The sequence below is a fragment of the Pseudorca crassidens genome, chromosome X (assembly GCF_039906515.1).
Source record: "Pseudorca crassidens isolate mPseCra1 chromosome X, mPseCra1.hap1, whole genome shotgun sequence".
Lineage (NCBI taxonomy): Eukaryota > Metazoa > Chordata > Mammalia > Artiodactyla > Delphinidae > Pseudorca > Pseudorca crassidens.
In genome coordinates this window covers 44917388-45061223 of record NC_090317.1, presented here as the reverse complement: position 1 = coordinate 45061223, position 143836 = coordinate 44917388, and the positions used below count along the sequence as shown (strand labels likewise).

The 143836-nt window shown below is 40.3% G+C and overlaps 6 protein-coding genes, 1 long non-coding RNA gene, 1 other non-coding gene and 1 pseudogene across 13 annotated transcripts in view; 6 read left to right on the top strand and 3 right to left on the bottom strand.

Annotated features, from left to right (window-relative positions):
- Positions 1-29248: 29248 nt before the first annotated feature.
- TIMM8A (translocase of inner mitochondrial membrane 8A) lies at positions 29249-38401 on the bottom strand. The gene is made up of 3 exons (XM_067723265.1): positions 38163-38401; positions 36522-36712; positions 29249-31972 (listed from the first exon to the last, which is right to left on the bottom strand). The coding sequence occupies exons 1-2, from the start codon at positions 38292-38294 to the stop codon at positions 36551-36553; spliced, it is 294 nt and encodes a 97-aa protein (XP_067579366.1). The 5' UTR covers positions 38295-38401; the 3' UTR covers positions 29249-31972; positions 36522-36550.
- Positions 38402-39080: 679 nt separating this feature from the next.
- BTK (Bruton tyrosine kinase) lies at positions 39081-67424 on the bottom strand. The gene is made up of 19 exons (XM_067723260.1): positions 67301-67424; positions 58719-58888; positions 58073-58171; positions 56099-56167; positions 54531-54612; positions 49354-49482; positions 48972-49039; positions 47938-48125; positions 47457-47519; positions 46829-46883; positions 46459-46538; positions 46152-46279; positions 45261-45335; positions 44592-44763; positions 43872-44088; positions 42754-42818; positions 42025-42143; positions 41361-41518; positions 39081-39573 (listed from the first exon to the last, which is right to left on the bottom strand). The coding sequence occupies exons 2-19, from the start codon at positions 58857-58859 to the stop codon at positions 39502-39504; spliced, it is 1980 nt and encodes a 659-aa protein (XP_067579361.1). The 5' UTR covers positions 58860-58888; positions 67301-67424; the 3' UTR covers positions 39081-39501.
- Positions 64206-69483, top strand: LOC137217044 (uncharacterized). The gene is made up of 3 exons (XR_010939992.1): positions 64206-64325; positions 67079-67256; positions 69372-69483. It is a non-coding gene; the product is annotated as an uncharacterized lncRNA (long non-coding RNA).
- A 1109-nt stretch (positions 69484-70592) lies between these two features.
- RPL36A (ribosomal protein L36a) lies at positions 70593-73331 on the top strand. The gene is made up of 5 exons (XM_067723264.1): positions 70593-70727; positions 71143-71248; positions 71449-71516; positions 72827-72949; positions 73257-73331. Exons 1-5 carry the CDS (start codon positions 70617-70619, stop codon positions 73275-73277), a joined length of 429 nt encoding a protein of 142 aa, XP_067579365.1. The 5' UTR covers positions 70593-70616; the 3' UTR covers positions 73278-73331.
- A 1738-nt stretch (positions 73332-75069) lies between these two features.
- Positions 75070-84304, bottom strand: GLA (galactosidase alpha). The gene is made up of 7 exons (XM_067723263.1): positions 83827-84304; positions 80909-81083; positions 79566-79743; positions 78897-78988; positions 77309-77470; positions 76670-76867; positions 75070-75950 (listed from the first exon to the last, which is right to left on the bottom strand). Exons 1-7 carry the CDS (start codon positions 84033-84035, stop codon positions 75684-75686), a joined length of 1281 nt encoding a protein of 426 aa, XP_067579364.1. The 5' UTR covers positions 84036-84304; the 3' UTR covers positions 75070-75683.
- On the top strand, positions 82072-82144 carry TRNAE-UUC (transfer RNA glutamic acid (anticodon UUC)). The gene has a single exon. It is a non-coding gene; the product is annotated as a tRNA-Glu (tRNA).
- A 16-nt stretch (positions 84305-84320) lies between the features above and the next one.
- On the top strand, positions 84321-90186 carry HNRNPH2 (heterogeneous nuclear ribonucleoprotein H2). Of its 2 annotated transcripts, none has more exons than XM_067723261.1 (2): positions 84321-84478; positions 87897-90186. In XM_067723261.1, the coding sequence occupies exon 2, from the start codon at positions 87950-87952 to the stop codon at positions 89297-89299; it is 1350 nt and encodes a 449-aa protein (XP_067579362.1). In that variant the 5' UTR covers positions 84321-84478; positions 87897-87949; the 3' UTR covers positions 89300-90186. The 2 variants fall into 2 exon arrangements, with proteins under 2 accessions (XP_067579362.1, XP_067579363.1); XM_067723262.1 differs by having other exon boundaries at positions 84330-84466.
- Positions 90187-112638: 22452 nt separating this feature from the next.
- Positions 112639-121086, top strand: LOC137216621 (sodium/potassium-transporting ATPase subunit beta-3 pseudogene; annotated as a pseudogene).
- Positions 121087-137239: 16153 nt separating this feature from the next.
- ARMCX4 (armadillo repeat containing X-linked 4) overlaps positions 137240-143836 on the top strand; it is a 16470-nt gene continuing 9873 nt past the window's right edge. The window contains exons 1-6 of one of the 5 annotated variants that reach the window (XM_067724098.1): positions 137240-137407; positions 138192-138268; positions 139012-139089; positions 139437-139517; positions 139790-139880; positions 140229-143836. The exon at positions 140229-143836 is cut by the window's right edge and continues 3720 nt beyond it. In XM_067724098.1, coding sequence (XP_067580199.1) covers positions 140374-143836 — 3463 coding nt within the window. In that variant the 5' untranslated portion in view covers positions 137240-137407; positions 138192-138268; positions 139012-139089; ... (1 more) ...; positions 139790-139880; positions 140229-140373. Of the gene's footprint in view, positions 137408-137529; positions 137716-138191; positions 138269-139011; positions 139090-139436; positions 139518-139789; positions 139881-140228 lie in introns of those variants that run through there. The other 4 variants (XM_067724097.1, XR_010940081.1, XM_067724096.1 and 1 more) reach the window with 4 other exon arrangements.

Genomic DNA, 143836 nt, shown 5'->3' with positions numbered 1-143836 from the left:
TTGTAGTTTTGATTTGCATTTCTCTAATGATTAATGATGTTGAGCATTCTTTCATGTGTTTGTTGGCAGTCTGTATGTCTTCTTTGGAGAAATGTCTATTTAGATCTTCTGCCCATTTTTGGATTGGGTTGTTTGTTCTTTTGTTATTGAGCTGCATAAGCTGCTTGTAAATTTTGGAGATTAATCCTCTGTCAGTTGCTTCATTTGCAAATATTTTCTCCCATTCTGAGGGTTGTCTTTTGGTCTTGTTTATGGTTTCCTTTGCTGTGCAAAAGCTTTTAAGTTTCATTAGGTCTCATTTGTTTATTTTTGTTCTTATTTCCATTTCTCTAGGAGGTGGGTCAAAAAGGATCTTGCTGTGATTTATGTCATAGAGTGTTCTGCCTATGTTTTCCTCTAAGAGTTTGATAGTTTCTGGCCTTACATTTAGGTCTTTAATCCATTTTGAGCTTATTTTTGTGTATGGTGTTAGGGAGTGATCTAATCTCCTACTTTTACATGTACTTGATTAACTATTTCCTTTCCCATATTAGGGAAGTTTTCAACTATAATCTCTTCAAATGTTTTCTCAGTCCCTTTGTTTTTCTCTTCGTCTTTTGGGACCCCTATAATTTGAATGTTGCTGCTTTTAAAGTTGTCCCAGAGGTCTCGGAGACTGTCCTCAGTTCTTTTCATTCTTTTTTTGTTTATTCTGCTCTGCAGTAGTTATTTCCACTATTTTATCTTCCAGGTCACTTAGCCGTTCTTCTGCCTCAGTTATTCTGCTATTGATCCCTTCTAGAGTATTTTTAATTTCATTTATTGTGTTGTTAATCGTTGTTTGTTTCCTCTTTAGTTCTTCTAGATCCTTGTTAAATGTATTTTGCATTTTCTCTATTCTATTTCCAAGATTTTGTATCATCTTTGCTATCATTATTCTGAATTCTTTTTCAGGTAGACTGCCTATTTCCTCTTCATTTGTTAGGTCTGGTGGGTTTTTATCTTGCTTCTTCATCTGCTGTGTGTTTTTCTGTCTTCTCATTTTGCTTTTCTTACTGTGTTTGGGGTTTCCTTTTTGCAGCTGCAGGTTCGTAGTTCCCGTTGTTTTTGGTGTCTGTCCCCAGTGGCTGAAGTTGGTTCAGTGTGTTGTGTAGGCTTCCTGGTGGAGGGGACTAGTGCCTGTGTCTGGTGGATAAGGCTGGATCTTGTCTTTCTGGTGGGCAGGCCCACGTCTGTTGGTGTGTTTTGGGATGTCTGTGGACTTATTATGATTTTAGGCAGCCTCTCTGATAATGGGTGGGGTTGTGTTCCTGTCTTGCTAGTTGTTTGGCATAGGGTGTCCAGCACTGTAGCCTGCTGGTCGTTGAGTGAAGCTGGGTGTTGGTGTTGAGATGGAGATCTCTGGGAGACTTTTGCTGTTTGATATTACATGGAGCTGGAAGGTCTCTTGTGGACCAGTGTCCTGAAGTTGGCTCTCCCACCTCAGAGGGACAGCAGTGACTCCTGGCTGCAGCACCAAGAGCCTTTCATTCACACGGCTCAGAATAAAAGGGATTTAATCCGCTGCTCATGAGGCTGCTGGGAAAATTTTCCCTTTCTCTTCTTTGTTCGCACAGCTCCTCGGGTTTAGCTTTGGATTTGGCCCCGCCTCTGTGTGTACGTCACCGGAGGGCGTCTATTCTTCGCTCAGACAGGACAGGGTTAAAGGAGCCGCTGATTCAGGGGCTCTGGCTCACTCAGGCCAGGGGAAGGGAGGGGTACGGAGTGCGGGGCGAGCCTGCGGCGGCAGAGGCCAGCGTGACGTTGCACTAGCCTGAGGCACGCCATGCGTTCTCCCAGGGAAGTTGTCCCTGGATCCCCGGACCCTGGCAGTGGCGGGCTGCACAGGCTCCCCGGAAGGAAGGTGTGGATAATGACCTGTGCTCGCACACAGGCTTCTTGGTGGTGGCAGCAGTGGCCTTAGCATCTCATACCCATCTCTGGGGTCCACTCTGATAGCCGCGGCTCGCGCCCGTCTCTGGAGCTCCTTTAAGCAGCGCTCTTAATTCCCTCCCCTCGCGCACCAGGAAACAAAGAGGGAAGAAAAAGTCTCTTGCCTCTTCGGCAGGTCCAGACATTTTCCCAGACTCCCTCCCGGCTAGCCGTGGTGCACTAACCCCTTCAGGCTGTGTTCACACCGCCAGTCCTCTCCCTGCGCTCCGACCGAAGCCCGAGCCTCAGCTCCCAGCCCCCACCCGCCCCGGCAGGGGAGCAGACAAGCTTCTCGGGCTGGTGAGTGCCGGTCGGCACCGATTCTCTGTGCGGGAATCTCTCCGCTTTGCCCTCCGCATCCCTGTTGCTGCGCTCTCCTCCACGGCTCCGAAGCTTTCCCACTCCACCACCCGCAGTCTCCTCCCATGAAGGGGCTTCCTAGTGTGTGGAAACCTTTCCTCCTTCACAGCTCCCTCCCACTGGTGCAGGTCCCGTCCGTATTCTTTGGTCTCTGTTTTTCCTTTCTTCTTCCCACCCAGGTACGTGGGGAGCTTCTTGCCTTTTGGGAGGTCTGAGGTCTTCTGCCAGCGTTCAGTGGGTGTTCTGTAGGAGTTGTTCCACGTGTAGATGTATTTCTGATGTATCTGTGGGGAGGAAGGTGGTCTCTGCGTCTTACTCTTCCGCCATCTTCCCCTTCTCCCCTAAGCTCTTTACTAAGTGTTTTTCATGCATTATCTCATTTAATGCTCACAACTGCTTTGTGAGTTTGATGTGACTATGATCCTGTTCTTGTTTTTGTTTTTGCTTTTTTCAGATGAGTAAACTGAGATTTTAAAAAGTTATCTTGACTCATGTCACACATCTAGTAAATGGCAGAGCCAATATTGAATTTAAGTTCAGTTCCATTTGACTCTGTGTCTATGTCTACATATTCGGACTTCCCCTAAACAATTAGTTGTACAGTTATTCACCATTCCCCCTCTTCCCCCAGCTCCTGGTAACTTCTACTTTCTGTCTCTATGAATTTGCCTATTCCAGGTACCTCATATAAATGAAATTGTGCAACATTTGTCTTTCTGTATCGGGCTTCTTTCACTTAGCATAATATTCTCAAGGTACATCCCTGTTGTAGCATGTATCAGAGTTCATTCCTTTTAAAGGCTGAATAATATTTCATTGTACGGATATACCACATTTTCTTTATCCATTTATCTGCCCATGGACATTTGGGATGTTACTACCTTTGGCTACTGTGAATAATTCTGCTATGAACAGTGGTGTACAAGTATCTGAGCCCCTGCTTGCAATTGTTCAGATTATATACGTAGAAGTTGAATTGCTGGATCATATGGTAAATCTATGTTTTAAATTTTGAGGAACCACCAAGCTGTTTTCCATAGTGACTGCACCATTTCACAACCCACTAACAATGCACAGGGTTCCAATTTCTCCACATCCTCACCTACTCACCAACACTTATTATTTTCCATTTTTAAAAAACAACAGCTATCTTAATGGGTATGTAATGGTATCTCACGGTGGGCTTTTTTTTTAGCACTCGTATTCATCTTTATTAGATGTATTGTTGAACAAATCCCTAGAACGTTAAAAAAGAGCAATCACATCCATTCCCAGAAGCAACACTCTTGTCAAACTAGCTTGCACAGAACATATATAGCCATCATTTTTATTGTGGTGTTTTTTTTAATTTTTGAATTTTATTTTATTTATTTTTTTATACAGCAGTTTCTTATTGGTTGTCAATTTTATACACATCAGTGTATACATGTCAATCCAAATCGCCCAATTCATCACACGACACCCCCACCCCCCCACGTCTTTCCCCCCTTGGTGTCCATACGTTTGTTCTCTACATCTGTGTCTCAATTTCTGCCCTGCAAACCAGTTCATCTGTACCATTTTTCTAGGTTCCACATATATGCGTTAATATACGATATTTGTTTTTCTCTTTCTGACTTACTTCACTCTGTATGACAGTCTCTAGATCCATCCACGTCTCAACAAATGACCCAATTTCGTTCCTTTTTATGGCTGAGTAATATTCCATTGTATATATGTACCATTTCTTCTTTATCCATCTGTCTGTCGATGGGATTTAGGTTGCTTCCATGACCTGGCTATTCTAAACAGTGCTGCAATGAACATTGGTGTGCATGTATCTTTTTTAATTATGGTTTTCTCTGAGTATATGCCCAGTAGCGAGATTGCTGGATCATATGGTAATTCTATTTTTTGTTTTTTAAGAAACCTCCATACTGTTCTCCATAGTGGCTGTATCAATTTACATTCCCACCAACAGTGCAAGAGGGTTCCGTTTTCTCCACACCCTCTCCAGCATTTGTTCTTTGTAGATTTTCTAATGATGCCCATTTTAACTGGTGTGAGGTGATACCTCATGGTAGTTTTGATTTACATTTCTATAATAATTAGTGATGTTGAGCAGCGTTTCATGTGCTTCTTGGCCATCTGTATGTCTTCTTTGGAGAAATGTCTATTTAGGTCTTCTGCCCATTTTTGGATTGGGTTGTTTTTTTTTTATATTGAGCTACATGAGCTGTTTATATATTTTGGAGATTAATCCTTTGTCCGTTGATTCGTTTGCAAATATTTTCTCCTATTCTGAGGGTTGTCTTTTTGTCTTGTTTATGGTTTCCTTTGTTGTGCAAAAGCTTTTAACTTTCATTAGGTCCCATTTCTTTATTTTTGTTTTTATTTCCATTATACTAGGAGGTGGATCAAAAAAGATCTTGCTGTGATTTATGTCAAAGAGTGTTCTTCCTATGTTTTCATCTAAGAGTTTTATAGTGCCTGGTCTTACATTTAGTTCTCTAATCCATTTTGTGTTTATTTTTGTGTATGGTGTTAGGGAGTGTTCTAATTTCATTCTTTTACATGTAGCTGTCCAGTTTTCCCAGTACCACTTACTGAAGGGACTGCCTTTTCTCCATTGTATACCCTTGCCTCCTTTGTCATAGATTAGTTGACCATAGGTGCGTGGGTTTAACTCTGGAATTTCTATCTTGTTCCATTGATCTGTGTTTCTGTTTCTGTGCCAGTACCATATTGTCTTGATTACTGGAGCTTTGTAGTATAGTCTGAAGTCAGGGAGTCTGATTCCTCCAGCTCCGTTTTTTCGCTAAAGACTGCTTTGGCTATTCGGGGTCTTTTTTGTCTCCATACAAATTTTAAGACTTTTTGTTCTAGTTCCATAAAAAGTGCCATTGGTAATTTGATAGGGATTGCATTGAATCTGTAAATTACTTTGGGTAGTATAGTCATTTTCACAATATTGATTCTTCCAGTCCAAGAACATGGTATATCTCTCCATCTGTTGGTATCATCTTTAATTTCCTTCATCAGTGTCTTATAGTATTCTGCATACAGGTCTTCTGTTTCCCTAGGTAGGTTTATTCTTAGGTATTTTATTCTTTTTGTTGCAGTGGTAAATGGGAGTGTTTCCTTAATTTCTCTTTCAGATTTTTCATCATTAGTGTATAGGAATGCAAGAGATTTCTGTGCATTAATTTTGTATCTTGCAATTTTACCAATTCATTGATTAGCTCTAGTAGTTTTCTGGTGGCATCTTTAGGATTCTCTATGTAGAGTATCATGTCATCTGCAAACTGTGACAGCTTTACTTCTTCTTTTCCAATTTGGATTCCTTTTATTTCTTTCTCTTCTCTGATTGCTGTGGCTAAAACTTCCAAAACTATGTTGAATAATAGTGGTGAGAGTGGGCAACCTTGTCTTGTTCCTGATCTTAGAGGAAATGCTTTCAGTGTTTCACCATTGAGAATGATGTTTGCTTTGGGTTTTTCGTATATGGCCTTTATTATGTTGAGGTAGTTTCCCTCTATGCCCACTTTCTGGAGAATTTTTATCATAAATGGGTGTTGAATTTTGTCAAAAGCTTTTTCTGCATCTATTGAGATGATCATATGGTTTTTCTCCTTCAATTTGTTAATATGGTATATCACATTGATTGATTTTCATATATTGAAGAATCCTTGCATCCCTGGAATAATCCCACTTGATCGTGGCGTATGATCCTTTTAATGTGTTGTTGGATTCTGTTTGCTAGTACTTTGTTGAGGATTTTTGCATCTATATTCATCAGTGATATTGGTCTGTAATTTTCTTCTTTTATGGTATCTTTGTTGGGTTTTGGTATCAGGGTGATGGTGGCCTCATAGAATGAGATTGGCAGTGTTCCTTCCTCTGCAATTTTTTGGAAGAGTTTGAGAAGGATGGGTGTTAGCTCTTCTCTAAATGTTTGATAGAATTCACCTGTGAAACCATCTGGTCCTGGACTTTTGTTTGTTGGAAGATTTTTAATCACAGTTTCAATTTCATTACTTGTGATTGGTCTGTTCATATTTTCTGTTTCTTCCTGGTTCAGTCTTGGAAGGTTATACCTTTCTAAGGATTTGTCCATTTCTTCCAGGTTTTCCATTTTATTGGTATAGAGTTGCTTGTATTAGTCTCTTAGGATGCTTTGTATTTTTGCAGTGTCTGTTGTAACTTCTTTTTCATTTCTAATTTTATTGATTTGAGCCCTCTCCCTGTTTTCCTTGATGAGTCTGGCTAATGGTTTATCAATTTTGTTTATCTTCTCAAAGAACCAGCTTTTAGTTTTACTGATCTTTGCTATTGTTTTCTTTGTTTCTATTTCATTTATTTCTGCTCTGATCTTTATGATTTCTTTCTTTCTGCTAACTTTGAGTTTTGTTTGTTCTTCTTTCTCTAGTTCCTTTAGGTGCGAGGTTAGATTGTTTATTTGAGATTTTTCTTGTTTCTTGAGGTAGGCTTGTATAGCTATAAATTTCCTTCTTAGAACTGCTTTTGCTGCATCCCATAGGTTTTGGATAGTCGTGTTTTCATTGTCCTTTGTCTCTAGGTATTTTTTGAGTTCCTCTTTGATTTCTTCAATGATCTCTTGGTTATTTAGTAACGTATTGTTTAGCCTCCATGTGTTTGTGTTTTTTACATTTTTTTCCCTGTAATTCATTTCTAGTCTCATAGCATTGTGGTCAGAAAAGATGCTTGATATGATTTCAATTTTCTTAAATTTACTGAGGCTTGATTAGTGACCCAAGATGTGATCTATCCTGGAGAACGTTCTGTGCGCACTTGAGAGGAAAGTGTATTCTGCTGGTTTTGGATGGAATGTCCTATAAATATCAATTAAATCTCTCTGGTCTATTGTGTCATTTAAATCTTCTGTTTCCTTATTTATTTTCATTTTGGTTGATCTGTCCATTGGTGTAAGTGAGGTGTTAAAGTCCCCCACTATTATTGTGTTACTGTCGATTTCCTCTTTTATAGCTCTTAGCAGTTGCCTTATGTATTGAGGTGCTCCTATGTTGGGTGCATATATATTTATAATTGTTATATCTTCTTCTTGGATTGATCCCTTGATCATTATGTAGTGTCCTTCCTTGTCTCTTGTAACATTCTTTATTTTAAAGCCTATTTTATCTGATATGAGAATTGCTACTCCAGCTTTCTTTTGATTTCCATTTGCATGGAATATCTTTTTCCATCCGCTCACTTTCAGTCTGTATGTGTCCCTAGGTCTGAAGTGGGTCTCTTGTAGACAGCATATATATGGGTCTTGTTTTTGTATCCATTCAGTGAGCCTGTGTCTTTTGGCTGGAGCATTTAATCCATTCACGTTTAAGGTAATTATCGATATGTATGTTCCTTTGACCATTTTCTTAATTGTTTTGGGTTTGTTTTTGTAGGTCACTTTCTTCTCTTGTGTTTCCCACTTAGAGAAGTTCCTTTAGCATTTGTTGTACATCTGGTTTCGTGGTGCTGAATTCCCTTAGCTTTTGCTTGTCTGTAAAGCTTTTGATTTCTCCATCGAATCTGAATGAGATCCTTGCCATGTAGAGTAATCTTGGTTGTAGTTTCTTTCCTTTCATCACTTTAAGTATATCATGCCACTCCCTTCTGGCTTGTAGAGTTTCTGCTGAGAAATCAGCTCTTAACCTTATTGGAGTTCCCTTGTATGTTTTTTGTCATTTTTCCCTTGCTGCTTTCAGTAATTTTTCTTTGTCTTAATTTTTGTCAATTTGATTACTATGTGTTTCGGCATGTTTCTCCTTGCGTTTATCCTGTATGGGACTTGCTGCGCTTCCTGGACTGAGTGGCTATTTCCTTTCCATGTTAGGGAAGTTTTTGACTATAATCTCTTCAAATATTTTCTTGGATCCTTTCTCTCTCTCTTCTCCTTCTGGGACCCATATAATGCGAATGTTCTTGCATTTAATGTTGTCCCAGAGGTCTCTTAGGCAGTCTTCATTTCTTTCCATTCTTTTTTCTTTATTCTGTTCCGCAGCATTGAATTCCACCATTCTGTCTTCCAGGTCACTTATCCATTCTTCTGTCTCAGTTATTCTGCTATTGATTCCTTCTAGTGTATTTTTCATTTCAGTTATTGTATTGTTCATCTGTTTTTTTGTTCTTTAATTCTTCTAGGTCTTTGTTAAACATTTCTTGCATCTTCTCGATCTTTGCTTCCATTCTTTTTCTGAGGTCCTGGATCATCCTCACTATCATTATTCTGAATTCTCTTTCTGGAAGGTTACCTATCTCCACTTCATTTAGTTGTTTTTCTGGGGTTTTATCTTGTTCCTTCATCTGGTACATAGCTCTCTGCCTTTTCATATTGTCTGTCTTTCTGTGAATGTGGATTTTGTTCCACAGGCTGCAGGATTGTATTTCTTGCTTCTGTTGTCTGCCCTCTGGTGGATGAGGCTATCTAATAGGCTTGTGCAAGTTTCCTGATCGGAGGGACTGGCAGTGGTTAGAGCTGACTGTTGCTCTTCTGGGCAGAGCTCAGTAGAACTTTAATCCCCTTGACTGCTGATGGGTGGGGCTGGGTTCCCTGCCTCTTGGTTTTTTGGCCTGAGGCAACCCAACACTGGAGCCTACCTGGGCTCTTTGGTGGGGCTAGTGGCAGACTCTGGGAGGGCTCACGACAAGGAGTACTTCCCAGAACTTCTGCTGCCAGTGTCCTTGTCCCCGCCATGAGCCACAGCCACCCCCTGCCTCTGTGGGACACCCTCCAACACTAGCTGGTAGGTCTGGTTCAGTTTCCCCTGGGGTCACTGCTCCTTCCCCTGGGTCGTGATTCACACATTACTTTGTGTGTGCCCTCCAAGAGTGGAGTCTCTGTTTCCCCATGTCCTGTCAAAGTCCTGCAATCAAATTCCACTAGGCTTCAAAGTCTGATTCTCTAGGAATTCCTCCTCTTGTTGCCGGACCCCCGGACCCCAGGTTGGGAAACCTGATGTGAGGCTCAGAACCTTCACTCCAGTGGGTGGACTTCTGTGGTATAAGTGTTCTCCAGTCTGTGAGTCACCCACCCAGCAGTTATGGGATTTGATTTTACTGTGATTGTGCCCCTCCTACTGTCTCATTGTAGCTTCTTTGTCTTTGGATGTGGGTATCTTTTTTGGTGAGTTCCAGTGTCTTCCTGTCGATGATTGTCCAGCAGCTAGTTATGATTCTGGTGTTCTCACAAGAGGGAGTGAGAGCACGTCCTTCTACTCTGCCATCTTGGTTCAGGGCTGATATCACCTTCATTGTGGTTTTGATTTGCACTTCGCTAGTGATGTTTGATTTCCCTAGTAATATTGAGCATCTTTGCATGTGATAATTGGTCATTTGTATATCTTCTTTGGAGAAATGTCCATTCAAGTCCTTTGCCCATTTTTAAAATTGAGTTGGTTGGTTTTTATCTTTTACTGTTGTTTAGTTGTAGGCATTCTTTATATATTCTAGAAACTAACAACTTATCAGATATATGCTTTGAAAATATTTTCTCCTATTCTGTGGATTACTAATTCATAATCACGATAGTATACTTTGATGCACAAAATTTTTGATTGTTATGGCATCTAATGCATTTTTCCTTTTGTTCCCTGTACCTTTGGTGTTATATCCAAGAAACTGTTGCCAAAACCGCTATCATGAAGATTTCCCCTATGTTTTTTTCTAAGAGTTATATAGTTTGGGGTCTTATATTTAGGTCTTTGATCCATTTTGAGCTAATTTTTGTATATGGTGTAAAGTAAGGGTCCTACTTTATTCTTTTGTATGTGGACGTCTTATCCAGTTTTCCCAAAACCATTTGTTGAAAAGATTATCCTTTCCCCTATTGAATGGTCTTGGCACCCATGTGGAAAATCAACTGACCATATCAATTAATCTATGACAAAGGAGGCAAGAAAATACAGTGGAGAAAAGATAGTCTTTTCAATAAGTGGTGCTGGGAAAACTGGACAGCTGCATGTAAAAAAATGAAATTAGAACATTCTCTAACACCATATACAAAAATAAACTCAAAATGGATTAAAACTGGGGCTTCCCTGGTGGCGCAGTGGTTGAGAGTCCGCCTGCTGGTGCAGGGGACACGGGTTCATGCCCCGGTCCGGAAAGATCCCACATGCCGCAGAGCGGCTGGGCCTGTGAGCCATGGCTGCTGAGCCTGCGCGTCTGGAGCCTGTGCTCCGCAACGGGAGAGGCCACAACAGTGAGAGGCCCGCGTACTGCAAAAAAAAAAAAAAAGGATTAAAACTTAAATGTAACACTGGATACTATAAAACTCCTAGAGGAAATCATAGAACACCCTTTGACATAAATCATAGCAATATTTTTTTGGATCGTTTCCTAAAGTAATGGAAGCAAAACCAAAAATAAACAAATGGGACCTAATTTAAACTTATAAGCTTTTGCACAGCAAAGGAAATCATAAACAAAATGAAAAGGCAACCTATGGAATGGAGAAAATATTCGCAAATGATGCGACTAACAAGGGATTAATTTCCAAAATATACAAGTAGCTTATACAGCTCAATATCAAAAAAACAAACAACCCAATCAAAAAATGAGCAGAATACCTAAATAGACATTTCTCCAAAGAAGACATCCAGATGTCCAAGAAGCAGATGAATAGATGCTCAACATCGCTAATTATTAGGGAAATACAAATCAAAACTACGATGAGGTACTACCTCATGCTGGCCAGAATGGCCATCAAAAAGTACAAATAGTAAATGCTGAAGAGGGTGTGGAGAAATGGGAACCCTCTTGTACTGTTGGTGGGAATGTAAGTTGGTGCAGTCACTATGGAGAACAGTATGGAGGTTCCTTTAAAAACTAAAAGTAGAGTTACCATATGATCCAGCAATCCCATTCCTGGATTTATATCTGGAAAAGACAAAAACTCTAATTTGAAAAGATACATGCACCCCTATGTTCATAGCAGCACTATTATAATAGCCAAGACATGGAAGCAACCTAAATGTCCACTGACTGATGAATAGATAAAGAAGATGTGAGAATATATATATATATATGTATAAAATGGAATATTATATATATAATGGAATGTTACTCAGCCATAAAAAAGAATGAAATAGTGCCATTTGCAGCAACATGGATGGACCTAGAGATTATCATACTAAGTGAAGTCAGAGAAAGATAAATATCTTGATATCACTTATATATGGACTCTAAAAAAAATACAAAGGAATGTATTTACAAAACAGAAATAGACTGACACACATAGAAAGCAAATTTATAGTTACCAAAGGGCAAAGGGAGGGGGACTGATAAATTAGGAATCTGGGATTAACAGATACACCCTACTGTATGGAAAATAAATAAACAACAAGAAGCTACTGTATAACACAGGGAACTATATTCAATATCTTGTAATAACCTATAATGGAAAAGAATCTGAAAAAGAATATATATATATAGCATAATACCCTCAAGGTCCATCCATGTTGTCACAAATGGCAGGATTTCAATTTTTTTATGAATGAATAGTATTCCATTGTACATATATATAACATCTTCCTTATCCACTCATACATTGGTGGACACTTAAGTTGTTTCCATATCTTGGATACTGTAAATAATGCTACAATGAACATGGGGGTGCATATATCTTTTTGAATTCGTGTTTTTGTCCTATTTAGAAAATACCCAGAAGTGGAATAGCTGGGTCATATGGTAGTTGTGTTGGTATTTTCTTATATTTTCTATTTCTTTGTTGAGGGTCTTACTGTGTTTCTCCATTCTTTTCCCGAATTTGGTGAGCATCTTTATGTCCATTACTTTGAACTCTTTATCAGGTATATTGTTTATCTCCATTTTGTTTAGTGCTTTTTCTGAGGTTTTGTCATGTTCTTTTGATTGGAACAATCTGTTTCCTCTTTTGCTTAACTCTCTGCATTTGTTTCTATGTATTAGGTAAATCAGTTACCTCTCCCAGTCTTGAAGGAATGGCCTTATGTAGGAGATGTCTGTGGGGTTTGGAAGTGCAATCCCACCTAGCCACCAGAGCCAGGCACTCAAGGAATGTCCCCTGTGTGGGTTGCTTGCACCCTCCTGTTGTGCCAGGGCTATGGCTGCACATGACCCCTTCAAGAGTGGGTTTTTCTGTTCCCTGTAGTTCTACAGTTTTCCTGGACTATTACTCATTGGTTTTCAAAGCCAGGTGTTTGAGGGTCTTTTATTTTCTGTGAAGGATCTAAGAATTGGGTGCCTGATGTGGAGCTTAAATCCCTTACTCCTCAGGAAAAATAAAGTGTTTCTGCCATTTTGCTATTTGTTTTCTATGTGTCTTATAGTGTTTTCGTCCCTCATTTCCCTTTGTGTTTAGTTGATTTTATGTAGTGACACATTTAGGTTCCCTTCTCATTTCCTTTTGTGTACATTCTATAGATATTTTCTTAGTGGTTACCATGGGGAAGACATTTAATATCCTATAGTTATAACAGTCTATTGGGTTGGCCAAAAAGTGCCTTCAGTTTTTAAGTAAAACTAAAAGACACATTTTTCATTTTCGCCAAGAACTTTATTGAACAATGTATTCACCCTTTTGTTCCACTACATTCTGCCATTTTTCAGGCAACTTCATAATTCCATCTTCCCAAAACTTTTAATTTTTTTTTAGCAAAGAACTCTTCCGGGTGCCTTTTACAGTCTTCCAAGGAATTGAAATCTTTTCCATTAAGAGAGTTTTGTAAAGACTTAAACAAATGGAAATCTGAAGGTGCAATGTCTGGTGAATACGGCAGATGAATCAGAACTTCCCAGCCAGGCTGTAACAGTTTTTTCCTGGTCATCAAAGAAACAAGCGGTCTTGCATTATCCTGATGGACAATTATGCGTTTTCTGTTGACTAATTCTGGACGCTTTTTGTCGAGTGCTGCTTTCAGTTGGTCTAATTGGGAGCTGTACTTGTTGGAATTAATTGTTTGTTTGGTTTTCTGGAAGGAGCTCATAATAGAGGACTCCCTTCCAATCTGCCATATACACAACATCACCTTCTTTGGATGAAGACTGGCCTTTGGGGTGGTTGGTGGTGGTTCATTTCACTTGCCCCACGATTTCTTCCATTTCACATTATTGTACAGTATCCACTTTTCATTGCCCATCACAATTTGTTTTAAAAACGGAACTTTTCAGTAAAAAAAGAACTTTTCAGTAAAAAAAGTAAAACGGAACTTATGTTTCAGTAGAGAATCGCATGTGGAAATATAGTCAAGATTCTTTTCACTTAACTTATGTGGAACCCAAACATCAAAGCTATTGACAAAACCAAGCTGGTGCAAATGATTTTCAGTGCTTGATTTGGATATTTTGAGTATGTTGGCTATCTCCCACGTGGTATAACATTGATTATTCTCAATTAATGTCTTGATTTGATCTCTATCAACTTCAACTGGTCTACCCGACCATGGAGCATCATCCAGCAAGAAATCTCCAGCACAAAACTTCACAAACCACTTTTGACACGTTTAATCAGTTACGGCACCTTCTCCATATACTGCACAAATCGTTTTTTGAGTTTCAATTGCATTTTTACCTTTCTTGAAATAATAAAGCATAACATGCTGAGAATGTTGCTTTTTTCCTTCCATCTTCAATATTAAAATGGCTACACAAAAATTCACCAATTTTGATAAGTCTTTTTTCAAATGCATGCTGATATGACAGCTGTCACATACAATCTAGCAAAATTGTTTCTAACGAAGTTAAGGACAACTAAGTGCCACTAGAGCCATCTAACAGAATAAAACCAAATGAAAACTTTGGCCAACCCAATAATTTGAATTGATATCAATAATTTAAATGGCATACAATAACCCTATGCCTGTGTAGCCCTTTCCCCCACTCTTTATGTTATTAATGTCACAAATTACACCTTTATATATTGTGTGTCCAATAACATAGATTTATAATTATTTTTAGGTATTTGTCTTTTAAATACTGTAGGAAAAGAAAAGAGGAGTTACAAACAAAAAATGCAGTAATACTGGCCTATACATTTACCTATGTAGCTATCTTTGTGTTGTTCATTATTTCTTCATACGGCTTTGAGTTATTGTCTAGTGTCCTTTCATTTCAGCCTGAAGGACCTCCTTTAACATTTCTTGCAGGGCAGGTCTACTAGTAACAAACTCCCTCAGTTTTTGTTTATCTGGGAATATCTTAATTTCTACTTTGTTTTTGAAGCATAGTTTTGCCACATATAGGATTCTTGCTTGACAGTTTTTTTCTTTCAGCACTTTGAATATGTGACCCCATTGTCTTCTGGCCTCCATGGCTTCTGAAGAGAAATAGGCTGTTAATCTTATTGAGGCTCTCGTGTACATGATGAGTCACTTCTTCATTATTTCAAAATTCTCTCTTTGGCTTTGTATTTTGACCATTTGACTATAATGTGTCTCAGTGTGGATCTCTTGAATTTACACTGCTTGGAGGTTGTTAGCTTCTTCGTGTATACATAGGTTCATGTCTTTCATCAAATTTGGGAAGTTATCAGTTATTATTTCTTTAAATATTTTTTATTCCCTTTTCTCTCTCTTCCATCCCTCCAGGAATCCCATTTGCATATGTTAGTATGATTGATAGTGTCTTATCAGTCTCTTAGGCTCTATTAATTTTTCTTTATTCCTTTTTCTTCCTGCTCCTCAGACCAGATAATATGGATTAATCTATCTTCAAGTTCATTGATTCTTTCTTCTCCTTGCTCAAACCTTGCTCAAAACTCTCTCCTCTAGTGAATTTTTTATTTCAGTTATTATACTTTTCAACCCCAGAATTTCTTTTTCATTCCTTTTTATAATTTATATCTCTTTATTGATATTCTCTGCTTGGTGTGATATTGTTCTACTCTCCTTTAGTTCTTTGTTCTTGGTTTCCTTTAGCTCTTTGGGCATATTTAAGACAGTTGATTTAAACTCTTTGTCTAGTAAAAACAATGTCTCAGCTTCTTTAGGGACAGTTTCTATTAATTTCTTTTTTTCCTGTGAATGTGCCATTCTTACTCCTTTCTTTGGCTTCCTTTAATTTTTGTTGAAAACTGGATATTTTGAATGTTATAATATGGCAACTTTTGAAATACGATTGTTCCTCTTCCTCAGGGTGTGTTTTGCTTCCTATTGTGGACTGTATTTGTTTAATAACTTTTCTAAACTATTTTTATAAAATCTCTACAGTAGTTCCCCCTTATTCTCAGTTTCACTTTCCATGGTTTCAGTTACCCACAGTCAACCATGGTCTGAAAATATTAAATGGAAAATTCCAGAAATAAATAATTCGTAGGTTTTAAATTGTGTACTGTTCTGAGTAGCATGATGAAATCTCATTGTTCCACTCTGTCCCACTTGAGACATGAATCATCCCTTTGTCCAGCATATCCTGCCTGTTAGTCACTTAGTGGCCATCTTGGTTATTAGATCAACTGTCACAGTATTGCAGTGCTTGTGTTCAAATAACCCTTATTTTACTTAATAATGGCCCCAAAGCATAAGAGTAGTGATGCTAGCAATTCACATATGCCAAAGAGAAGCTTTAAAGTGCTTCCTTTAAATGAAAAGGTGAAAGTTCTTGACTTAATAAGGGAAGAAAAAAATTGTTTGCTGAGGTTGCTAAGATCTACAGTAAGAAAGAATCTTCTATCTGTGAAATCAGGAAGAAGGAAAAAGAAATTCATGATAGTTTTCCTGTTGCACCTCAAACTACAAGAGTTATGGCCACAGTGCATGATAAGTGTTTGGTTAGGATGGAAAAGGCATTAAGTTTGTACAATATGATATTTTGAGAGGGAGAGTGAAAGAGAGAGACCACATTCACATTACTTTTATTACAGTATACTGTTATAATTGTTCAGTGTTATTGTTATTACTATTGTTAGTCTCTCACTGTGCCTAATTTATAAATTAAACTTTATCATAAGTATGTATGTATAGGAAAAAACACAGTATTCATATATATAGAATTTGGTACTATCTTCAGTTTCAGGTATCCACTGGAGGTCTTGGAACGTATCCCTCATAGATAAGGGGAGACTACTGTATTGTGTAATGTGGCCAGTTAGGTTTGTATTCCATTAGATTAGTGGTCAACTAGTATTTTGATGGAATTTTCTTAAATGCTTAGAGCCAAGAAAAGAAATACAGAAAGGAAAAAAGAGAAAGAGAAAAGTACTCTCCCAATGTTTGTAGATTGCCTCTGCGTTGGGGGACTCTGTAAACGCTTAGCCAGTTCCTTTACAACTCTGCCTTAACCTTCAGTTCCTGCTTGGACAAATCCTGAAGATCAGGCAGAGGTGAAAGCTTAAATCTTCTCAGGCCTTTTCTGAACATGTGTCTAGCTCTTGGCATGCATGTAGCTTTCTCAATTCCCTGGTATACATGAGAGCTGTTGGAAGGCTTCCTTTCCCAACTCCCTTTTTCCAGGGCTTTTCAGGCTGTCTATTTCTTGTCTCTACTGTTATCCCTTCCCCCAGGCTGCTCCAGACAATACTTTTGCTTTTAAATGCTTTTGGCAAAAGCCACTGAGGAAGCCCTGAGATTGCTCTAATTCAGATGAAATAAAGGCAGGCCCTTATACCAGTCCTTGAGGGAGCCACTAGTCAGTTTGAAAGAAACAATCACAATCCTTGGGAACAAGGTCTGTATTGCTCACTCTGGCAATATCAACCTGTGCCAGGAGTGCAGGATGTCATCTTCATGGCTGCCACTGACCTGGGGAGTGAGGAGTTGGTAGGTAGGTGATTAAAAACACCACAGCACTCTTTTACTGCAGTGTAGCCAATTTTTTCCTCATTAAACTTTCCACTGCTTGTATTTTTTAAATTAGATTCCAGAATTCTGAAAAACTTGACAGTTTTTGACCACTTATTAGTTGTTTTCATGGAGATGGAACCCTGGAGTTCCCTACTCTGCCATTTTTGGTGATGTCACTCAACAAGTATAGTTGCTATAAACTTTTGATTTGTTTCCAGAGTTCTTATAAAGTTGATTTTGACAGTGTTTTCTTCATGGATCACAGCCAGGTTTAGAATAAGCCAACAAGCATTCAGGGTTTCTCTTTTTCCCAGATATTTTCAGTAAAACCTCATTTCCGCCCATAATTACATGCACACTCACATACACAGTTACATAAGCATAGATACATATTTACTTACTTTTATATAATAAAAAATTATCTCAAGAGTATATTTCTGTCTCTGCCCTACATTCACATCCATTTCTGTGTGGCTAAGCAAAAGCAAATTTAACTTCAGCTCCTGTTGCCTTGGCCTAGAGTTACAGTTGAGTCTCACTTCTCAAGGCCTGCACTATAAGGAAGCAACTTCTTTTAAGGAAGGGAGGGAGGAAGTAAAAGAGAGATCTGTCCCAGTCTTTGCAGATGGGCTCTATGTTGGGGATGAAGCAACTTCGCTAGGAAAATTATCCAAATGATGGTGGCATCCTGGGAACAAATAACGTAAGGAGATGAGGATAAAGTTGATGTCAGATTCCAGAAATTGAGGCTGTCTGTGAGCTTTTCAATAAAATCCTGCCTTTTCGGTCTTCTGTTCTGGCAGAAGCACAGTTTTCTTAATCACAGTAAAATATAAATCAAATGCTTATCTGCTGCTCATTTCTCTGGAAACATGATGCATTTGCTCCTTATTTACCAGTCATTTGTGCACATTTACTGATACTTTAGTGGGTCATAACGTATTAGAAACTATCAACTTAAAAAAAAAAACTATCAGGGGCTTCCCTGGTGGCGCAGTGGTTGAGAGTCCGCCTGCCGATGCAGGGGACACGGATTCGTGCCCTGGTCTGGGAGGATCCCACATGCCGCAGAGCGGCTGGGCCCGTGAGCCATGGCCGCTGAGCCTGCGCGTCCGGACCCTGTGCTCCACAACGGGAGAGGCCACAACAGTGAGCGGCCCGCGTATCGCAACAAAAAACAAAAAACTATCAAACTTGGCTCACTGGAATAATGATAAAAATTACTAGGGCATCAGTAAGAACTGTCTTGTTTTATAGCTGCTGTGGGATTTATTTAGTCATGAGAAAAGGTAGTGCTGAACTGGAATTTGGTAGAAGTTCAGAGTTTATACAGCACAGTGGATGTATAAGAGCGTTTGATTCTTTATGTGGGCTGGACTTAACTTTAAGAAGTGTAGTATATGTAAAAATTAGTACAGATATGCCAAGTTTGGTTTATACATACTCATGTTCCCTCATGTAACCATGAACTTTGTGTCTCCTTTGAAGTGGGAGTCAGAGAAGCTGCCAATTCTGTAGCCTGTGTCTTTGCCCTAGCAACCCTTGGGTGCATTGAAGGTATTAGGTAGGCAGAATGAAGGTGCTTTATCTGGGATGTCCATTAGTATCATCCTAATTTTTACTCTATCTTTCTCATTTTTAATTGTTATACTCCCCAATTAGTTCTGATAGTATTTTACTTCTGCCAAAGATGGTCTTTTATTTCACTTGTCTCTTTATTTGGTAGAAGTTTTAATTTTTAGAGTATTTAGAAGATACTATATATTTCAGTGAATATTTGCCTGTATATAAAGCACACCAACTGTAACTTTGCTTAAATTGTTACTTCTGCAATCATTTTCTTTAGTTTAATTTATCTGTCTTACATGCCCCTTGCTGCCTCTTTACTTTGTTCCTGGGAACTGCCCACTAGATTTAAATTAATCAGCCAGTTTTTATTCCTGTTGATACACTAGAAAAAAATCTATGTGGTAAAAGGAATAGTAATCAACTTGGTCATTTTTACCATTTTTCCAAGAACTGCCTAGTCTAAGTCTAGAGAAGGAATTTTAGGTTTATTTACCTTTTATCTGTTTTCCCCTAGTCCAATTCTATCTTCTTACCTTTTGAATAGGTAATTGAATATGCATGTGAAGATGGGCTGCATCCTAGGTGATCTGAGCTCTACAGAAATGGTGATCTATGCCCAACAGGGCGAGCATAGTTCTACCTTGTCACGGCAGAGAAACAGAAAGATCTAGGTACTCTTGAAGAAAATAGAGCTACTGTAGAGCACAGGGAACTCTGCTCAATATTCTGTAATAACCTAAATGGGAAAACAATCTGAAAAAGAATGGATATATGTACATGTATAACTGAATCACTTTTCTGTACACCTGAAACTAACACAACATTGTTAATCAACTATACTCCAATATAAAATAAAAATTTTAAAAAGAAATAACATAATTTCTAGTTAAAATCACATTAAATTTTTATTTTAAAATCATTTAATAACAAATTAGACTATGACTAAATATGGGTTATTCCAGGAATGAGAGTGGTTAGACATAAGAAAATCTATCATCATAATCCATTATACCACTAAGTTAAAGGAAAAAGCCCTATGATCACATAAATAAATAGTAAAAGTAATTTGACAAAATTCAGCAGGAATTCCTAATAAAAACTCTAAGTAAAATAAGAATAGAAAAAAGCCCTAAATATAACAGCCTGTTTACCAAAAACCAAGACAAAGAGTATCCTAAGTAGCTAAAGTTAAAACCATTTTGATTAAAAGCAGGGACTATAAAGACATACCTACTATTGTTATTATTTAACATTATTTTAGATAATATAGACCTGTGCTGTTTGATATGGTAGCTACTAGTCACGTGTAGTTATTTACATTTAAGTTAATTAAGATTAAATAAAAACTTAAATGTAGTTAATCTTAAGTGTTCTCACACACACACAAAAATAATAACTATGTGAAGTGAGGGATATGTTAATTAGTTTAATTGTGGTAATAATTTAACAATATATAGGTATATCAAAACATCACGTTGTACACCTTAAATATATACAATTTTTATTTGTCAAGTATATATACCTCAATAAAGCTGGAAAAAAACTTTTCAAGAACCTATAAAATACTTTGGAATATATTTAGCCAGAAAGTCACAGGAGCTATATGAAGAAACCTATAAAATTTCATTATAAATATTTTATAAATATAAGACAATCTCGTGAGCTAATGAAAAGGCACATGCAGTGTTCTTGAATGGGGAGACCTAATGGGAAAATGTCAGTTATCCCAGAATTAATATATAAATGTAAAGCAATTCCAAATAGAATCCCAACAAGATTTTTTAGGGAGAATTGGATAAAATGAGTCGTCAAGAAAAGTCTGAAAAATAAGAACACTGAAGGAGGATTTGTCTTGCTAGGTATTAGGAAATGCTATTAAGCCATTGTGATCAAATCAACATAATATTAATATAAGATTAGACAAAAAGATCAGTGTAACAGAAAAGTAAATCCAAAATGAGACACCAGGATATGTGAAAAGTTAATGTATGACCAAGACAATAGTTCAGTTCAGTGGGAAAAGTATAGATTATTTGATAATTGATACTGGCACAATTGGCTATCCATTTGGAAGAAAATAAAAATGTATTCTTATCTTATACATTTTTGAAAAATAAATTCCAGATAGTTTAATACTTAATATAAAAGTAAAATGGTAAACATGGAAAGTCTGGTAGACTGTGAGTACAGTGCAGGGGCAGAAGAAATCTTTCTAATAAAGGCTATATATCTGGAAGTTATATAAAAGAAGAGATAGATGTATTCAACTATAAAAACATTAAAAGTATATTTTTAGAAAGAGAAAAATAAATCAGTTCATCCTGATATTTTCAGCTCAAAATTGAAATTATAGAATTTGTTCTCAACTACTTTGATTTTATATTTGTGTCCCTTTTCTCATGCTGAAATCTCAGTTGCTAATGACATTAACATAATTATTTATTTACTCTATTCTACAATACATATCTTATAGTTTTAAAATAACAATTCCAGTACTATTGCTAACAAATACGGTTATTGAAAGTAATTTGATTTCTTTGTGATTTTTTTTCTCTTTTGGGTCTATCCCACCAGTTGAGTCAAATTACTGTGCCTTAAAGAAACGTGGAATAATTCTGTGTTGCTCTGCCAACAACTGATATATATGTAATTTGTTGTATTTATTTTGTTTTCAAATGTTAGGGAGTTTTTTGTTTAATTTTTATTATAATTGTGAAAAACATTTACATGATTCCAAAGTCAAAACTAGTGACACATTCAGAGAAGTCTATCTTTCATTCCTGACCCCCAATAGACTGTTCCTTCTTCTTCTTAGAGGTAACAATCTTTATTAGCTCTTAGTTTATACTTCCATTGTTTATTTTTGAAAACATAAACAAGCATGTATATGTTCTTATTTTCCCACTTTCTTTCATAATACTGTTGTGCGCCTTGCTTTTTCACTTAATGGAGATCACTCCATAGCAGTATATAGAAACTTTCTAATTTCTTTTAACAGCTGCATGGTATTCCATTGTTCCAGTGTGCCATATTTTACCCAGCAAATCTCCTATGATGGACATTTGGGTGGTTTAGGAGCGGCAAAAATTTATTGCTGGTGGATATGGGGGAAAAAGAATATTGTGAAATAATAGAAAAATATATATATTGGTCTCTGTTCCCAGTTCCTGGCACAGAGCTCCTGAAACCCTTGTAAATTTCCTAAGTGATAAGAGTACCAGTAGCATCTTTTGTTCTAATATTTGGTCTTTGCCCCTGGTTGCTGACACAGAGCTCCTAAATCCCCTGTAATTTCCTGGGCAATAGGAATGTCTTTTGTTCTAATGAGGCAACTCTTAGTGGGCTCCTGAATATCTTCAGGATGGGAACTCATCACCAGAAAGACCAAACCATGATTAGAAGTTTGGGAGGGTGCCGCATCCCAAATCCATGAGGACAGAAGTCCCTGGGCTCAGTGCCCTTCTGGACCTCGCCCTATGTATCTCTTCATCTGGCTGTACATTCATATCCTTTATTATATCCTTTATCATAAACTGGTAAACATAAAGTTATCGATATTAAACCCAAGGAGGGGTCATCAGAACCCCGATTTTTAGCTGGTCAGTGAGAAGTACAGGTGACAAGCTGGGACTTTCAACTTGTGTCTGAAGTAGGGGGAGTCTTGTGGGACTGAACCCTTAATTTGTGAGATCTGACGCTAAGTAGATAGCGTTAGGACTGAATTGAATTGTAGGACACCCATCTGGTGTCAGAGAATTGCTTGATGTGTGGAAAAACCACACATCTGGTGTCAGAGATATTGTGTGGTAGTAGTGTGAGAGTAAAGGAGAAACACAGGAGAAAGAGTGCTTTTTCCCATACAGGTGTTCTTACACATTGATGGTAGAAATATTTAGTATTATAGTCATGGTAAACAATCTGGAAATATCTACTGATGTATATAATATGACTCCATTTTAAAAAAATCAGTGACTGCTGCATAGCACAGGGAGATCAGCTCCATGCCTTGTGACCACCTAGAAGGGTAGGATAGGGAGGGTGGGAGAGAGGCTCAAGAGGAAGGGGATATGGGGATATACGTATACATATAGCTGATTCACTTTGTTATACAGCAGCAACTAACACAACATAGTAAAGCAATTATACTCCAATCAAGATGTTAAAAATAAATAAAAGTACACAAAAAATCAATGAGCAAAAAACATATTTACCTATCTATCGTCTATCATCTATCTACCTATCTATCTATCTATCTATCTATCTATCTATCTATCTATCTATCTAGCTATCATCTATCATCTATCTATATCTATCTGTATAGATTTCTCTAAGTATGGGGAAAACGGAAAGGTACATATTAGGTTATTAACATGTGTGGCAGGGGTAGAAGTGGAGAAGAGTTGGGGTAGCCAAGCAAAAAACAAAAGAAAAAAAAGGCTGTGATTAATAAATAAAGCATGTGTATAATTCACATTTATGCATTTAGGTAAAATTGTGTGGATATACATAAAAATATCTTTTTAATTATTTAGAAAATATAATGGAGGAAAAAAGATCCCATTTAATATAGCAGTATAAAATTTTAGATTGCCTAGGAATGAAATGTATGTAAGGGCCTATATGAAAACAACTTTGAATCTTTGATAAGAAACATGCAAGAAGACTTGAAAGAGGCATTCCATATTGCATGAGAAGACTCAATATTGCAAAAATGTCTGTCCTCAAATTATTTGTAACTGTAATGCAATCCCACTAGAATTTTTATTTTGGGATTTGGTAAAATACTCTGAATTTCATCTAGAAGGAGAAACAATCAATTTTTGGAGAGAACAGTGAGGGGTACTTGCTCTATTAGATATGAAGATGTATTATAAAGCAACAGTAAATAAGACAGCATAGCAATGGCACAAGAAAAGACAGTGGATATGTTGACCAACCACTCTATCCAATGGGGGGTTTGCCCAGGACTGAGGGGCTGCCCAGGACATGGGACTTTTGGTGCTAAAACTGAGATGGTCCTGAGCAAACTGGGATGATTGGTCATCCTAACAGTGGAAAAGAATAGACAGCCCAGAAACAAACCTTAATAGGTAATAGAGAATCACAAATCAGTGGGAAAAGAAAGGAATTTATAAGAGATGGTGCACAGAGAAATGGTAACTATTTGGGAAAAAGTAAATTAGACTGCCTCCTTCATACCATATACCAAAATAAATTCCATGTGGACTAGTGAGTTAGATATAAATATAAAAGTGAAAGTATGAAACAATAAGAAATTATATAGGTAAACATTTTCCTCAATCTGATATGGGGAAGAACTTCCTAAGTATAAATACAGGAGAAGATATCACAGAAGAAAATACTGATATATTTGAATATACAATTTACTTTTTATATGCATCAGAAAAAAACCTCATACATGAGAAAGACAAATTATAAATTGGAAGTAAAAGATTTGCAAAAAAAAGTTTAACAGGCAAAAAAAGCCACAGCAAAAGGAGCCTAAGAAGACATGATGACTAAATGTACTGTGGTATCCTGGATGATAAAGGACATTAGGTTAAAAAAAAATAAGGAAACCTGAATAAAGTATGAACTTTAGTTAATAATGTATTGGTTCATTAGTTGTGACAACTGTACCATACTAATGTAAGGTGTAACAATAGAGGAAACTGGGTATGGAGTATATGAAAACTCTGTACTGTCTTCACAACTTTTCTGAAAGTCTAAAGCTATTCTACAATAAAAAGTTTATTAAAAATTTATATGATAAAACTGGCTAATATCCATACTATATAACTAGAAAACATATAACTTAATATATATTATATATAACATGTAAATATATACATATAACATAAATGTATATACCATAACATAATATATAACTATTTAGCATACAAACAAATTAGAAGAATGAATGTCTTTGAAGAAACATGGTCAAAGCATATAAATAGGTGGTCAATATATGAAAACACATTTAACCTTATTCTCATAAACTACCAAAGTTCTGGAAAGCAGTTTGCCAGCTTATGTTAAGAGCCTTAAAATGTTCATACTTAGTCTAAGTCCACTTCAAAATAACTACCCTAAGGGGTTTTTCTGAAGTTCACACAATATTTTATGGACAAAGATGTTCTTCACTGGGTTATTTGTAATAGGAAATGAGTGGAAAATATCTAAATGTGCAACATTTGGGGAATATTGTGATGAGCTTTATGATCTCTACATACCATGAAGCCATTCAAACATATTGAAGAAGAAAGAGTGTAGCATGACAATCAAGAGTATAGGTTTTGGAGACATCTGAATTCAAGTTGAAGCACCATCACTGGCTATGTGATTTTGGGCAAATCACTTAGTCTTTCTAAGCCCCACTTTTCTCATCTGTAAAATAGGGGCAATAACAGTTTTAACCCACAGGGATTTTGTGAGGATTAAATGAGATTATTCATGCATCTAGCACAGTGCCTGGCAGATAGCTTATTTAATAGTAACTCGCAATAACTCTAGGATGTAGGTTCTTACAGATGAGAAAATGGGACCAGAGAGAGGATGAGTCACTTACCCAAGGTCACACAGCTAATAAGTGGTGAGCTGGGATTCAAACACAGAAAGTTTGACTTCAAAACCCATGTTCATAACCACGACACTAAAATGTTAGCTGTTATTTGTGCCTTTGTTGCTGCTGCTGCTGCTTAATGACATAGGAAACTGCTTATGGAAAGATGTTGAGTAAAAAAATAGAATACAAAATTATATGTGTAGTATTATTCTTATTTGTCTTCGAAATTTTTGTATATGTACATAAACATGCATGGATAAAAGACTGGAAGAAAAATATACCAATATATTAAAATGATTGTCTTTTGGATAAAGTGTTGAGAACAATCCTGGCACACAGGAAATGTTAAGTATTATCATTATGATCATTTGTTTTGATGTTCTGAAGATACACCAAAATGGTCTAAATGTGAATTTAATTTGTATTTTTCCTGCTCAGGACTCATACTTCCTGAATCTGAGAATTCACATCTTTAATTCTTCAGTCCTGGAACATTCTCAGCCATTAGTTCTTTGAATATTACTTTTTTTCCATTTGTCCTCTATGTCTCTTTACCTCTCTTTCATATTTTAAATTCTTTATCTATCTCTCTGTGTTATATTTTGTATATGTGTTCCAGTTTACCACTTTTTAGCTGTGCCCAATCTATGGTTTAATCTACCCATTGAGTTTTTAACATTAAAACTGTGTTTTTTAATTTCTAGAATTATCTTTCAAAACTACTTGGTCTCTTTAAAACAAATAGTGTCTTCTTTTTTTATCATGTTTCACTTATGTCTTTAATCTTAAGCATAGTTATTTTACAGTGTGCATTAGATGATTCTATTATCTGAAGATTTGGGGTCTAATCCTGCTGTTGTATCTTGAGACATTGGCTTATGGTGGGGTGTTTCTTCATGTGTTTTATAATTTTTTATTGTAAGTCATGTTCAGTGTAGCTTTACCTGTGGGGATCTTGTGGAGGATTTGTCCCTTTAGAGCTGTTTTATGTTGCTTCTGCCAAGTAGTCTGAGGGATATCAACAGCTAGGACCCACTTTGTGCTAATTTTTAGATCTGGAGGATTCTTGGACTTTGCAAGGAGTATACATTTTGAATCTCAAACCCATGTGAAAGAAGCCTTGAGGATACAAATCCTCGTGGGAAGACCTTTTTTCCACCTTCCCAGATCCCAGGTTGTTTCTTGTTACTAGTGAATGGATTTTTTTGTCTAGTTCACCCTTACTGAAGATGTAGTCCTTTGAAAGTTCCAACTTTCTACAGGTGTCCCAGCTCCAATTCTCTGCCTTACTTAGGCCCAAGGCTCTGTCTCCTGCCTCTACATGGGCATCAGAATCTAAGCACCCTACTTTGTGAGATAACCAAACCACTTGCACCACACCATCAGAGCGGCTAAAACTTCAACATTCACTAAATGTTCTTGTGTTCGGTTTTCCACTTTGTGTTTCGACCCCTAGTGATTTCCTTTACTTACCTGTAAACTCAGCTATACATTTAAAAGGATGTTATACTTTATTCTGTATTTCCAAGTGTTTTGTAATGTGGTTGGACTTTCAGGTTATTTTGGCCACCGCATTACTGAAAATGGATATCAAAGATTATTTTTAAAGGTAAGTAATCCTAGGATGGCAGGCAGCATTGTCTTAGATGTTAGATACAAACTACTATGCATAAAATAGATAAGTAACAAGGATATATTGTACCACACAGGGAATTACAGCTTTTATCTTGTACTAACTTTTAATGGAGTATAATCTGTAAAAATACTGAATCACTGTGCTGTACACCTGAAACTAGTATAATATTGTAAATCAACTATACTTCAATTTTAAAAATTCTTATTTAAAAGGTCATCCTCCTTTCTTTCATGGAAGAATATAAATGGATTTTTCTGCCCTATTTCATCATCTTTAAATATTTCTTCTTGCCTAAAAAAGAAAACAAAACTGTCAACCTACCAGTTATCTGAGGCCTGCTGCTTTTTTTCTTTTATCCTAATCTTGGCATATTTGGTAGAATACCAGATTTTGTGCCAGTTTCTTGAAAAGAACTTTGTTGAAAAGGACTATAGTGAGGGTGAGAAGGATACATTTCACATATGTCATATATATATATTATGGATAGGTCATCTGTAATATGAGAAAATTGACCAGATTAATGATCCTCAACTTTTTTGGTGAGTTCAGCTACAAAAATAAAAGGTGCTTGGCATGCTTCTTAGAAAGGAGAGAGTAATATATTTCCTTTCACACATTTCAAGAACAAATGTGTAATACGGATACACAACAGGTGGTAAATGGGCGAATCTTGAATGGTGGGTCATCCTCATTTTTTCTCTTTTGCTCCTCTTTTTTTTTTTGGCCACACCGCGCGGCATGTGGGATCTTAGTTCCCCGACCAGGGATCAAACCCGCGCCCCCTACGTGGAGTCTTAACCACTGGACCACCAGGGAAGTCCCTTGCTCCTCTTATTTAGTCATCAAAACTTACCCTATCGGGCTTCCCTGGTGGCGCAGTGGTTGAGAGTCCGCCTGCCGATGCAGGGGACACGGGTTCGTGCCCCAGTCCGGGAAGAAAAAAAAAAAAAACTTACCCTATCTACCTTGGAATTACATTTCTGACTTAAAAATCTATCAGGTACCTACTGCCAGTCTTGTCCTTTTTCAGTCCTTGGCACTGGTGTGATTGTAATCTTCCTAAAACATGTGCTTGAAATACTTTAGAGGTTCACCATCACCTTCAAAATAAAATCTAAACTCCTTAACATGGCGTAACTAAATAGTACATGTCTACCTTGTGATCCTTATTTCCAGAGATTCTCCAATATCCACCTTGTATTATTTATTTATTTATTTTTATAAATTTATTTTTTAAAAATTTTTGGCTGCGTTGGGTCTTCGGTGCTGCGCGCGGGTTTCCTCTAGTTGCGGCAAGCGGGGGCTACTCTTCGTTGCTGTGCGCAGGCTTCTCATTGCGGTGGCTTCTCTTATTGCAGAGCATGGGCTCTAGGCACGCGGGCTTCAGTAGCTGTGGCACATGGGCTCAGCAGTTGTGGCTCGCGGGCTCCAGAGCGCAGGCTCAGCAGTCGTGGTGCACGGACCCAGTTGCTCCGCGGCATGTGGGATCTTCCCCAACCAGGGCTCGAACCTGTGTCCCCTGCACTGGCGGGCGGATTCCCAACCACTGCACCAGGGAAGCCCCTACATTGCATATAAATCCCACTAGATTACTAGCACTTCCCCCAAATTCTATATATTCTTATTAGGCCTAAGAAAATATTTAATGAGACTATTATTGGTTTTAATGAAAATATTATTGATGAATTTGCTTCCATTAAAGGCAGGAAAGTAAATTTTAATTCTGCTTTTAGTGTTGATAAAATATTTAAACTTAATGCTGTGAGTTGTAATGTATCTACTTTTCAATTTTTCCAACATTTTTTCAACTGCTTTAATGTTCGGGAAAAAATTAACCATTCAAGAATACACAAAAACACATATATGGGGCCCACATTTTTCCTTTTTCCTCACACTCCAGTATGGCTCAGTATGGCATTGTCTTTATTTAAAATTTTGATGTTTTGTTCATCATGAATTTTTGCACTAATTTTGATTTTTAAAATATTGCATTAAAGTATTTATCTTGATCACTGAGTTTTTTGGCATCCCCTTAAATTTTGCACACAAGGTGAATGCCTTACTCACTAGCCCCCACTTATCCCATCCCTACTTGAGGTCCTTAGATATATAAATAATCTATTTGCAACTAGTGGGCATCTGAAATTACTGAAGCTGAGATATAGGATTTTTATTCCTGGAAGTGGTTTCCATCACCTCTCTGCTTCTTAGTACAGAGCTCAGAGTTCTGAAGTGGGGAGAAATTTTATTTTTAACATAATATTAATTTTTTAGAAGAGTGAATAGAAGAGTCAGGAAGATGACAAGGATGCTGACCAGCAATGCTTCTACTCACTATTGTACTGGAAGCCCGTGAATAAAGCAAAACAAACCAAAAAGTGTAAGGCTTAGAAAGAAACAAAAGCAACGTTGTTATAGATGATATGTTTTTTTATTTTCTACTAGAAAAATCCAAGAGGATCTACAAACTACTGGGTACAAGAATATATAAAAATGAGAGTTTGATTTTTCTTCCAAAAAATAATATTAATTTTTGAATAAGTAATATAGTCACATGATTCAAAATTCAAAAGGCATAGAGAAAAGATATATAGTAAAAAGTCTCCCTCTCACTCCTACTCTCTAAACACCCAGTTCCTCTCCCTGCAATCAATGTTAACAATATCCTTCAAGAGATAATTTATGCTTATTCAAGCAAATGTGTACATGTATTTTAATCCCCCCCCTTTTGCACAAATGGTAGCATATTGTGTCTTAAATACTGCTGTTTTAATTTAATTTAATATGTATTGGAGCTCATTCCATATCAGTATATAAAGAGGTTCCTCATTTTGTACATGTGAGTATATCTGCAGGATGAGTTTCTAGAAGTCAGATTTCTGGAATAGGTTTATACATCTATCAATTTGGTAGATATTGCTAAACTGCTGTCCATGGAGGTGGTACCAATTTACATTCTGACCAGTAAAGAGTACCTGCTTCCTTGCACCCACAAAGATGATATCTCAGTGCAGGTTTTAAAAATTTCTCTTAAATATAAACATCTTTTCACATGTTCAAGAGCCATTTGCATTTCTATTTCTTTGTGCTGTCTCCTTATATCCTTTGCCCATCTATCGAGTGACTGTTCTTTTATTATTGACTTGTAGGAGCCCTTTATATAAGAAGTAAATTAGGTCCTTTGTAGAAAAGTTTCAAATATTTGTTCCCCATTTGTTTTTCTCTTAACTTTGCTTATGGAAGTTTTTGCTGTTCATAATTTTTTATGTAGACAAAATTAATAACCCTTTCTTTTTTCACTTCTGAGTTTTGTGTGAAGTGGGGAAGCTGAAAGCCCACTAAAGAATAAAGACCGAAGGAGATCTTGGTAATCACTGTATCAGTAAGGAAGGGAATATGAATCAGAGTTGATTGTTAGAAATTTGTAAAATTCTGTAACCTTTGTAACTTCCCTGTATTTATTCTGCATGTTGTCCCATGTCTATTCTCCCATGGTGATTCAAAGCAAAACCCTTACTATGCTAAGAGCCTATATGTTTGTCTTGTGGAGAATGGAGTGATTAGGAATTATAGTTAATCTGATGGGAAGAACCTCAAAGCGTTGGCAGCTTCAAGAAAAGAAGAAAATAAAGCATCCCTGGGACCTGCCTAAGGGAAAGAAAAAAAAGAAAATGCTTGAAAAATGGGGATCAGCTCTTTCAACCTGGTGGTGTATGCTGCCACATAATGATGGATAGCTGTTGCAACTAACCCGTGTTGATGTTTCCTTTGTAGTGACAAGGTACATCTAGCAATATCATGACCACCTGAGATTTTTAATTTGAACAATACTGGTTTAATACACAGGTCAGTCATGTTATGTAGCAAATGGTTTAAGCTTTAAGGAAATAACTATAGGTCTGAAGGACAGTTTAACAAATACAGTAGGCCCTCTGTATCCACAGGTTCCACATCTGTGGATTTAACCAACCGCATATTGAAAATATTTGGAAGAAAATCCAGAAAGTTCCAAAGAGCAAAACTTTTAATTTCCTGAACTCTGGCAACTATTTACATGGCACTTACATTATATTGTATTGGGCATTATATGTAATCTAGAGGTGATTTAAAATATACATACAGCAGGATGTAAGTTATATGCAAATACTACATTTTATATAAGGGACTCAAGCACCTGCATATTTTGGTATCTGCAGGGGTGGGGGGGTTGTCCTGGAACCAATCCCTCTGTAGGGATGACTGTACTGCTGACTCCCTGCCTCCCCACTTTTTTTCCTTTTTATCTTTCTACTCATTCCTCCTTGCTTCATCAGAATACAGTGTTAAAACTCAAATAATATTTTATCTTTCTTTTCCTCTTGGCTTGTTTCTAACTTTTCCCATGAAAAGTTTATAGAACATTGTGAGTAATCTTTTGACTTTGGTGATATGCTTATGTTCCTCAAATTGGAGGGCAGCAATAAATTCCAGGGGTTACCCATGGGGATGGCCATTTGTGTAACTTCCTCTCTGAAGCCTGTTCAACGTTATCAGTTGTGTTATCTCCCTCTCTTCCCAGTCACTTCTGCTGCCCTTTGAGTCCCAAGGCATGGTCTCACTGGCACATTATTCTATCCCCTACCTCTTTCCCTATAATGTCTTACTCCCTCTCCAGTTTACTCCAGATTTCTCTCACAGCTCCCTCATATTCCTAACATGTCCCCTCCTGTCCATCCCCACTTCCACTATCTGAATTCAATCCTCCACAGTCTCTTGCCTGAACTAACGAAATACCCTTACTATTCTCCTAGTCTTAATCAACTACCATATAGCTGTAAAAATGATCTTTCTAAATGCATATATGAGGGTAAGGGGAGGACTTTCATTTATCGTAAGCAATTCTATATTGTTTGAAAGTTTTAAAACATGCAGGTAGTACTTTTGTCATGAAACAAGTACAAATATTATATTATTCCACTTTAAAATTCTCCAACAGCTATCCATTGATTGCAACATAAAACTCAAACTTCTTAACATTACATGCTCCTTTAGCTCTGCCACTTTATCAACTAGTTAGCTTCATGAAGTGACTTCTTGCTTTTTTCTTGTTCTCCCAGACAACAACTCTGCCAGGATGATCAAAGATGCTCAGTTCTGAAAAATAATAATAAATGATAGCTACATTAAAGTACCTACAGTGTGCCAAGCACTTTACATGCACTCTCATTTTTCAACCCTGTGAGGCAGGCATTACCATCTAAGTTTTTTATAAAGAAACTGAGGATCAGAGGTTAAGTGACTTCCCTAATGTCACGCAGGTACTGGCCGAGTCAAGATTTGAACCCAGTTCTGCCTAACTCTAAAACTCCGGTTCTTTCCACTCTACGATGGCATCTCTAGAATGAAATGTTCCCATCATTCTGGCCCCACCTTCTAGAGAAACATTACTTCCTATCTTTAAACACTTTAGGAGGCAGTTTAGTATAGTATTTCAGCCCATGAGCTCTGGAGTCAAACTGCCTGGGCTCAAATCCTATTCCTATAACTTATTAGCTGTGTAACCTTGAATAAATTCTCCGAGCTTCAGCTTCTCCATCTGTAAAATGAATATAATAGCTCCTCTCACACAGAATTGTTAATTTTTAAAGATGATCCAATGTAAAATACTTAGTACATTGTGTGGCAAGCAGTATGCATACCCTCAATAAAGCATAGCTGTTATTATTATATTGCAGATACATCTCAAAATTCTGTTGGCCCATTTGCTCATCTGGAATTCCTGGTCAGTACCTCTGAATCCTGGTTTGCCATATCCTAATTATCCCTTCTATGTATTTCTGTGTAGCACAATTATATTGTATAGGCTTTGCCTTTTTGAGGGATTTTTCCAAGACATAGTTTTAGATACACAACTTTTAATTCATAGATTAAACAGCTAATTGCTCAAATGCTGCTCACTTGTTAAGGTGTTAAGAATGTAATGATTTAATTGTCAAATAGCTTTAGCATTTCTTATATAAGCACTAAAAATAGTAATTCAATTCTTTTATTGCAGGAGTCATCTTTTTTGCCCTGTGTATTGTGATCAGTTCCACTTACTTGTCTTCATAGTGGGACCTTGGGATGACCAGAGTAACCTCGGGTGTATATTCTCATCTGCTCTTCTGTTGGCTCACGTTGTGTGTCAGGTATCAAGTTTGGACACTGCCGTGAGCAGCTGTTTTAGGGAAGCCAATCACAAAACCAGCCCTGGGCTGGATACTCTTGATTTGCCTTGTGATTTGTGTAAGCATTCAGATAAACTATCTGAACAGGGCCTTGGATATTTTCAGTACTTATGCAGTCATTCCCATGTAGTATTTCCTTTTCCCTACTGCTGTCATGACCTGCTCTGCCATTCTTTTCAAGAAATGGCAGCATATGGCCCTCAACAATTTTAGTGGTACCTCCTGTGGTTTCCTTTCCATAGCTCTTGGCCATTTTTCCTCTATAGCTTTTGAGATATCCCTTTTGGTCCATACCTACTGTCATTTAACTTAAGATCAATAAATGTAAACAATACCCTTACTCCTCCATGGAATGAAAATGAAGGTTACCAGACTTTTCTCTATCAACCTCTTTTGAGTCCAGAAGATGCCAAAAACAAAAAAATGAGGCTGAGAGGGAGCATGAGGACTCTGAGCTAAAATCTCCCTAGGCCAAAATTTTGTACTAAGGTATTGATACAAGGAAAAATTGGTTTAAAAAGGACCATCAATTGTTTTCCATGTAAAGGCTATTTTACATGGGGTTTATTGACTTATGTTTTTTAATTCACACTCCCTTGGAGATTTGTTAGCATAAATAAATATCAAGTTCTTGATTTCCTTGTATGCGTTACCCCTAATGTTCATTCATGGGCGGGGGCCTTAGGGATAGTCTGGTTCCAGTTTTCACAGTATGCTTGCATAAACCCTAGAGGTCCTGAGACAGTGCCTTAGGAACCAGGGGACGTGGTGCATAGGGATGGGCAGGAGACAATAGCAAGCAGGCCTCCAGACACCTCCACCACCAGAGCAGCTTTGTATTTATATTTTATATCTTAGGCTTCTTTTCATTTCAGGAAGAGTCTGCTAATCCAATCCTTATATTGAATCTTGAATTTTCTACCCTGAATATTTGAAATGAGGACTTTGAATGTCATTAGGGCTGACAGTACCCTTTCTATCAAGGTTCTGAAAATAAATTTCTTAGGCTGACAAAACAAACGAGCTCAAATTGTTGCTCTGGTACATAACCTCCAAGAGGATGCAGGCAAATGGTCTACCTTTTCGTTCCCCTTGTCCTGTGTCTAGTAGAGTCGAAAATATACTTGGTGCTCAAGCGTATTACATGAATCTGACAGATCCTCTTTCTTATTATGTACGTTAGCTAAGCAAGCAATAATACTTTGTAAAACAGACATATCAGTTTGTGTCTAAAGGTAATGAGAATACTTTAACAGGTAATGAAGAATAAGAAATAATGATACAGTAAAAAAATATAATAAGTAATATATAATAAAAAGGAATAAGTAAGAATATGGAGAAGACTAAAGGATCCTTCCTTTATGACTTGAGGTGTTACATGAACTCTTAAATTTTATAGGGGGGGCGGGAATCAACATGGACATATAGACACAAGGTATACACCAGATACTCATCCTAAAAGCCTGATTTCTCCTGGACTTCGAATGCCATTATTCCTACTACCCTGATGCTTCTACTACTTCTTCTTTACCATGTACATGTTATCCAAACAGCAGCCAGGCACTGCTAAAACTTAAGTTATATCACGTCATATCACATCACTGTCTGCTAAAAACCCTCAAATGGCTCCCCATCTTGCTTGGTAAAAGCCAAGTCCTCACAATGGCCTATAACGCCCTACATGATCAGCACATCCCCACCCGCCATCCCCCCATCTGTCTCTGACCATATTTCTTACTATTCTCCTACTCATTTTACTCCAGCCATACTGACCTTCGACTTTTCTTCTACACTGGTGTCACAGCATGCAGTTCCACCTTAGGGCCTTTGGACTTGGTGTCACCCCTACCTGAAACGTTCTTCTTTCAGATACCTACATGACTTGGTCACTTAGTTCTTTCAGGTCTCTGCTGAAATGCCACCTCCCCAAAGAGACCTTCTCCAATCATCTTTAGCTAAAATAACAATGCCCCACAAACATTCCCTGACACCCTTACTCTGCTTCTTCTCCTCGGCACTCGTTATATTGACATATGGATGTGTTTGTTGCCTGTCTCCCTGTACTAAAACAGAAGCTCCACACAGGCAGGGACTGTTTCTGTGCACTGCTGAAATCCTGGCACCAAAAACAGTGTCCGGCAGAGTAGGTACTTAAATGTTTGGTGAATTGTGTTTTCATCAGGAGTTTTAAAAATTTCCTTGTAGTGCCTATATGGTGGGAAGTTAAACAGGGACTTGAGGCTTCTAGAAATGTGTATTTCTCAACTTTCATGGGTTTGCACTAGAGGCTCCCAACAAGTAGTTCCACTTTAGGTCTATACTCCAGTCCACTAGGATCTGAAGTAAGAGGAGGGGAATCCAGTCACTATAATCTCTTCTACACTCAGGGAACTAACCATCAGCACTGAATTCCTTCCCTCTCCATCTCATCTCTAGGTTCTCTTTTCTAACAAAAAGGTCAGCAGTCCCTGGAATACTGTACGATAATTTTCACAGAACAGGTACCCAGGCTGACTACATTTCAGCCTTGGAACCAGCCCACACCAAATCTCTCCTGGGTGTAGGTGATAACCAGAATAGAAAGCCTTCTCAATCAGACTTGAATCTTGTAGAAGCTTTTATTTCAGTGATTAAAAGGACGCAGTAAATGGAAACTATGCTGATTTACATTAGGCATGCACCTCTACCTGAAACTGCTGTTAAGTTTTTGACTGGCCTAAATCATTATAACTTATTTTTTCATTTAGGCACATCTTTAAATTTTTTTGGACTCTGACATACAGGGTAAGTTAACTTGTTCCTTGTGGCAGTTTAGTATGAGAATTATGTTCGCTGGCTAGATTCCTTTAACTAAAGGCCTCTAGACTCTCAGGCTACCTGTACTAGCTCAAGACTGTACTTTACATACAGATATTTAAGTGAATCACAGTATAAGGGAGGGAGATAACCTAGAAAGGTGAAATGTACTGTATGAATAATCCATACATTTTTTTTTCCAGCACTGATAATCAAACATTAGATAAGGAGGCCTACAGTAAAGTACCAAATTACTCTTTCCCCCACTGCTGCCCTTTCTGAGAGACACAAAGATGTATATCGATCTCTCCAGAAATCTGAAAGGAATCCACACAAATAACAGATTATTACCTATGTGGTCCCACTATCAAATTATAGAGCAGTTCCACTATTAAAATTGTAGGAAGCAGTTAACGGGACTATGAGGAAAGCATCGTCCCACATACAGTAATATACATCTAGTAGAGTTTTCCATTCATCTGTCAATTGTTCTCCCAAGATTAGCATTAAAAAACACAACCCCAAACACATTTGACCCTCAAACCACCCCCACACACAAAAATTGGTCTTTGTTCATTCTCAGATGACAGAATGTCCCAAGAGTGACAAAGGTGGGAGCCGATCCCCCCACAGCCTTTTCTTCAACCATCCCATCAACTGCTCTTCATTTCTTGAACTACCTTCCTTTTCCAAAGAGGTAATACTCAGGTCAGTCAGAAAGGCTTTCTGAGAAGACTGGCTTGGATTTCTGGGTCTGTTCCAGTCGATTCAAGATGAATTGGCTTGTATCAATGAAGCGCTCAACGCAGTTCACAAAACAGGCCTCAGCCCGACTGTCCAACTTTGGCCCAGGCTTGTCCATGCACTTTTCCTGCTCAGGACAAGATACAGAATCACAAAGGGAACTTGGCAAAAAAAGGAAGGGGAGCTTCTTGTTGCTTAGAGGAAAAACTTCACCTAAAAACAGTATCTGATATGTTAATAATAGTTCACATTTGGCAGCTTACTTTGTGGCAATTTTCTACAGCCTTACATTAAATTCTCACAACCACCCTATGGAATAGATACTATTATTAATCTTCATTTTACAAAGACGGAAGTTGTGGCACAGAGATACTTTGTCCTAAGTCATGGGGCCAGAAAATGGTGGAGCTGAGATGTTACAAAGCAAGATAGGTAGCAAAATACAAGGGAAGTTAACCCTTCGCTGAATTTGGTTAGAACTCTACAATGCTGCTTGCATTAAATGCCTTTTAGACACACTAAAACCTACCAAAGGAAAAAAGAATATCTATGACTGGAGATTCTTTAACGTCTACGTAAGCCAGAGGCTCTTGAATCCTCTCTCAAGATGAATGGAAAATTGTATGAATTTTCCTAAAGGGCCCACAACTTTCAGATTCTTAAAGGAGTCCTTAACCACACCACCTGCTGGTCCAAATATAATGAATCAGATTTTTAAAAAGAATCAAAGCACTCTGGTTCAAGGCAGACAGGAGTTTAGTAAGCATTTTTTAAAGGTCAGAGTCCAGCAATACCATAAGTTTATGGTTCAAATGAATTTCGTTCATTATTCTCTGTTGTGTACACAAGCCTCAGACTCTCCACTTCCAAGGAAAATTATCCTTGGCCTCTGAATTCTGTGAATTTTGTATGTCAAGGCAGGGCAGTTATGCTGTCTTTGGCTGCCAGAGAACACTTTGATCCCAAGCTGCAAATAAATGCCTTCTACCCTTTTGCCAAAGTCCCCTCACTGGGCATACTCAATTCCTCAACCTTCAGACCTGAAACGGCTTGGTATTACACAACAATCCAACAAGAAGGCAAAAAAGTGTGTATGTTGATAGAGATTACCCCACTTTTATAGTTAGTGGGCTAGAGCCACTCACTTCTCAGGAGGGACGCTTAGAGCAACTGAGTAATCAAGGCAAACTCTGAAGAGTGCAGGGACAGGAGATTCACTGATTCTCTGGGACTCAGGGTGCCAAAAATGAAATCCCAGTACTTGGGGCTCTCATCAGTCTTGGTGACCAGCACTGGCAGCTTCAACCTTAGGTGCCTAAAGTACTGGTTGGGACAACGGCATAAGTCTTCTATGATCTCCAATCCTCTGCACTAACAAAGCCGAGGTCCGGCGTGACAGCCCTCTGAGAAGGGGAGTCACTCTTTTTCCCTTCCGGCTCGACCTGAGGAACCTAAGGAAACCAAGGGGTGCTGCTGGGTCCTCTCCCTTCCCCGAATCCCAGGCGTCGTGGCGAGTTGCGCGAGGCAAGGGCAGGAAAGTAGGTACAGTGGCCAGGTCCCAGCCCCAGGCTCCTCACCCAACAAAGTTCCGTCATCTGGTGCACCAGCTGCTGGAAGCGCTGCTTCTGAGTCTCTACCTCGATGAAATGCTGCAGCTGCGGGTCGACCGAGCCCAAACCCGCTGCGGAGGAAGACGAGGAGGACTCCATCCCAGCGCGGCCACGCGTGCCGATACAAACTCCGCACCAACTCACCGACCTTCACGTGTCTCCGCGGCGGAACCGGAACCACAATCCACTGCCTCCGGGACTGCGCGGGGAGCGCACTGCGCCGGCGCGCGGCCCTACGCGCGGGCCCGCCCCCCGCTCTGGGCGCTCCTCCCAGCCGCCCGCGCGCCTCGCGCCTTCCCGCGCGCGACCCCGCGGCGGCGCCACAACTGACCCCTGAGGTCACAGGACTCGTCGCCCAGCGCTGTGGCGCTGTCGAGACCTTATTTCAGAAAGACAAGAAAGAAAGAAGGTAAAAAAAGGAAGTTACTTCAGACCATGTGGCCCGTTCCTGGCCGGCCCAACAGCCCCGCCCCTGCCGGCTTCCAAATTGACCCGCGCTTTCCCCACTGCCAAGCTAGTGGTCGGCCCGGACTGCTGGGCCCGTCACTTAGCTGCCCTGGGCCCCTGGCTGCAGTTCTTTAATGGAATTTACCCCGCCTGAGGTAGGGGAAAGAGGATCTGGCAGAATTTGTCTCCAACTGTGAGATTCATTCCAATAGTATCTAATGCCTACCGAGTGTCAGGCAGTGTGCTTTGGTTTGTGATCACTGTCTCTGATTCAGAAGCAGAATTTTCCAAGAGCCAGAGGGGTTAAATGCGGAGAATCCTGTGGAGTTCTCCAAGTAGGAATATGACAGACGAGTGCCACACAGCAGTTTTATAGGGCGCTTCAGAGAGGCTGCATGATTAATCGAAATAGCAAGAAACTTTCATGCTTTCCAGTAATTTTATTTTATCAAAACACCCTCCCATCCCATTTTTATGACACCATTTTATTCCTGCCAAATTCTACCTCCCTCCCCGCAAGCTCTATTGCCTACCCAAAGAGCAGTTGGACCCATTGTGAGGCTATTTACATTCCCTCCCTCCCCAAAAATGTTTCCATCCCAAATTCAGTCTGTTTTAATACTCTTGGGAAATTTCCTCTCTGGGGGAAAATACCAGGCACAATAATTCCTTGGCCTTTGCTCAGAAGGTACTATCCAAGGGAAGAGATAGAAAGGCATTCCTAGATGTGGAGAGGGGCCTTTGTGTATTCAGCAAGAGCACAAAGGCTCCAGGGCCTGTAAGCCTGGGATTTCCTCAAAGAAAGTGAAATTGGGGCTTGTGGAGTAGAGGAGTAGGACCAAGAAGCTTATTGGTGAGCTCAGGATTCTTCATCCATGACATCTAGAATGTTGCTCAGAAGAATTTTGAAGGTGGGACGTTCATCTGCTTTCTAAAACCAAAGAAAAAATAGAGTGTTACAGTGGACTAGAGTCCAAAATTCAAGGGAAGCACAGTGAGTAAACAGCAAATGTTTATGAAGTTTATGCTATATGCCCAGTAGCATACCCTGTGGATTACCAAAAGAAAAAAAGGGGTGGGGGGAGAAATAGAAGTGCTCCATAAAGTCCTTGTGCACTTTAAATCTTTAGTAATTCGGGTGGTTAATGTGGTGAGGACAATGTGAAAATTCCACTGACAAACACTGATTAAAACTAAGGGCAAAATTCATTACATAATTGTGCACCAATGCATTCTTATTTTGGAACCTCAAGTGGCAACCAAAGAAGTTTAAGTGGTTGACAGAGCTGAAATCCTATAAGCTGTGATAATTTTTAGTTTGGTTTCAAACACTTGTTTCTACCATCCTGTAGCCAAAGTTAACAAAGGAATTAACATTTCAAGACCATGGGCTGCATCACTGGGTAGGGATCCTAAGCACCTGGGACCTCTTATTACCACCATCTGGCCTCCAGACTAAGGCCCTCTGTGATAGCCATTGGTCCATAAGCCCCTGAGGTATTTAGTGACTCAGGGCATATTCATGCAAGAAAGGTCTCAATCCATCAGAACCAAAAAGTCATCAATTTCTTGTTCCTTTGAATTCTCAAACCTAGTTGAGTATCAGAATTTCCTGGGAAGTTTAAAAAGACATACCCAAGTCCCACTCTAGACATACCTAATCAGAATCTCTGGAAATAAGGCCCAGTCATCTGCAGTTTTAAGAATTTCCCAGGGATTCTGATGTGAATCCAGTTTCATGACTACTGCTTTAAACAGGCTGTGGAGAAAGTGCCTGTCTGAAATACTTAACTAGCAGAGTGAGGATGTCCTAGTTGGGAGGGAGCATAGTCAATCACCCTTAATCCTGCTTGGCATGGGAGAGAGAAGGGAAATGGCTCCTAGGGGTTTTCCCTTTCTCCAAACTTTCTTTGTGACCTCAGTGATTTGTTAAGGGAAAGGAGCCATGTTCTGATCCAAATGCCCACTTTTCACCCCGCAGAGATGGCTCCAGGTTCACATATATGCTTGTTGGACACTGTCTGTCTTTCCCTGTTTCTAGTGGGGCAGAACTAAGAGCTGAGCACTTATTTCCTACTAGACATTTAGGTTGCCAAATTAAGGTTGCCAAGGATCTACTGAAAGTGGAGAAGGCACCCCTGGAAGAACCCAAGGTGAGAGCAGCAAAGCATTTTAATAGTGGGACAGGCTGTTTATTTTCAAAATACCACATCTACCCACATATCCCGTAATGCACTGTATTTAAAAAAAAAACATGAGCACTACCCATTTTAGTTTCCTTTCAGGCCTTAGGGTTTTAAAAAAAATCTCATTTAGGACCACAGCCAGAAAAGGTGTGCAGTTAGTAAAGTAGAAGAAATGACTCCCAAAGGAATGAACACAGATTTTAATGACTTTTCTTTTTTAATGTCCATACACTTGTCTGAGTGCCTTTGGCTGCCTGCTTATGCTAGATGACATGGCCCCACAACACCCCTCTCCCTAAAGCCAAGTTGGTATTGGGGTCTGCTAATGATACTCTAGTGAGAATTGGAATGGGCCTGGAAAACCTTCTGGCCGTGAAATGATTGGGATGTAGGCCAGGATCCAAGAATGTGCACAGCTGTCTGTCTGTGCCCAGCTGCTATGTGGCCCAGGAGAGTGGGGCTGGGGTGCTTGGCCAGCTAAATGGGAAAGTAGGTTCAAGGAAATAATTTGAGGTCCCAATAAAACACTTACCTCATGCCAGCAGCTGTACATTATGGTATATACCCTCTCGGAAGCAAGATGAGGCCGGTAGAGACGTAGGCCTTGGGCAATGTGTTCAGCTGTTTCACTGTTAGTAAATCTTTCATATGGCATCTTCCCCAGAGAGTAAATTTCCCACATCAGCACCCCTAGAAAATGAAAAAAAAAATGTGTTGTTTCTGGGTAGTAGGGATCCTAGTCTTCCTAAATCAACCTCAAACATTACAATCTGGTTCCCCCCTCTGTGCTTTTTTTCATTTTGTTCAAACTTCTGCTATAGTACTGAGTACACTGGAGGGTTATCAGGGTTGCCCTTGACTATTAGTCCTTTAGGAGAGAGACAGCATCTTATTTGTCTTTATAGTTATAGGGTCTGGCAGAGTCCCTGGTACATAATCAGTATTCAGAAGCTGTGGCATACTGAATGAATTGTTTGTTTCCCTCAATATATTCTAAGTTCTAAGAAGGCAGGGATCATGTCTAGTTTACTGTTTTTAATCCCCAGAAACCTCTGTGGTGCCTGACTCCCTAAGAATTAGATGAATGAAAACAAGAACAAATAACGGTCTCTCTGTGCAGGTTACAGAGTGTGAATTTCCTCCATTGCATTCCTTTTCCTTTGAGCTGTATAATCCATGTGATCTTATCCACTCACCAAAAGCCCAAATGTCAGATTTGCTGCTGAACTTGCTATACATAAGAACTTCTGGTGGAGACCACCGGACTGGAAATTTGGAGCCTACTGAGCTTGTGTATTCATCATCCAGAACATACCTGCAAAGGATTCAGGACTTGTTACTGTTAGAATTTGGAGACCTTGATATTTGCTTAAATTTTCTTGGCACAGCCACAAGAGTTGCACAAATATACGCCTACAGGCCAACCAGTGTCTTTTACAAATGTTATTTCTAACAGATTCCTGTTTTCATATCTGATTTAGCTTTCCTGGTTGACAATATGGTTACAGCAAGGATGAAGTGAAATAAGATCTAATAGGTACTCCCTTCCTCTTCTCTAGCCTTCTTTCCTTTCTCTTTTCTCATCCTTCCCTTCCTTCTATTCTGCAGTTGTCAGTGGGAATTAGACTGATTAGGAAAGAATGAGACACGGAGTAAAGTCAACAGGATTAACAGATCAACATAAAGTATTGGAGAAATTAGCTTTTAAAAAAAGAGCAAAGGAGAAAGGAGAAGAGAGGGATATAACAATAAAACAAGAGGTGGAAAGTGACTTAAACCATTCAGAGAAAGAAAAGGTATAGAAAGATGGTGGAAAAGACTAGAATTAGGGGGAAAAGGGAGAGGATTAAAAATTACAGTGTCACCTCATGTTTGTACCATGCCATTTTTACTTTTAGAGGGAAAAATGAAAAAGGCACACTCACCTGGACAGGCCGAAGTCAGATACTTTAACAACTCCTTGATCGTTTACCAAACAGTTTCGGGCCGCCTGCAGTGCAACACATACCAGTGAGACTCTGTCCCTGGCACAGAGGTTAAAGGCACAAAACTTCTGCCCACCAAGGGAGTGAAGCCAGGGAAGCCTCATCTTCACATAGAGACACCTTCCCACCTAACAGGAGTCAGTTGATGCCACTGAGAAATTTTGATGCACTTCCACCACATATAGAGCAACCCCCGTAGTCATAAGTAAAGCACTGAGGACTTGCAGAATGATTTCACTCACATTGGCAATTCCACGACAACCCTTCCTGCATTGAAATGCTGAGAGTTAAGGGAGAACAGAAGGCAAATGTGTTTTGTTTTCTGCTTTTCTACCAGTGGGACTAAGGCGATTTGAGCCTTGGCCTGGCTGAAATAAACAGGGGCCCAAACTCGGATGCCTCCAGAGGCCAGGCAGGTGAAGTGACAGAGTGAAGTGGGTGGGTGGAGGTGTCAGGAAAGTGTCTGGTCTAAAGGAGGCCAGCCACTTTCCTGTAATCAGTTAGACCATATTGTAACACCAGGCCCACATTTTCATAGGTGTCAGCTCCAGCCAACTGTTAGCATGGCCTATGAGAATGTGGGCCTGGTGTTACAAGACGGTCTAGATTTTCAAGAGAAGCTGGAAATTCAGTTATTTAATGTGAAATGTTTTTAAGTGTTTGCTGACTAATATATAACATTAAAAAAAAACAAATGTACCAACAGACCCCCAGTTTGTGACTCTGATATAACCAAAATGATGCTTCTGTGCTAAGAGCAGTCCCATCAGGAAGCAGGGCTGCCCTTCTGCCCCTGAAGGACCCCACCATTTCCTTGTCATGGTAGGGGGCTGGGAGTGAGTGCTCTAGCTCCCACCATGGCAGAACCTGTGGTGTTGAGGCCAGAGATCTTTGACTGGCTGACCACTGGGGAAGAAGCTCACCAAACTTATAGTGTTTTCTAGATAAAACTGAAATGATGGCTCCAGCCACCCTCTTCAGCCATGTGTGATAGGTCTTCCTTTGCTACTTCCACCCCCTCAGCCCTCGGACCCAGGCCAATCCTTCTGAGGTCCTACCAGGTCTCGGTGGAGGAACTGCTTTGACTCCAGGTATTCCATGGCTTCACAGACATCCTTGCACATCTCCAGCAGCTGCTGAGTCTGGAAGCGGTGGCGCATCTCCCTCAGGTAGTTCAGGAGGCAGCCATTGGCCATGTACTCAGTGATGATGAAGATGGGGCGCTGTTTAGTGCAGACGCCGTACAACTGCACCAGTTTCTCATGGGACAGATTCCTACAGGAAAGGCAATGAACCAGTCCTCCCTTTCTGGCTCTGAATACTATTCAGAAAGGAGCTGAGGAGGAAAGGAGTTGGCCTGGGAGTAGAGTGTCAGGTTAGGGACCAAAATAACAAGTTGATGCTCCTCCTTCCTACCCTAAACTCCAGAAGTGCCTAATATATGAGGGTGAGCCAGGATTTGGAGTCCATCAATAGAACAGGAAACAAGCCCAGGGCTGAATGAACACTAAGGCTACATCAGAATGTCTTCCTTTTGAAAGTCTCATTTTCTACATTTACCCCCAAATGCTACTGAGATGGTACACGCCTATGATCAATACTACTGTCCACCAATATCTAAGAGAAATGACTACCTTAGCAGTTACTCCCACCAATCAAAGTTTGACCTCAGGCCATGGTCCCAAATCTCTCTTACTATAAATCACCTTAAAACCCAGTGGGAACCATCCTGGTAATTCCTAGACTGGATGGAGAGTTGAGTTTGGACTGTAACTCACATCATGACTTTGGCTTCTTCAATGAACTCATCCTCAGACATGGAGCCTTCTTTGATCATCTTGACGGCCACGTCATACTGGCCCCTCCATTTCCCATACTTCACTACTCCAAATTGTCCAGTCCCCAGCTCCTTCAAGAAGGTCAGGTCCTTTGGATCAATTTCCCATGATCCTATAACAACAAAGCCTTGATGTGATTATTTGGGAGTCATGTATGTATAATTTCTACAATAGATAAGAATCCCTACTGGGGGTAGAAATAGACAAGCAGTAAAAGGGAAATTCTCAGGGGTACTAATCCATCTTTCCTCAGGTAAATCTCAGGGACAGGGGATTACTGATTGGAGGAGTCTGGGAATTTAAGTACAAGTCAGGCATAAAACAAGAAGATAAACTAGACATCCTCTTAAAATCCCTTTATGATTTTTTTCCCACAATTAAAAAATAAATCCCTTTATGAATCTGTGTTTTTGCAGTCCCAGTAGGAGCCACCAGAGGGAGGAAAATCATTAGATAACTTTGGTCTGGCTCCTTCTTAACCTTCCTCGCAGCAGCTGGGATAGAACAGTGTGCTGCAAGGATGATTGAGAGGCAAGGTCTGGTTGCGTCTGCCAGACGTAGTCCTTCCAACTGGCCGGTCCACCCTACCCTAGAGAAATAATCAGTTACCATAGCCAAGGCCTGCAGTGGAAGGTGCATTCTTGTTTTGTTGAGACACTGGATATTTGAGCCTAGATATGAGTCCTGAAACATACAAAGAGAGTCATGCTGCTGGTGCGGAGCAGGGGGTGAGATGCCTCACACACCCTCACTTAAAGCCTCATGCTTCCAGTGTTCATCTTTCTAGTACATTTTGAATCCCAGAAGATCTCCATCAACCCGAATTTTTCTGGAAGTTTCTCCTCTTACAGATGTTTTTCAGGGACAAGAAAGAGAGAATGCTAACTGAAATATACAACCCAGCTAAATATATCCCCACCTCCCAGCCTAGCCTTAACTCACATCCTACTTCTGCTTTTGATACTGAAAAGTGTAATTGGGACCACATAAAATGACAGCCTTGATACTGCCTTGCCTGGACATGGTAGACAGCAGCAAGCCTTCTTGATGAAGTTTTTCCCATGTATTTGTGCTCTCACCAATCTCCCAGTTTTTAGAATGTCTACACTGCTTAGAAACTCTTCTGATGTTTTTGAGCCTGTATGTCCTTTGAGGGCAGGGACTTCAACTAATAGTTTTCATGTGTTCTCTAGTAACAAGAAAATTGCTGAGTACACACCAGGAACACAATGAATATTGCTGATTGATTAATTACCAGTCTCCTTTATGTCTTTCCTTAGCACTGAGCATCAATCACCAAATAAGGAGTCAGTCCCTACTGGGCATAAGTTCTGCCTTTGACCACCTCTTCACTTGACCTCGACCCAGCATCACAGGGGTTTATTTTCACAGCTAATTCCCATTACCCTGTGAGGCTTATTCTTCCCCTAACCACCTTGTCCTAAATTGCTTCTCCTGGTACTTGTCACACCCTTCTTCTCTGGTTCCCCTGGTACTTACCTGCAGAGTTATGCTGATGGTAGTTAATGAGCTCAGGGATGGTGCTGAAAAGGTGCTTCTCAGCCAGGTAATACTGGCTCTGAGGTGTGGAACACACAACATAATGGCGTATCACCCCTTGAGGTTCCCTGAAGAAGTGGATGCTGAGTCAGCAACTTGGGAACAAGGGTCCAAAGGGCCCAAGAAGTGAAGTGAGATGAGTTTTGAGTTTAAGTGACAGAGGATGTGAGAGGAGCACTTCATTAAGGAACTGTTGGTTGGGCACCCCTGTCCTTTGTCCCCAGGGCCTTGAAACAGTAACACTTACCCTGTAGATTTGGCAAACACAGACACTGTATATTTTCCAGCTTTGCTGGAGTCTCTAACAATGAAGCCTCCTTCTTTCCCCTGAAACGATGAAAAAGAAGCTGACCGTCAGGAGGAAGTGGTGCTCACACCTGCATCCCACCTGCCCAAACCCGAGAGAAAATATTATAGAAGCCTTGATTTCACTGCCAAGTTCCATGTTTGAGCTGCAGCCTCATTGCTTTTGACAGCGAAAAGTATAATTGGGACCCCATAAAATGACAGCGTTGACACTGCTTTGCCTGGAGATGGCGGACAGCAGCAAGCCTGCAATTCAGGATCCTTGTTTGCTATGCAAGGAGAATGCTATTTGCTTGTGGTCACATACTTACCTCTTGCTTTAGCAGTTGCTCAGCTTGACTCCGAGTCATGTGTTTGGAATACCACCTGTAAAGAGAGAGTGCTTGTGTGGCTCCTAGGCCATGGTGTAAGTGGCTATCTGTGGCTCATCCATGCCAGTGAGTCAGTCAATTCACTCAACCTCTATTTACTGAGTGTCTTATCATGTGCGTAGCATACTACATCCCTTTCCCAAAACGTGCTTGGCACTGAAGAATCATGGAAATGGAGAGTAGAGGGCAAAGGCAGGTGGCAGAAGGTTGCAGGGGAGGGATCAGGGACAGGGCCTTCAAGGACAACCCACTTCCATGATTAGGGAGAAAGCACATCCACAGAAGTTTGCCATTTTCACCTTTCAAATGTTTCCTGTCAGGTTGTCTTAGTGTGGTTCTTCTGGATTTGGGGGGAGGAGGGGGTGTGGTGACCTCTCCAGCTTTCATCAACAGGGTGTTTGGGATGAGGGTAAGACAGAGGCACTAACTTGAGTGGCATCATTTGACCCAGTTGACACTGATTTTAATAGGTATCTTGAAATCAAAATTTTGTTGAAACTATAAAAAAGTTTATACTATATTTAGTTCCTCTGGGAAGATTATGCGCTAGGAACATAAGCATACTCACTCATACATTTCTATGGAGTCCTCTGCCTCGGTTACATAGTTACTAGGGATGTAGCCTTCCTGCCTGTAGAGGAGACAACGTGATAGATCATCCAGCACTTCCCATCCTGGGTGAGAGAAAGATTTGGATGCCCTGTATCCTTGGGCTCAGAACCAATCTTGAATGAAGGTATATAAAATGCCCCTCCCTCAAAGAGAATCATGTTGCCAATGCATGGCTAGGCCAGTGAAGTGTGTAGCTTCTGCACATGTGGCATTGATTACATGTGCTCGACAACATGTGGGCCAGACTCTACAGGCTCAGAGAGGTAGCCACGTGTAGAGCTGCCCTCTGAGAAGTACTTGGAGGGAGAGCATATTCCTTTTGGTGTGGGAAGAACAATTTCTGATCAGGATACTGAGTAGGGGAATTATGCCGCAGGATTTTACGTGTGTATAGAGTAGGTGGGCACAAGGCTCAGGAAGGGCAGGCGTGGACTCACCCATTTTTATCCTGGGCTCGCCACCAGGGTAAGTTGCTCTCCTCCAGGATAAAATACTCGTCACCCTTCCGCAGCTGTAGATCATTTGCATTCATTGGCATGTAGTCATAAAGGGCTACAACTTTTTTCAGCTCACTTGCGGAGACAGGTGCTGCTGTTGGCTCAGGGGGCAGTGGCTTTTTTAAGATCTGTGTTGTTAAGAGGAAAAAGTAGGGGTGGGGTTGGCTAGATGTTGGCTAGATATGAAGCACTCTCCTGTTCTTCCCCAACTCTCTGGCTTACTGGAGACACTGTTCTAACCCAAATCAGGCAAAATAAAAGGTTTATTCAGCATTCATTCAACAACCAGTTTTAAGCACCCATGCAGGGGCTCTCAGCCTGGAATGTACATCAGAACCATCTAGCAGGTGGTTAACAATCCTGACACCTAAGCAGTTTCAAAGACCAATTATGTCAAAACCTCTGAGGGCTGGACCCAGGCATCAGTATTTTTAAACTTTCTGGACAAAAACCATGTACAGCCATAATCGGGAAAGCTTCTTGGCACTAAACTAGTACATGGACCTACTAAGTGGCTCTGAATCTTCTTTTCTTAGTTTGTAAAATGAGTATAATAATTCCTGCCTTGCTTACTTACAATATATGAGAAAGGGCTTTCTAGACCTCAAAAAATAACCCCCAAAATCAGGTTTTAAAGTAATATAATAGTGATAAAATCAAGATGTTGGGTATATGGATATTCACTGTTAAAAATTTTCAGCTTTATGTTTGAAAATATTTTTCATTTAAAAAAATCAGGCTTTGTTTTGTTTTCAACAGGTGATTTGATTAAATGGTTGCCAAGAGCTTCCTACTAGCCCTCTATCTCTCCACTGAAGAGGAAGTCCTAATTAGAAGCACAAAGCCCCTGTCTCAGCAAGAATACCAATTTACACTGCCAAATCCCAGGGAGAATTCTAAGACTTTGGTCTGTTTTCAGGGTGTGATTGTAAGTTTCAATTTAAACAGTAGCAGCACCCAATTTCCCTGTATACCTGGTCCTCCTCAGGCGTGGGAGGAAGAGGCTTTTTTGTCTTTCTGTGCGAACTCCCAGGTTTTAAGCCTGCAAAGTGAGAAACCAGTGACGATGGATACAGAGTGCATCTTCAGAAAGGGCCCAAGGACAGGTTTGGTCAGGAAATTTACTCTTGTACTCATTGACGTTACGTAAGTTAGGAAAAGTCCGGAATGATACAGCCCAATGCTAGGTCACCCAGCTGGAAGAGCAGAGCACCAGCTGAATTTTGGCCCCCACTAATCTCCTCTCCCACCCTCCTTTGTGCACTGGCCAAAATGTACAAACCTGGGTTTGATAGAGCCCTGAGAAAGTGATGGATAGTCAAAGGAGGGAGAAATTATATTGATCAGATCTCTTACTTCCATTCCTGTTCTCCAAAATTTGGCAGCCCATAGCATTTTTGGCTGTCTGAGAGCAGCAGAGATACTGCCCATCGATCCAGAAGCAAGGGTGGTATTTCTGTACCAGATCACTGTTGTACCGGATTACTGTAACAGGAGAGAAGAGAGAGAGAGAGAGAGAGAGAAAGAGGTCACATCTGACATGTGGGAGAAGCCACCATAGGCATGTTTTCCTCCTTGAGTTTAGTAGTGAGCTTCAAACAACTGCCCCTTCCTCAGCCACCCTGAAGGGAAGCAGACACAGGACCAGTTGGCTCACATGCTTGGCCCCAGAGAGTTCCTGTGCAGTTCTCTTCAGTGGTCTGTTATGATGACTATCTCCCAACCGGTGACCAAAGTGATAAGAATATCTGATTCTCCAGAGCCCCAGAACAAAAATATGTTATCTATGTTTTTCCAGTAGCCATTACAATCTTCCTGTAAGGCAGGTGTTGACTATGGTGGTCTTTTCCAGATAAGGAAGCCAGACTTTCACTCTGGCTCTCAATATACCAATGTCCCAGCTCCTGGAGTGATCTTTTAGAGATATTTGTCTTTGTGAGAACTTCTGCCTCATGCTTTCTGTGTTCACAGAACAGTTAACAGAGCAGAGCTCAGGATCAAATGAAGGTGATTCTGCCTCTAGAATAAACAGTTCAGTCTTCCTAGGGCCACTGAGGTAGGTTGAGCTCATTGTGGGAGACAAACACAGCAGTTCCATTTCCCTCACAGGGTTGTGAGGCCCAAAAGATCTCTCAGGATGAGAGATTTGCAGATAAGAGGAATTAGTTTTACAGTTTTTAATACTGTGGCATTGCAAGAATCTTAACCGGAAGTCAATTAGACAAGTCATCCTGGGATCATGTTGCCAGTTAACAGAAAAGCAAAGACAAATGAAATAATTGACAATAGCTAGCACTGGGGCAAAGACCTAGGCTGGTCTAAGAATATGCATATTTGAGGACATACACATTTCAGCATTTGATGCTAAAAAGAAGCTCTGCATAACTTTTTTTAAAAGATAAGAACAAAAACAAAATAAAACCTTCCTCTGTAGAGACCAACTTAAGTCCTTAAGAGCTTGCTAGTCACACTCCACTCACTTAAGACCTTGGGGGAGGCCTAGAAGCTACTGGTGGCCAGATGCATTTTATAGGCAAATGAACAAAAAGTGCCATCTTTTTTTAAAGTGCTATCTTGATGCTTTTCTAAACATGGATTTGAAGGCTTCTAACCAGTCTATCCTGCTCACCCTCACCCCTCACTTTTTCAGCATACCCCTTCACCATTGCACCAAATGCAGGGCGGTGGGAGCTGTTCAGATGGGGTGCAGGCTATAGGTGGCTACGTCGTCTGTAGAGAACTTTAAAATAATAAAAACCAAGCAAAAGTCTGTCTGACTTTTATTATTACCAGGCACTGGCAATTCTGAACAATGTGCCAGGTACTCCTCCAGCCAGAACTCATTGCTCCCACCCTCTGCCCTTCCCCCCCCCATGCCACTACCATCACCCAGGGATTTGAAGATTCTTGGGTGCAGGCTTGGGCACCAGTAGACATTTAAAAAATTCTTAATCAACAACTAGCTGCTCTGATAAATTAAGCTATGCTAATGAGAGGCTATAGGGCTTCCTGCCCCCCTACCTCCAGCACACTCATTATGAACCCACCCTACATTCCCAAATAATTAAGAGGTCCCTCGAAGATGGCACCCCTTCTTTTGTTGGTTAACACAGCGCTGGTATTTCCAGCTACTTAGGAGAGAATTGCAAAATCAGAGTGTCTGTTACAAACTGAATGTTTGTGTCCCCCAAAATTCATATAATGAAGCCCCCGCAGTGCGATGATATTAGGAAGTGGGGCCTTAGGGAGGTAATTAGGTCATGAGAGTGGAGCCCTCATGATGGGATTAGTGCCCTTAGAAGAAGAGACTGGAGAGAAATTCTTTCTCTCTGCCATGTGAGAACACAGTGAGAAAGTGACCGGTCTGCAAGCCAGGTAGAGTGTTCTCACCAGGAACTAAATTGGCCAACACCTTGATCTTGGACTCCTCAGCTTCCAGAACTGTGAGAAATAAATGTTTGTTGTTTAAGTCACCTGGTCTATGATGTTTTGTTATGGTAGCCCAAGCTGACTATGACAGCGTCCTAGTGGGAGGACTAGGAGAAAACTGCTTACTTCACCAATGCATGGGGCCAGCCCTATCTGGGAAGCACTAATGTTTGATGCACATTCCAAGTACTTGATGGGTTGATCTCTCATATTCATTTTATTCAGGATAATGGCTAAAATTCTGTTTGGGGAATGAATGAATGATTACTCTTCACATATGTCATTGGAGTTTCACCAATGCCACTCTTTCATTCATTTGGGTGAGGTCAGGTCATTTGCTTATTTTTGAAGCTGCAGTTAGGATAGGCTCTGTTGAGCTTGACCAAATGAAGAGTCTAGAGTGAATGTAGACAAATATCTGTGCTACTGTAACATTAAAGTGCCCACTGCCATGTTCAAGGAAGTGGAAGGAGAGAGCCCAGGGCTAAGTCCTCAGGAATATAAACTTTGCATGGAAAGTACCACTGAAAAAAGATGGCAGCTCAATATGAGGTACCTGAGGCCCTACTTTTTAAATTGAAGTATAACTTACATATAATAAAATGTACAATCTAAGATATCCAGCTAACCACATTTGTGTACAACCATTTAACCACCACTCAGATCCAGCACCTCAGAAGGCTCCCTCATGCCTCTTCACAGCCAATACCACTACAGAGGTAGCCAGTATACCATGAGGTCCCCTTTCCATGTTAGTGATTTCCAATTGGTGCATTTTACCTCAGAGTGGGATAACTTATCACTAGAGTGGGCACTCAATAAATATTTGTTGGGCTAACCTACAACTGGTTTCTCCCTCAGCTAGTATGTCCCACCTTCCCCTATTTCCAAACTAAATCCTAGCTGTCCATCAGTGTGGATCCCAAGTTGGTGGTAGTTGTTTACTCTTGCAGAAAAATCAATTAACACACCTATTTGTTGGTCCCTTTCTGTGTGCAGGGCAATTTATGAGGCACAGTGGAGAGAACCAAAGAAGTACAAATATATATGCCCTCTAGAGCTCTGTGTATATTTCTCGGCCTTGGAGGTAGCATCTTGATTTAGAGCACAGACTCTAGAGCCTGAGTTCAAAGCCTGACCCTGCCACTTACTAAATGAGTGCCTTTGGGCCAGTTATTTAACCTCTCTATACCTCTGTTTTCTCATCTCTAAAATGGGGATGGTGAAAATAACTGCCTCATATGGTTGATATGAAGAAGAAATGAGCTAATATATGTAAAGAATTTAGAGAAGATCCTGGATCATAATAAGCATTACTGAAGTGTTTGCTCATTTTGTACCCCCAGGGCTAAAGCCAACCTCTTACTTCAAAACATGTCAAGAACTGAACTGTGTGGTGCAAGAGATCACCTATTTGTAATCTTCACATGGCCTTACTCTAAAATATCTTGCAGACAACTACAGGTGCAGTTTCTGGGCTTGAGAACCAAGCAGCACAAAAATATGCAATGAGTTTAGGCTTTGGGGTCAAACAGACCTAGGGGTGTAGTAAGAACCCAGGCTCCACCACTCACTAGCTATGTGCCCTTGAGCAACTTACTAAACCTCTTTGAGCTTCAGTTCCTTCATCTGTAATTAGGGGAATAATACATCCTTAATAAGCTTATTGTGAGGATTAAATGTGCTAGTCCGTTTGAAGCACTTGGCACAGAGCCTGGTACAGAGTTAGTGCTCATTAAGTGTTAGTTGCTGTTTTTAGCCCAAGGTTGCTGTAAGAATTAAATGAGATAATAAATACAAGGTGTCTAGCTTGGTGTCTGGCACATAGAAAGAACTAAGTAAATGACACTTCTCTTTCTTTCTCCTCTCCTCTTTCAGCTTGAAAGATTTGATGATTTTTATGTTAGCCAGACTTACATTCAAGGGAGTGAACAAAGCTGGTGTAGTCAGCCACTGCATATCAGAGTCTAAATGTTTATTAAGACAAAGGGCTGTCACGCAATAACCCAACCATGCCATTATCAGTCTGCCATCCTTCCTGTTTCTCTAGGCAGCCTTTCCTGATGTCAACTCAACCAGTTAATCTCTCAGTCACTTGACATGTGGCTATATATACACACAAATATGTGCGCATGCATCCTGTGCTGTAAGCATTTACAGTCAAGTTTATCTGAGCACACTGTATGGTCTGTGTGAAATACTGAACTATATTCAAGTTGAGGTCCTCACAAAGCAAGGAACATGAAATAGTTCCTTGGAAAATATCCACAATGAAAAGATGTACAGTGCTTTACAGTTTTCCATGTGCTTTCACATACCTTACCTCATTTGATCCTTAGGACAACCCTGGAGGTAGGTACTGTAGGCACCATTATTATTCCTCTTTCAGAAGAAAAACCTGAGCCTCAAAGAAGCTTGTTGGCCTACTTGCCAGAGGTCACCCAGCTTATTAGTGGTAGAAGAGGACTTGGAACCAGGTTCTTTACTCTGACCCCAAGCACTCTCATAATCATGTATTTAATTTTTTTGGAACTACATATTTCATACCTAGGATTCAAAATATTGAAATAACCATTGAATGCCACACCATACCCCCCTTGTAATTGGTGTAAAGAATGGGACCTCTTTTATAAATAGGGAAATGGAAGGGCCTACAATTACAAAATTGCATTAGAGAGACAGTGGTAGAACTGAGTTGAAACTCTTAGTCTAGCATGTGATCTTTTATTCATATGATGGAATATTGAACTCAATTGTATCATTAATATTGAAGAAAATGCAATATTTCTCCCCCCATTCTCTCTCTCTCCTCCCTTCTCTCTCTCCCTCCTTCCCTTCTCCCTCTCTTTCTTCTTTCTTTCACCTCCCTTCTTCCATCCGTTCTGTTTTCCTCTCTCCCTTTCTTCTTCTCTCCTTCCCTCCCTTTCCCTTTTTCTTTACTTCTTTCTTCCCTTTCTTTCCTTTTTCTTTCTCTTTCTTTCTTTCTCTTTTCTTTCTCTCTCCTTTCTCTTTTTCTCCCTCTCTCCCAACTTTTCTCTTTCCTTCCTCCTTCCTTCCTTTCCTTCTTTCTTTGGAAACTAGTTTATTTTCCAAATAATTCTCACCATTTTTGAGCTGGTGAATCCAACGCTTCCTCAGTTCTTCAGTTGGGGAGAAGACATAGAGAGGCCCTTCATCATATACAACCTGGGGCAATGGACACAGACTTCAGCAGTTAGGAGTCAGAAAATAAAAAGACCTTGAAGGAACTAATCTTAAGCTACAAATTTGTATAATGATACTGGAAAACAAAAACAAGGCAGGGTCTTCAGTGAGCAGTGGAGCTGGGGTTATGTGAACCATCAGAAGAATTCCTGAACAATTCATATCCAGGGATGTAGGACTTAGAAACTCTTTGCTTTGTGAATACTCCTGTGTCCTCTTGACTTGTATTTCAATTTGTGTGTAAACTTAGTTCATAATCTTCAGCCCTTGGTGGAGTCAAGATTTTTGTTTATCCAATGAAGGATATTTTATGATCTTATTAAACCTTGAGTTTGTATAGAATATAATTGAAGTAATGATTTATGTAACAAATCTTGATTAGTACATGTGGATTATACACTTCATCAATATGGAGCAAATTTTTAACTCTTGGATGATTTTCCCCCCACTGCCTAGTGGCCTCCCCTTGCCAATATTAGCCCAAATAAACCAAGTTTGGAACTACATACCTACTTCAAAAGAGTGAAATATATATTAAGCATTGTCATCAAATCAGTCAGTATTTTTTGAACACCACACATGTACAAGGCATTGTGTTAGGTGTTATTGAGATGTACAAAACATATAAGATGTGGTTCCAACCCTTACAGACTTGAGAGACATCACAGTGGATTCTAAAGTCAAATATAAATTAATTTTGAATTATCTACTATTTACCAGTATTCACTAGCCCAGTCAAACATCAACTTATTGAAAGACAGTGGTAGTAAAAACTGTGTCTAAAACACCCCTCCTTCACAGGTTTTGTAAACTTTGTTACAGTCAGGGACATGAATAAGATCCTTTTACATTTTTCTTTTTGCTTGTTAGTCTTGCTGTGCTCATAAATCCATGACAGAAAGCCCCCTCCCCTGAGACTTTCCACTTCCTTTTCTGGCTTTCACTGTTGCAGAGGCTGCTATATTCATGACATGTGGCCTCAGAGTTCTCAGGACATAAGCAAACCAAATCAGAGATTGAATCTGAAGCTCTTGCTCTCTTTTATGGCTTACATTGCATCTACCAAACAGATGTCTATGTGGCTCTTCAGTTATTCCAGACTAGAATAGAATTTAAGTTTATATGTAAGTCTAATAAGCCTTCCCTACACCGAACTTCCTAATACTACTCCTTCCCTCCCCTCTTCTGTCTTTTCAACCCACATGACTGACCACCATTAGACAGATAGGCAGAACCAGAAGGAAGTGAAATGCTCACTTAACAAACAGAGCATCTTTCTCAATGCCATTGCCATAGACAAGACACACCATAATAGGATTAGTGCCATTATGGATTCTCTTTGAGGTGTAGAGACTAAAAGAAACTATGTTTGATTGGAAAAACAGAAAAGCAAACACTCACAGCCCATGCCATCCCTAACGATTATATTACAGGTCCCTTTGTGAGCTAGTGAGAGAAAATACCTTACCTGGAAGGGGTAAGGGAACCTTTCAATAATTGAAATCTGCTCCATTTCACTGCACTCTTCTCCCCTTCTCTGCAGTGACAGAAGAAATCATAGTTATTGGTTGATGCATTGCTCTTTTCTGGATTTCCCTAGGTACTGGGAGTCTTTTGCAGTGGTTCCAGAAGGCTCTCCTGCATGGACAATGCTAATCCTTAGTGATTGCTTCCTATATCCCAGTAGGGAAACATATCCATAGGATCCAGCACATACTCATTCCAAAAAAAAATCTCAGGTATCTCAAACTATTGAGAAAAGGGAGGTTAATCAATAAATGATGCTGGGACAAACATTTAACCACTAATATTGTCAGAGGTGGGGGGCGAGTAGTTAAGGTAGCTATTTCACACCATACACCAACGTAAGTTCTGGATGGATTCAAGAGCTTTATATAAAAAAATGAAACTATGACTAACAGAAAAGAACATAACTATTTACATAATTTTGTGAGAGGCAAGGCCTTTCTAATATAATGCTAAAAGTTAGAACCATTAAGAGAAAGATGAGCTAATTTGATGACATAGACTTTAAAACCCACTATGGTTAAAAAAGACAAGTATAAACAAAATTCAAAGATAAATGAAAAACTGGAAAAATATTTTCAACATATATTATAGTTAAAGTTAACATATCTAGATCTCTTAAAAAGTACTAGGAGTAAGGTAAACATTTCAATAGAAAAACCGGCCAAAAAATTAACAGGAATTCACAAATGGAAAAATATAAATGAGCTGTAGCCATATAATTGTCCAACCTTATGAGTAACAAAAAAATTGCAAAATAAGTCAGCAATGAAGTATCATTTTTCTTGGCTTTCAAATTAACAAATATTTAAAATATCTGGCGTTGGAAAGAATGTAGAGGAATAGATACTGTCATACAGAGCTTGTAGGTGTATATGATATTCAAATTCTACTTCTACAAAATTAAATAGAATAAAACTATAAAAATAATCAAAGCATACAGATTTCATAAAGAAAAGAACAAAATATTACTCCTAGGAAGTTATTATAAAGAAAAGAATAACAAAAGTACGTAAAGATGTAAGCAAGAATGTTCCTTTCAACATGATTTATGATATCAAATAAATTGGAAACAAATGTCTAGTAAAAGGAGATTGGTTAAACAAATTACAATATATCCATGATAGGGTATACTATACAGTCATTAAAATCATTTTATTAAAGAGTATCTATTGTTATGGGGAAAAGTTTATATTGTTAAATTGAAAATGTAGGTTACAAAGTAAGATGTGTAGTATAATATGATTCTATGTTTTAAATATATAACATATATATTAGTGTGAGTGTATGTGTTGTTAATGGAGAAAAACATCTGTTAAGTCCATACACGAACATGTTAATAGTTGTTTTAGCTGAATAATGAGATTATGCATGATTTTATCTTCTTTTTTGTGCTTTTTTGTATTTTGCAAAGTTTCTATAATAAATACGCATTACTCGACATCAGGAAAAAAATGATATTTAAAAAAATCAACTAGGAAATCAGTAGACGTTATGTCCTCGAGAGGCTCTGGGAAATGAGAGAAGAAACAGTGAGCTACTAAAGAATCTCATGACTCAGAACCCTAGAGTTCTGGCTTTCAGACTAACTCAAGCTTGTAAATCTGATCCTGGTGACTGAGGGAGTAAAACGAATCATCTCTGATCAGTTTGAAAACTTGATGTGATATCATCTTAAGATTGGCGTTACAAGTTTTCCAGATTAAGTGAGTTGTTCTGTATCTGGGGAAAAGACGCTGAGACTCAGCATAACCAATATGTGGCAGAGTGAAGAACATATATGGGAGCTTTATGTGTCCCACACTGCACAGCATCACAGGTTTATTTACAGAGAATTGAAGTGTTCCAAGTTTCTTAACTGCAACCCTCCTGCCCCCCCGCCCCGTGCCCAGTTCTAACAATGGCCTCTTCTCACCGGAATCTGTCTTTCGGGGGGAGGATTTTTCTCAGGAACCACTGTTTCAACACAGGTGATCTTCTCAACATCTATTGAACCCTTCTTACTGCCTCTTCTCTGAGAAAGAGAATGAGGAAGAAAATGGAGAAAGATTAAGAGCGATTAAGCAACCAGATGATTAGATTTCGCTATCTCATCATTCAGCACAGAGAGGTGACACCCACACTCTATATCAGGACCTGTCATTTTGAGAAAACGAACAAACAAACAAAACCCAAACAACTTCCAGATCTATTAACCTAACCTTTTTTGACTACCAGATGGAGGGCAAACACTATAGAAGAGTGGATGGCTTTGTGTTCCTTTAACATAAAAAATAAGGAAGCAATTTCCAAGTCTTGGATTTCATTCTCAACAATCATTTAATGAGTGCTCACCAACTGCAAGAATCCATGGTGAGATTTTCCCCATAGCTTCTTAGCACCTTTGAATTTTTGCTCCAGTATGTCTGTAGCTAGTTCTGGGCTAGGAAACATTTTGCTGAGTTTGAAGTGTACTTGGGTCCCTTCCACCTACCCCCTCAAACCAAAAAGGATCTACCTCCCCCCAAGGCAGATCTAAGGCCAAGTCCTTAAAACTCAGGTTTCACAGCACAGAAACTCACCCCACGTTCAAAGTCATATTCATAGTAGGAAAGTTTTTGCACGGTCAGGAGAAAGAGGCGCTTCTTGAAGTTTAAAGGTGATGTTTTCTTTTTCTGCTGGGATCGCTTCAGAAAGATGCTCTCCAATATCACTGCAGCCATAGCTTCTTCTTTCTGGAGCTCACTGGGTGCTGTTGATAATGAAAGTTCTTGAGGACCCAGCACATTGAACCTCATCCCTCCTGGTTCCCCCTCAGCCTAGCCACCTAGTTTCAAATGGAACAGAAATGTTCAAAGCTAACAAAGAACCTTCTTACTTTGACGTCCTCCTTCCATAGCACCCATTTCTGCCAGTTTTCAGGTATAATGGATGCACATTGAAGTGGGGTGATTGATTCTACATCATGAGTTCATATAAACTGGGTTCTTGTATAAGGCAATGGAATGCTCTGGATATCAAGTGATATGTACCCATGTGCTTGGTAATGTCTAGAGGCAGCTCTACACTAACCACCCTTTTATGATACGTGCAGAATCTGTGAACAGTAAAAGTCTCTGCGCAGCTGTTGACCCTTATATCCCCAGAAGGGATAATGCAGGTGCCAGAACTCCACTGAGGCAGATATTGGACTTTCAGTTCCCAGTTTCCTAGACAGTGAGTGTAATTTTTCATACATTGTCCCACTGGGGTCTGTAACCAAGGGGTCTAATAAGGATACAGAGGCTGCACCTGCAGTTATGGACATTTACTAACTGCCACCCAACTAATTTTGCCCATCACCCTCTGGCTGAGCTACAAAGGATAGAAGCTTTGTTCTAAAATTGAAAAACAATTTTTGAGAGGTAATTGTTTTGTTTTGTTTTTGATTTTCCCTTCCTTTTTGCTTAGATTCGTTCTTTCAGACAGCATCATGCAAAAGTGATGCAACTGTCTTAATCTTATAGATGCTCTCTCTGATCATTTATGAAAAGTAACTTGTTTAGCCTCTCCAAACTTACAGTACTTCAGAAAGATTCAGTTTAGGTAACTGAAATACAGAAAGGCAAAGAAAGTTACAAAAAGTCACCGTTGGTTTTTTTATTCACACAAAACACACAGTTATTCACTTAAATACACTATATTTTATTACCAACCCAAACCTTCGTTAGAAAGATAAAGTGAAAATATAAATACTGCCACAGAAATAGAGCACTAAAAAAAATACGAAAAAAATCACCAAATCACCAGCCCCTTCTCCCTCAAGTTTTGTTGGAGGTAAGTTTTTTCCTGAAGGGTGTAGGTTTTTTTTTTTTTAAACTAAACTCCTTATGGTTTTGGTGGCACCATGGAAGCAGAATAAAGTAAGTAGTTTTTTGTACTTGTCAAGCATAGGTTACTTCTCACACCAGGAAAGCAAGGGAATGGTTTCTTATCGAAGCCTGAGGCTATCCACACCATTATTTTGCTCTTTCCTGTGGTGTAAGATGTTCTATTATTGTACTGAGGAGACAAAAATAGGTTACAGGAACACCAGGGATGTTCAGAATGATCACTTTGTTATTTATTCATCATGTGGATGCCACTGTTTTCTGGTGGTAGACTTGTTCAATTTTTTATAAATGATCTTTTGAGAAAATCGGGCAAAGGAGCAAACTTTTCCCTACACCCTTCACACAGCTGCTCTCTTCCCTGACTCCCCAGTTTAAATCGTCTCTCACAGGAGTGACAAACTGATAAGAGTTTGCAACCAACTAGAGTTCTATCTAGCATTCAGATTCAGCTCAAACCCCAAAAAGATTTCTTTTAACATTAAGGTTTTTCATTTACTCAGAAGTAGTGGTAACCAGGTAATAATAGTCTATTCTCAGGAACTGCCAACTCATCGAGATCCCTGTACTAATATCACATTTGTTCCCATGGTGAATTCCAATTAAGTACCTATTCACAACCAAAGACTCAACTTAGAGAAGACAAAATAATACCCTAAAGAAATTGAGTAGCATGACCAGTAAATTGGATCAGAAGCATCCAAACAAACCACGTCCAGTTGTTCCTCTTTTAGCTGAGTAAAGCACACCCATCATTTTACCTTTAGTTTTGTTGCAAGCTCTTGGTGGATACACTCCCCTGTTCAGATCCAGCATCTGCTTCAGTCTTGGCGTCTGCTCTTATTTCCTATAAGACAGGTCCTTCTGGAAGCTGCCTCTGTTCTTTTTCTTTTTTAGAACAAATCCAGTTTGTACAGGAGGAAGCCTTCCTCTCTTTTAAGTGTCTGTGTTGGGGTAGGGTTTAGTGCTGGTCTAAGTATGAGGAAGTAAATAAGCCTCTCACTAGCCATTGCCCCTCTGAGCATGGGGTGAAATGGCCTCTACTTCTAGATCGTTGAGCTGGAGGACTGCTGGGACTTCCACGGCCTGGTTGCTCCCTCTTTGATTGCTTTCCCCCATTCCTTGTGATCCACTCCAGGCACACACAGCCTGAAAATGTGGTAGTTCTTCCTTAGTCACCATTAGTCCATCCACCACTAATGTGAAAGGAGAGGCATCTGCTTTTATGTCTTCCTGAAGGTTGGTGTGTAATGGACACTCTGCTTTAGAGGATAGTTGCAGCTTCTTTGGGTACTTATTGTGAAAGGTCCTAATTTTTTTCTAACAATTTCAGCAGCCCACAGAGTCAATTTGACCACAAAAGATGCACAGTGAGGGCTGACCCTGCACCTCACTCAAGTGGTGGGGTTGGGGGTGGAAACGGAAGTGACATGAATATTACACACACACACACACACACACACACACACACACACACACACTTCACATAAAGAAAGAAAGAGGAGGAGAAAAAAGACTAGAGAGACACACACAGAGCTCTTCATTTAAAATATAAAGTTCCAGTGTTATAATGTTCTCTTTATTAAACTACAAATGCAAAGATTTTCACACGGCCACCTTTTGCAGCCTCACAGCTCTTTGTGGAGCAGTAGAATTCCAAAAAAGAATGCTTAGTAGTAAGAGTTCAGCCACTTTACAAACTGCACTATGCCAAGGAGTTAATGTAAATAGCACTTGCAGAATCGGTAAACTAAACCACCTTTGGCTCCTATCTTTGCTCATGCTAAGATAAAACACTATTAGGGGGACTTCCCTGGTGGTGCAGTGGTTAAGAATCTGCCTGCCAATGCAGGGGACACAAGTTTGAGCCCTGGTCCGGGAAGATCCCACATGCCGTGGAGCAACTAAGCCCGTGCGCCACAACTACAGAGCCTGCGAGTCACAACTACTGAGCCCGTGTGCCACAACTACTGAAGCCCGTGCGCCTAGAGCCCGTGCTCCACAACAAGGGAAGCCACCACAATAAGAAGCCCACGCACCACAACAAAGAGTAGCCCCCACTCGCCGCAACTAAAGAAAGCCCGCGTGCAGCAACAAAGACCCAACGCAGCCATAAATAAATAAATAAATAAATTTATTTTTTTAAAAATTGGCTATTATTAATAAAACAAAACAAAACACTATTAGGGACAACACCAGAGAAAAATCAGAAAATGACACAGCCTGTCTATGACTGGGAAGAGTCCAGGAGAAGCTAGTTAGAAATAGTCAGTCATGGTTCAAATAACTATTAAGCCAAAATATCCAATAAGCTGCGTTTTGTGTTTATTTCTCCTTTAAAGCATTACATAATTGTCCAGCAAGATTCTAGCCTTTCCCTTTTCTCCCCAGGGGAATGGAAGGGAACTCATGCTTCTCCCAGTGCAGTCCATCCATCAGACATTTTACACACATTCTTTCATTTATTCCTCACGGCAAACAGATGAGGAAAATGAGACTCATGGAGGCTATGTGACTGGCCCAACCTTATCCATTTGTGACCCCACACCCTTGTTGTTTCTGTTGTACCTCATTGCCTCCCAGAGGGATTTTTTTTTTTTTTTTGCCTTCAACGAAGTGTGATGCCATCCACCTCAGCACCCTGTTATTCCCCATGGCTATCAGCAAAGAGCACTGGGGAGAGACCCCTCTCCATCTTCTAAGAACATTTGGCAAAGGAGGAAATGGTGGTTAAGTACAGGGGATAAGTGAGAGAGAATTCAGGATCCAGGGGCACTTTCCTCTGCAATATTCCTCTGGCTAGAAAGGATGATATGTCTCTCTTAACTGACAACAGTACTTTTTCCCACATGAGGATTCTTCTCAGTTCTGCCAATGTTTTATTACATTTTCCTTTAAATCCTCTATAAGGAGATCTTGTTTAACTGGTCGACTTCTAGAGTTGCCAGCTGCTTTTTCCTTCAGGATTTTTCGTTGTTAATGGGATGAAAGCAAAGTGTTTAGGTGGAACACCAACCCTTTATTCTAGGGTTGTTATTGCTTACTGTGAATATAAAAGTTTGCTTGAATGTACTGTCTTTTATATTGTGAAATATTGCAAATAGGCAGAAAGTAAAGAGAATAACATTACACTCATGTGCTCACCACTTAGCTCTATAGAATCCTAACATTGTGCCATTTTGTTTCTGGTGTTTTGTTAGAAATGAAATACTATTCATACAGTCAAAACACCCTTGTGTACTCTTCCACAATCTTAGTTCCCTCCCTCCACAGAGGTTACCAATATCTGGAATTTGGCATTTATCATTCCTAGGCATGTTTTTATATAATTACTACATATGTAAGTATCCAAAAAAGACATTTAGTATTGGTTTACATGTTTCACATTTTAATATGTGTTACATAATCTTCAGCATCTTACTTTTTTTCTCAATTTTTCTCATTTCTTATGATTTATTTATCTTGGCAACTCTAGTTCATACATTTTAATTCATTTTGATATGTATCAGTATTCTATATGATGAATATATCACAATTTATTTATCCATTCTCCTACTGATGGATATTTAGGTTGTTTGTTTTCAATTATAAATAATGCTACCATGAACAATCTTGTACATGTGGTCATAGTTTTCCACTCTCAGAATGAATTCTCAGTTACTTAGACAACGTGGCAAACCCAGGTCCGGCTTATGTGTTGGACTATGCACTTCGTGTAATCCCTTGTTCCTTTTTTAGTCCCATCTTCCTGAGGCTTTACTATGAAATCTGGTAGACTTATCAATGATCTCTCATTAGAGTAGAGTATAACTGATAGGCCTACTAAAAATCTCTTCTCAAGCCCAAGAAGCATCTTTCAGGTTTTGATTGAGATTTTGATTGAGAATTCCCCAGTCTTGGAACCAGAAGAGAAGTCGTCATTAAAATATCGTACCCATAGCAACAAAGAGCCATAATTACTCTTGTTAAGTTCCTAAAAGCTCTGTTCAGGCCCTAATGAAAGCTAATTATTTCATGATAAGTTTCAGGGTCAGTGCTACACGTGCCCAAATTTGTGGTGAAGACTTCCAGCAAAATCAGTTTTCTGGCTGCTGGCTAACCAGGGAAATTCTCATCTACTGTAATAATTTCTAAGAGGTCTTGGTGCTCTGGTCTTCTTCAGCATTTCATGTTGTTAACATTTTACAATTTTCTTCTGTGGTTTTGGAAACTTCTGGGTCTGTCATCTCTTCTGCCCTGCACTAGAGACAATAGATTCTGGCCAAGTAATGATGAAAGGAGTGCCAGATAGCGAATCTGCAAGTTTACACTGAGCATCAGGTTGGTGATAATACTTTCAGCATTGTTCCTCTGCTCTGAGGGTGACTGCTGGGTTGTCCGTCTTTCACTCTGGACTTGTGTGACCCTTTGGCCTTCTTTTTCAATTTAGTTTTTGTTTTCCCTGGCTTAAACTTTTTATTTTTTTCCGTCAATATCACAATAACACATGTTCATTATAGAAAATGTTTTAAGTACAGGGATATTAAAAAGAAAACATCAATTATAAGCTCATTATCCAGAGACATTAATATTAGGCATATTTCCTTCCATTCATTTTCTCTGCATTTTTCTGACTATATTTGAGATCATATTGCACATACTATTTGTAGTTTGCTTATTTTTCTTAACATTATCTGTCTAAGTATCCATCTATCCATCCATCCATCCATCCAACACATATTGTCCTCAAAATATCTAAAGTTCTTGTTTAATGTTACTCCTGATTATTTTCCCATGATATTAGGATCTCTATATAAGCATCATTTACCAAGTCAAAAAGTTTGTACATTTTGAATTTTGAAATATATTGACAAAATAGTTTCCAGAAACACTGTAACCAATTTCCACTCCAAATAGCAGTTTTGGAGAGCCTGCTTTTCCCACACTTTTGTCTCTTTTCTGCTCCACTTCTAATCAGTTTTTTTTTTTTTTTTTTACTGTTTCTATTACAGACAGATATGTAAGGATGAGTTAATAGACTATAGTTCATTTTCATTTCTGGGAGTCAAGGCAGTGAGTAGAGCTTCTCCTTGAAGTTCAGCTAACTGATGCTAACCCTAAGGCATGTGGCGATGGCTCTCCGAGAGGGAGGTGGAAAGCCTGGGATCAAGGCTTTTGTGTTTCGAATGCTCTCCCAACACCCTCAGTCAGTGCACAGGAATCTCCAGAGAAACTGAAAGTGACACGTGGCCCATTTGTTTCAGGGTCCTCAGAGGAGTTCTCTATCCCCCTCCCCTGATGGCTTCATTTGCATAACCCAGCAGCTTTAGAGTGAATTAGGTCAAGGTCTGTCTCTAGCTTCTTACTGAGCACTGCCTCACTGAAAATTCTAGCTCTCCCTTATTCGCAGGAGATAGAAATCGGATATCGGCATGGCATCCATGGGCAAAAAGCAGCAGGCATCTGATGACTCTTTGGAGAACACCCAAACTGGTTTTCAAAAGCCATATCTTCCCCTTATACCTAAGTCACTTCCTGGTATGGGTCTAGTCCACCGAAAGGAAACTCTCTATAGGAAATTTGCTCGAATGGAAATAGTAAATCATACTGATGATAATTTTACATTGCACCAAGACCCTAGAAGTGGATGGAAAGTTGCACTAGTTCTCAACATGAGGCGTTTACGAAAGATTCTAAACAAATACATCACTAGCCATAAGCCACAGGAATTTGGACTTTAATGCAAGCAGATAGTTTAAATATTCTGAATATAAAAGGGGTCAGAATAGACCAGACAGGGCTAACACTAAGGGATCCTGTTTCAGTAGAATGCATTAGATTGTTTAGGGTATTTGCATTTTGTGGCTTATTTGGTAGGTGACATTGTTTTATCAAATATCTGAGGCTCCAAGCAGCTGTAGCACCCTTGGTCAGGGGCTTGGCATGCAAAATGGGGGAAGGAGCAGAACCAGCACACAACTAACAGCACAGAAGATAACCCCTGAGCTGTATAGACCCCTGCCTCTGGGCTTTGCTGCTGCCCTGCCTCTGGAAACAAACAGCATGAGATAGAGACTTTGAGCTTGGAGAGCTGAGTGGCCAGGAAACTGGACAAGGATTCCATTTGGAGGTCCAGCAGCTCACCCAAGGATGTCTTGGTCAGGCCCAGCAATCCCTTTTATTTTAAATGCCACACTATTTATTCTAGGCAGGTCCTCTGGGGACCTTGGCAGGTCTCAGGCAGAATAATAATAATAGCAAACAGTGAGATAGGAGCACTGACTATTGCTGGGCCCTATTTTAACTACTTTACATAGATTAACACACTTACTGCTCACAACAATACTATGAGGAAGGCACTAGGCAAGTGGGGGAAAGGGAAAAGGGAAAACAGGAGGGGAAGAAAGGGGCAAGAATAATTCAATGCAATTCCACAATTATTTATTAAGCACTGACTCTGTTTCAGGGATGGTAATGAACAAAATAAAGGAGGGGATAAAGAAGAGGGGATACAGGTAGAGGAAGGAGGAGGATAGAGAGGAGGAGAGGAGAGCAAAGGAGAGAAGAAAATGATGAAGCCTAGAGAAAAGAGAGCCGTGCACATGGCAGGCAATGGTAATAGGAAAAAGCTTCCCCGCGACCTCAGGGGTTGGCCACACTGTCTGGGCTGAGGCTGAAGCTGCTTTTTTCTGGCCCAGCCTCTTACCCACTGTTAACACGAGGTTGGCGTACACAGTCCTTCCAACAAGCCAGCTCTGATCCCAGCAATGTTGGCTCGATGCAGCCTGAGGCTTTACACCCTGGTTTCGCCTTTCCTTAGCTTACAGAGCTCAAAAGCCTATTGTAGCACGTGAGCTTTGACCATTTTCTCAGACAATCTGCCTCTTAAAAATTCCTTCTTCTAAGGGTCTCATTGACACACATATCCATTTTGGGTCTTCCGGCAATATTTGACCAAAGGGCTTATTTTTATCCTGGCTTATTTTGCCACCGGCAATAAATCTTACTTTTCTGCCAAATTGTGCAGAGGTGCCTCTTTCCAGCATCTGCTACCTGTTCAGATGGTCACCTCATAGCGCTTTTTTCTCTTCTAGTTCCCCCCACAACCTCCTCAGAGAGGACCCTTCCAGCCCCTTCTGATCATCTGAAGAGACTGTCAGGGCCTTGTGCTGATGACACTCCCACCCTCTGTCAGCCTCCTCCTCCAGCAGACTACATGGCACCAGCCACGCTTTCTATCTGGCCTTCAAGGGTCCCAAGGTCCCACGAAAGGTACTTGCTGCTGCTGCCCAGCCCTTGCCATGCCCCAGACCCACCTCAGTCCTGACTTTAATGCAGGTAGCTTCCCGGATGCATTGAGATGCCAGGACTTTGAAGGTGGGACTCGATCTCAGAAGACACTGGCCCTGGAGACATATTCTTACAGTCCAGAGAGGAAGGACAGTCTGAGCAAACCCCACCCTTTCACAGCCACTCAGTTCCCTTTTTTTGTTTCCTGACTTAAACCAATGTCTTTTTTTTCTTCTTCTCAGCAGCATGGTATCTGGTTCCCTGCTGCTGTCCCTATTCCACTCCCCGCCCCAGCTGTCCCCGCCCTTCATTTGCTTGGGACTTCTTGAGTCTGCTCTGAAAGAACCCTCCTCAACATTACTGGGGCCACTGAGACTCTAGACTGGGCTGGGTTGAGCAGACATGTCCTCAGGCCGATCTCCCCGAGGTAAAGGGCTAGCATCCCTAAAGGACAGTGGAGACTTACAGAAAAGAGGAGAAATGCAAACATGTGGAGACAAAACAAAGGGACTGGCGAGGAAGGGCGTCTTTAGCTTCTCATATCCTCTACGGCAGAGACTCAAGGCCACACGGTTGAACTTGCTAGTGAAGGATGGAGAGTGTTCACGAAGGGACCCCAAAGTACAGATCCTGACAGAGGTAGAGACAAGACTTCCCCCTGCTGAGTCATTTTCTAAGAAAGCATTTTTTCTACAGATAAAAATGTCCGAATGTAAGCCCACATACTGACTTGTGTCCTTCCCGTTTTCTGTGGATGTTGATTTTCTCCATTTTAGATTCGGCCTCAAGGATTCACTCTTAATTTACAACTTTCTCTTTAACCTTGTAAAATAATAAACTAGACTAGGTGTGTTACTTGAAACCTAAATGTTTCATCAGCCACCTCCTAGCCTATGTTCTAGCAGCGATCTTCTCCCAGAGGACTCTCCTAGGAAATGCAGACAGTACTGGATGTAGACCAGGATGGCCACAGAGCCCCTGGTGACTGATCTGCTTGCCCATCTTGACACATCAGCCACTGCCATATTTACTTGCCCCAGGCGCTGTATGTAGGAACAGATCATAAATCCCACTAGAAGAAGTCCATCAGAATTTTTAAGGGAACAGGATATATTTTTTAAAGTATTTTGTAGGATAGTAGACTAGTTAATCCTCACGTCCACACAAGATAAAGGGGCAGCAAGTGTTGTATGATCTCTCTATTTTATTGACAATTTATATCCTTTCACTAGTCACCTCTGAATAGCTGCTCCAGTGGCCTGCCTGAGAGTTGGTCACAGACATTTGCCTTCCCTCCCTTTTTCATCAGTCAGATGCTACTTGTTGTCACATGCCCTGTTCCTTCTCAAGGTCCTTCTGGGGGTGGAGACTCGGCGTTGATGGGGGATCTAGACAAGGGAGAGCAGGACAAGGGAGAGGGGAAAGTAAAACTAGGCGAGTCTTCACCCTCTGCCCATGTGCACTCTCCTCACAGACTTGTCCAGGTGATGGAAGGACTGCACCCAAATAGTGCCAATATCTAGACATAGGAAAGTGAACAACCACTTACTCTGCGAGGCCAGGCCACATGTAGAGTCCTGTGTTCAATTCTGAGTTCCTCATCTTAGGGGAAATCAATAAGCAGGAGCATGTCCAAACCAGAGACCAGGATTGGTGAAGGAATCTAAACCAAAGCCATGTCACATAAAGGTGTGATAGAAAGAACTAAGGTTGATTAGACTAAGAGGGGCCATGTTCACTGTCTTCATATTTCCATGTTACTAACATCAAAAACCTCTAGAAACTCCTCAAAGCCCAGTAAGACGGTGTAACAGCCTGGAGAGAAGAAGGAAATGGTCTGAGCCTACAGCCTGGCTGTTTGGCAAAGAAACTTTTAGGAAATGTAGCAGGCAGTGGTAATGTTTTTATTATCTCATTCCCAGAGACCGTCCAACAAAATAGAGCTGATCAGAGAGTCAGTTCTGAACCTATGGGTGTTTCTGGAGGGTTATGCAAGCAGGAGACCCCAAGTTGTCATGGTTCCTTAGCCCTAATCCACTGACACCTCCTCCTGAGTCCTTGCCCAATTCTGACTCCTTATCATCCTCAACCCTGCAGATGCTCCTGCTTCCCTTGTGTGATTTGTGGCTAAGTGCAAGGCTGTGGTGTTAAACTACCTGGGATCAAATTCCAGCTCCACAAAATAACCACTGGTGTGACTTTGGGTAAGTGAATTTAAGGCCTCTCATGCCTCAGTTTTCTCGCCTGTTAAACACTAATAAATGTACATACCACTTGGGTTGTTAGGATTAAAAGAGGTAGTATGTAAGGTAGTTAGGAAAATACCTGGCATATAATAATTGTTCAATAATTGTTAGCTATTATAATTACCAGGCCACACAATCATGTCATATAATGGTAAAGGAACCCAAGCTCTGGAGTCAGATCACCCGTGTTTGTATCCTGACTCCACTAAATACTAGCAGCATTGGGCAAATCGTTTAACACCCTATGGCCTCAATTTCCTCATCTGTAAAATGGGAATAATAGTATCACCTACCTCTTAGAATTACTGTGAGAATTTTATGGGACAATTCATTTAAAATGCTCAGTACCCTGCAGTCTTTCTCTGCTGGACTCTCTTGAAACCTAGCACATGCCTTCTGCCAGGTATGCAGGGAAGTGAAGAAATGCTGGATACTTCCTATCTTTTGGCCTGGTTATTGCTATTGTTGGAGCTGAACAATTTCATCCTCACTTTTCAGAACCTAGGTCAGCCAACTTGCTCCCTCAACAAAAGGGGGCTGTTTAATGCTGAGCACTGTTCCTTTCTGACAAAGTATTTAGTCTGTAATTATACATTTATGACATTGATTATTTGATTACTGTGTCCCTCCCCTAGAACAGTGGCCAACACAGAATAGGCATTCAATAAACATCTGTGGAATGCAACAACTAGCCATGTGATAGATAAACTAGAGCACTGGCTCCCTCCAAGCCTTCAGTGAACCAGCAGTTCACTATGAAAGATGTTGTTCCCAGTGTCCTTGAAGTAGAACGGGAATGGGATATGGAGGTGGAGGGCTCCTCCACTTGACCGACCCTAGTCCTGGCTTCCCTCGGGAGGCACACGGAGGCCAGATGGTCTGGGAAGAGCACTGCTTCCTTCACTTAACGGTGCTACGCAGCAGTATCCACCAAAAGTGATGAAGTGAGGAAAAGTTGCAAAGCTGGAGGGAGGCGGGTGGAAGTTGAAGAGAGTGGATCAGCCTCAGCCGGAGCCCTTCCTTGAGCCTGCGCCCGCGATCCTGAATCGAGTCCTCTCAGCCGCCAGAGGGCGCGGCGCACAGAGCCTTAAACTCTATGGTCGTTCCCACCGACTCCCATGAGGAAGCGCGACCAGAAACCTCCTATATACTTCCGTTTCCGGCCAGGCCTCTCTCTTTCCGTGCCGATAGCGCTCTCGCAAACATGGTAGGAGCTTGGGGTGGCGGCCAGGCAACATCCAGTTTAATCTTTACTTCCCGGTCGATGGTTCCTTCCCGGGATGCGTCCAGGCTCCTACGTGGACTCGTTGTACTAAAGAAACTCAGTGTTGCCGCGGTCGAGCCCAAAGGGGCCGGGCTTCGGGGCCAGGAACTGAAGTGATGGGGTCAAAGAGGTAGAATTAGCCAGCGGTAGAGTGAATATGTTCTCGTTTTAGTTTGGGCTCGGCGGAGGCCGCTGTATTTGTAGCACATGGGGCCGGACCACCTTCCAGTCAGCGTTGTGTGTTAGCGAGTTTGAGAGTTTAGTCCTCGTGGGATGCCTTAGCTTTAGCTGGGTCGGGTCGGGTGGTTTGTGCGGCTGGTCTGATAACACTGCGCTTTCTGAACGGTTTATTTACTAGGTGAACGTTCCTAAAACCCGCCGGACTTTCTGTAAGAAGTGCGGCAAGCACCAACCTCACAAAGTGACACAGTACAAGAAGGGCAAGGATTCTCTGTATGCCCAGGGTAAGATGGGCATACGTGATTTGGTTTTAATGCGGCATTTGTGTTATATAATACACGAGCCCAGTCCTCCCTCCCTTCCCCACTTGGGCATTGATATTTCTGCTGGAAAGCCCAAGATAAAACCGCTGAGAAGACTTCCACTTGTCGGTTGTGATTTGTTATGTTTGATAAACCCTGACAAATAATTTTCATTCTCCTAGGAAAGCGGCGTTATGACAGGAAGCAGAGTGGCTATGGTGGGCAGACTAAGCCGATTTTCCGGAAAAAGGTTTGTAGTGGTCACTGTTTGATATGCTTCCCACTTACTGTGGCAGAGACTTCCCGTTTGTTTTTAGCCCACACATCTCTACAACATAGGTATGTGTTTTCATAGTTTCAGTGAAGTTATCTTAGTTACCTGCAGAGACATACATCTAGTAGGCAGTGGAGCTGGAAGTGCAATCCAGGTCTCACTCCAGTCTACAATACTGCACTGCCTCATTGTTTTATATTTTTTTGTCCTCTTTTTGAAGAGGCAAACATCAAGGAATGTGCCCTGCCTTCCTCAGGACTGAAGTTTGAGGACACCCGTAAATCCTTTTCTTCACCCTCTTCCTTATCCGTTGCCATGTCCTAACGAATCCTTAGCTCATGCTTGCAGTAAGAATTGTTCTCTTATTTTGCTTCTCAGTTCAGAAGTCTACAGTCAGTCTGCTACCTAACTCATGAAGTCTTAAAGCTCTTTAAAATAGCTATTTAGGTCTTCCACTGGCTTCCTGAATTCCCTGTTGGTCTCAGGCTGAATTTCTGAGTTTCTGTTCTACCTCAGGTGATTTGTCTACCCCCTAAAGTATACAGTGCTTGGAGCATAGCCTTCCCACGAACATAGCATTTCTTTTGGCACTTAGGTCCTCATTCAGCCTGGTTACAGAAAGTATTCAGGAGTGATTTTAGTGGTCATTTAGGTGCAATAAATGGTTTGATCACTAGGTGGTGATATGCCTTTTCACATTTGGGTAACTTGTTTAGGAGATAGGGACATTGTACTTAGGTTTCTGCTCTTTTGAGAACTTTAAAGAATAGAATTCTAACTACAGGAGCAGGCTTTAGAAGTTGAGTATTTGTGGGGAGTTAAATAATACAGTTGAATGCACATAAAACCTAGATGTAATTGTGGGTAGTCTCTGGAGAATAGATATTAAGTAGTATTTATTAACTCTTATTTAAATGGGTTGTGAAAGTTGTGTTTATTTCATAGTTGCATGGACTCAGTTGACCCATTTTTGGGTGTGTGGAATACTTAACTACGTAGAGCTGAAAGGCCAGGGTGGTGTGATGAATGCCTATTTGATAAGAAGCCCTCTAGGATGTTTGATATGAATGGAGAACTTGATTTCAATTAGATAATCTGCCACCATTTTCTCTTAAATACACTGATTTTCACATTTCTGTTTTCTCCCTATAGCTGAAAACAGATTGTCACAACTCTTAAACTTTGCAGAGCTTTGCCTTAAGTAGTACTTGACCCAACAGTCATATTTTTGAAGAAAGATTTTCTGTAGTGATTTATGAAGGCTTTGACTTAATTTTATTTTCCAGGCTAAAACTACAAAGAAGATTGTGCTGAGGCTTGAATGTGTTGAGCCGAACTGCAGATCTAAGAGAATGCTGGCTATTAAGAGATGCAAGCATTTTGAGCTGGGAGGAGATAAGAAGAGAAAGGTAGATAATTATGGGGTGGAAGGTGCAATATTTTCTCTATGGCTTTATTATGTTGAGAGAGGTGAACATTTCTGCCTACTCATTCTTGTGGCGTCAAGATCAGGGGCAATCCTCTGAAAATAACTAAACTAGATCCATAGCTCAAAGTATTTTGGTGTTGGTTTTGACATGAGTAGGAAGGGGAGAATGAGAAGACTGGCCTTAATAAAGGATGGTGATCCCTTTAGGAATAGACGCTGTTCTTGATGGAGTAAAGGTTCTATGCAAAATACAAAAACTCACCATTTTTCTTCCTGTTCTGTTACAGGGCCAAGTGATCCAGTTTTGAGCTTCATATTTTGTTTTGTTATGAAAGCAATAAACATTTGAGATTGTTTACTTCGTTTAGTTTCAATTGTTTATTTTTTTGGAAGGGAAATTAACTAGTGCCATCAATAAAATTCTCCTTGGGAAATTTATGCTTGATGGTTCTAGATACTTATTAAGGGTTGAATCTGACTGGTTGAACTCACATCAGATGCTATGATGGTCTAATTTGCACTTTAATCACTTGGGACTTCATGGGATTCCTTTTGTTAAAAAGCAAAGGCTGTTATTGGTTATCATGGGACATAAGTAGAGACCTGAATTCAGGGCAAATAGAATGAGATCAGTAACAATTACATCCATAGTGAACATGAGGTTCACCAGGAGTGAAATAATTTGTCTCAAATAATGTTTACTACTAAAGTCACTGTATGAGGAATTTCAACCCGGTTCTCTAGGCATAGCATACTATATTATATATGTCATTAGACTTATTTTCATGCCCCCTAAGCATTTTTATATACTTCCTCACATTTTAAAGTAGATATAAATTATTTTCATCATGTTGAAATAATTGCAAAGGATAGAATTTCCAGTGTAATTCCCCCATGGAACCTATGGGGGATAACTGTCCATTTTGTAAAATGCCTAATAGTTGGAATCCTCTTTGTATGCTATTGTATGCTTCATTCTTGTGCTGCAAAACTCTGGATGTGAAGCAAATAAGCTACACATTTTGGTGACTGGAAGCACATCTCAATGAGAGCAGTTTTCTTCCAAGTTTCTGTGGTTGAATTGTCTGGATTTACCAATTCTATTCCAATTTTTATTAACTGACAATGCTTAGCCCTCCAATTTTATTGAAAATAATTGGTAATCACCTGACAGGCAAAGGGATTGTTACAACAACATGCACTTTGTATTTTGAGTGGGGCTTTTGTGCCCTGTTAGCTTTTGTACTGTCCTGCATTCTGGATGGGTGAGATGAATACACCCTTTTTTGCTTATGTGGGAGAAGGGTGATAGTACAAGGGGAGGTGGGGAAGGAGCAGGCCTGAAGCACTGACTGCAGGTTGGTCCTCAGGTAAACCAATTGGAGGAAAAGCAAGGAATTAGAGTATCTGGAAATTGCCTCAGTAACTCATTCCTCCATATGCCAGTTTGAAGTTCATTGCTTCATCATGGAACCTCAAGAGATAAGGCAATTCATCTTAAAGTGGAGGGGGTCTTCTGGCCAGAGGTTCAGTATTTTAGGTCATAATGTATCAACTATTGTTGGTGAAAGTAAGCCAATTGCATTTGTTGGATCTAGACTGCAAACAACTTGGATTTGGAAACCTAGGTGGTATGTTTCTTGGCAAGATTCTTCCATAAAAATTCAGTAATGTCTGTTGGGTTGCCTCTAAGTTGTCCATTTATGAAGGTTATTCCTGTTGGGGTATTCTTTTGCCCTTCAACTGAGGAAGTCGTTTTTATCTTTAGGCCAAGATAATTAGTGCCATCCAATTATTAATACCTCAGTAGGTGGCAGTGTAAGGGTTAAAAGCCTGGGTTTAAATCCTGGCTGTAATTTACAGTGAATAAATACCTACATCAGGGTTGTTGGGAGGATAAAAATGAGTCACTACACCATATGCGTCTAGAATAGTGCCTGGCACATAGTTCCAATACAGGCAACAGATATTGCGGGTTTGGTTCCAATAAAGGTAGTCACCAAATTTTTGGTTTTTGCATATAAAACTTATGTTCAAACTATACTGTAATCTATTAAAGTTTGCGATAGCATTATGTCTAAAAAAAACAATGTATACACATTAATTTAAAAATACTTTATTGCTAGCCATCATCTAAGCCTTCAGAGAAACAATTTTTTTTTGCAGTAGTAACATTGCAATCACCATGATAAATATAATAATAATGAAAAAGTTTGAAATATTGCAGGAATTACCAAAATGTGACACAGAGACAAAATGAACAAATGCTGTTGGAAAAATAGGGCCAAACAGACTTGTGATACACGCAGGGTTGCCACAAACCTTCAATTTGTAAAAAAACCCCAAAACCAAAAAAACCCCACAGTATTTGTGAAGTGCAATGACATGAGGTATGTCTGTAAATTATTATTTTACTTATTATATTATTAAGCTATTATTTTCTCAGCAGTTTACATTAGGTTCAAAGGCTTTTCCCCAAAAATGTTCTCCAGATAGCTTTAGAAGTGGTAATCATCACAAAGCTCAAGTGTAGCCTGTGCTCGGCAACGGGAGAGGCCACAGCAGTGAGAGGCCCACGTACAGCAACAACAACAAAAAAGCTCAAGTGTAGAAACTTTTACTCAAAGAAATAAGAACAGCTGAAGGTGGACAAAAGTGGGGTAGTCACTTTGGCAACAAAATAATACATTTTAAAGGAAGCATTTTAATGCAGTCTAGCTTGCTCTTTCTAGCCTAAGCAAAACAGTACCTGTGGGATTTACTTGAGTTTTTAAACTTGAAGTCCATTCATAAAACCCAAGCTTCCTCTTCACAGGGAGGAGCTGCGTGATCAGACAGTCAGGATTACAGGCCAGTCCTTGACCCAGGGAAGTAACAGAGATGGTGTAAGAACGAGGTCCACCAATCTCCTGCAGGTTTACCATAGCCACAGCCCAGGCTAAGTTAGAGAGAGGGCGTTCCCACACCTCAAAGTTGTCCTCCTGAAAAGTAAGCCAAGAAAATAGGTGTGATAGCTTGGTAACTAGCAATAAGCTGCCTTGTTAGTTGTGGCATTAAGTCTTATAATCAGAACTATCGAGCACTTCTAGGAAAAATTAGCACAAGGGAGCCTCATTACTGATTATGATATCAAGATTTAAAAAAACATTCTCAAAAGATCAGTGCAGATCCTCCAATGTAACAGATTTAGGTGCAAGACAGACTTGGTACTTGGATATTAAACCATCTTAAAATACACACCCCAGGCTTCCCTGGTAGCGTAGTGGTTAAGAATCCGCCTGCCAATGCAGGGGACACGGGTTCGAGCCCTGGCCCGGGAAGATCCTACATGCCATGGAGCAACTAAGCCCATGTGCCACAACTACTGAGCCTGAGCTCTAGAGCCCGTGAGCCACAACTACTGAGCCCGCGTGCCACAACTACTGAAGCCCACGTGCCTAGAGCTCGTGTTCCACAACAAGAGAAGCCACTAAAATGAGAAGCCCACACACTGCACCGAAGAGTAACCCCCGCTCGCCGCAAATAGAGAAAGCCACGCACAGCAACAAAGAACCAAAGCAGCCAAAAATAAATTAATTAAATAACTTTATAAAAAAATACACACCCCAAATAAACATTTGGATAAATTGTAAACTAAAAGGCAGGAGAAGATGTTCCTGGCCAATTCCTAGTTTGTCCCATAGAACATTATTTACTGTACCTTTCTAAGCCGGTACCCCTGCTTGCCCAAGGGGTCCTGGTTGATGGCAATTACATCCTTATCCTGAAGAAGGGCTTTGGCTTCAAGGCAGATGTGTCGGAGGTCATTGGACATGAGTAATGGAGCTGCCATGATAGCCCAGAGGGCCATCTGAGTTATTTGCTGATCCCGGCTGAGGCCAAAGTTGCCAATCACCAACTGGGACAAAGAATGAAGAATTCAAGTGAGGGACTTCCCTGGTGGCACAGTGGTTAAGACTCCACACTCCCAATGCCGGGGGCCTGGGTTCGATCCCTTGTCAGGGAACTAGATCCCATATGCATGTCACAACTAAGGAGCCAGCCTGCCACAACTAAGGAGCCTGCAAGCCGCAACTAAGGAGCCCACCTGCTGCAACTAAGACCTGGCTCAACCAAATAAATAATAAATAGATTTTTAAAAAAAGAATTCAAGTGAGATAAGACAAAACATTCTTAAAGTTGCCTAGACATACAGACAAGTCACCTTCCAGGGCACCCTGCTCTGAGTACTCTCACATAAAGCCTGCTCCCAGGAACTTCTCCCTTCTGATTTATCTTGAGTGTCAAGTAGGAAACAGGTCCTCTGCAGGAGCTTGAACAGGAGGGCTCAGTTTCTTACCATATCTGGATCATTCCAACCTCCTGGTCCTGCGACAGGAACAATGCTCTCCTGGTTAGAAGTTGTCCAGTCCAAGATACTCCTTATACTTTGCCAAGAATCATAAACATCAGCAAAATTTCTCCAGTGATTGCAGTACTCTCGGATTTCTGTGTAATTGGGCTGTGAAAACAGAGATAACTCCTCTGTTTACTTTCTACTAATATTCTTGTGATAGGAAAACAATCATGTTTAAAAAAGGCTCTCGTAGCCTCTTTAGTTTACAGATTAAAGGTCTCCATGAGGAGAGCTAAATCCTTATTATAATGGAATTTCGTTGTAAGAAGTTTGCTTCAGAAGTAGGCTATATAACTTAAAATCTTACTTAAAATGGCTTTAACACTGTTCTTGCTGGAAATTTACCAAACGGTAACTAGGTACAGTAGTCCCCCCTTACCTGCGGGAGATACATTCCAAGACTCCCAGTGGTTGCCTGAAACCGCGGATAGTACCAAACTGTATATATACTACATTTTTTCCTATACAGGTATTAACCAGTGGGTAGCGTACACAGCATGCATACGCTGGACAAAAGGATGATTCACGTCCCAGGCGGGATGGAGTGGGATGGTGCGAGATTTTATCATGCTACTCAGAATGGTGTGCAATTTAAAACTTATGAATTGTTTATTTGTGGAATTTTCCATTTAATATTTTCAGATTGCAGTTGACTGTGGGTAACTGAAACTGCAGAAAGCAAAACCATGGATGGGGGGACTACTGTACTGGGATTATGGAAGATTTTAATTTTTGTCACACTTCACTGTATTTTCAAACTTTTCCAAAATGAACATGTATTTCCTTTTATAATCAGAAATAAATACAACGATCTCCTAATATAATATTGTAAATCAACTATACTTCAATAAAAAAAACTAAAATGATTTTAATAAGTAAAACCTGCAAATTACACAGGACTTAGCAAGCATATGATAAGGCAATTTGAACCCTAGGCATATAATTTGTTGAAGGAATGAATAAAAGTTTGTAGATAGGCAGGTGGGATATCTGAGGTTTAAGATGTTGAGAAAGAGGTGAGAGAATTTTGCAGAGATTAGAAGGAGACAACAGGGATTCATTCCATAAATAATTATTCAACACTTACCATATGGTAGGGATACAGTGATAAAGTCAGACAAGGTCCCTGCCCTCCTGGAGCTTACATTCTAATGGAGGAGACAGACAATAGGCAAATCAACAAATAATTCCATATAGTGCTAAGCCCTTAGAAGGAAACTGAATAGGTTAACATGATAATGAAGTGGGCTGATTCAGGATATAGTTTGTAGATAGTACTAAGAGGATTGCTGGTGGATAGGTTGGGAACCGAGAGACAAAAGGAAGAATCAAAGATGACTGGCTTCCCAATTGATGGTAGCTTAGTCTCCAATTATAGCAGTGGGGATGGTGAGAAGTGGGTGGATCCTGGGAGAGATGGTAGGATGAGAGTGTTAAGTAAGGTTGGGCTTTGACAGGGACCTTCGTCTCCTTTGTTCTTGAGTTCTGAAAATCAGCAAGGCTCTATTGGATTCTGTGCTCACTAGCTCACCTTAAAAATGGGCCACATATAAAGGGGCCACTCACAGGAGTACACAATGCTTCTGCCAGTCCTGTTCAGGGCCAAGGACATGTGCTTATAACCTGTATGAGAAAACAATGTGTAAAATAAGGGAAAGAAGGGAATTTCCAGCTGGGGCTGTATATTTTTAAAAGAGGCTGCCTGGAAGGGCCATGTTTATATTTTAAACCAGCAGCAGAGACAGGTGACTGCTCTGTGCTTACACTGTGCGTAGTACTGCACAGACTGCTGGGATTGTTCCAAGGAGACAGTGTGGGATGGTGCATATATTGAGGAGAGGCAGGAATGAAGATGCTCCTCTCTCTGTGACTGTTTGACATTCTGGATGCTTTTCCAAGTGATGGATGGAGAGTTACAATTACTATTTGTAATTAACTCAGAGCCCTCCTGAATTAAAAGTGCATGGTATTAGCTGTGGTTAGGCACATGTGGATTTTACATGCGTGAATGAACAAATGCATGGACAAACTGCAAGAAGAGAAGAGGCAGGAGCTCTGGCACATTGAGAATAATTATTTCCAGTATTGTGACTGGGTATTTCCAACGTGAGGATTAGTACTTTGGATGCTCAGCTACCTTGGCCTCAAAGTTCTGCCCTTTGCTCATGGCTAACTAATAAATCTTTTGAATGAAACATACCATCTGCCAAATGTTTTATACTGTCACAGTAACAACCGTCAAATTTTAGCAGATCTACTCCCCAGTCAGCAAAGGTCTTGGCATCAATGTCATAGTATCCAAAACTCCCAGGGAAGCCTGCACAGGTTTTATTTCCAACATCTGCATAAATCCCTAGCTTCAGTCCTTTGCTATGGACCTGAAATGAGAGAAAAGAGTCACCTCAGTAGAAGGGCAATCATGAAGTAGAGAGAACCACTCCAGGCTGGAGGCAGAGACCAGTACACTTCACCAGGTACTGGGGGGCTTTGCCTCCATCCCAAAACCCCCAAAATTATCCAGATGAGTTTGTTGGAAGATAAAGAGCAAAGTCTCCAATTCTGCTGAGTTCAAACTATACATGTAACTATAGCATAGAACTGAAGGGAACGTTTTCAGTTGCTCTAATCTTCCTCTGATGGGATCTTTTTTTGTTATAAATTTATTTATTTTTGGCTGTGTTGGGTCTTTGTTGCTGTGCGTGGGCTTTCTCTAGTTGTGGCGAGCAGGGGCTACTCTTTGTTGTGGTGTGTGGGCTCTGATGGGATCTTAAAAGTTACCTTTTCAGGTCAATGATAGATTTATCTGGACAAAGACTCTCCTTAACCAAACCTTAGGCCCCTCTGAAACCTCTTCTCACGTAGGCCTCTACCTTGGTCTTCCGTGTCCAGTTTTAGCAAGAATCCTGTGAAGTCATCTCCCCACCTTTTGATATCTGATCAAATTCCTTATGCCCCACCCTTGATGTCCAAGTCCTCAGCCTGCCTTTAGCAAGAATTCCCCTCCTCCTGATGTCTCATCTTAGTAATTTTCCATCCACTGACCCCCACAATCTGCTCGTTGGCTATAAAACCCCACTCCTCTTTGGTGTATTTGGGACTGAGCTTGGCTCTTCCCCCCATTGCAGTAGTACTGAATTGTACTCAGTATCACTCTTCACTACCTTTAACTAGTGTCCAGCTCTATTACTCTTTAACAATCTCCAGAATATATCCCTTCTATCTTCTAAAACTCTAGTTTATAGTACCACTGTGATAGCTGCTCAAAGCTTATATGGAAATACATGCACACATGTCAAGAACCAAGTTCCTTTTTCCTCCTAGAGAATTCACCTGTTTCCACAAAAGGAGAACTCCTTCAAGATGGGCCTCAAGAACTATTGCAAAACATAGATCTGCTGATGGGATGAAAATTCCACCTGATTAGCCTTAGAATCCATTGTTTGGATAACAGCAGCTATTTTACTTTCTAAGTGTTTCTGAGCAAGCTTAGGTACAGAAGTGCTTATAGTCTCCTGAATGAAAAAGAATTATCTATAAACTCACATAATTAGCGAGGCGGCGGATCCCACCAGGAAAGCGTTTAGGGTCTGCCTGAAGTCTGCCTTCTGAATCTCTTTCGGGAGCCATCCAACAGTCATCAATGCAGAGGTACTCATAGCCTACATCCTTCCAGCCATCTGAGGCCATGATCTCAGCTATCTGCAGAAAGAGCTTCTCACTGAAAGAGAAATTCCAAGAATCATTACAATTCATTAAACAAATGCTTGGGTACTCCTATTTGTTAAGCATCTTGGGGTTTTGCAATTTATTTTTCAACCCAGTAATAATTTGGCAGTAATCACAACCAATGCAAGGTAAACTGGACTAGGCCCTTTTTCTTCTCACTCCTTTCCCCTCTACCCTAAGAACGCCAAACAATTAAAAGAGGAATGAGAAATACATGAAATTGAAAAGGCTATTAGAATTAAGAAGACAGTTTACTAAAGTAAAACTACAAAGTTAACATAATCAACAGCTTCTTTAGATATCAGCAATGACCTATTCGGAGAAAAAGACACCATTCACAAGAGAAACCAAAAAAGCAACAGATAAAACCTAAAATACCTAGAGGTAATTTTAAAATTATGTGCAGGGCTCATCTGAATAAAACTATGATGTTCCCAAATTATTTGGATAAATGGAGAGACATTCTTTTACTCTTGAATAGGAAAACTCAATACTAAAAAAAAGGTAAATTCTCCCTATACACTTCTAGACATTTAATAAAACTCTGGGCAAATCCCCAAAGGACTTTTTAAGGAACTTCGCAACATGACTCAAAAAGTTCACCTCAAAGATTAAACAGGTGAACAGTCTACAAAATGTAAATGAAGCTAGTGTAGTACCATTAGCATTAGAATACACAGATCAATGGAATCAAAGAGAAAGTTCAGAAAGAGATCCTTCCAGCCATTTGATACCATGAAATTTAGTATATATTAAATGTAGTACTGCTTACAGGAGAATAAAGTCCAGATGGATTAAAGATTTAAATACTTTAAAAACACATAAAAATACTAGTACAAAATATACATGACTATGTTATCTTCAGGTAGGAAAGAACCTTCTCTGCATGATGCCGGAGACAGAAATAATAAAGGAAAAACCTGATGTTTGACACATAAATATCAAAACCAAAATACAGCAAGAACCACTGTATTGGGAATTCCCTGGTGGTCCAGTGGTTAGGACTCCACACTTTCACTGCTGAGGGCCCAGGTTCAATCCCTGGTCAGGGAACTAAGATCCCACAAGCCGTGCAGCGTGGCTTAAAAAAAAAAAGAAGAACCACTGTATTCACAACATATGATAGACCAAAAACAAAGAAAAACCAAAACGTAAACAAACAAAAAGAACCCCAAACATACCAGATGGAAAATAGGGAACTAACAAATTGCAGAAAAGAAACCATGCAAAGAGTCAATTTAACTTTTAAAGCTCTTATTCTGTGCCAGGCACTCACTCTTTAATTTAGAAAGGGTACTTAGTTTGCCCAAGATCACCTGGCTAAGTAATAATAAGCTAGAATTTGAACCCAGGCAGGTAGACTTCAGTCTTGTGGTTAACTGCTCACAACATAAACGTGATCTCATTTTTATTGAAAATCACTTTAAAAGAAATCTGTTTTTATTTACATAGAAAAAAATTGAAAGGTCATATATTAACATTTTAACCATGATTATTTCTGGGTGGTGGAATGAGGGGAATCTTTATTTTTATTATACTCTTCTTTACCATCTACAATTTTTGCCATGATCATGCATTAATTATACAATCAGATACAAAAATAAGACAACCACCACTTAGGAAAAAAGGAAGAGACAAAAAAAGAAATATGTGATGGCCATAATTTACCCCAGGGTCACGATGGATGGATTTAGTCTGAAACTTAGCAAGCCAATTAATTGTCATGTTTGACCAACATCCTGACTTCATCTGTAAAGACATTCATAGGAATAACTTATGGCCACTGGGATGTTACCATGACCGCTGCTTACAGAGGGGCCTTTGCAACAAGGGTGTCTTTATTATGTTTTAAACAATATCTATCAGTGATTCTTAACTGTTTCTAGGTCACGGATCCCTTTGAGAATGTGAACAAAGCTCAAGATCCTCTCTTCAGAAAAACATACATACTCATATTTGCAGATTTGCATTAATTTTCCCATGGATTCCAGGTTAAGAACATTTCTTCTATATGCCTAATTGAGGAGTCTGGTACTGCATTGTACTTTGTCCTTTAAATGGGTTATCTAATTGAAAGCCAACCTGTGTGAGATAAGAACTATTTTACCTAACCTCAGAGTCGTTCCCTGAGATGAGTTGTTTTCCCAATTTACAGACGAGGGATGTGTGGGTCAGAAAGGATCAATACCTGTCTTATCCACCTTCCACAGATAAAGATCCTCCACTTCAACCTTCCAAGCACATGCCATACCCAAGGGCTACGGGGTGGGGAGATCTCAGAGACTCCGTGGTCACTCTAAATTCCCTCCAGTTACAGCCAAGGAACCCGTGACCCCAAAAGGGGAAGAAACGGCACTCGTCTTAGTCCTCTGTCTCTCCTACTCACCACAGCTGTCCTCACTGCTAGTACCCGGCAGAGACAGAGCAGCAGCTCTCAATAAGGGTCTGAACGGAACTGGATGGTAAATGGAGAAAGTCCTTAGTTGGATGATCAAGCAGAGAGAGGTGGAGAAGCAGAGGTCGCTGGCCGGACTCCCACGCCAAGAGGGGTCACATGGAGAGAATTTAGGACTAGTCCCCATCCAGGGCAGTCTGCTGGGGATAAAAAAGCAGCAGCAACAGGGGAGCTCTCCCTCGGGCTCAAATTTTTTCGCTGAGACCCTCCACCCCTCCAAACACAGCCAGACAAATACACGGAAAGACGAAGGGAAGCGGGTACCCAATATCGCTGATACCTGACACAGGAATCCGGCTCTTCTTGGCAGTTCACGTTGCACATGAAGCGCTCCCAGTGCAGCCAGCCCATGGTAGGGGTCATCGCCAAGCCGTTGTCGAGGGCCCGGGCCCCAGGGAGCCCCCAGAGAAACAGGGCCAGGAAGCAAAAGGCCAGCACGCAGCCCAGCCGCCGGACTCTGCTCACCAGCTTCACCGTCGCTGTCATCATGCAGCACAGATTTCCACGAGTCACCTGGGCTTTTAAATTTAACCTTAAGAGCTAAAAAGGCAGAGGCGGCCCAGGGAACCCGCTTTCGTCCTCATCACCAATCACCGGTGAGTTATTAAGCCCTGACCCGACTGTTTCTCCGGCAACTGGGACGGTTATCACCAGAGGCGGACCAATGACCAGTCATAGAAGACGCGACGCCACCAACCACTCTCTCTCTTTCTGGATATCGACCCGCCCTATTTTCGTACCAGAAGGAAGTGCGGCACTTTAATAATCCCGAGTTAGAGCCGAGCGGTGCTCACGTGACCCAGATCTCACATGACGTAGATCCTCACGTGACCAAACGCTTACGTGAGCAGAAGTAGTTCTGGTCGTCGTCTACCGTCTCGCTATAAGCCGTTTGAGGGAAGAAAGAGGAAAATTATCCGGTATCGTTAGAGGTTGGTGTGTGGGTGGGAAACGGGGACCCGGGGGTGGTGATGATGCAGACCAAAGCGGGGTCCGCGGGCCGCCTCCGCCTTTTTCGTTCCCTGCTTTCCCCTCCCCCGCACCCCCCTCCCCCCATCTCAGTGCCGGGAAGCCGCCTTTGCTGCGCCTGGTGGGGAAATGGTGGACGCTCGTGACTGTGTCTGTGTTTTTTGTATATCTATCTGTCTGGGCGGGTCTCAAAGGACCCTTAAGAGAAACCGTAAGCTGGAAAGCATTTGAAAACCACGTCCCTGGATTAGGAAAAACAGATCTTGAGTCCAGTGGCCTGAATGCTGGTCCGTCCATTCAGGCACCCAGTCTCCAGTGCCTGATTGTCTGTCTGTCTGTCTGTCTGTAGGGGGAGGCACATCTAGGCAAATGCTGCGTGCCTGACCGAGGCGCCCAATGAATTTTTTTTACTGAATTAAATATTTAAATAACGTTTATTTTTCGGCTTATAACAATCTACGTGTTCAATTTTGGACTTTGGAAAAATAATAGTATGCTATAAATTTTTAAAAATACACGTAATTCATCACTCGGAGATAACTACTCAGCATTTTGGTCTGTAAAACATCTGTATATAACACACACATAAATGCACAAATTCTTAACTCACAAATGGAATCCTGGTTCCTACTTCAGGCAACAGAGTCCTCGTGGCCTTCCCAGGAGACACAGTGATGAAGCAGAACCTCCCTGCCACCACAGAGGGGATGTTAAGGCCTAGAGGGCTGCAGGGACATTAAATGGGATGGGTCGTCCAAGAGATAAGGCAAGCAAAAACCAGGGCGTTAATCTGTCACTCAGACCTAAAAAGGTCTATAGGAAGACTGTTATTACTGCACGTGCAGTGTTCTAGGTACATAATAGGCAATTAGTGAATGTTGACTTGAATCCTCAGTGTAGTTTTAGGGCAGTTAGTACACTTTGTACTTTCTTTCCAAGAGGCCCAGTGTTCCCAGACCATGTCAGATAAGCCATGCACATACAAAATTTGAAAATTTTATCAAATTTGCTATACTAAATCCCAGAAAAGTAAACATTTAAATTTGTTTTTTTTTTGCTGAAATAAAAGTGATTACTCTAGAAAATTAAGAATGCACAAAAAATTGAAAAAGAAAGTTGAGAAAGCTATAAACCTACCACCTAGAGTAGCCACTATTAACATGTGACATATTCCCCATGCATGTACTTTTGTAACATTGTCTTTTTAATTCCAATTACAGTGACTTTTAAAAATTAAACTATTTAGAAGTATATAGGATAAACAGTGAAATTCCACTACACTCTTCCTACCTGCCAGTGTTCATTTTCTCAGAAAACAACTTAAATGCTTCCAGAACTTCTGTGAATTTGCATACATATATATGTGCCTGCTTATATTTTAAAATAAGCAGGATCATACTCCACATGTTCCTTCATTTAATATATTTTGGAAATCTTCCTAGGTCAGGGCAGATTTTTTTTTAAACAGCTGCACAGCATTCTGTTTTAAGGATAAAATATAATTCACTCAGCCATCCCCCTATTGATGGATAATTAGGTTTCTAATTTTCTGCCATTGCTAACAGTGTGGCAGTGAACATTTGTGAGTATTTCTGTTGACCAGGTTCATGGAAGGAATTCTAGCATGATCAAAGGATATGTGAACATATATCTTTTTCATAGTTGAGATTATAAAACAGTTATGATCTTGGGTCACTTAAGATTATAGCATAAGTAATTTCTCATGTTATTAGTTTTATAATTTTTAAAGTGTGTAATATTTTATCTTTCTTAGTAAAATACCTTTCAAAGAATATATAGCTCCATAAATCTTTGTCTGAATTTCAGATCCTCTCCTTAGGGCACATAACCGGAAGTGGGTTTACTGTATCAAAAGGTGTGATACATATTTCCAAATTGCTTTCCAGAGATACTGTATGAACTTTCACTCCTCTGGGAGTATATTAGTTTGTGAACCCTGAATATCAGTATTGACTTATCCTCCCTGCTTAACTTCACTATGTTGATGGGTGAAAAATGGCAGTTAATTCTGGTTTTAACTTGTATTTCTGATGACTGATGAGGTTTGAACATTTCCCAGACTCTTCTCCTGTATCTTCACATCTGTATTGCTGGTATATTTAATCTGTTAACCAAGTCCCACAGAGTCCACTGCTTTGAATGTGTAGATCATATCTTTCCTCCCCCCTTTTTTTAAACTGCTGTTGCCTTAGGTGAATCCCTTAACATATCTCTAAGAGACAGAGTTCTAACTGCTCTTGCTAGTGTCACCCCAATCCCCTCTGTGACTGCCACACTGTTGCCATGGTGATCTTTCTGAAAGGTTCTGATTACTTCACTCTCCTCCCCTCACTTTCCTTCTTTTTCCTCCCTTCACTTCCCTCTCCTCACTTTTCTCCCCTCAGTCCCCTGTTTAAAACCCTTAAAATGTCCTTAGCCTTTGTCTGTCTCAAAAGAACTCCTGGATCGATCTCTACCTAGTCAGCCTTATCTCTTGCCTTGCCTCCTTCTATTTTATGCTCCATCATAATTTTAAGAATTTGGAGATCCCTGAACCAGGTAGTCCTTTCATTTAACCATTCTATACTGATAGAATTGACCAACCAGTCCCTGCTTTATAACACCCTTTCACCCTGCACAGAATTATGTCATAGCAGGGATAATGTTTATTTGCCCTTTTTGTCTTTAGTAAAGATGTACAGTGCCTCTGTAGGACCATAAGCCCTTTCTGGGCTTATTGAACCTTGTATGCCAGAGCCAAGTACTGGACCTGGCAACTGAAAAATGTAAAATGAAGGTGTGAATGCTCTATAATGTCTTTTTTCCACTTACCTCTTTGGCCTTAATATTTCCGTGATTTTATTAATTTGTATGAGTTTTTTAATATAATGAGGATAGTATTTGTTGTAGGTATCTTCTGAAGTGTATTGTTTGTCTTTTATGTTTAATCTTTTGATGTAACGAAGTTTTTCATTTTTATGTAATCAGATATAACCATCTTTCTTGACGTCTTCCACTTGCCATTCACTTTGTATATCTTTTCATCTTTTGTATATCTTTTCTGACTATGTGTTTATATATGATCAACGTGGAAAACTTAGAACATACAGAAATGGCCAAAGAAAACATTCTCTGAAACAGAAAGCTCCCATAATCTCACCGTCCAGAAATAGCCACCATTAATGGTATCTAGCACATAATAAGTATCAAATAAATAGTTGTTGAATGAATGACTTAGAAATTTGGTGAAGTCTTTTTGTTTATACAGATGCCTTACAAAAAAGCTATCAGCGTAATTGAGCTTTCTGTTAATAGTTTGGTTTTTTCTCTTACTGTATTGTGAACATTTTTCCATGACAATTAGTCTTAATTTTTTTTCAGCTACACCGAAATTACACTGAACCGAGCCTGCCAGCAAGAGCCCAACAGTCACCATGATGCTGAGCACAGAAGGCAGGGAGGGGTTCGTGGTGAAGGTCAGGGGCCTGCCCTGGTCCTGCTCAGCTGATGAAGTGATGCGCTTCTTCTCCGATTGCAAAATCCAAAATGGCACATCAGGTATTCGTTTCATCTACACCAGAGAAGGCAGACCAAGTGGTGAAGCGTTTGTCGAACTTGAGTCCGAAGATGAAGTGAAATTGGCTCTGAAGAAGGACAGAGAAACCATGGGACACAGATACGTTGAAGTGTTCAAGTCCAACAGTGTTGAAATGGATTGGGTGTTGAAGCATACAGGTCCAAATAGTCCTGATACTGCCAATGATGGCTTCGTCCGGCTTAGAGGACTCCCATTTGGCTGTAGCAAGGAAGAGATTGTTCAGTTCTTTTCTGGGTTGGAAATTGTGCCAAATGGGATGACACTGCCGGTGGACTTTCAGGGGCGGAGCACAGGGGAGGCCTTTGTGCAGTTTGCTTCACAGGAGATAGCTGAAAAGGCCTTAAAGAAACACAAGGAAAGAATAGGGCACAGGTACATTGAAATCTTCAAGAGTAGCCGAGCTGAAGTGCGAACCCACTACGATCCCCCTCGAAAGCTCATGGCTATGCAGCGGCCGGGTCCCTATGATAGGCCAGGGGCTGGCAGGGGGTATAATAGCATTGGCAGAGGGGCTGGGTTTGAAAGGATGAGGCGGGGTGCCTATGGTGGAGGGTATGGAGGCTATGATGACTATGGTGGCTATAATGATGGGTATGGCTTTGGGTCTGATAGATTTGGAAGAGACCTCAATTACTGTTTTTCAGGAATGTCTGATCATAGATATGGAGATGGTGGGTCCAGTTTTCAGAGCACCACAGGGCACTGTGTACACATGAGGGGATTACCTTACAGAGCCACTGAGAATGATATTTACAATTTTTTCTCACCTCTTAACCCCATGAGAGTACACATTGAAATTGGACCCGATGGCAGAGTTACTGGTGAGGCAGATGTTGAATTTGCTACTCATGAAGATGCTGTGGCAGCTATGGCAAAAGACAAAGCTAACATGCAACACAGATACGTGGAGCTCTTCTTGAATTCTACCGCAGGCACAAGTGGGGGTGCTTATGATCACAGCTACGTAGAGCTCTTTTTGAATTCTACAGCAGGGGCAAGTGGTGGTGCTTATGGTAGCCAAATGATGGGAGGGATGGGCATATCCAACCAGTCTAGTTACGGAGGTCCTGCTAGCCAGCAGCTGAGTGGTGGTTACGGAGGTGGTTATGGTGGTCAGAGCAGTATGAGTGGATATGACCAAGTTCTGCAGGAAAACTCCAGTGACTATCAATCAAACCTCGCTTAGAGAAGGAGTACTAAACAGCAACAAATAACAGCTGTGCATTTATGGGAGTTGACTAGAATAGGAATGATGTCAGGCATATCCAGTATGATTGGTAGATGGGAAATATCGTTGATTCTGATCACTCTTGGTCAGCTAGCTTCCTTTTCTTTTTCCTCCCTCCCTCCCTCCCTCCCTCTTTCTTTCTTTCTTTCTTTCTTCCTTTCTTTCTTTCTTCCTTCCTTCCTTCCTTTCTTCCTTTTGCTTTCTCCTTTTTTTTTAAGAAAACAAACAAAAATTAAGTTTAACGGTTTTGCATTACAGGCTTGTGATTCATGCTTACTGTAAAGTGGAAGTCAAGATTGTTTTAAAACTTCAAGCTCAGTAATTTTGAACACTGAAACATTCACCTAGGATGTAATAACAAAGTTCAGTATTGACCATAACTGTTAAAACAACTTTCAGCTTTCCTCAAGTTAGTTATGTTGTAGGAGTGTACCTAAGCAGTAAGCGTATTTAGGTTAAAGCAATTTCACTTATGTTAAATGTTGCTCTTATACCACAATACACTGAAAACTTTGGATGCATGTTGAGAAACATGCTTTTCTGTAAAACTCAAATATAGGAGCTGTGTCTACGATTTAAAGTGAAAACATTTGGCATGTTTGTTAATTCTAGCTTTTCGGTTTAATATCCTATAAGGCACGTGAGTGTACACTTTTACTTTTTTTAAAAAAAAACGCTCTGGGACAATTTTGAGATGTAATACCAATACTTAGGAGTTTGGTCATGTCGTTTGTATGAAATTCTGAGGCTTTGGTTTAAATCTTTCCTTGTATTGTGATTTCCATTAGATGTATTGTACTAAGTGAAACTTGTTAAATAAACCTTCCTTTTGAAAACTGGAAAAATCTTGTATAGCTTGATTTTTATTATGTTCTATCATATGAGCCATTTCTTTTATACAGTCCTGTGCTGATGAAATTTAAATTGTTTTTAATTATTATAAATATACCTTAGCATCTTTATAATACATTATTGCACATATCATTAATTATTTCTAAGATATATTCCTAGAAGTGGAATTGCTTAGTCAAAGGTCCACACATTTTTAAGTCTTCTGATTTGTATTGCCAGAAAGATTATGGTACTTTGTGTTTCCACTAGGAGTGTATTTTTTTAAAAGAATTTCCCCCATAGCCTGCTCAATGAAACACATTATTCTGCTTGATCTTGGCCTGTTTGTTAGTTGACAAGTGGCATCCCGTTATTATTTTAATTTGTGTTCCTTAGATTAATATTAAGATGGAGCATTTTTCTGTTTTTTTTCTACGTTTATCCTCACCACATCCACAGGACTATTGAGCTACTCTGGAGACATTGTACTTTATCAAGACAGCACGCTCCAAAATCCAAAGAAGTAAAGGCAAATAAATAATCCTCTTCCTTTCATTTAACCATAAGTTAGAAGATCTAAGACAGCTTTATATGTTTAAAAGAAGTAGGCCTATGTTATAGAAATAATTCAGTTTACTCCATGAATTCATTAATAGTCTCTAAACACTATTCAAGGTTTTTCAGGGGGCATTTAAAGCTTGTTTTGTTTTCTTTGTTTTTTTTGTGGTAGGTGGGCCTCTCACTGCTGTGGCCTTTCCCGTTGCGGAGCACAGGCTCCGGACGCGCAGGCTCAGCGGCCATGGCTCACGGGCCCAGCCGCGCCGCGGCATGCGGGATCTTCCCGGACCAGGGCACGAACCCGTGTCCCCTGCATCGGCAGGCAGACTCTCAACCACTGTGCCACCAGGGAAGCCCTAAAGCTTGTTTTAAACCAATGGTTCTCAGACTTTAGTGTGCACTGGAATCATCTATGGGGCTTGTTAAAACATTGATTACTGGGGCCCACTCCTAGAGTTTCTGAAATTCAGTAGTTCGGGGGTGGTGCTTGAGAATCTGCTGATCCTGCAGGTCTCAAGACCATGTTTTGTGATCCATCATAGTTCTCTAATGGCTACAGGCCTATAAACCCTGAAATGGCAACTCTAAGAAGCCACTTCCTTCATGATCCCCGATTGCCCCTTACTTTCCTGTAACAAGTAGTTTAAGCTTTCTATGAAAGTATAAATTGCATTTGACTATTTATAATACCTTGCACCTCCCATGAGAACTTTGAAAACATGACATCTGGGATTATCTTACACTTCCGCCCATATCATGGTGGCCATTAACAACTCTCAATGACCTTCAGATCTGGACGCCCTCAGGTCAGTACCAGATGCACCTGAACTTTAATAGATCTTTTTGTAGATCTCGTGACTAGCCTGGAAATCCTTGGTCTCTTCAGAGCTTGAGGCCCAGAGAAACGCTCTGAGAAGGGAAGCAAATACCAAATTGGTAGTACCTGACTCCATTTTATTCACGGACACTTTTTTTTTTTTTTGCGGCACACGGGCCTCTCACTGTTGTGTCCTCTCCCGTTGCAGAGCACAGGCTCCGGATGCGCAGGCTCAGCGGCCATGGCTCACGGGCCCAGCTGCTCCCCGGCATGTGGGATCTTCCCGGACCGGGGCACGAACCTGTGTCCCCTGCATCGGCAGGTGGACTCTCAACCTCTGCGCCACCAGGGAAGCCCCTCAAGGACACTTTTTATTGAAAACCATTCATGCTGAGGATACAGTGGGTGGTGATTTGAGATTCATTGATGACTTCTAATTTCTGTCACAGCTGCCAAGAGAGCAAGACATCCATTTCAACTCATGTCATACTGAGCCAGTCATTTACCTTGCCCTCCTAAGGCCTTCAGGAGGGCTTTTGCAGAGGGTTCACAAGTAGGTGTTTTTGCTTTCCAGGCTGCTCAGTTAATTTTCCAGAACATTCTCTTAGTGTAAGCAAAGATTCTCCAGTTAGCCACTAGATGTCACCAAACCCCGGGAAAGGATTGGCTGAGCCTGGCCATCAATGGTGTTTGCTTCCTCTGTGCTGGAGAAGAAAACTCAGAGGGGCTCAGGGAAGCAGTTAAAAGAGAGAGACCCTGGAGAAGGCCAGCGGTTAGCACTAGAGGTGTGAAAAGGGATAGCAGTACCTGTGGGGACAGCAGCACAGATGCTCGTGTACACACACACACACACACACACACACACACACACACACAAACCACCTCTAACTCTCTTAAATCTAACACTAACACTACCCGGGAGAGTTTGCTGGGAGGTAAAGTGGGCAACCCACCCATACCCTGCAACCAAGTCAGGATTCATTTTAGACTGCCCCCTTAGGCTACTTGGCAGAATCAGGCCGAAAGTTTGCAGTGACAACAATCATGGCCTAAGGGAGTCTCCACTGATAGCTTATGCCAGTGGGAACCGCTCCTGGACCAGCAATCAGCAGACCTGGGAACTTGTTAGAAATGCAAGTTCTCTGGCCCCATCCCAGACTGACTGAATCAGAAACTCTGGGGGTTGGTCCCAAAATCTGTGTTTTAACAAGCCCTACGGGTGATTCTGATGCTCAGAACCACTGGTTTATGTATGGATTCCTTATTCACCCATTCATTTATTTCTACATTTATTCATCCAACCATAAAGGAGGTCAGTAAGCCAGAGACAATCCTATCTGTAAACATGGCACATCTTTTGTACCTTGACAGCCCGTACCCCCCACCCCTCGAATTGATATGAAAATGCACTGCAAGTTCATTTACAAATCAAGGTCCTTTTCCTTCAGTGAAAATGCCTAATCTGTCAGCAAAAATGAAGATTTCTCCAAGCTGGGCCTTGAGCACTGTTGCAAAACAGCTGCTGATGAAATGAAATTCCACTTGCTGTGCCTGATACAGGCTGGGACTGTCACAAGGGCCATTTCACAACCTGCTCCCACACTGACCAAAATTCAGTCTTGTGAATACAAAACACGCACGTCTATGGGGTCACCAGTTTAGCGTGGTGCAAGACCCCATTTGGGAGGTGAGGGGGTTAGGCTGTGCCTGGAGTCTGTCTGTGGAAGGACTTTTTCCAAGAGTCCTTTTTCTCCCTCCCTCTCTGCCTCCCTCCCTCCTTCACACAAGACTCGTTTCTCATGCACGCATGTCATTACTTCAGAGATGAGGAAACTCGTCTCAGGGAGGGTAGGAATCAACCCTGCCTTTGGGAAAGAAGCAGAATGCTGGAGAGTGGAGGAAATGACGTCTGGCCAGGGAAAGAGAAGGAAATGTCTCAGATCCTCAGGGGATGGTGGAAGGGTACCCGTGCCCTGATACATGAGGGAGGAGGGTGGCGCTGACCAGCGCTGGGTCGAGCTCTTCTATCGCTCCCCAGACCGAAGTTCCCTTTCCCCACTGCTAGCCCACGAGTGTCGGGGAGAGGGTCAGGTAGGGGCGCCTCAGGAGGACGGAGAAAGAATTTGATAAGAATTCATTATTCCCTCTCCCCTCCTGCTTTCCAGAGACCCTCGACCCTCCCACTCTCCGTCTCCCGTGTATTTCCTTTCCCAAGCAGGATGGGGAAGGAGCCTGGCAATGGCCACCCTGGGACAGGCCGCGGCTGAGGGGGCGTGGTTAGCGTGGTGACTGATGCCCGTGGCTTCCGGGAGGAAGGGGTTTCCGGAGTCCCTGCCCAGCTCGGAGAGGGGAGACACCTACTTTGGTAAACACCCAGGGCGTGCTAAGTATGGCCCCTGTAGGTGAAAAAAATTAATCAATAGTCAATTTAAGAAAGAAATGGAATTTTTTTTTTTTTTTTTTTTTTTTTGCGGTACGCGGGACTCTCACTGTTGTGGCCTCTCCCCTTGCGGAGCACAGGCTCTGGACGCGCAGGCTCAGCGGCCATGGCTCACGGGCCCAGCCGCTCCACTACATGTGGGATCTTCCCAGACCGGGGCACGAACCCGTGTCCCCTGCATCGGCAGGCGGACTCTCAACCACTGCGCCACCAGGGAAGTCCAGAAATGGAAATTTTTATTCAAGCCAACCTGAGGTTTATAACCTGGGCGACCCGTCTCTCAGAGTTTTGAGCACTGTTCCAAAGAGGTTAAGGGGGAGATTTTAGAGAAACGAAAAGTGAGAGCTGTGAGTTTCAGGTTTATTTGGGGACTAACAGGACTATAGCTCTGGAAACAGCTTCTCAGAGAGCTCTGAAGAACTGCTCCCAAGAGGTAAGGGGAGAGGTCAGCACGTTCGATTTTGGCAGAGGGGCTACCTGCAACCAAGCACACATCTTGGTAGAAGGTTGCAGCTAGTCCCAAGGAATGGATATCTTGGTTAATGGTTACAGTGCTTTTCTAAGTAGGGCAAGATGAAAGAATTCAGGTTCATAAAACATTTCTCCTGAAAATATCTAACTATATGAAGCTCTGTTCTGCTAGTTTTCCCAGAGCACAGAGTTCCTCATTCCTGATCTCTACCCTGACCCCCTTTTAGAGTGTGTTAAAGGTCGGTGACTTCAGTGGCTAATGACTCAATCCTTGTAGAAGTGGATGGTGAGTGACCTTCTTCAGTTGGCAATGCCCCCTTTTTGTCATAAATGTGACCAAAGTTTGGGAGGCGTTTTATGACCATTTTGTCCCACAGTGTTAGGAATGCTAATTCCCAGGTCAGGCCAGGATTTCATTGATAGGCCATTCAATGTGCTATTACTAGACTATACCCTTTTAACAGTAGCCAAAAGTCTCTGGACCACCTGTATTACTAGTCTGTTATGTTCCAGGAAATGATTCCCTCTTGTTGCTTCTTCCCATATCTAGAGTTACACTATTATAATCATTGATTTTATAGAACTATATTTGGTCAGATGTTTCAAGTCGCCTAGTCATCATCATTTTATCGGGGGCTCAGTCATACTTTGGTAATTCCAAAAACAATAATCTTGTAAAATAGGCAGAATACAAGTAATATAGCTAGTAACTTTTTTTTTTTTTTTTGGCCACGCTGTGCAGCTTGTGGAATTTTAGTTCCCTGACCAGGGATTGAACCTGCAACCTCGGCAGTGAAAGCGTGGAGTCCTAACCACTGGACCACCAGGGAATTCCCAGCTAGTAACATTAATAGGGTTATAAGGAAATACTTATGCTAAGAACTTCCATTAGGTGTGGCCCAGTATATCTCCAGGTCATCTGACCTGGTCTGTTCCATACCAATCTCTATCTTTAAGGTAAGGATATATTGTCATTATTCATAAGGCACCCAGCTCAATTACCTACTGTTATTAGGCTGATTATCCTTAGTATGATTCAATTGTTCCCAACATTAGGGGGCTTTAAACTTAGATGACTGTAGCCTGATGTTAGTCATATTAATCCATCCCATAACTGAGGAAGGTTATATTCTTTGACTGAAATTTAGCTCATTGCTCTGACTGAGCTTGAGTAACTTTAAAAGAAAAGTCATATTTATGGTCATGGTCAGAGCAAGTATGACTGATTGGCCAAGTGAGGGGGTCCCAGCTAGTAATATCAATAGTGGCCCAAACAGAGCTATAACTTCTTTCTTCTAGAATAAATTTCCTAAGGGCCATCCAATTAGATCCTTGGAGAGGAGAAATCCACCAAGGTAACCCAGAAGTACTGGATGTAAGTAATTGACCATAAACCCAAAAACTGGATTAATTTTTAAACTCTGCATAGGATTTATGCCCATGATAGGAAAACATTGATTTATGCAAAAATCCAAGAAATTAAGAAAGCACTGTAAATAATCATATGGCTCAGGTCCAGTACCTTGGGATAGCTTTCTGCTTCTGATGTCATCTTCTTCTCATCCTGGTATGGGTGTAGTTTCTCCTCGGTTTGAGCATTGTTTTAAGGTGATTTTGAGGTCAGCAGTCCTCTCTATAGACCAGTCTGATGCAGGAGCACTTTCTAAGTGAGAAATATGAATTCAAGAGTCAATTCACTTCAGTTTTTCTGTGTATGAGCTAGTTAAGAGAACCTGATAAGTGTTCTTCCATCTAGGTTGGAGATAGCCCTTTAAATGATGTCTTTTCCAGTATGCATAATCTCCTAGTTGCACGTCATGGGACATCTGATCTTCATCCAAAGATAGATTACTGTGATAAGCTTCAGAAACAAACTTAGAATGTCCTTTTAATAATTTGTAGTGAGGTGGATGGACCTAGAGACTGTCATACAGAGTGAAGTAAGTCAGAAAGAGAAACACAAATACCGTATGCTAACACATATATATGGAATCTAAAAAAAAGAAAAAGAAAAAAAATGGTCAGAAGAACCTAGGGGCACGACGGGAATTAAGATGCAGACCTACTAGAGAATGGACTTGAGGATACGGGGAAGGGGAAGGGTAAGCTGGGACAAAGTGAGAGAGTGGCATGGACATATATACACTACCAAACGTAAAACAGATAGCTAGTGGGAAGCAGCCGCATAGCACAGGAAGATCAGCTCGGTGCTTTGTGACCACCTAGAGGGGTGGGATAGGGAGGGTGGGAGGGAGGAAGACGCAAGAGGGAAGAGATATGGGGACATATGTATATGTATAACTGATTCACTTTGTTAGAAAGCAGAAACTAACACACCATTGTAAAGCAATTATATTCCAATAAAGATGTTAAAAAAATTTTTAAAAATAATTCAATTAAGCTTTATAATAGTGTAACATTGCAACAAGGAGCCATCTAGGAAGTGAGTCTTAGGCAGTGAATACCAAACCTCAGTGCTAGAACTTAATATCCACAAAAGTATATATATTTTTTTAATTTTTAAAAAAATTTTCAAAATTGAAGTATAGTTGATTTACAATGTTGTACCAATCTCTGCTGTACAGCAAAGTGACTCAGTTATACAAATATATACATTCTTTTTTTATATTCTTTTCCATTATGGTTTATCACAGGATGTTCAATATAGTTCCCTGTACATTAGGACCTGGTTGTTTATCCATTCTAAATGTAATAGTTTGCATCTACCAACCACAGACTCCCAGTCTACCTCTCTCCCTCCCCACCCCGCCTTGGCAACCACAAGTCTGTTCTCTATGTCTGTGAGTCTGTTTCTGTTTTGTAGATAGGTTCATTTGTGCCTTATTTTAGATTTCACATATAAGTGATATCATATGATATTTGTCTTTCTGACTTACTTCATTTAGTATGATAATCTCTAGTTGCATCCATGTTGCTGCAAATGGCATTGTTTCATTCTTTTTTATGGCTGAGTAGTATTCCATTGTAAATATGTACCACATCTTCTTTATCCATTCATCTGTAGATGGACATTTAGGTTTTTTCCATGTTTTGGCTATTGTGAACAGTGCTGCTATGAACATAGGGGTGCATGTATCTTTTTGAGTTATAGTTTTGTCTGGGTATATTCCCAGTAATGGGATTGCTGGATCATATGGTAATTCTATTTTTAGTTTTCTGAGGAACTGCCATACTGTTTTCCATAGTGGCTGTACCAACTTACATTCCCACCAACAGTGTAGGAGGATTCCCTTTTCTTCACATCCTCTCCAGCATTTGTTATTTATAGACTTTTAAATGATGGCCATTCTGACCAATGTGAGCTGGTACCTCATTATAGTTTTGATTTGCATTTCTCTAATAATTAATTAGTGATGTTGAGCATCTTTTCATGTGCCTACTGGCCATCTGTATGTCTTCTTTGGAGAAATGTCTGTTAAGGTCTTCTGCCCATTTTTCAATTGGGTTGTTTGCTTTCTTGTTGTTGAATTGTATGAGTTGTTTGTGTATTTTGGAGATTAAGACCTTGTCTGTCACATCATCTGCAAGTATATTCTCCCATTCTGTAGGTTGTCTTTTCATTTGTTTTTTTTTTAATGGTTTCCTTTGCTGTGCAAAAGCTTATAAGTTTGATTAGGTCCCATTTTTTAATTTTTATTTCTATTGCCTTGGGAGACTGACCTAAGAAACCATTGGTATGATTTATGTCAGAGAATGTTCACAAAGGTTTATTATTGAAACATAATTTTTTCTCTCTAAAATTACCCTTATTTCTACCAAATATAGCCAAATTAAGGCTAATTTGTTTGCAAAATAAGTCTGGTTTCAATAAACTTGGCCTGATTATTTACATATGTGTAATTGATCATACAGCTTTTTAAAAAAATTGGCTTTGCTGGAACTTTTCATAAGGAATCTCAGATTCAAGTTTCAAAAGGCCTCTCAAGGCCAGGAAAGCCATGGCAAGGGCTTGCCATCAGATTCTACCTGCAGTATCTATAGATTTGGATGAATTCCTCTCTTCTTGAGGTCCCCAAGATATCTTGAGATTCCTGCACCTGTCAGGAGGTGGCCTTTCTTATTCACCTGGTAAGGCTGTTGGGAACCTAAGAATTTCCAGTTTCTGGAGGGATCAGGTAGAGAGAAAAGATAAATGTTTCAGTTCTGCTTGCAAAGGTATAATTTACCAAATTGCTGTAAGTCATAATTAGCTTAAGGAGAAAGGTTTCCTCATATCTGGAAAACACAGATTAAAACCCAGTAATATTTCAGACAAAAAAACCCCATAAAGTTATAACCATATTCATCAGTTCACTCAGTCTTATGTAGCTAATTCTTAATCTCTTGTTAACAGTTTTATGAAGCCATCAGAGTTTCCATTAGAATTATTTAATTTCGTATCCAATTCAGTGGTATGATCTGAAATTTGTCAGAAACATATACTTGTCAATAAGTCCTTTCTATGAATCTTCTTGAAGATGAAGCATTTTTGCAAAGGTATCAGAGTAAAACAGTAGCTGTCTATGAATGACAAAAGGCACAAAGACCTGATTACCTTCAACAAAGGAGGTAAGAATATGCAATGGAGAAAAGACAGTCTCTTCAACAAGTGGTGTTGGGAAACCTGGGCAGCCGCATGTAAATCAATGAAGTTAGAAAACTCCCTCACACCATACACAAAAATAAACTCAAAATGGCTTAAACACTTAAGTATAAGACATGACACCATAAAACTCCTAGAAGAGAACATAGGCAAAACATTCTCTGACGTAAATTGTAGCAATGTTTTCTGAGGTCAGTACCCCAAGCAAAAGAAATAAAAGCAAAAATAAACAAATGGGACCTAATCAAACATAAGATTTTGCACAGCAAAGGAAACCATAAACAAAATGAAAAGGCAACCTACAGACTGGGAGAAAATATTTGCAAAAAATGCAACTGTCAAGGGATTAATTTCCAAAATATACAGACAGTTCATACAGCTCAATATCAAAAAACCAGACAACCCAACAAAAAAATGGGCAAAAGACTTAAGTAGACATTTCTCCAAAGAAGACATCCAGATGGCCAACAAGCCCATGAAAAGATGCTCAACAGCACTAATTATTAGATAAATGCAAATCACAACTACAATGAAGTATCACCTCACACCAGTTAGAATAGCCATCATCAAAAATCTACAAATAATAAATAAATGCTAGAGAAGGTGTGGAGAAAATGGAACCCTCCTACACTGTTAGTGGGAATGTAAATTGGTACAGCTACTATGGAGAACAGTATGGCAGTTCCTTAAAAAACTAAAAATAGAGTTACCATATGATCCAGCAATCCCACTCCTGTCCAAAAATGACAAAAACTCTAATTCGAAAAGATACATGCACCCCAATGTTCATAGCAGCACTATTTACAATAGCCAAGACATGGAAGTAACATAAATGTCCATCAACAGTGAATGGATAAAGAAGATGTGGGATATATACACAGTGGAATACTACTCAGTCAAAAAAAGGATGAAATAATGCCACTTGCAGCAACATGGATGGACCTAGAGATTATCATATTAAGTGAAGTAAGACAGAGAAAGACAAATATATGATATCACTTATATGTGGAGTCTAAAAAAATGATACAAATGAACCCATTTACAAAACAGAAACAGACTCACAGACATAGAAAACAAACTTATGGCTACCAAAGGGGAAAGGAGAGGAGAGGGATAAATTAGGAGTTTGGGATTAACAGATACACACTACTATATATAAAATAGGTAAGCAACAAGATCCTACTGTATAGCACAGGGAGCTATTGATATATTCAATACCTTGTAATAACCTATAATGGCAAAGAATCTGAAAAAGAATATATATATATTATATAAATAATATATATAACTGAATCACTTTGCTGTACACCAGAAACTAACACAACATTGTAAAACAACTATACTTCAGTAAAAAAAAAAGACCTGATTACAATGCAATTGACAAAGAAACTTGGTTACTGCTGTGACATACAACATTTTAAGATAATAACTAGAGTTATGAATGATAGTATTTTACCAGGACATACCAGATTTTTAGGAATTCCATATAATTTCTAGAATATCTATATCAATAACATTTACCCATACGGTATAACTTAGGAGGCTTATCACTCATTTGACAATGCTTCTTATGTAATTTAACATACCAAATAAGCCTAATTATTTTACTTTTTTTTTTTTTGCTGTACGCGGGCCTCTCACTGCTGCGGCCCCTCCCGCTGCGGAGCACAGGCTCCGGATGCGCAGGCCCAGCGGCCATGGCTCACGGGCCCAGCCGCCCCGCGGCATGCGGGATCCCCCCGGACCGGGGCACGAACCCGCATCCCCTGCATCGGCAGGCGGACTCCCAACCACTGTGCCAGCAGGGAAGCCCCTAATTATTTTAATATCTCTTTCTGAGATGTCTCAGGGGACCTCTGAAGTATCCCAAACCTGGCTAGAGGTCAAAAGAACTTCAATTAGAATATGATCTTTGGGAAGTTTGTCAAAAATATCAAAAAGTTATTTATTTATTTATTTTATTTATTTTATTTTTGGCTGCGTTGGGTCTTCATTGCTGCATGCAGGCTTTCTCTAGTTTTGGCAAGCAGGGGCTACTCTTCGTTGCACTGTGTGGGCTTCTCATTGTGGTGGCTTCTCTTGTTGCAGAGCACGGGCTCTAGGCACGTGGGCTCAGTAGTTGTGGCTCGCAGGCTCTAGAGCACAGGCTCAGTAGTTTTGGCACACAGGCTTATTTGCTCTATAACACATGGGATCTTCCTGGACCAGGGCTTGAACCCATGTCCCCTGCATTGACAGGAGGATCCTTAACCACTGTGACACCAAGGAAGTCCCTCAAAAAGGTTTTAAAACATTTGGACAAGTAGGATCATCGGGCACTGTGAAATAATACTTATTCACCTAATCAAGTGACAATAAAAGATTTCAAAGGTAAATACAGAAAGTATAACAGATTATTTAAAAGGTAAAGTAACTTACAATCTGTTATCAAAAGCAGCTCAATATTTCAAGAAAATTTTGTTCTCTTAACAGAGAGAAAAACCAAATTTGGATTTTGCACTACCTTACCTTTAATATTAAAATTCAATTACTCAGTTAAATTTATTCTAATCCTAGTCAGTCCTGACCATAGAGACTTCCTTTCTAAAGGTTCTTTTTTCTCTTTTTTACAAACATCTTACAACTTTCTATTTCCATATTAATTTGTCCCTTATTTTCTTTCCCATTTAGAAATAACCAGCTTTAGGACAAAAACTTTTATCTTAACAGAATGCATTTCTATTTCTTATCCTTTCGTTTTTCTTGCATATGAAAATGTTTTCCTTATTAATTTTTAGTAGTTTTAGTTACATATATTAATTAGAATTCTCAACCCTTAAAAACCTTAATTTATATGAAAACTAAGAAGTAAGCAATTATGAACTTTTACATTAGCAACCTGTAGATTGGCAAACTTATAAACACTATTTATAATTTCTAAAAAACATGTGTTTTCTTATAGAAAATGTCTAAGTGGGGCACCAAACATATTTATTAATAGTCCTAAATATCTTTATTTTCTTTGTAAAAGGAAGCCTATGTTCAGTAATTAATGTTCCAATATTGTATTTTATTTGGAAATGACCTCTACAGTTAATAAACTTCCATCATTTAACTTAATTTAGCAAAACTCAAGTTTCAAGTTACCAAAATCTGGAGAGACTATTTTTAACTAGATATTCCTAAAGCATAATTATTCCTAAAGAGTTTACCTAAAAGCTCTTATCTCATTTACATTTAATTTACTTATAAAAATTTTCATCATACCAAGTTATTCTTCTTGCTGACAAATTTTGCAACAGATATTATTTGACTTCCAGTAAACCTAGGTACAATAAAAGTATTATACTTAATGTCAATGAATCTAAAGAAATGTCTATATTAATGAAACCAACAAGCTTAAACTAATTTTAATATCAGATATTAATTTAATACTGAATATTTTCCAGATCACATGAACCTCAAATTCATTTAGGTTAATTTCTTTTATATTTCTGATAATTTATATAAGTACTTAATTTCTTTTAAGTCAATTAAATAGAACTCATTTACAAATTAACTTTGGTAATATCATCCACAGGTAGAGACATATATTTTTAATATACACACATAGACATACATACATCCAGAGATCTTACAGTTTTATTTTTAAAACTTAGTCATGAATTGAGTATTCCAATATAAAACTCACTAGTTTATAAATAACAGTTATAGTAAGTTAAGTTTACTCGCTTGAGTTTTTCTCCTTTTTTTTCTCAGTCTCAGGAATTAGAGATGGTCTTGATAAGGTAAGTGTTCCTGAGAGCCCTATAACATTTATATCTCAAGGCACAGGGAGAGAAAAGCAAGTTCTTCTAGGAGGACTTGTTCCCTCAGGGTCAAAATTCTGAAAAGATATTTTACCAAGTCAGCTTTCTCTAACTTAACTGCGTACGCAATAAAAGAGCCTCATTTCGGCCATTTTCAGGGTGAGATTTCCATTAATTTCCAATTAAGTAAGTACTTGTAAATATAAGTTTTGTATGTATATTAGCCTGGATGGGGGGTTAGTTGGAGGCTGGCTTTTTGACACACCTTGTTTAGGAAAGACATTAGGCCAACCTCCCACATAATCACCCAGTCCAGACAACTCAGTGTCTTTCAACTGTGTAAATCCTAGCGTCTTTCAACCAGGCTCGCCCAGTATCTTTTAACTGGGGGACACCGTTTTTCCCAGTGTCTTTCAACAGGACTCCCACAGTGTCTTTCAACTGGGGGGGCCAGGTACCTGTTATACACTGCCAAATAAAACTCAATTTGGATCATGAACCAATAATCAGGAGATCCAAGAACCAGGAGAGGCTTACTCAAATTTGTCTGAACTCACTGAAAAGGTGGATGGGCACAAGGGGTCCTGCTGGTATCAAGGTTCCAGATCCTTGTAGAGTTCAAGCTAAGGAGAGAAGTCTGCTCTGGGTCTCTTCATGGTTGCCAAAACTGTCAACTGAACTAAAAACGCACTATGTGAAAGCTGTGAGTTTCAGTTTTATTTGGGGACTTACTGAGAACTATAGCCTGGAAGACAGCCTTTCAGATAGCTCTGAGGAACTGCTCTGAAGAGGTAAGAGAGGAAGTCAGCATATGTGTGATTTTGGCAAAGAGGTTATGTGCAGCCAAGCACACTCTCGGTAGAAGGTTGCTACTTGAGGAACATATATCTTAGTTAATGGTTATCATGCTTTTCTAAGTAGGGGAAGATGAAAGAATCCAGGTTCATAAAAAATTTCTCCTGAAAATATTTAGCTATGTGAAGACCTGTTCTGCTAGTTTTCCCACAGTACAGAGTGCCTCATTCGTGATCTCTATCCTGAACTCCTTTTAGGGTGTGTGGCTAATGACTGCAGTGGCTAATGGCTCAATCCCTGTACAGCCAGATGGCCATTGACATTTTTTATTTGACAAAGTGTATTTGAAGTCAAGCACACATCTTGGTAGAAGGTTACTGCTATTTGAGAGGAAAAGATATCTTAGTTAATGGCTTTTGTGCTTTTCTAAGTATGGGAAGATGCAAGAAACTGGGTTCATAAAATTTTTTCCTGGAAGTATCAAACTATCTGAGGGCCAGTTTTGTCAGTTTTCCCGGGGCACAAAGTGCCTCATCCTGATCTTTGTCCTGAATTCATTTCAGGGTGTACTGTAGGTCAGCGACTGCAGTGGCTTAATAACTTGATTCTTGTAGAACTGGATAGTGGGCAACATTCTTTATTTTATGATGCCCTCCCTTTTGGTCTTAATTTTGACCAAGGTTTGGGAAGCATTTCATGACCATTTTGTCCAATGGTGCTAGGAATGCTCATTCCTAGGTCAGCAAGATTTCATTGATAGGCCACTCAATGTGCTACTATTGAACTAGGCTCTGTTAACAGTAGCCAAAAGTCTCTGGACCACCTGTCTTACTAGACAGCTGTGGTCCAGGAAAAGATTCCTTCTTGTTGCTTCTTCACATATGTAGAACACATTACAATCATTGATCTTACAGAACTATATTTAGTCAATTGTTTCAAGTAGCCTAGTCATCATTATTATTTTTTTAACATCTTTATTGGAGTATAATTGCTTTACAATGGTGTGTTAGTTTCTGCTTTATAACAAAGTTAATCAGCTATACATATACATATGTTCCCATATCTCTAACCTCTTGTGTCTCCCTCCCTCCCACCCTCCCTATCCCACCCCTCCAGGCGGTCACAAAGCACCGAGCTGATCTCCCTGTGCTATGCGGCTGCTTCCCACTAGCTATCTACCTTACGTTTGGTAGTGTATATATCTTTTATCCTTAAGCAAATATGAGGGTCTTCAAAAGTGCCTATGGGGTGGGGATGGGAGAGTGACTGCAAATGGGCATGGAAGATCTTTTAGAGATAAATGTCCTAAACTTAGATTATGGTGATGGTTTGTACAACTCTGTAAATTTACTAAAAGCCATTGAATTGTAGACTTAAAATGGGTGAACTTTATGAATATAAATTATACCTCAAAGAAATACTTTAAATGCCTATGGAGTAATAAGTAAAGAATAGTGGAGATATGATATATTTTGTGGGAAGACTAAAAGGAAAGGTAGGTCATAATGATAAAAATACAACAACCTGAGGAATTGACAAACTCTCTCCTTGACCAAACTTTAGGCAGGCTCTTCTAAGCCCCCTTTACAATTAGGCCTTGTTCTGGGACCCTGTCCTGTGATCGTGTCCTTGGCATGCCTAGCCCAGTTTTAGCAAGGCTCCTGTGAAGTCATCCCCCACCCTTGATATCTGATCACCTTGGCCTGCCTCTAGCAAAAATTCTGTTGTCAATTTAGCAAGAATCTCCCTCCCCTTGATGTCTCCTCTTAGTAATTTTTCCATCTGCTGACTCTCTCACTCTGTTCTTTGGCTATAAATCCCCACTTGTCCTTGTTGTATTCATAATTGAGTCCAGTTCTGTACTGAAGTCTCTTTTCCCCTATTGTAAAAAATCTGTCTTTACTGCTTTTGTCTGGTGTCTGGCTCTGTTTCTCTTTGACAGAAGGCATTCTCAGACAGTGCTTCTAGTAGTATATATCAGTCTGGCCTGCTGGCAGGAGGGCAATTTTTTTAAAGACCACCTAAAAATGCCTACTCATTCATTCACGAAATACATATTGAGGACCTACTTGTTGCCAGGCACTGTGCTAGATGCTGAGGAAACAGATGTGAGCAAAAATCATCTACAAGGTCTCTGTCTTCATGGAGCTCATAATCTAGTAGGGGAGCCAAATAGCACGCAGATATCTATACAAGAGTGCACTTGCCAGTGAGGACAAGTATCAGGAAGAAGGGGTCCATGATGCTATGAGGGCCTATAAAATAGGGAGATTTGACTAGTCAAGGTGGTCAGGAATGTTGCTCTGAGAACGGATTATTGAGCTGAGAGATAACAGAAGAATAGAGACTAATTAGGTTGGAGCTGGGGGTTGGGGAGAAGGCTTAAGGCTATGTGTTCAGAGAGAGCATGGTGAGTAAAAGGGACTGAAAGAATGCCAGTATGGCTGGAGGTAAGAGGCAGTGGGAGAGCAGTGTGGCCAAATTTCCATTTACCTATCCATCCATTGTTCATTCATTCAAAAAATACCTATTGAGCACTGATCATGTGCTAAGTCTCATGTGAGGTGTGACTGTTAACCCCAAAATGGAACCATTTATTTTCCACAAATAAATCATGACCCCCATAGGGGCCTGTGTCAGGAGTGAACACCTTTGGGGTTAGGGTAACGAGTGGGGATAGAGTCTCAGAAGAAAAGAAAGTCATATTTACTGAGCACAGGTAGTGTCAGTTCTGTGGGATCCTGGGAAGCTCATTAACCCCAAGAGGATTCCTGAAGCTGGTTGTGATCTCATTACCCAGACACTCTCAGAGGCATCCCACTGCCTATCAATAGAAGGACTTACTGCTTACCCTGGCTGTCACTTCCCTCCATCTCCTAAGGTCTTGGAATAACATTGTTGTCAGAAAGTTGTGATAAAATACAAATGTTATATATGTATACAGCTTCATTTGAGATGAAATTTAGGAGTTAAAATTCTAGAAAATAAGACATGTTGCATATTAACCACAATAAATAAGATCTTGAAATAAGTGGAAAGAGATAAAAGATAACATTTGTATGCCATTATCACTTGAAATAATATTATTATTCTTATGCCAAAGTATTCTCACCCCTGCCCCAACCAACACATTATCCAGGCTGGAGATTCTGACATTATTTGTAGAGTCCTGAGCTGGCATTCAATGCTCCCCACTCCATGGATCCAAACTACATTTCTAGTCCTCTCTTCCAAGCCATCTGTGCTCTTGGAAAACTACACCATTGTCTGTTCCCTCAAGAGACTCCTGCATTCTCCACACCCCTTTAACATGCTAGAGTTCAATTTTCACAGGGTTTGGCTCTCACACACACATGATGTCATTGCATCCTCAGATCATCCCCATGAGGGAGCATAGTTACTCTCATTTCAGAGAAGAATAAACCAAGTCTCAAGGAAGGGGGAGGACCAGCCTTATTTTGGTAAAAAAGCAGGTTGCTGGAAATTAGAGAGGAGTGGAGAAAATGCAGTTGTTTTTAGATTAAATGGCAAAATGAATATAATCGTTAGTTTATACTCATGTTACATGTTTATTATGAAGTCTCATTAGTGGCAGTGACAGGAATTTGCCCCTCCCCTTCTAGCTCTATGTCTAGATTCCTTGCCCCTACTCTTATCTATTTTGTGGAGGAAGAGTATCAAGCAGGGCGAAAAGGAGGGGTGCCAACCCTGGGGAGAGGAGTCTGGTTAAGGCAAGCCACCTTTCCCCATGCAGAGTCCCTTGCCTGGCACACAGTAGGTGCTCAATATATGTTTATTTCCAGTTGACAGTTGGCTTTATTGTTTATGGGCTGTGATGATGCACTTTCCTTCTGTTCTAGAAGGTCTCACTGCTGACTAGATCAAGGACAAATAGTTCCCAAACTGTTACAGCATTATCTTCAAATTTACAGAAGTGTATGTGAGCTGGATAGGAAAATTTGCTACATATAATGTTGGTTCTTCCACTTGTTCCCAATTCAGTATTTCTCAGTTGATGTTAGTTTACTTTTTTTGGTTAGAAAAACAATTTTATTCTCCGCAGAATATACTGAAAATGTTTTACCTCTTCTTTGAAACCACTTTTTACTTCTCCAGCCACCCTGATTTCTTATCTCTTGGTTCTTTTTGAGCAGATTTTAAATCCCCCTTGGTTGGTCTCTTATAGTTTCAGATGTACTCATCTTGTTCATTCAGTGTTACCACTAAACAAATACTATGGCTTCCACAAAAGCTGATTGAGTAATACAAGAAGAAGAGCAGACATGTGATGTCTCTTATGGGGAGAATTGTTAAACAAAACCAGGGGACAGAGAATGGCAACTTTATACATTGTTTCCAGTAGTACATATAAGTCTGCCTTTTGAGGGGAGCAAATTATTTGAAATCTCTTATTAGTTATCTATGGCTGCATAACTACTTACCCCCAAATGCAGCAGCTTAAAACAACAAACATTTATTATTTCACATATTTCTGAGGGTCAGGAATCTGGGAGTGGCTAAGTTGGCTCCAGGTCTCTCATGAGGTTGCAGTCAAGATGTCAGCCAGGGGGTGCTTCCTTGGTGGTGCAGTGGTTAAGAATCCACCTGCTAATGCAGGGGACATGGGTTCGAGCCCTGGTCTGGGAAGATCCCACATGCCACAGAGCAACTGAGCCCATATTCCACAACTACTGAGCCTGCGCTCTAGAGCCTGCGAGCCACAACTACTGAGCACGTGTGCCACAACTGCTGAAGCCTGCACACCTAGAGCCCATGCTCCGCAACAAGGGAAACCACCGTAATGAGAAGCCCATGCACTGCAAGGAAGAGTAGCCCCCACTCGCTGCAACTAGAGAAAGCCCACACGCAGCAATGAAGACCCAACGCAGCCAAAAATAAATAAATTTATATTAAAAAAAGAATATACCTATAAAAAAAGATGTCAGCCAGGACTGCAGGCGTTTGAAGGTTTGACTGGAGTTGAAGTAGCCACTTCCAAGATGGGCTCATGGGGCTTGCAAGATGTCTCAGTTCCTCACCATGTAGATCTCTTCATAGGGTTGGTTGAGAGTCCTTATGACACAATTACTGACCTCCTCCAGAGTGAATTAACCTAGAGAGATCAAACAGGAAGCTGTGAGACCTGTGACCTAGACACACACCCTCGCTTATGTCATATTCTTTCAGTTGGAAGTGAGTCCAACCCACACTTAAGGAGAGGGGAAGCTGCTGCTGTCACCATCGTGTTGTTTCCTTACAGCAGAAGCAACAACAAAACCCTGAAAAACTTGCTTCTGGTATTCATAGAGCATGGTGGGAGGTGGGAACAGGGATATCAGAGAACAATCAGATGACAAAACAGATGTAAAGAGAAGAAGCTTTAATGGTGGTGGCCCTGGATTGGGAAAGACTGTGTGGGACCTGTGCTGCCCATCCAATACTCCTCAGTATTTACTCTCTCCTGTCTGTCTAGGCTTGTGTCTCTGTTTTGATAGGTAAAGACACCAGGCCAAAATATGCTTCCCAGAGAGCATGGAAGAATACAACATGCATCTCTGATAGTAACCTAGGAAATCCAAAAACTGAAAGGAAACCACGAATTGATTTGAAAAGAATGTAACGGTCTTTCTTTCAACCCAGGTTCTATCAAACCAATTCATTGCACCACACAGAAATGGTATTGAATTTACCACATCATGTACAAAGTAGAATTTATTTTCCTTTTGGCTGTTAAATTTCCAAAGGCTCTCCATGGCATGATTGAGCTGTTTGTTTTATTCTAAATTTAATTTCTTTTCAGAAAGGAGGTTGCAGGGAGAGAGGGAACTTACATTTAATGAGTAACTACCATATGCCAGACATTTTATATATATTTTTGTATTTAATTCTCACCACCACTCTGAAAATAAAATACTATTACTATCTCCATTTTACAGATGAAGAAATGGATATTTAGAAAAGTTAAGTAGTTCTTTCAAGATCATTCTACAAGTGAATGAAATAAGCAGGACTCAAATCCAGGCTTTGTTTAACTCCGAAGCCTGTGGTGTTTATTAGGGTGCTTCTTTTTCAGATGGTGAGCTTTCAAGCTTCAGCGTCATGTTGACTTTAATTGACTAAGTAGTAGAGTTATTTTTTCATTCAATGACAATGAATGTAAATACCTTCATGGTACATAAATAGTATTTATTATTATGAAGTGTCATTAGCATTAACGCCCTAAACTCCAAGGCTCTAACTGCTTGGTTACAGAAAATTCGATGTTCTGTAGATCAGTGCCTTTCAAACTTAAATATGCATTCAGATCACCTGGAGGAATCTGCTGAAAATGCAGACTCTAATCCAATAGATCCAGAGTGGAGCCTAAGATTCTACTTTTCTTTCTTTTATAAATTTATTTATTTAATTTATTGGCTGTGTTGGGTCTGTTGCTGCGCACGCATTTTCTCTAGTTGCGGTGAGCGGGAGCTACTCCTCCTTGCGGTGCACGGGCTTCTCATTGCAGTGGCTTCTCTTGCTGTGGAGCACAGGCTCTAGGCACGTGGGCTTCAGTAGTTGTGGTGCACGGGCTTAGCAGCACGTGATATCTTTCCGGACCAGGAATCGAACCTGTGTCCCCTGCATTGGCAGGCAGATTCTTAACCACTGTGCCACCAAGGAAGTCCCAGATTCTGCTTTTCTAACAATCTCTCAGGTGGTGCTGTTGCTGTTTGATCTCAGATCATACTTTGAGTAGCAGGACTATGGAGTACTCTGCCATAACTATTTTTGGAATCCCCAGGGGTGCTTCTAGCTATCCAGGAATTTGTAGTCACAGATCAAGGATGTCTAGCTGAGTTACAACTCTCAAGCTTCTGGCTGTAGCTATTTTAGAGAGGTTCTCCTCTACACCAGAACTCTGCTTATGGTACCATTTCTATCTCCTTATATGAGTGGATTTGGAAATCTGCTATGCCAGATATTACTGGATCTGCATGCTATTGTAGTCCCTTGATGTTAACCGTAAATGCTGGCTGATGAACGATAGCAGCCAAGAAGAGGGTGAATCAGACAGGCAAACACTACAGTCTTCTCTGCTGCTTGAGAGGGAAGAGAGTGAGGGATCCCTGGACCATGGTTAGCATGGTTCATTCTGTAGGACAAACATATACCTGTGGTGTAGATGAAATATCTGCATCAAATCACAGCTTGATGGCACAGGCCATGGAAAGTATCCAGCTCAGTCCCCTTGCTCTGATTCCATGCTTTTCAGGCAAATAAGTGATCACTGAAGATGGTAGTCAAAAACCATCATCTCTGCTAATGGTTCTCCCAGGGTTGGCAAGTGTTTAACAAGCATGCATTCTAGTCATTCATTCAGATAAACAATCTGTCAAAGACTACTAACACTAATTAGTAACTTACATGAACCAAATACTGGCTAAGATTCTAGAGATATAGTATCTCTACTCTCAAGAAAATTTCAGTATGGAGGGAGACACAGACAAGTAACCTACAGTACATAGTGATGGGTGTTAGGGTTATTATCAGAGCCCATAGCAGAGCCATCTAACGCAAATTTTGGATGGATGGGGAGGAGGCAGGGCAGTGGTGTGCTGGTTAATGTTTAACGATCAGTTCTCTGAAAAAAATAAAAGCCCTGATTTGTTAGTGTTTGGTGATTTTCATGGTGGAAATGCTCCCATCATGACCAGTTTCAAGCTACCAAATTGATGTCACTGAACATAGAGTTGTGCATAATAGGCTCTTGAAAGTCAGGATAAGTTAATTCTAGCACACCATTGGGGTAGAGAAGGCTTCCCAAAGTGAATTATGTCTAAGAAGAGATTTGAAGGAAAGCTAAAGTTAGTCCATCAAATGTGGAGGACAGACAAAGGGATTCCAATTAGAAGAAACAGCAATACAAATAACTCAGCATGGTCATAGGAAACATGTTGCTTTGGCAATAAGTGTTGATAGTCTGAATTAAAGTGTAGGAGGGAATAGTGTTAAATTTCCCAGTAGGCAGACTAAGCATATATTGATATTTAGGGCACCAGAAGGGTGGAGGAACCAAGGAAAAGAAAAAATTAGTTCTGATGAAATTATTAAGTGTATAATCAATAAATTTGGAAGAAATGTCAAAGAAAAATTATTATAACACTTGTTAAAATGGTAAGGAAGACTTCATTCAAGATTATTGCAACAGGGGAGAGACTATTGCAGCAAGGGAGAGAGACTGAACTCAACTCCAAATACCACAATGACAGCTGGGGATTTATAGTCTATGAGAAGAGTGAGGGGGTCAGTGTATAGAAATTACTAAGAGGAGACATCAAGCGTAGGGATATTCTTGCCAAACTGTCTTAACAGGATTCTTTGCTAAAGGTAGGCCAAGGTTGAGTCTTAGTCAAGAAGAGGGCTCAGCGAAGCCTAATTAAAGTTTGGTCAAGGAGGGAGTCTTTGTCAGAAGCTATTTTAATTTTAACATACATGTGAGTTTAGTACTATTGAATTAGAGCAGAAATGAGAGTACCACAATATTTTTAATTCATAGGGCTTCTGGTTCTGGGGATGGGGAAAAGATACTTGGAAAGAGTCAAAAGATATTAATGCTGTAGAAATAGTAGAATTTCGTGGCTGATTAGGGATAGAGGAGAAGAATAAATCAAGAATTACTCTGGGGCTTCCCTGGTGGCGCAGTGGTTGAGAGTCCGCCTGCCGATGCAGGGGACACGGGTTCGTGTCCCAGTCTGGGAAGATCCCACATGCCGTGGAGTGGCTGGTCCCGTGAGCCATGGCCGCTGAGCCTGCGCGTCCGGAGCCTGTGCTCCGCAACGGAAGAGGCCACAACAGTGAGAGGCCCGCGTACCACAAAAAAAAAAAAAAAAAAAAAAAAAAAAATTACTCTGGTTTTCTAGCTTCTGCAAGTGATTGGATGGTAGTGCCCATGAGATAGGTTAACATTGGAAGAGGAGCACATTTAAAATGAAGATGATGACTCTGCTATCAGACATGTTCGAATTTGAAGTACTCGAAGAACATCAAGTGGAGATGTCCATCAGGCAGTCAGGTATATGAATCTGAAGCTCAGCAGAGAGGATTGGTCTGGAGTTATAGTCTTGGGAGTCACCAGTACATAGGCTATAATTGTAATCATGAGAATGCCTCTTAGGGAAAGGGTATAGAGTGGGAAATGAGAAAAGGGTCAAGAAAAGATCCCTGAGGAACCCCAGCATATGGAAGAATCCAGCAAAGGGGACTGAGAAGGAGTGATTAGTGGAGTAAGAAGAAAATTAGTAGACAGTGGTACCCCAGGATTCAAGAGAGGAAACTGTTTCAAAAAAGGAATTCAACTGTTAAGGCATCAAGCAAGAAGACAACAGGAATGTGTCCACTGGATTTGGCACATGGAGGTCTTCAGTGCCCTTGACAAGAGTAGTTTCAGTGGTGTGATAGAGATTCCATTTCAGATAGAGAAGCCATTTCAGAGTACACTGAAGAGTGAATGGGAGATTAAGAAGAGGAGTCAATGAGAATAGATAATTCTTTAGAAAAATTTTACTCTCAAGAGCCATTGAGAAATTGAGTGGTAGGTGGAGAGGAATATGGATCAAGTGAGGGCTTTTCAAAGATGAGTGATACTAGAGCAGGCTTAGATGCTACTATGATCTATTAGAATGATCTATAAAGAGAGATAAGGATGTAGGCAAAGTATCTGAAGATACTGGACAGGAATGGATGCAGAGTACAGGTGGAGAAGTGACCTTAAACAGCAGGCACTCATAATGTATAAACTCATTCTTAGGCACAGGCCTTATTGATAGAATGTCTCACCGTCTATGGATAGGCGGAACATCAGGACATGAAAATATTGTAACATTTAGACTCTTCTGGTGTTTTTTAAACCAGTATTCATTAATAAACATTAATAAAACAGTTGTGTCACCTTCAGAACAGGGAAATCCTCAAAACAACAAGGGACTTATTTGTCTTTCATTTAACAACTATTTTTTGAGTAAACTGTGCCATGCAATGATCTAAATGCTGGAAATAAAATAGTGAACAAGTCATACCTGATTATTTCTCTTATAGAGCTTAAAGTGTACTGGGAGAGAAGTATATTAAACAAATAATTGTAATATGGTGTGATAAGGGCTATGATGGGAGAAGTACTCTGTCAACACTTTACCTTATCTGGGAGTGGAGGAGTTAGGGTCAGAGGACTTCTAGAAACAGATATTAAGTTGGTATCTGAAAGATAAATAGGAGTTATCCAGAAGAATGGGGTCAAGAAATAGGGTGTGAGGAAGAGTTCCAGGCAGAGGTAACCGTATACATGAAGACTTTGACACCGAGGGAGTATGATGCAGTTGAAGAACATAAGGTCAGTGTGACTGGACTGCAGAGAGTGGGAGGCAAAATGGTGGAAGATGAAGCTGGAGAGGTAGCAGGGACCAGATTACACAGGGCCTTATATACTGTGTTTCGGATTCTGGTATTTATCTTAAGACCCAGGGGAAGACATAGCAGGGATTTAGGCAGGGAAATGAGCCTGACAGGATTTACATTTTGAAAACATTCTAGCTGCACTTCTGAGAATTGATCGGAGGGGGCAAGAGTGGAGGGATGACTAAAAGAGTTGAGAGGCTATTGCAGTTGTTTGGATGAGAATTATGGTGACATTTGCTAGGATGGTAGGGGTAGAGATGGAGAGAAGTAGAAGTATTTTAGAAGTATTTGCAAATTAACAGCTCTTGGTAAAGAATTGGATGTGGAGAATGAGGGAGAAGAACGTGTCAATGATTCCTAGGTTTTTGGCTTGAACAACTGGTTGGATGAGGCAATGGCAGCTTTTACTGGGACAGAGAAGGCAGAAGAGGAGGCTGCAGATGATCAGTTTGGTTTTTTAGAAGAACTAACTCACTATCATCATTTTCTTACCAGATGCATCTGGTAAGACTCCAATCAAATAAAATTCCAAGAGTATCTGAAAAGCTCTAGTATTACTTTTATCTTCTTAATATCTTGAGTGCCTATGGATGGCTGAAGGGTTTAGCTTATGTTTTTTTGACTTACTGTGTTTGACCTTCATAATTCATTTAATTACACTTCTTTTTCTGACCTCATTATTGCTTTTTCTGAACCACTTCTACCAAACTAGACCAATGGTGCATTTGTGTTCATGCTGAGTTCAACTCTTAGTAGGGACATGAATTTGTAGTAGGGACGCTGTAGATGTATGCTTCTTATATTTTTAATATGGATTTTTTCAAACATATTTACCTAAGTAGATAGTAATAGATTAACATATTCTCACCAACTAACTTCAATAATTATCAATTTATAGTCAATTGTATTTAATCCATCCAAACAGGATGGACTTTAAAGAAATCACTATTATTCATAAAACAATTAACAATATTTCTTAACATTATATTTCCACTTAGTGTTCTAATTTTCCTGAATGCCTAATTTTCCTTTTACAGTTTCTTTGAAACGGGATTCAAATAAGTCCATACATTGTATTTTGTGGATGTCTCCTAAGTCTCTCAATTCATTGGTTCCCTGTCTCTGTTTTTATTTTTAAATTATTATTTCAATTTATTTGTTGAAGAAAACAGGTTGTTTATCCTGTAAAGTTTCTCACATTTTGGATTTTGCTGATCACATCTCTGACGTGTTGGTTAAAGTATTCTTTTGTTCCTTATACTTCCTGTAAACTGGTAGATCTAGAGCCTTGATCTGATTCAAGATTGATTTTTTTGGGCAGTAATATTTCATAAATGTTGTGTGTATTTCCATCAAGAGGTACAGAATATCTGGCTGAATCTCTTCTTTGTGATATTAGCGGTCATTGATAGTCATTACCTAGATTCATTATTTCATTAGGGGTTTATAAGATGGTGATATTCCAATTCTATAATTCTTCCTTCATTTACTAGTTGCAATATGTCTATAAAGGAAAAATTCCTCTCGAGAGCTATTTCATCACTCTGAGGGACAGCTTGGATTCCCTTAGCACCATCCTCCAAAGGTGACCAATGAATATATTTTTCAGAGTCATTATTACTCATGGGTTTTTAACATTTTTGATGTGTTTCAATTCATAAGTTCATTGCAGTTATTATTCTTAATGATATTCAAATTGGCATTGTAGCCCTTCTCAAGTTGGTTCCTGAGTGCTTTTGACACTACCCCAATCGTCTTTGATAGCTTTCTTGCTTTCTGATATGATAATTAATAAAACCATATGAATAAATTATTTTAAATATTTATGACATGTTAAGTGCATGATTGTGGCTCTAAATTACCATTTAGTTATGCTTTGTATAACAGGATATAAACACTACCCTCGTCTCCAGTCTACGGAATGCTAAGTTGACACACAAGACAGTCAAAGCTTCCTTTCATTCAATATCTGACTAATTTATGGCTTTACAGAAAAATAAACAGCCAGCACATGATTTCATCTCCTAAACAAAGCATTTACACTTATCTAAATATGTTTTTTAAATGAGGTGGAATTTCTTCCTTCTTAAAAATATGTTTCTGGAACTACTAAAAAATTTGCATTTTCTAAATAGCTGGTAAAAAACATTCCTCCATATTGTTGAAGAAGGGAGGCACTGGGACCACCAGTAAGACTTGGTTTAAGTATGCCAGTCAGACTTGACTTCTTTCCGTCCTGCTGCATCAGAGGCCATGCTCTCCTTTTTTGTTTCTTCTTTTTTGCAGCCTTTAGTGTCTTGGTTAGCCACCCCAGTCCCAGTGGATTTCCCTTTTGCTCCTCCTTTCCCTCTTGTTTGCACATTTTTCCTGAAGGTTTATTCTTTCTTGTTGCCTTTTGTTTTTGGCTTAGTCTCAACTTTGGAAGGAACAGGTTTGGCTACAACCTGTGAATCTCCCTTGGGCTCTTTCTTTACTGCCTCTTTAGCTGAATTGACCTTCTTCTTAGAAATCTTGGTGGTGGCTTCAGTGAGGAAGATGCGTGCCTGGGTGCCTAGGAGTCTTCACAAAGCTGGGCTACTTTGCTGCTGCCAATCCCATAGCCTGAACTCCTGGGGTCCAAGATGGTAGTGGATCAGATGTCTGCCCATTATTTTGATTTAATATCAGGAATCTCTCTCTCTCTCTCTCTCTCTCTTATCATCCTCTATCACTATCATCTGTGTACTCATCCCTCTCTCTCCCTTTTTAGGTAAGTGGTAGCATACTATACGTGCTTTTCTCCACCTTGTCTTTTTCACCTTAACAATACACCAGGAGATCATTCCAAAGTAGTATATAGAGTATATATTCCTCATTCTTTTTACAGCTACATAATACTCCTTAATGTGGATGTATTGCAATTGATTCAAACAGTCCTTTATTGATGGACATTTGTTTTTTTTTAACCTTCTGCTATTACATATAGAACTGCAGTGAATAATCTACTGCATATGCTTTACTGTTATTTTTGCCAGTGTATCCTTGGGATACATTCCTAGAAGTGGGATTACAGGGTCAAAGGGAAAAAGCTTTATGTAATTTTGCAAGATTCGACAACTTCCCCTCCATTGGGGTGGTACTATTTTACATTCCCACCATCAAAGCATGAGAATGTCTGTTCACAGCCTCACCAAAGACTATGTGGTCAAACCTTTGACTTTTTGCCAATCTGATAAGTGAAAAATTATATCTTATTTTAGTTTTAATTTATACTTCTCTTATGAGTAAGGTTGAATATTATTTCATATATTTAAGAGTCATTTATATATCCTTTTCTGAGAACTGTCTTGACAGTTTAAAAAACATGTTCAATGTGTTTCAATCTGTTATAGTCTTTTTTTTTTTGGTATAGTCTTTTTTTATGCTCAAGTTCTATCTTAGGCCAGTGGAAGACTCTTCAGGCTATCTCCTGTGTCCTTTTGACATGACCTCAGCATTCCTTTATTTTTTTACCCTAGTAATCTTTGACTGCTTCTTTGCTAAATGATATGACAAGATATTCTAGACTTATCTTGTACATTAAATGCCTGAGAATTGGCATCAGCCATTTCTCTAAGCTGCTGGAGGAATAATAATTCTATTTGCTAAGCCTCATATCCACATGCACATTCATAGCACTTATCATTACCTGACATTACAGTGTGTATTGTCTGATTCTTCCTCTATATTCTAAGAATTTAGAATGTAAGCTACATGGAGGGTTAACACTTTGTTTTGTTCACTAATGTATCTCGAACACCTAGAACAAAACCTGATATACAGAGGTTCTCAAAACCTGCTTCTTTCCATTTATCAGAGGTCATGATTGCAGCCCTCTACATGAGGAGATGGGTGATCATCCGGAGACTGAGCCCAGGAGTCACTATCATTCATTCGTTCATTCCCGTGTACTGAGTGGCTGGTATGTAACAGACAGTGTTCTAGGCAAGTTGGTAATGTTTGCATTAGGCCTGAGGCTCAGGCAAAACCTCTAGCCACACTGATCAGGCAGAAATGATTCCTCTTCAATGTCAAACTTGAGCTAAACTAATAGGGTCAAGTAACCACCTGGAATAAAAGGAAATGGTGGATGGGACTTCCCTGATGGTGCAGTGGTTAAGAATCCACCTGCCAATGCAGGGGACATGGGTTCATTCCCTGGTCTGGGAAGATCCCACATGCCACGGAGCAACTAAGCCCATGTGCCACAACTACTGAGCCTGTGCTCTAGAGCCCACGAGCCACAACTACAGAAGCCCACAACAAGAGAAGCCACCACAATGAGAAGCCCATGCACCGCAATGAAGAGTAGCCCCTGCTTACTGCTACTAAAGAAAGCCCACATACAGCAACGGAGACCCAACGCAGCCAAAAATTAAATAAATAAATAAATAAATCTTAAAAAAAGGACATGATGGGAGTATTTTCTTCCCTCAGGACTCTTCCTTCACGCAATGAAGACATGGCACCAAAGCTTCATACATTATGCAAATATATGTATATTTTACTTATTGTTTACATTTCCAGATGCTGTCTATGATAGCTGTATTCTATGTAGTTTACATCAAACCCATCTCTTTTATGTGAGAGGGAAATCAGAGTAGGCCAGGACTAATATTTGTTGAAATCTTATTGTGTGCCAGACGTTTAAAAATAGATTTTCTCACTATATTTTGTATTATAGTCTCCTGGAAGATAAAGTAAGGAGGAAAAGAAAGCACATTTTTAAAAGACTTTATTTTTTTTAGATCAGTTACAGCACTTATTGTTTTAAAAAAGGAAATAGTATAAGGATTTTCTATTCTTTTCCTAGCTCCAGGAGGTAATTCATCTTACAACACAGAAGAGTCAACAGGTACCATTTGCAAAGGATTTCCCATTTATTCCTCACACCACTGTGGTAAAGTGAGGGATTTCGTCATATGCACTGAGAAGACTGAGGCTCAGAGAGGTGATAACATATAAAACTCTATCAGTCATTTCTAGATTAGAGCAGTGGTTCTCAAACCGTCTTGTGTCATCTGTATGACGTGTAAACACTAATTACTGGGCCCCATCTGGGTGAGGCCCAAGAATATGCACTTCCAACAAGTTCCCAGGTGATGCTGATGCTGCTGGTCCAGGGACCACAGTTGGAGAACTACTGATGTGAATAACAAACAAAAATGACATTTACTTTTTACGAGGATCTAGAGAGAGAATCACTGCGAGCTGAGAGGGCTGTTGGAGGTACATGGCCTGGGGTCAAAGCAAAGGGGATTCAGAGTGCAGTGTGCCCAGGCCCATGCTTTGTGCCATTGACTCAGACAGTGGCTGACACTACGTCACTCTCCTAAAGTGTGAGGGGACCAGTCACTGGTCCACAGAACTGTTCATGTGGCATTGTGATTTCATCATGTCTCCCACCCTGGGGAGCCCTGTGGTTGAGGGATTAAGCACCAGGCTCCCAAAAGTCTCCCTTGATCTTAAGAGCTATTCAGGTTACTTCTTATTAAATCCCTAATTCAGACCAGGCTATGGGAAGTTAGGAGAGGTGAAGTAAATCAGGACACTGTCTTGTAAATGCCTGCTCAGTAGTGAAACCTGGAATTACAATAAAGTTTTCTCACTGTGTCCCGAAACTACCAGAGCTCTGAATGCTCTAATCTCCCTGTGCAGTCGATGGTGGCCAGGATATTACTTTTTGATCATTTTTTATAGTGAGCTGTATTACTTGTAAATGATTCTATTACTGAAAAAATTTAAAACGCCCTATGGCAAATAACAAAAGCAATAACATCCCAGCAAAGCTTGTCTGAAATGGTTAGAGTAAATATTTGCAAATTAGGGCTAATTCTCATGATATATGAAAGCATTCTCAGCAACCAGTATAGAGAGATGGACAAATGATGCCGTGGTAAGCAGCCTCTAAGACGGCTCCAATGAGCCGGAGCCTCCCTTCCTGAGCGGCGCCGGGAAGCCGGGGACCCCTTCCTGGAGCCCGGAGCCTGCGGCCCGAGCGCCCCCGGGGCCTTATTTATACGCAGCGCGCCTTTGTACGGAGAGACTCTGGCGGAGGTGCCGAGCGGTTCAGCGAAGCCAGACCCTGCTCCACTCCCAGGAAGAGGAAATTTCCACCCCTGCAGCTGTCTTGTGACTCACGCTGCCACCCCAACCAGTCGGAAAGAGTGGGAGTATTGAGTGTGTACTGTACACTGAATGTACAACAGGGGGTTAATCACACAAGCGCACCATACACGAAAACGCACTTGTATTTGAACAGTGAAAAGACCCTTAAACAAAGGTTTGATCTTGCCCTTTTACCCAGGCTTTTATGGGTTCCTGGCTGCACTCTTCTCATTCACAATGTGGGCTATGTTTCAGAATCTGAACCATGAGGTTCCAGAATATCGTGACCAGATAGTCCAGGACTTATGGTTTTTCCAAAGTCAGTGACTGCGTTGCAATATTCATTCAATCTGTCTGATCCAGATTCCTATAAAGGGTACATTGAAGACCTAAAGCCATACGACTTAGAAGAACAGAAGAATCTCACAGTCTGTCCCGATGAAGTGCCTTTTGAACACAGAAGTCCAATTTATGTTGCATGTCAGTTTTTTACTGTCTTACTTCAAGCATGCGGTGGTGTGGATGATCCTGAGTTTGGTTATACCAGAGGAAAGCCTTGTATTCATGTGAAAACAGAGTAATTGAATTAAATCCTTAAGGAGAATCAACTATAGAATGTATTTCGAAGGATGAAAGCACAGCTACTCTATCAACTTATCCTCCCAATGGAATTATAGGAATAAAATATTTTCCATATTATGAGAAAAAACTGCATGTGAGGTATCTACTGCCATTAGTTGACATCTAGGTCACCTTTGATCCTGCAGTACCGTAAAAGAAGTAACAGTCAAGTGAAAGGTAGATGGATTACCCAACCGAAAACACCAGGATGTTCTTGACAAGTTTTTAGGACGAGTTGTGTTCAAAATCACAGTGTGTGCATAGTAATGAATTAGGATATCTCCACAGACTAAATGTTATGTTGTCTGTCTTTATTTTGTATCAGCTGGACCTGCCATTCTAGAATTATGAGACCACCCTGGACAAAGGTAGGGTGGTACATGACACTGGGGTAACATCATAAGGTGCTTCTAGATCATAGTGTTCAATGTCTTTTGAAGTAACTGCCTGTTGCCTCTGCTGCCTTTTGAATCAGTGGACAGTCACCAGATAGGGACTGTGAACACTTGATTTGAAACATGTAGAATGGGGGTCTTGTCCTATTTTGATGTGGTTTAATTGCCAAGTGTATAAACCTTAGTGTGCTGCCCTATATAAATATTTTATAGATTTAACACTGGTTAAGTGCCATATTTTCATGCCAGCAAAGTTTAGGCATAAAATGGTACCTGACCAACATCAAGTGACTTTATAGCTGCAAGAAATGTGATGTATGGAGAAGTTCTGTGAGGAAGAAAAAGGAAAATAAAAGTGAGTTTGAAAGGTTTTCTTGGTGTTTGTGTAAAATTATTTTTTACATGTTGAATTAGTCTGTGGATCTTTTTGATTAAGAGCACAAACTTTTTGTTGTAAAACATACAAAAAATGTAGTGATGGGATTGTTTTTAGTGGTGGAACTAAATCTCTTATACACTATTTTAGGCCATAGATGAAACAGCATTTTTAGGGTAGCCAGTATGAATATTCACCTAATTTTTTATGAAATTAAGTTCATAAGATTTAAATTGTATGATACTTTATGAAATATCTTATTACTGCTTTTATTTAGCAGACTGTGAACCCTAATAAAAAATATAAATTGTTAAGAACCTATTTAAAAATGAGCCCTGAGATGAGAGCAGCTATAAAAAGATCATCATTTTGATTCTGTGTGTCATCTCTTTCTACGGACTTGATATGATTGTTTCTTTCAGTCTAAGTTATTTTTCAAAAAGCAAACCTGTGTTTTTTTAATTGAGTTACAATTAACATATAATGTTATATTAGTTTCAGGTGTACAACATAGTGATTCAATAGTTTATACATTATGAAGTGATCACCATAATAAGTCCAGTTACCATCAGTCACCATACAAACTTATAACAATATTATTGAATATATTCCCTATATGTACATTACATCCAGGTGGCTTATTTATTTTATAGCTACAAGTTTGTACCTCTTAATCCCCTTCACCTATTTCGTCCAGTCCCCCACCCTCTTCCCCTCTAGCTTATGATGTCTGTAGAGGTGAAGCAATATATATCCACTAGTCCAGCACACAGAACCTAGGAAGAAGACATATTAAAGGGCCGTGAACATGAGAAAGAACCACTTACTTAGGTCATCCATTTTCAAAATAAAGCGAGATTTGACAGTGACTCTTGATAGAGTCCCATTCCTTAAGTCTGTAATTGAGATAACTAAGTTAGAACATATGGATAGATTAAGTATCCAAGTGAATGAAAAGAAGTAAAGGGAAAATATGTATATAAATTGTGAAAAAAAGAGATGGCTCCAATGAACCACGCTTCCTAGTATTCATGCACGTGCATGCGTAATCCTTGTACTTGAGTGTGGGCTGGGTTAAGAGAGAGAAATAGTGAAGCCTTGAATTTACTCTAAAGCTTTGTCCTTTGTGTCTTGAAGCTGCCTGGGCTCTGAGTGCTCTAATCTCTCTAGGGGCTGGCACTGGATGCTCCCCAGGGTATTGCTCAATTTCTATTACAATGGACTGTATTATTTATTTATTTATAAATATACATAATATTTACCATTATAATCTTTTTAAAGTGCACAGTTCAGTGGTACAGTGCATTCAAATTGTTGTACAACCATCACCACCGTCCATCTCCAGAACTCTTTTCATCTTGTTCCACGCTCATTAAACATTAATTTCCTGTTCCATCAGCCCCTGGTAACCACTATTCTACTTTCTGTCTCTATGAATTTGACTACTCCAGGTGCCTCATGTAAGTGTAATCATACAGTATTTAGGGTGTGTGTGTGTGTGTGTGTGTGTGTGTGTGTGTCTTCTTTCATTTGGCATGTATCAGAATTTCATTTCTTTTTTTTTTTCCATTTCTTTTTAAGGCTGAATAATATTCCACTGTATGATAGTCATCCATTGGTGGACATTTGGGTTGTTTCCATCTTTTGGCTTCTGCTATTAAAGAAAACCAGAGCTGTATAGTAGTTAAAGTATTAAGAACAGATTTTATACAGGAACTATTGTAATAAGAGTAAAGAAACCTCAGATTATAACTGAGCTCAGTTCTGAGTACATCATGGGCAAATACAGGTTCATAGCCTAGGAGCAGAGTGGGGAGTCAGTGGATGGAAAATTGAAGCAGGGGAGGGATTCTGGTTAAACCAACCTGACCAGGGTTCTTGCTGAAGGCAGGCCATGGTGATCAGATATTGGGAGTGGGGGTTCTTGCTAAGTAGACTTAGCAGGATTTTTGTCAAAATTGGGCTATGCAAGGATGAACACAAGAGTCCAAAGGTTGAGACCTAGTTGAGAAAAAGGTTCAGAGGAACCCAACTAAAATTTGGTGAAGGAGAAAGTCTTATCAGTGTGAATAATACTGCTATGAATATTGGTGCACAAATATTTGTTTGAATCCCTGCTTTCACTACTTTTGGGTATATACCTATAAGTGGGATTGCTAGATCATATTGTAATTCTATTTTTAATTTTTTGAGGAAACTCCATACTGTTTGTCACAGCAGCTGTACCATTTTACACTCCCACCAGCAATGCACAAAATTCTAATATCTCCACATTCTCACCAACACTTGTTATTTTCTGCTTTAAAAAATATAATAACCATCCTAATGGGTGCGACTTCTATTTATTTTAAAAATAAACTTTATTTTGAATAATTTTATATATAACTGTATAACTTTAGTCAATAATATTGAAAAATGTAAAATACTTTGTATGGCAGGAAAAAAGAAAAGTTATGTGAAAAGTAGAGAGAAAATATTTGCAAACTCCATGGGGTTTATATTTCTGCTATGTTAGGCAGACTTACTAACCAACAGGTCAATGATGTCAACAGAAAATTCACTAGAGGACCAATATTTGTGGCTAATAAACATTAGCAAATAATAGAAGTCATATTAGTGAAATAAGCAAGTTGCAGAATTATATGTATAACATGATTGTAATTTTGAAGAATATGTGCATTTTAGTATATTTTATGTAAATATCCGATTATATGTAATTATACATTAATAAATTACATACAGAGAAACACACCTGAAGAATAGACATCTGTCTATTTTCAGTGAATATCTTTGGGTCAAGGACTGACGGTCAGGACTTCCCTGGTGGTCCAGTGGCTAAAAATCCACGCTCCCAATGCAGGGGTCTGGGTTTGATCTCTGGTCAGGGAACTAGATCCCACATGCCACCACAACTAAGACCCGACACAGCCAAATAAATAAATAAATATTAACAAAAAAGGACTGAGGGTCAGGCAGATGGGATTATAGGATAATTTCAATTTACACATATACATATTTGCCTTGTTTGAAATTTATACTCAGGACAATTTATTAAGATAAAAATTACTAAAGAGCAAAAATATGTGACCCAACTGATGAAAATTATGTACTCATATGTTATGTTTTGGAAATGTGTTCACAATATACTTGTTTGTTGAGAAAAGAGTAGGTTAAAGCAATTGATTTGACAGTGTATCTGTGTATGTGTCTGTTTCTATGTCTCAAATGTCTTCACACATGCAGCTTTCTCTTCAACTCAGGCAGGAGGTTGATGTCTAGTTTTAGGGCTTAGAGACCGCTGAATGTCTTATATTCAGAGAGATTGCTGCCAGCGGGTGGTAAATTCTGCAAAGACCTGGCTGTGAGGCCAAGGCCAAGTCCCTTCTCCATTCTCTCCTCCACTTGCAAAGCCTCTGGTACCGAGACCTTCAGAATTACAGCTCTGATTCTGATCCCTAGGCAGCATCTGTCTTCATATTTTTCTCTTTTCTAATGAAAAGCCATTTTTTTAGAGTAAACAAAATGTTATTTTTAAAGTTGCTTGTTAAGCAGTACATATACTTATTGTATATGTGCTTGAAATTGTGCTTGAAAGATTTTTTTAATATAAAAAGACTAAAAGGATATCTATTTAGTTTCATATATGCGTTATTCATAGATCTATCAACCTCTCTCTTGCCCCGCCCCTTCCCCCACCCCCAGTTTTCATCAAGGTCAGCTGACTGTCCACACTGTAGAGAAGGCCCCCTGGAAAAAGCAGGTGGTTTAAGCCCACAAGTATCATACCACTGTAATGGCTTCCCAAACCTTCCACCTGCCTCTCTCCAGGCCACTTTACACACAGCTGCCCATAGTAGTTTCCCTAAAGTGGACCCTGATATAATTACACAAACGCTCTCAGAAGCAATCCACTACCTACCAAGAGAACTTCAAACTCCTTTCCCCAGCTTGCATTCTCTACCCCATGGATCCAGACTACGTTTCCAGTTTTGTCTCCCAAGTGCTCTGTGTTCTGGGCAACCTGCACTGTGGGCTACTCCCTACAGTACTCCTGTGTTTGCTGTGTATCTCTTGAACTGGGTGGGGATCGATTTGCACAGACCTTGGCTCTCGCACCTACATGGTGGCATTACATACTTTGATCAACACTTTGGGGGAGAATTGTTATCCTCATTTTAAAGTTGTGGAAACTGAGTCTTGGGGAGAGTGAGAACCAGCCTTGTCTTTGGGAAAGATACTTGATTTACAGAAGTAAGGTACCCACTGATAGCTTGGTAGTGATAATAAACTGTATTATTTTGCTCTATAACAAAGAGGAATGGATATGGTGCTAGTAAGTGCCTGATATGGGTAATATTAATTATATTTTTTCCTAGAATTTAAGTGATACCTCTTTTTCTTTTGTAGAACATTTGGAAAATACATTAAAACAGAAAGAGAATAGGAATAAACACCCTGAATCCTACACCCTGAACAACCCATCCCTTTCTAGGATTTGCTGACATCTAGTGGTAGAGCCAAGAATATCAAGTGACCTATAAATGAAGATAGGTCGAGATGGGGTAAAAACATTTCCAGGTTTCCTGAATCCAGTCTGGGTTCTTACCCTGACTTGACCTGCACAACTTCCCAATTTTACCACATTTACCCTTTTAGATGATGGAATTCCAGGGATCAAGATTGACTATGTTATAGTTGCTTGGAAGTGACACATGCATATGGGTGCCAGTTCAACTTCTTTTGATGAGATGAGGAAAGGGAGATAAAAACCCCTACCTTGTGTTAAAGGGCTGAAGTGTAGGACTGACATCATTAGGTTTCCAACGCAGTGATATATAGACAGAAAAGCACAGGCTTCGAAATCACAGATGGAAGTGGGGAATGCAGGTAAGGGATCAAATATTTTAGGAGCACTTTATGTCAGACAGTGTGGTAAAATTATTTGTATTAGAGTTTAATAATGCCTAGGACACATTTCATAATCTCTAGGGTGACCACTGAAATAATAGTAAAAAATGTATAATTAACAAGGTAATAGAGAAGGAAAATAGAATTTAAAAATATTAAGCAATCCAAAAAAGGGCAAGAGAAAAGAGAAAGAACAATATAGAACAGGCAGAACAAATATGGTAGAAATCAAATAGTAAGATGGTAGATTTAAGCCCAAATATACCACAAATTTACAGGTGAACAGCCTAAACATTCCAATCAAAAGACAAAACTTGTCAGACTGGATTAAAAAATAACTATTTGTTGCTTAGAAAAGATTCACCTTCAATACGAAGCCACAGAAGTTTGAAAGTAAAAGGATGGAAAAAGATATACCATGCAAATATTAACAAAAGAAATCTGATGTAGCCATGGCAACATCAGATAAAGTAGATTTTAAAGCAAGGAGTATCAGTAAAGACAAAAAGGGACATTTCACGTTGTTAACATTTTATTTTATATGTATATATATCCATCTAGAATTTTCCCTGTATGTTTGTATATATGTGTATATACATATGTATTTGAATAAAAAGCCCATAATATACATATCATCTTGTTACTTATTTTTACTTAAAAATAATGTATATCATAAATATATTTCCATTGAAAAATTTTAGTTCTGTTATAGTTTTTAAAGACTACACTGTACTCTATTATATGAAAGTATCATGATTTCTTTAACCTATCCCCTACTGGATATTCAAGTTGTTTAGAATCATAGAATTATAAATAACTCTGCAATGAGCATCTTTATGAATACATGTTTGTGCATTTGTTTTCTCATTTCTTTGGGATGCTGTTCCAGAAATTAAATTCTTGGGTTCAAAGGTATACACATTTTAAAAACTTTCTAATACACATATTCATTCAAAAAATTGTACTAGTTTATACTCCAGACAATTATGCAAAGGAGTATTCATTTGTCTACCTGTATACAAATACAGAGAATTATAATTCTGGTGAGAAAACATAATATTTCACTGTTGTTTGAATTTGCAGAATTTAATCACTGGTGGGGTTGACTATTTTTTTTTAAAGTAAGCTTTAGGAGATGTAACAGACAGAAAAGTGCACAAACCATAAATGTACACCTTGATAAATTTTCACAAAATGAAGATATTTGTGTGGCCAGAACCCAGATCAGGAAAGAGAACATTACCAGCACCCCGGAAGCCCCAATGTTATCCCCCTCTAGTCACTAAACCCTCTCTCCCTACCAAGAATAACCATTATTCAGACTTCTAAAAACATAGAGTAGTTTTGCCTGTTTTTGAATTTTATCTAAATAGAATCATCCACTCCATGCTATGTTGTGTCTGCCTTCTTTTCACTCAACTTTATATTTGTGAGATTCATCCATGTGGTTGCATACAGTTTCAATTTGTTCATTATCATTATTGTATAGTTCCATGGCAGAATTGTCATGGGAGATTTTGAACAGACTTCTCTCAGTATAAAATCAGACAAAAATCAATAAGAATACAAAATATTTGAATAGCACAATTAATAATCTTAACATAATCAACAAATATAGAACCCCATACTCTAATACAGCAGAATACACTTTCTTTCTAGGTACGGATGGAACATCTACAAAATCTGACTATGTGAAGGACATAAAAAAAGTCCTGACAAACTCTAAAGATTGAAATAACACAAAATATGTTCTCTGACCATTGTGAAATTAAGCTAGAAATCAATTAAAAATAAATTGGGAATTGTTACATGTTTTGAAATTAAGTAATACATTTCTAAATAACCTATGTGTGTGTCAAAGAAGATATAAAAATGGAAACTAGAAAGTATTTTGAACTGAGCATTAATGAAATTGTGACATATTAGAATTTGTGGGGTGCAAAATCTCAGGAGACCTTTTCTTGGATTAGAAATTGACAAGCTGATTTGAAAATTTATACAGAAAAAACAAAGGGCCTAGGATAGCCAAAACAGCTTAGAAAAAGAACAAAATTGGAGGTCTCACACTACCTGATTTTGAGACTTAAGTATAGTCATCAAAAGAATGTGGTTTTGGTGAAAGGATAGGTTTATAGATCAAAAAAACTGAATAAAGAGTCCAGAAACAGACCCACACATGTGGTCAGTTGATTTTTAACAAAGGTGCCAAGGTAATTTAGTGGAAAAAGAGTAGTCTTTTTAACAAATGATGCTGAAACAATTGGCAAGCCATATGGAAAAAAAATAAACCTCACACTTTACACAAAAATTAACTCAAAATGTATCATCTACCTAAATGTAAGGGCTAAAACTATAAAATGTCTAGAAGAAAACGTAATAGAAAACCTTTGTAATCTTGGGTCAGGTAAAAATTTTCTCTAGGACAAAGAGTACAAACCATAATGAAAAAATAAATTGGATTTATCAAAATTAAAAATTACTGCTGTTTGTAAGAGGCTGTTAAGAAAATGAAAAGCCAAATCATAGACTGGGATAAAATATTTTCAAGTCAACATAGCTAATATAATTCTGGCTTGTATCCAGAATATATAAAGAACTCTTACATGTCAATAATAAGAAAAAACAACCCAATTTAAAATTGTGGGCAAAAAATTAGAATAGCCATACCTATTACAATGACTTTAAAAAATTGTAATGGAGCAGGACCCTATGGGGCCTCCCCAGGACATGCCCCACACCTCCATATCTTGTCTGTAGAAAAACTTTAGCCTCCTAGGCCTTCCCCAAGTTCCAAAGAATCAATGTAATCAGAAAAGTGAGAAACTTCAGAAACAAAGGAAAACAGTCAAACAAGACAAAATAATAATAGTTTAGCCATTACACAAAGTCAAGGACCTTTAGTTCCTCCTCAAGGAATGTAGATAATATTCTGAGCCACAACCTTTGAGCTGTTTTGCAGATATTGAAACCCCTACCAGGTGGGAGAAAACTGCATGCTGCCTGCAAGCATGTAGACCCCAGATCGGTGGGAACCAGAAGGCTGATGATGTTGACTCCTGATTACCTCATCACCAACCAATAAGAAGAATGTCCACGAGCTGATCGTGCATCCTGCAACCCTCTTCCTCACCCTGTCTTTAAAAATCTTTCCCTGAAATACATCGGGGAGTTTGGGTCTTTTGAGCATTAGCTACCTCGATTCCTTGCTTGGCATCTTGCAATAAACGCTGCACTTTCCTTCACCACAATTGGGAGTGAGTAGATTGACTTTACTGCATGCAGGTGAGCGGACCCAAATTTTGTTCAGTTACAAAATGACAAAACCGAGTACAGGTGAGGATTTGAGCAACTGGAACTGTCACATAATTCTGGTGGGAATGTAAAATAGCACAGCCACTTTGGTAAAACAGTTTTTTAATAGAAAATCAATGATCCCACTCCTAAGTATATACCCAGGGAGGAGTAAACAAAGATTTGTATGAAAACATTTATAGCAGCTTCATTGGTAATGGGCTCAACTTGGAAGCAACTCAAATGTTCATCAACTGGTGAAGGGAAAACAGATTGTGCTACATATATACAGTGCAATGCTAAGCCATAGAAAAGACTGAACTATTAATACAAGTAAAAACATATATAAAGCTCAAAAGCACTATCTTAGAAACTCAGACACAAAAGGCTTATTTCACTTATATGGCTTTCTGAAGAAAGCAAAACTGCAAGAACAGAAATCAGATCAGTGGTTTCCAGAGGCTGAGGTTGGGGAGAGAGAATTGGCTATAAAGGGCACAAAGGAAATTTTTAGGGTGATGAAAATATTCTATATCTTGATTGTGATGGTAGTTACATGACTGCATACATTTGTCAAAACTCATAAAACTTTACATCTAAAATAACTGAATTTTACTGTGTGTAAATTTTACTTTGATAAACCTGAGCAAACAAACCTGTGAAATTAATAAAGGCTGGAAATAAACCATCAAAACATCTATCTCAAGCAGCTAGGGGAAAAAACTCAATTAAATTAAACTGGGTTAAGCTGGTGATGATATAATTCCTATTTTCTAAAGTTATGTTTTTCCCCTTATGACTGGCATCTGATGATTTAGGCATGTATTGATAATCCTTGCCTAAATCAATTATTTCATTGGGGATCACAAAATGATGATTTTTGAAACCTATCATTCTTATATGCTTATTAGTTAATGTTCTTCTAATCTGAAAGAAAGTGTTTTCCTTCATTAACAGGGCTATTTGGTTACTTGAAATATAGATCTTACTGGAAAGGTAGGCAAATGCTTAATTCCCTTCCTCTAGTGCAACTGATTTCTCCCAAGAATGCTCTGCCTTAGTTTTGCTCAGTCTTAGTTTTGCTCAGTCCAGCAGCTTTAGAAAATTTAAGAAATTCTGTTTCAGTTCAAACTGTTACTTCAGGTGTTATTTTAAAAAAGAACTGGTTTGACTGGATAGTACTAAATTTATAAATTAATTTGAGGAAAAACAGCACAGAATAGTATGTACAATAAGATTCTTGCCTTTAACCAATATACCCTCTTATAGATCCAAGTACATATGGGCATTAAATATATGGTAAAAGTTCTACTTCAAAACAGTGGGAGGAAGGATAGATTCTTCAATAGATGCTTTTGGGAAGTTGGATATCCATTTGGAAAAAAAAATATCAGAGAATTATCTCATGCCAGTTATTAAGTTCCAAATGGATTTTTAAAACTTATAATAGTATTATACTATTTTTCATAAACTTTAGCTGGGGAGGAAAAAAATCCATAAATGACTCTCTCACACCACACACAAAAATAAATTCAAAATGGATTAAAAGACTTAAATATAAGATCTGAAACCATAAAACTTCTAGAAGAAAACATAGGCAGTAAGCTCTTTGACATCCATATTAGTAATATTTTTATGGATATGTCTCTTCAGGCAAGGGAAACAAAAGCAAAAATAAACAAATGGGACCAAATCAAATGAAAAAGCTTTCGCAGAGCAAAGGAAACAATCAACAATACAAAAAGGCCACCTACTGAATGGGAGAAGATATTTGCAAATGGTATGTAGACAAGGTGTTCATATCCAAAATTTACAAAGAACCCCTACAACTCAACATCAAACATACAACTCGATTAAAAAATGGGCAGAGGATTTGAATATGCATTCTTTTCCCAAAGAAGACATACAGATGACCAACGGGCACATTAAATGGTGCTCACCATCACTAATCATCAGGGAAATGCAATCGAAACCACAATGAGATATCACCTTATACTCATTAGGATGGTTATTATCAAAAAGGCAGGAAATACCAAGTGTTGAGGAGGATGTGGAGGAAAGGTAACCCTCATGCACTGTTGGTAGGATTGTAAATTGGTGCAGCCACTATGGAAAATATTATGGAGGTTCCTCAAAAAATTAAAAGTAGAACTATCATATGATCCAGCAATTCCACTCCTGGGTATTTATCCAAAGAAAACAAAAACAGTAAAAGACATATGCACCCCTATGTTCATTGCAGCATTAGTTATAGTAGCCAAGATATGGAAGTAACCTAAGTGATGAATGGAAAAAAGAAGATGTGGCATATATATATATATATATATATATATATATATATATATATGATGGAATATTACTCAGTCATTAAAAAGAATGAAATCTTGCCATTTGTGACAACATGGATGGACCTAGAGGGTATTATGCTAAGTGAAATAAGTCAGAGAAAAACAAGTACTGTATGATTTCACTTACATGTAGAATCTGAAAAACTAAACAAATGAACAAACATAAGAAAACAGAAACAAAGTTATAGATACAGAGGTTGTTGCCAGAAGAAAGGAGGGTGGGTGGAGGAAAGTAGGTCAGGGAGATTAAGAGGTAAAAACTTCCAGGTGCAAAATAAATGAGTCACAGTTATGAAATGTACAGTGTGGGGAATATAGTCAATAACTATGTAATTATTCATTTTAAAATTAAAAATTCCATAAATGAAAAAAACAGTTCATTTGATCACATCAAAATTGAAAACCTTCAGTACGTGGAAAGACAACATAAACAATATCAAAACAAGCTACAAAGTGGGAGAAAATATTTGTAACATAATAAAGAGAGAAACAAGTTCTATCCACACTAAATACAGCTCTTCTGCAAAGACAATAAGATAAAGATAATACAACAGAAAAATAGAAAAAGGATGTGAGCAGGCAATTCATAGAGCTATGTATGTCCAACACACATGTGAACAAATGCACATCCTCACTACTTAAAAGCAAAATGTAATCTACAACACTGCTATACCACTTCTCAGTTTTCCAATTGGCAAAATTTTCAAAGATAAGTTTTGTAGTATTGTTTAATATTATTCAAAATTAAAGAAAACATAAATGTCCATCAGTAGAGGAATAGGTAAATAACCATGCTATAGCCACACTATGGAATACAATACAACAGTTAAAAAGATCCACATTTACTGACATGTAAAGAGCTCCAAGATACATTGATGAGCAAAACCCATCAAGTTGTGAAACATATGTACAATATGATGCCCCCCAACAGTATTTCTGTAGGTACACATATGTGTACTTAATTCATAGAAAAAGGTCTGTTGTGCTATACCCAAACTAATAAGGCAACCCTCTCTGGGGAAGAAATTGGTGTGTACTGAGGTATAGTTTATATGCAATATATCACACGTATCTTAAATGTTCAGTTTTTAGAGTTTTAACAATTGTGTATAACCATGTAACTACCACACAAACCAAGATACAGAATATTTCCATCACGCCAGAAAGATCCCTTGTACCTCTTTCCAGTTAATTCCCCTCTATCTCCCAGACAACCACTTTCTCATTTTTATCATCACAGATTAGTTTTGTTTGTTCTCTGTTTCATATAAATGGAATGCTATAGTACTCCTTTGTGTCTGGCTTCTTTCATTCAGCATACTGCTTTTCAGATTTATCCATCTTGTTGCATGTATCGGTATTTCATTACTTTTTATTACTGAGTGGTATTCTATTGTATATACATACAACAATTTGTTTATCCTTTCTCCTGTCGTTTTCTGTTTTAGCCTATTATGAATTAAGCTAATATAAACATTCATGTGCAAGTCTTTGCGTGGACATATGTTTTCATTTTTCTTTACTAAATACTCAGAAGTGAAACTGTTGGTTTGTAGGGTAAGTGAACATTAAACTTTGTAAGAAACTGCAGAAAAGTTCTCCAAAGTGCTTGTACCATTTTACACCCCTAATGGCAATATATTAGAGTTCTGGTTTCTCCATTCTCACCAACATTTGGTGTTGTTAGTCTTTGGCTTTAGCCGTTCTAGTGGGTGTGTGGTGATATCTCATTGTGGTTTCAATTTGCATTTCCCTGATTACTAAAGATGTTGAGGATTGGGTATCTTCTTTTGTGAAGTGTCCATTTAAGTTTGTGCCCAATTTTACGTTGGGTTCTCCTTTTGATTGTTCATTTGTATGTCTTTACATATGCTGGATAAAAGTCCTTTGTCAGATATATGAACTGCATATATAATTTTTTCCAAGTCTGTGGCTTGCATATTCATTTTGTTAATAATGTGTACAGATGAACAGAAAATTTATATTTTGATAAAGTCTACCTTTCTCTTTTATTATTAATGCTTCTTGTATCCTGTCCAAGACATCTTTGCCTACTCCAAGATAATGAATATGTTCCTCTATGTTTTCTGCTAGAAATCTTACAACTTTGGCTTGTATTTTTAGTGGAAAAGTTTAAAAAGTAAAGCTTTTACTTTTAGCTAGGAACGTGGAAAGAGGCAATGGTTCCTCTGAAGGAGGCGATGTGGAACAGGCTATCACCTTCATTGGTTATTGAACAGGCTATCACCTTCATTGGTTATTGAACAGGCTATCACCTTCATTGGTCTATTCAGGTTTTCTACTTCTTGAGCCAATTTTGCTAACTTATATGATCCATTTTGTCTGAAATTCAAATTCAGTGGTAAAAAATTATGATTTGCTTTTAGAGGGAATGAATATTGGAAATCAAGACTTACTTTAGGAGACGGATCCAAAAAAATATTGCTGTGATTTATGTCAAAGAGTGTTCTGCTTATGTTTTCCTCTAGGAGTTTTATAGTATCCAGTCTTACATTTAGGTCTTTAATCCATTTTGAGTTTATTTTTGTATATGGTGTTAGAGAATGTTCTAATTTCATTCTTTTACATGTAGCTGTCCAGTTTTTCCAGCACCACTTTTTAAAAATATTAGTTAGTAATTAACTAATTTATTTTTGGCTGTGTTGGGTCTGCGTTGCTGTGCGTGGGCTTTCTCTAATTGTGGCGAGCAGGGGCTACTCTTCGTTGTGGTGTGCGGGCTTCTCATTGCAGTGGCTTCTTTTGTTGAGGAGCACGGGCTCTAGGCACGCGGGCTTCAGTAGTTGTGGCTTGAGGGCTCTAGAGTGCAGGCTCAGTAGTTGTGGCACACGGGTTTAGTTGCTCCGCAGCATGTGGGATCTTCCCGGACCAGGGCTCGAACCCATGTCCCCTGCATTAAAAGGCGGATTCTTAACCACTGTGCCACCAGGCAAGCTCCAGCACCACTTATTGAAGAGACCCATTTATATATTTTAATAAGACATGTATGTGTAATGTATAGAAAAGCATTTAACACAGAAAATTTATAAAAAGGGGAGGTAACTGTGCTTTGATGAGGACAGTGGTGTTAAAGCTGTACTAGTGCTTTTTCTGGGTTTGAATCTTATACTAGAATGTATTCTTGCAGAATTTCCATGCAATTACAAATAAACAAATAGTTTAATAGAAAATAAGCAAACAGTAAAATACCTTAAGTATCTTTCCATCAGGATACGTAGATCTAAATATTTTTATCAGCCGTATTGCATAAATTTAACCTAATTTATTTAATGTTTTCCCTATTGATGGACTTTTTATGTTGCTTCGGTTGTTTTAACCTTTGCAAGCACTGCAATAGATATCCTAGTATATGAATCTTTGTGAAACTGTGTAAGTATCAGGCTGGCTAAACTCCTAGGAATAGAATTGCTCAGTCAAAGAATTTGTGGGATATTATATTTATCATATAATAGATTTTGCCAAATAGCTCTCTGTAAAACTGTTGCATCACAGTATCTGCTTCCAACAGAGCGTGGGAGTGCCCATTTCCCCATAAACCAGTCAATAACATTATCAAATTTCTAAATTTTGGCACTCCTAGATGAAACATGGCAACACATAGTTGTTTCGATCTGCATTTCTTTGAAGTTGAGCTTTTCTTCATATGTTTATCCGTCATTGGTATTTCTTTTCTGCAAACAAATCCATTTGCATCTTTGGCATGCTTTCTATTGGCTTACCATTTTATTAATGATTTGTAAGAGTTTTTAGATTATTACAAATAAGCTGTTTGACATCCTATCCTCATGAGTTTGTGTTTTTAAGTTTACTAAAATTTTAAATGTCTTCATAATCAATTTCTAAATGTTTCCCTCTGATGAGGAACATAAATTGGTCACAGTCGATTGAGTTCTGAAAAGCCATTAGTAAGGGTCTAAGGCACTCTGGGCTTCCTGTTTCACCTCCTAGAGGGGCCTCCCCCACACAGGGGCCCCTCAGGCAGGGAGCTTCCTGCTGGGGTGTCAGATTTCAACCTAAGAAAGAGGCTGCCTGAAGGGTCTATATTTAGAGTATGACTCCCCAGCAGGGGCAGCTGGATGTCTGGGGACTAAGTTATGCATACTTTGTCCCTGAGTTCTGGGATTATTCTGAGGGGTTTGTATGGGTGGTGCAGTGAAACTGTAACAGAAGGCAGGGACTTCCCCCTGGCGACTGCTTGGGATCCTGTAAACTGGTTTTTGTGAGAGAAAAATGACATGGATTTCAGGAGTATTGCCCACAGATCCATAGTCAGCCACAGACCTTACCCCCTATCTCTACTGAAAGATGCTGAACACTGTATGCCCCCGCTGCTAGGGTTAGGGTTAGGTCCCAGCTGCTATGGGGACATACAGTGCATGAATGGCAGATAGTGGAGATATCTCACCAGTGTCATGATCTAATGAAAATCCACCTGTTAAGCTTCATTTCCATTAGTGGGATAGCACAGTTGGTCCTTTCCTGGGTGTGATGAGACTGATTTGATCACACGCTTATGTAAAATCCCAATAAAACTCCTTGAGTGGAAAACAGGTTAATCTGGGAAGTCACTAGTTTTCAGGCGCTGGGTTCATCAGGAGTGGGGTCTCCATTCCATCACCCAGGAGTCATCTATGAAGAAGTTCTCAGACACCTGACACAAGATCATCAATAAATTCAACCAGAACTTCGAAAAGTTGTAAATCGCTTGTGTAAAATTGCCAAGATTGGTCTTTCCAAAGATGAATTTATAGGTCACATTGAAAACCTATTGGTTTTGTTCAGGAAAATTTTATATTTAAAATGTTAATAATTACCAGTCTGTTTTGAAAGCTGTGAAATAATTTATAGCAATTCGAAAACATTCTTAATGTGGCACAAAATAACGTCAACAAATGGATGAGTCTTTTGTTATTTTTACAACCTAATTTGTAAATGTCAAACGAAAATGGCTTGACGCCATTTCCCCATTACAAAAACAATGAATGTGACGTTAAAAGGGAAAAAAAAGGAACATAAAAAAGAAAGTTAAACCTCTCCTTGCACTCTCTGCTCCCCTTCCTGACACCTCTTCCCTAGCCCATTTTGGTGCAGCAACGTATCCAATGGGGACGCTAGTCTTAACAGCGTAAGAGAGAAAGAGAGAGTCCTCAAAGAAGCAGCCGAAAAGGCCGGAGCCAAGGCCTGAGGGTGGATGGGGGACGCAGACCCTCCCTGGTAACAGGAGAAGGGCAAACTCCAACCGCAGGGAGGTGATGCCACTTGTGGGCTCTCAGATTGGAGGGAAAGGAGCTGAGTGACCGGGCCTCGCGCACAGCTGGGTGGAGGGGGAGATCTTGCGCGCGGAGGTGGAGGGGAGGGTCCTGTTGAACTCCCCGCCGGCCCTGGTTGCGGGGGGGGGGGATCGGAGGGCGAGCTAGGCGGTGACGCGGGGCCCTCACGTGACCGGGAGCTGCAGAGCGACGCAGCTTTCGGTGCAGTCGTCACTCGTGTGTGGGTACCAGCTCCCCGCTGCCCTGCGAACGGCGGGCTGGCATTGGGCCCGGGGGAAGCGGAGCAGGTAAGGGCCCCGTGCGCCGAAGCCAGGGCGGCAGCGGACTGCGGATCCCCGGAGCTGGTCGGGGGGTGGCGGACAAAGCGGGCTCAAGTTCCCAGAGCCTTCGCTCAGATTCTCCCGAGCCCTCCTCCTCCTCCCTACGTCTGTGCTGGGGAACCGTGAGCTTTGACAGGGCGAATGGTGGGGGGAGTGTCTCAAGAGGGAAATGCAGAGATTGAGATGCCCCATTCTCTCTGAATCTAATCACAGACCACACACGCCTGCTCCGCTTCCTGCTCATTTCAGTGGAAGGGACACGCCACGGTGGCGTTTGCAGAGAAAATGGTGGGCCTTAGTGACTGGACGGCAGGGTTGGTGAGGGTGGCGTCTTGCAATGTGGGGAAGGACGTTTGATAACTGGGTTCCTGAATCCAGCGTTGGGATCTGTGTCCTGGGTACTGGTCCCAGCACTCAGTGCCTTTACTATCTCCTATCTGAAGACAGTAATTCGGGGTGGCACTGTTCGCGGCAAGGCGAGGGAAGAAGGAAAGGAGACAACTGCACAGGATCTGCGGAGGTTAGTGTGGGCACGGGCACCCGTTGTGAACAGTTGAAGCGCTCTATGAATATTCTCTGTGACAGGAACTTAGGCGCCTCTATTTGGTTGGGATATAGGGTGGGGCTATAGTGGACTTTCCCTAACCTGCGTTTACTTACCAAGCTTGGGCTTTTTAACGTAAAGTGTATGTTGAAGACCAATAAAGACAGCAACTTTTCTAGGGATGCTTTTATTTGTGCCTCAGAAAATACAAATTGTTGTCTCAAAGAATTACTTTTTTTTTTTTTTGGAGATAGCCTTTGTGGGGCAGGGATGGTGATTTTGCAGAAGCAAAAGCCTCCCTCCACCACACACACACCTTGTCTCTTATGCTGGAGATTCCTAGAGATGGGTTTAAAGAGAAGTAGATGGCAGTAGGCTGTGATTCTAGAATATGGGATATGGGGGCCTCTATGCGTCTCCTGGTTTTCCAGTTTTTCAGATTTTCCCACCTGTCTGCACAGGTGAAGGAAAAGATGGACTTTTGAGAGAAGCCCTAGAATCCTACAGGTGGTTTTACAATAATTCACCTCTGTCTTTCCCCTTTTTCCTGCCTCCCCTTTCCACCCTGCGCATTTCAGTGCTGGAGAAGCCCTAGGTTTTGCTTGCCAGAGAACAGATCTCTAAATCCAGTAAGGCAGGTACTGGGACCCATGTTTCAGATGCTGGGATGTCACAAGCACTCAAGTTTCACCTTCCCTTTTTTCTCTGTTTTTTCCTAGGTCTTCCCATAGGGCGACAGTAGGGCTGTTTACCACTGAAAGCAAGGGAAATTGGGAGACTGGCCTGGGACTGTGGAGGTTGGTGTGAAGATGGGCAGTGCCTGGGGGTAACAAGAGAGGGTGGGCATATGAGGTGGCTGAGACTTGAGACGGTCCTCTCAGTGGAGGTTTCTTCTGCCTCTCCTACACTCTGCCAGATTTCCACAGTGTTGCTACCCCCACTACTGATTTCAGTGCAGGAAATAGTAGAAATATTGGGGTAAGGGTGGGCTGGAGTGTGACGGAGAGAAGACTTGAAAGGATGGATCATTTTAGCAAACTGGACATGTGCTCTCACAAGGCAGGGACTGGAGTCAGGGATCAAGGTGCTTGTTTGTTCTGTGAAGGACCTGGTCTCTACTATCTGTTTGTTTACTTGTCCACAGGTTGGTCTACAGGTCTGAAAGGTTTGAGATCACTGGAAGCAAAGAAACAAGAAGGAAATTATCCCTGATCAGTATAGACTGGTAAGAGGCTGGGGACTGGCTGGGTAGACATCAAAGGTGGGTTGCTGGAGACCAGTGCCCATCCAGTAGGGCCAGTGTCCAGTCTGGAGGATCCTCAGTCTCTCCTTTTTCCAGTCACTTTTCCCACTATCTCTTCACTTACCCCACACCTTCACCTTTATTTTGGCACAGGGAGTGGGGCGAATTGAAGGGGATAGAGAGGTAGTTTGCTAATAATATATCTGTCACAACAAGAGCAAAATCTTCACTTCCGCCTGTCTATCTGTCTCTAGGTCCACAGATCTCATGAGTTTATAGATCTACTTTAGGGTATATCTCCAATCAAGAGAAGGAAAGAGGAGGGAACTGCCTTGATCATTACAGGTTGGTATGAGGGTGGGGACCTGTGGGAGTGGTGACCAGAGTAGGTCCAGTAAAAATCGAAGTCTGAGGGCTTCCCAGTCTTTACCATTCATAGTCAGCCTTACCACCATCCTTTCCACTGTTCATTTGGTATAAGGAAATGTGTACGGAAGTACCTTGGGGGAAATTGTTGGGCACTGGGGAAGATGGAGAGGAGATAAAATAAAAGGGATGGAGAGAGAATTTGCTAATCATCCTTTTCTTCCACCAAGCACACCATTTTTACACTTTCCTGTCCTTCTGTATCTATCTGTGTGATGCACAGAATTAGAAGAGAAATTTTAGTGCATTTCCTTCCTCCACTTCTAGGTCCACCTCCAGTGGCAACTGTAGTGGCCTTTGAGTGGCTGAAGACCAACACCCTCACAGGCCTATGCGCAGACCTACTACCCACTTTTCACAGCCTGATTGAGCCCCTCTGTACCTTGTTCGTGTCTTCAGCAAGGGTGATTACATGGGTCGTGTTCAGGAAGTGGGCTGGGTGACCGCAGGACTGATGATCTGGGCTGGTGCTTGCTACTGCATTTACAGATTAACCAAGGGAAGAGCCCAGAGTGTGAGGAGACTTGCCAGAAATGGGTCCAGAGTCAAAATGGAGACTGTGGTTGGGATACAGAACCAGACCTTGGCGATGTGTGAAGCCATGGTTGGGACAGAGATTGAGACTAGATCCAAGCCCAAGACTGGAGCAGAAACTGGAGCAGGAGGTGGGGCTGGGGCTGAAGTAGAGACTAATACCACTGCTACAGCCAGAATCAAAGCCAACTCTCAAGCCAAGGCATGGGCTGAGGCAGAGACAGAGACCCAATCTGAGGCAAAGACAGTGGTTGGAACAGTGGTCATAACAGAGGCAGTGATTCTGACTGAGGCCAAAGCCAGTGAAGTGGCCATGAAAGAAGCAGTGACCCAAACTGACTCTGAGTCTGGGAGACTAGTCAAGAAAGAGGCAGTGACCCAGACCAAGGCTAAAGCTTGGGCACTTGGTGCTAGGGCAGAGACCAAGAAAGAAGCAATGACCCAGACCAAAGCAGAAACTCGTATATTGGCTGAAAAAGAGACAGAAATGAACAGAGTGATGGTGACACGGAATGAGGCCTTGGCAGTAATCAGGGAAGTGGCCAAGGTGGGTACCATAAACAAGATTGGAAGTGTGGCTGAGACCAAGTTGAGAGCCCTGGAAGAGACTGTGAGTGTGGCCAAGACTCAGTCTGAGGCCAGGTCTGGTACCTCAGTTGTTGCTAAGGGAAATCATAACACCAAGTCCAAGGCAGAATCTGGAGCAGACATGAAGTCCTGTGCACTGCCTCAGGCTGTGGCCAAGATCCAGGTTGACGACATGCTTGGTACTGGGGTTGAGGCCAAGGGGAATTGCAAAACTGCGTCTCAGGCAGGGTCTGTGGTAGATATGAGGGCTTTTGCTCAGCCTCAGATTGTAGCCAAGACTGAGGCTGTGCCTGGGGCAATGGTTGATGCTGGGGTTAATACCAATGCCATGTGTGAGGCAGGGGTTGGGGCAGGTACAAGTGCTTCTACACAATCTCAGACTGTGACCAAGAAACAGGCTGAGACAATGTCTAGTGCCAGGGTTGATGATAGGGGAAATAACAATGTCACACCTAAGGCAATGACTGGAGCTGACACGAGGGCTGCCGTTCAGCCTCAAGCTGTAGCCAGTGCTCAGGCTGAGGCTACGTCTGATGCCAGGGGTAAGGGTAGAGGCAATTCCAATGCCGTATCTAAGGTGGGGGTTGGGACAGACACTGAGTCCTATACACAGCCTCAGCCTAAGGCCAATGTCCAGGCTGATGCCTTGCCTGATGACAGGATTAAGGCTCAGGGCAATGCCAACACCAAGTCTAAAGAAGAGGCTGGGACAGACACAAAGGCACAGTCTCAGACTTCCACTAAGAGCCAGGCTGAGGCTCTACCTAGTACCAGAGGTAAAGCTAGGGGCAAAGCCAAAGGCAAGTGTAAGGCAGGGGTCGGAGCAGACATGAAAACCTGTGCACAGCCTCAAGCTGGGGTCAAGGCCCAAGCTGAAATTTTCCCTGATTCCAGGACTGATGGCAGGGGCGATCCTGATACTATTTCTGGGGCAGGGGCTAAGGCAGAACTAAGGGCCTGTGGTCAGCCTCAGGAAATGGCCAGTTCCCAGGGCGAGGCCTTGCCTGGTGCCAAGAAGAAGGTCCAGGACAATCCCAATGCTGTGTCTAAGTCAGGGGCTGGGCCACATGCGAAGAGCTCTGCACAGCCCCAGGCTATGGCCAATACCCAGGGGGAAGCCTTGCCTGGTGTCAAGAATAAAGTTCGGGGCAATCCCAATACTGTGTCTAAGGCAGGTACTGGGCAAGATACAAAGGGCTCTCCCCAGCCTGAAACAGATACAACAAGCTCTGCTCAGCCCCAGGCTGTGGCCAATTCTCAGGGTGAGGCCTTGTGTGGTACTAAGAATAAGATCCGGGGCAATCCTAATGCTGTGTCTAAAGCAGGGACTGGACCAGATACAAAGAGCTCTGCCCAGCCCCAAGCTGTGGCCAATTCCCAAGGTGAGACTTTGCCTGGTGTCAAGATTAAAGTCAGGAGCAATCTCAACGCTGTGTCTAAAGCAGGGGCTGGGCCAGATACAACGTGTTCTGCCCAGCCTCAAACAGATACAGCAAACACTGTCCAGCCCCAGTCAGTGGCCAATTCTCAGGGTGAGGTCTTGCCTGGTGCCAAGAATAAGGTCAGGGGTAATCCCAATGATGTATCTAAGGTAGGGTCTGGGCCAGATACAGTGGGCTCTGTTCAGCCCCAAGCTGAGTCTAATTCTCAAGGTGAAGCCTTACCTGGTGCCAGAAATAAGGTCTGGGGCAATCCCAATGCTGTGTCTAAGGTAGGGTCTGGGCCAGATACAAAGGACTCTGCCCAGCCCCAGGCTGCAGCCAATTCCCAGGGTGAGACCTTATATGGTACTAAGAATAAGGTCCGGGGCAATCCCAATGCTGTGTCTAAGGTAGGGTCTAAGACAGATACGAAGGGCTCTGCTCAGCCCCAGGCTGCAGCCAGTTCCCTGGGTGAGGCCTTGTGTGGTACTAAGAATAAGGTCCGGGGCAATCCCAGTGCTGTGCCTAAGGCAGGGGCTGGGCCAGATACAGCAGACTCTGCCCAGCCTCAGACAGATACAACAGGCTCTACTCAGCCCCAGGCTGTGGCCAGTTCCCAGGGTGATGCCTTGCTTGGTGCCAGGAGTAAGGTCAAGGGCAATCCCAATGCTGTGTCTAAAGCAGGGACTGGACCAGGTACAACAGGCTCTGCCCCACCCCAGGCTCTGGCCAATTCCCAGGGTGAGGCCTTGCTTGGTGCCAGGAGTAAGGTTAGGGGCAATCATGTTGCTGAGTCTAAGGTAGAGGCTGGAGCATGTACGATGGGCTCTGACCAGCGTCAGTCTGTAGCCCATTCCCAGAGTAAGACCTCGTCTGGGGCAAAGGACAAGGCTATGCGTAAGTCTGAGGCAGAAGCCACAGGAGATGCCTCTGTAAAGCCGAAGGCTAAGGCCACGCCCACTTCTGAGAGTGAGGGTGGGGCAGGCACTCAGGCCTGCAAAAAGTCTCAGCCTAAGGTCCATGACTACTACTGGAATGGGATTGGTGTTGAGGACTGGATTGCTTCTGAGCGGTGGATCAAATTTAGGTTTCAGGCTAGGGATGGATACTGGGAGAATAGCATGTCCTGGGCTGATGATGAGAATGAAGCCAATGTTGAATCCTGGAGTGCAGCTAGGGGTGAGAATGAGGTTGGTATTCAATCCTGGGCTGGAGCTGGGGACCAGGCCAGTGGAGGGCTCTGGGCTGGGAGTCATGCCAGTGAACAGTCCTGGGCTGCAGGCCAGGCCAGTGGGGGTTACTGGGTAGATGCTGGGAACAAGGCTGTTGGAG

Coding starts and splice junctions, on each gene's coding strand:
- RPL36A (XM_067723264.1), top strand. CDS start 70,617: ATGGTCGTTCCCACCGACTCCCATGAGGAAGCGCGACCAGAAACCTCC. Junction 70,728..71,142: donor ATAGCGCTCTCGCAAACATG/GTAGGAGCTTGG, acceptor TTTATTTACTAG/GTGAACGTTCCTAAAACCCG. Junction 72,950..73,256: donor GAGGAGATAAGAAGAGAAAG/GTAGATAATTAT, acceptor GTTCTGTTACAG/GGCCAAGTGATCCAGTTTTG.
- TIMM8A (XM_067723265.1), bottom strand. CDS start 38,294: ATGGAGTCCTCCTCGTCTTCCTCCGCAGCGGGTTTGGGCTCGGTCGAC. Junction 36,713..38,162: donor AGATGACGGAACTTTGTTGG/GTGAGGAGCCTG, acceptor TGTCCTGAGCAG/GAAAAGTGCATGGACAAGCC.
- GLA (XM_067723263.1), bottom strand. CDS start 84,035: ATGATGACAGCGACGGTGAAGCTGGTGAGCAGAGTCCGGCGGCTGGGC. Junction 81,084..83,826: donor GAGCCGGATTCCTGTGTCAG/GTATCAGCGATA, acceptor TTTCTCTTTCAG/TGAGAAGCTCTTTCTGCAGA. Junction 77,471..78,896: donor ATATGTGGCCCATTTTTAAG/GTGAGCTAGTGA, acceptor CTGTTTTCACAG/CCCAATTACACAGAAATCCG.
- HNRNPH2 (XM_067723261.1), top strand. CDS start 87,950: ATGATGCTGAGCACAGAAGGCAGGGAGGGGTTCGTGGTGAAGGTCAGG.
- BTK (XM_067723260.1), bottom strand. CDS start 58,859: ATGGCTGCAGTGATATTGGAGAGCATCTTTCTGAAGCGATCCCAGCAG. Junction 48,126..48,971: donor CCACGCCTGAGGAGGACCAG/GTATACAGGGAA, acceptor TTAACAACACAG/ATCTTAAAAAAGCCACTGCC. Junction 39,574..41,360: donor TGTACAGCTGCTGGCATGAG/GTAAGTGTTTTA, acceptor CTTTGGTTTTAG/AAAGCAGATGAACGTCCCAC.